Source organism: Dermacentor albipictus, chromosome 1 (genome assembly GCF_038994185.2).
Source record: "Dermacentor albipictus isolate Rhodes 1998 colony chromosome 1, USDA_Dalb.pri_finalv2, whole genome shotgun sequence".
Lineage (NCBI taxonomy): Eukaryota > Metazoa > Arthropoda > Arachnida > Ixodida > Ixodidae > Dermacentor > Dermacentor albipictus.
Window position 1 is genome coordinate 164,994,076 of NC_091821.1, and position 144,179 is coordinate 165,138,254.

The window sequence follows — 144,179 nt, forward strand, 5'->3', positions numbered from 1 at the left end:
TGGGTAACAACAGACAGCAGCAAGAACCGTCGATAACATTAGAGAAACTTCTGATAAATGCGGGCAGGTCACGCGCTGAGCGATAACATTTTTTAGAGGGTGAAAAAAGCGGTCACCCGAAAAAGATATACAAGTACATGTGTCAGCATTTACTAGAAAAGAAACGGGTCCAAAACTTGCGTGCGCGTTAGAATCTAGTACGACCCTAAATCTGCCTTACCATATCGCCATCGGCATATCAAAATGAAAGAATGAGGTGTGCAGTACTGTAAAGAACTTTTCATTTTTTTAAGTCACAGCAAACGGGTGCGCGTTACAATCGAGGGCACGTTAGAACAGAGTAAATACGGTACTCATTATACATAGGAGATTTCGAGGTGTGGAAGCTGTCCTCAAACTCATGGGCAATACTATCATAGGTCGCTTCTGGCAGAAATCGCTGCACAGCCACTCGGTTTTCTCGCTGTCTCCTGCACCATGCTGAGGATGAGATGGTTAGCCTGATCCTGTTGTGGTCACTGCCAATGCTGAATTCCCCCTCCTCGTCAATGTTGGCATGTTTCACTCCAACGCGCCAATCGAGGTGACAAGTACATAGTCGATACAGGTACGACTGTTTTTGGCACACCATGTAAACTCTCCATCACAATCTGAGCAGAGGTTTCCTTGCAGACTGCAAGGAAACCTGCATACTGCAGAGCCTCCTTGCATACTGCTGCATCAGTTCTCTGTTGAAGTCCAGATAACCATCTTGGATGTGGCCATTAGTCTCCCATGATAATCACTTCTCTGTCAACTGCCCATCGCTGAATGTCCTCCTTGATGCATTGCATAACTTGGATGTTCCCATAATGTTGTGCATTCGTCACCATAAGGAAGAAAACACACGCGATTGTGGGAATCCCCAAAATCGCTCCACAGATCCGCATATGTTCACTGCAATGGCACTGAGCTTCTCCCACTCTGCTCTGTTCCTCCACAGGAAGCCAATGCCCACGCTTCTGCGTGCTTCCCCTGTGCGATTGTTGCCTGCCCACTGCCACATTGGATTAACCAGTGGCTACTCCTGTCCACAAAGATGCGTCTCTGCTACTGCATACACACCCGCCGTGGTTGCTCAGTGGCTATGGTGTTGGGCTGCTGAGCACGAGGTAGCGGGATCGAATCCCGGCCACGGCGGCCGCATTTCGATGGGGGCGAAATGCGAAAACACCCGTGTGCTTAGATTTAGGTGCACGTTAAAGAACCCCAGGTGGTCAAAATTTCCGGAGTCCTCCACTACGGCGTGCCTCATAATCAGAAAGTGGTTTTGGCACGTAAAACCCCAAATATTATTATTATTACTGCATACAGCTCTATGGTTTCAGAGTCTTAACGTCCTGTAGAGCTCTTCCCATTTGCTTGTCTTTCTAGCTCCATGCATGTTTAGGAAGCCAATTCATGGATTTATCCCTCATGTGATGATGGCGCCTGCAGCGTGTGCACCTTCTTGCTGGTTGGAATCTTGGTTTTGGGCCTGGGCGGCTGCTTCTTCCATGGCATATTGAGCAAATTATGCCGCCTATGACGTGCCAAAAGCAGAAGTAGTGGCATCTACACTAACATCCAAAAGCAAATTTGGACTGCGTGCCAAGGTGACATTTAGAAGGCGGATCGCTGTGGGCATGCCCCACTCCGCCATAGCTTTTGTAGTGCAAGACATTGAACAGGAATGGGAGCATGCGAAGAGCATGTTTGATTGTGAATAACTCCGTTTCTGCTGAACGCATTGAAGTACTTTTTGTTGCAAAGTATTTCTGAAACGGTCTATTTTAACTTCAAGTGCATTTCTCCTCTTCGATAAAAAGTGGTTCAGGGCCCCTTTAAAAACTCTTGAGGGAGAGTTCCCATCCAGGGTGTGTCACAAGTTTTAGTGCAAAACCAAAATTTCCAACAGGGCCTGGTAAGGGAGGGCCCTCCTGCAAGTGAGATATGGAAATAACATTTTGCATATATAGACTCTAACTGAAGATGAGATTTGCGAAATTTCACTGGCTTAACTGTGGTCATAAATGATAAAAATTTTAGCACCCATAATGTCATGCTTTGGTGCAATGTTCACATAGGCAACCTAAGAGATACGAAGATTTGGGCATATGGTTTTTGGTCTTTGGTTAGCATAGCCAGAAATGCGAAAAATGGGCCAATTCAATTCCAAGCAAAGTACAGTTATTTACACTGTACCTTCCAATGTAGCAGTCATTCTCAGCATTTCTTTTGCAAAAATGGCTCTTTGTTATCATTATTGGCATTGTGTCATTCAACAAAAGCGAACTTAAACTGTATGGTACAGCAAATGAGATAAGGATGCCACACATAGCTAATTCAGTGTTTTACTTTCTTGGCGTGGCTTGTTATTGTATATTGTGTAGTTAGGCAAAAGTTGTGAACTGACACAAATCTGTCCTTTAGATTGGAGAACTGCAAAGAATGCAGACATCTGTACAACTTCCCAAAATACTCTTATTGCTGTCTCTGAAGGGTCCTAACATCTACAGCACATCGTTAGCCAAGGCTGCAAACTTGTTGCTCTGGAAGTGGTCCTCCTCTTCCTCCTCTTCATCTTCCTCACTACTTGCGTCTTCACTCTCCTCATGCTCACTCTCGGAGGAAGCACTCTTGGCTGGGGGCTCCCCACGAATTGTTGCAAGGTGAGCCAACAGAGCACTGTCTACTTCGGAGCCTGCAGTCACATGGAAACAAATACATCAGTGTAAAGCTCGCATTCCACAGAGAATGTCCCGTTGTATCTTTATCCAAATATAGTGACTTTTCTTTTTACCACCAAAAAAGCTGAAACCTAGTTTGGAAATGTTTAGTGCGTTCAAAATTCCACCTGTCTTCTAAAACACTGGCTGAACTATCCTCCTGCTATCTACAACCTGCTGTGTTTTTTTTTTGGGGGGGGGGGCAGTCCCTGCAGCTGCTTTTTAAGATGCTGTTTAACAATTGCACAAAGAGCATTGCAACTTTGAAAACTGGTCTTTTAATATGAAAATTATTTTCCTGCTGTGCTTACTACATGTCGAATGTGCACTGCATAGCACAACATAAATGATTCCATGCATTATTTGTCCTTAAGTCACACATGGCACCATTTTTAAAGTGAGACAGTATTTAGTAAGTTAAAACATGTCGACGGTCTAGTTGGTTTCAATCCATGATGGAGTGTGTAAGCGTGACTGAAATAGGACGTACAAAGAAACAGATACACAGAGAAAGCGCTGTCTTTGTGTATCGGTTTCTTTCTACGTCCTCGTTCAGTCGCACTTACACATTCCATCATGGATCTAGCAAATGTTGGCACACTTTTTGGTTAAATTGTGCCATGAGCATACCTGGGGTCCTCGAAATTCAGGAGCTTCGTCAAGCAGGCAACAAAAGAAAACAAAATTGTGCAGACCCCGCATGCTGTAAGAATCTGTCATACGAAGCATTCTGCAGGTACCTGGCTATCCAGCATTGTTTGGGGTATTGCGAAATTATAACAGGTGGACCAGCGTGTTTCTGCAAATTGAGTAGTTGTATGTGTGATGACAACCACGGTGTAGACGATTGTATGACTGCAATGGCACAATTTCTATGCCAGCTGTTCAACGCAAGCCTACGACACAGCGAATGTTGGGTTCTACATAAGTCGAGGAGCATAAGTGAGGTAAACACTGACTGCGACGTCATCAAAGACCACATGTCATACAATTGCATGTTCTTTCATGTGGTGTATGTTAAAACGACGATGACATTGTTACTTTGGCAAAGAAATGTTAAAAATTGATTAACTTGGACGATCATGAAGTCTGTACAACATCATGCAGTTTTTAAGACATAGTGCAAGTTGCTACGAGGAAAGTACTGGGCAAAATCGGCTGGTCTTGGAGATGGTGCAGTCTAACATGGCACCTCAAAGTGCAAGCTGTCAGAAGGAAAGAAGATGACAAAGGGACACAGGATGCATGCCCTGTGTTTTGAAGGAGCTGGCTGGCATTGAAACTAGAGAAGCATGCATGGCATCATGGCCTAATATGCTCGACCCGGCTTCTGTGCTCAACGGCAGAGGTTCGATTCCCACATCTGTCACACATTATTTTATTTTTCTTAACACTTTCCTGTCCATGGGAAAACAGGCAGGTTTTGGGTGGTCTAGTAAACTATTCTTTTTACTGCTACAGCAAACGCTTGATATTAAAATGTATGGTATCAATTTGTAGAAGAAGGAATGTGCTTTCTAATGGTATTATTTTCAAGCAAATATTTATTAGCAATTTCTTGAAAAAAATTAACAGAAAAATGTGCAATGAAAATGAGAAACTCCGTAAAAACATTGATTCTGCTTTGCACCAAGAGAACATAAAAAAATTTCGAAATATGTATTCTGAACAAAAAGGCTATACACACAATATTCCTGCAAATATGAGCCTTCTATTTGTAGAAGTTATTTATATACAAAGGAAAATGTAAGCTCTAGTGGCTATTCAGCGGTTCGTATGAGCCATGCAGCGGCTTTTACGAACCACCGCACGCCGATGCGGAGCACAATGCCGAGGTACACTCCCAGTCATCTTCTTGTCTAAAGCTCCACTTTTTGCACTGCTGCCGGCAAGTGGTCCTGCCCAAATGACGTTGTCATCCTGTAGGTAAGAACTGTGACTTTTAGAACACACCGGATATCTTTAGGTCTGAGCGCGGCAGTGACGAAATCGTTCGGAGTAGAAAACAAATTTTGCCGGAGGATACCTGTTCACGTTCAGGAGGCTATTCGACACACTTTCACCAAGTCTCTGCTGAAGCCTGATAAATGAAAATCGTCTTCAGAGTCTGTGCCGCTACCACCACCCAAAAAATTATGCTGCAGGCTCATCGAAATCTGTCGAAATTCGCTGTTTCTGAAGGGCAGCTGCACGCGACATTGACACCATGTCAGAAACTATGAGCGCTTGTGGTGCTAGACTAAAAGGCGCTTTAAAAATCCCTCCCACGGTGGAAAAAAAAAACACAAAAGCAAAACTAGAAAAACAGCTTCTATTTTAGGCACTGGATAGTGCTGGCTGTCCGCAAGCGCTCCTAGCGCGTCAAAATTTGAAGCTGAAATCATCGATAGCGGGTTATCGATGGGTATAGGCGCGACCAGGAAAGTGTTAAAGTGAGGCGAGACAGGAACCTACCTAACTACCACAGAGTGTCAGGAATGAGGCAAATAATGCTTCGCATTAAAAACATTTGCCCTTTCTTTTATGGGTCACAGCAAGGTCAGAAACAGCTCTGAATGGTTGCCAGTAATTATTAGATGTCTCAGTGCTCATAGTGTGACCAGAGCTGGTGCATGCATAGTTAACCATCCCTCGGGCTGGTGAAAAAGCATAGTCCATGGATAGCATAAGCTGCTGGGAATACCTTGGCCATGTTTTGGAGTGTTGCACATTGTGTAGAGCTCACAAGTCGAGCATGAAGTCACTTTTCTCTCAAATGCTCTTTATTCAACAAAAGCCTGCTGCTCTCTCTTTTCTGGACAGTTTATTTCATAATATAGCAGATTCCCATATGTGGCTGCTATTGACCAATAGCTGACATCAATCAAGAAGGGTGTTTGGATCAGTGTGCTACTTCCTACTCTTCCTGTGTATATTTATTGACAAGGTTTAATAAACAGGATGAAGTAAGTGAGAGTCTGCTTTCGCATTTTAATAATAATTATGTACTCCGTGCGTTTCATCGCCAAAAACTACAGCCGCCATTCCAGCGTTACACATAATAAATCTTCACTGTCCTTATCGTCTTTAGAATCACACAGAAAGATTGTTCTAATCAGCTTATTTAATAATATAAACTGTCAGCACCAAACCCCCTTCCCTCTCTCCAAACCGTTATGAATGTCTTGCTGTTTGCACAGCAACCGCTCCTTCAAACGTATCTTTGGGCATATAAACGGCTTCAATTCATCAGCTTTACCACTAGCAATTGAACTATGGAATAGTCTCCTTGATAATGTTGTCCACATTCATGGCCCTGTTAATTTTCGTCATGAAGTAACCGCTATCTTTTATGACCATTTATTTGTTTGCATTAATTTTCTCCTAATTATGTACACGCTTCTCGCTAACTTCTGTATTTGGCAATGTCAAGAGATGTACCCTTACATTACCTATGCAAAATTTGACGGTGTTAAATCATGCACTCTTACACTGTGTATGTTGCCATTCATTCCAATAGTGTATACCGCATTCTTCTATTATGTAACGTCACCTCATTTTATGCACCTTAGTATACATCTCATATACTAGTCATCTCTTCTTTGTAATGCTTCCACTTATGAAGATATACACTGTATAATCCCCCCCCCCCTCGCACAATACTCCTGCTAGAGCCTGTGAGGTTTTTTGAATAAATAAATTTAAGTAAACTTCCGGAAGAAGCCATCTATTGTCTGCTCACGCTCAACCTTGGCTGCCCGCATAGGAATTAAACTTTGGCTACCCTGCTTATCGGTGCTGTAGCTGTTGGGTCTTGTTAATTTCGACTAGTTTTGAACACTCAACTAGCCACGAACCACGCTCGGACCACATGCCAGACCACAGGTCAGATGTGTGGTCACACCACACGCACGCTTGCCAGCGCCCACTCACTCCTGGCCACTCCTGGTTAGACTTTGCTTCGTATTGATAGCACTTCAATATGTGCAAGTTAAATGTGGCTACTACCAGTCGCTCAAGCTGGTGCAGAACGAAGCCGGTCCGCACCATGTAGCATGGCCAGACTGGAGCATATGAGTGCGAGCATGCACTCAAGCCCTCTCATGCACAAAGCAAACGCTGTGCAAATGCACTACAGCTGCATGTAGCCGCAGTCTGCTATGTAGTGTAGATACCACGGTCGCTGCGGGGTGTTACGACGAGTCCGCTGGTTGAGCGCACTGTGGCTCACCGAGGACCGTGTCTGGCTAATGTTTGCCACACTTTAGGCGCCAAAATCAGAAGTAATGGCATCTATGTGAGCATCCTAAATAAAATTTGAACTGCACACCACAGTCACATTCAGTAGGTGGAGGGTTGTGGGCATGCCCAACTCCGCCATAGCCTTCACAGTGCAGCGCATTGAAGAAGGAGCGGAAGCACCGTGAAGGTGTTGTTTGATTGCCAATAACTCCGCTTCTGCTGAACATATTGAAGCACTTTTTGTGGTGAAGTATTTCTGAAATAGCCTACTTTCACTTCAAATTGATTTATCCACTTCTATAAAAAGTGGTCCAGGGCTCCTTTAAGGAACTCTTACTATGTCCCATGACACTGATGACCCTTTTCACTCGCATAACACAGCTGTATATGGTGGCTATGCTTTCAAGGGAGCCGATCATTATGCAACTCGTATTAGACTTTTACTCCTCAACGCGTTTCAATCTGAAGCGAACTGAATTAGGCCTACACTGCCTATGCACAAAGAGCTTGGATTTTAATCTCATTTTGGCTAGCTACCAAACACAAAATGGCAATTATGATACGACTGTGCTGCATGACACTGTTTTTGTTTTTTCGTGGTGGGGTTTGGGCATGTTTGTGGGAGATTTATGGCTATGTCCATATAATTGGGAGGATTGGTCAGAATTCTGGAGTCTTCTGGACAAATTGGGAGAGTTTGCAAGTATTTACAAAATAACCTAAACACTATGTATCCACCTTACATTCACACAAAAATATTTTATTTTGCAGATTGTAACCTTCGATGACAACAGTCAACGAGAAGGGAATTGTAAAAATACGCATGTTCGAACAACATTTAATGGCCCATTTGCTTTCACTGCTCTCATCACTGATGCATTCTATTTATGGAAAGTTACTGGGGCGTGTGAATAGAAATTGTAGAGACAGAATCAAATAGTGTCAGAAACGAATTTAATCAAGTATCAAATAAGGAATTAGCACGTTTTTGTCATTATGTTGGATATTATGAAGTTTTGTTTATTAAAAGCACAAATAGAGCATTACGATCAAATAATCAGTTTATTTATATACTCGGGACTTATTGCCGAGTGCAAATAATAGCAGTTTAGCTGGTAAAGTCTGGCTCCCTGAGCGACTTAGCGTGCACTGCTATGTAAATACTCAGATTTTAAGGATGACATTGAACACCTTTGTTCCAATTTTATGCTTTATTGCAAGTAATTGGCAATTTATTTAAGCACTGAATAGTGAGGTTTAATATCCCAACATGGCACGGTGGTAGTAAGGGACGCTGTAGTGGATGACTTCGCATTAATTTTGTTGCCCTGAGCGACTTTTCTTTGAAACAACAAAATGCAGTAATTCCTTGTTATAACGAAGTAAGCGGGACGATGAAAAAGTTCGTTATAAGTGGTAATTGTATATAAGCAACCACTCGAGAAAAGCTAAAGCAGTCGAGCTTTAATTACACCTGAACTGCAAGGAAGTCAAAATACAATGTATTCAGTGAAGCAAAACTTTATTTAGGTGCAAAAAAGGCAGTAAGCTTTGGCTGTTTCAAGTTCTTACTGGGCAAGAGCAACCCTTTAATTTGACCAAGCATTGCAGGAGGCTGTGGTCACCACCCATGCATTCAACCTTATATTGCAGCAGGTGTAAATACTCCCGAGTCTGCACCATAGTTGGCACTTCACGTGGCTCTTCGTCCTCGTCGGGGCCAGCAACAGTGTCGATTATCTCCGTATCCGTCGCTGGGGCGACCATGGGAGCAGCAGCATCAGCCAAAGCGAATATATACTAGGGGGGGTGCGGAGGTCGTGAAAGACTACGGCTGGAAAGCGCCGCAAATGCCGTGGCTCGAGTTTGAGGTTGTGTTTGTTGTGCTCAGAAAACAATTAGCCACTCACTGTGGGTACGAAGTGCAAACATGAAAACTAAACAGTTTTGCAGTAGGTCTTTGCACGATCACTGGGCAATTTTCTCCCGAGCTGTGCAGCCATGAAGTTTGGAAAACGTGAGTTTTTCGGCGCACCGTTGTCGATGACACTGTGCAAATTCTACAGTTCGAGTGTCGGTGAACGTGCACCGTTGCATCCGCGCCATTGACAAATGTCTAGGGACAAAATTCAACGACCCTACCATGCATTTAGAGCATTTGTCTAAAGTCAGATAGCGTGAATCGAGCATGACTAGCTCGAGAAAATTACCGGGAAAGCACCAGCTTGCGCTGACCCGCAATGTTGACAGCCTGACTCGCTGCTGGCGACGCTTGGATTTTTCATGTTTTCGGCAAATTATCGGTCGATTTGCACCATATAAAGGACAACGAAGCTGGGGGCGGTGTGTTATTGAGATGCAGGCCGATTATGGTGAGCGGCGAGCAAATTTCTAGACTGACTTCCACAAAGTTGTTTTCCTGATTTGTTAACGTAGCTCCTTGTGTCGAACATGGCACTTATAATCAGAGGGACACTTCTTTTGTGCTTTTTGGCACGTTTCAGCACCAGAAGTGCTCTTTAGAGTGGTAAAACTTTGCTCATTGAGCGCACCCCATGGAATGCTACGGTGAAAGTCTGCCCGTGGTCTTTTGGCCACTTTTCGGCACCCAGAGACCAAGCGTCAGGAAAACTTTATTTTCATGTGGATTCTATCACGGGGGACACCAGCAATGTGATTGCGACCGAGATTACCGTATATACTCGTGTAAGGGCCGCCCTCGTGTAAGGGCCGCACCCCAACTTTGAAAGCGGATATTTCGAAAAAAAAAAAACAAAAGTTCAAAATGTCCCGCCAGAAAAGTGTAGTTAGTTCATTTACAGCCAGATGGCGCTGCACGCTTTTCCGCTTTTATTCTACTTCCGCCGACGCGCCGACCACGCTGTTGACAGCGCGCCGCCATATTTGCCTTGTGCGGCCTCTTTGTTGGCATCGTTCCTAGCATCGTGTCGATACGTTGGCAGCGCGACTTCAGATCGGTGTCGTCGGTGTCACTTTGTTGGTTGTAGTGAACCCTGCAGAAGCCAGCGCACGTGACGGACGATGGGCCGGCATCTGAGATCATTCACTGCAGCATTTAAGCTGCAAGTGATTGACTATGCCGAGGAGCACGGGAAGCGGGAAGCTGGACGAAAGTACGACGTCGATGAGAAGCGCGTGCGTTACTGGATGAATCAGAAAGATGCCCTCGCCGCTACTAACAGGAGCCGAAAGGCGTTTCGCGGGAAAAAGTGCAAGTACCCGCAACTCGAAAGCGAGCTCGTCAACTACGTCGTCGACACACGAAGGGACGGCTACGCCGTATCGACTGACATGATACGCGTCAAAGCCCTCAGCATCGCTCGCCACATGGAAATACCCCCGGCACAATTCAAGGCAAGTCGGGGCTGGGCTACGCGGTTTATGAACCGTAACCAGCTTTCTATTCGGCGCCGAACGACGATTTGCCAAAAACTGCCGCGCGAGTACGAAGACCACGTCATTAAGTTTCATCGCTTCGTGAATGCTCTCAGGAGGGAGCATGAATACGACCTGTCCCAAATTGGGAATGCGGACCAGACACCTGTGTGGTTCGATGCACCGGAAAGCACCACAGTGGATTTAAAAGGTGCGAAAAGTGTGTCTGTGCGCACGACTGGTGCAGAACGCCAAAGGTGCACTGTGATGTTGTGCATCACGGCAGACGGCAGGAGGCTTCCGCCGTACGTCGTATTTAAAAGGAAGACTCTCCCAAAAGAGAAGTTCCCTCAGGGAATCGTCGTACGTGCGCAAGAGAAGGGCTGGATGTCCGAGGAACTGGTCGTTGACTGGATTAAGACCGTCTGGGCAAACAGACCTGGAGGGCTGTTACAACGGAAAGCCCTCCTTGTTTTGGACAGCTTTAGGGGCCACTTGACCGACCGCGTCAAGAACCGAGTTGCCGCAACTCGTACGGACTTGGCCGTCATTCCCGGTGGCCTGACGAGTGTGCTGCAGCCGCTCGACGTATGCGTCAACAGACCATTCAAAGTGGAATTTCGCCGATGTTACTCTGAATGGATGGCTGGAGGCGTCCACGAGAAGACCCCTACAGGACGGCTGAAGCGGGCGTCGCTCCAACAGGTGTGTGAATGGATTTTGAATGCGTGGCGTGCCATGTCAGTAGAAGTAGTTGCTAAAAGCTTCAAGGTAACGGGAATTTCGAACTCCATGAACGGCACCGAAGATGACCGTCTCTGGGAAGACGCGGACGCCGAGGCGAGCTCCTCCGAGAACGAGGACAGCGAAATGGAATCCGAATAAAAACATTTCTGGCATGTCATTTGTGACTCTTGCACTCTGCTACTGTTGCATAAACAGTACAGACCTTTGGCCTGTACTGCCTGTACTAAATCGGCCTGATTCGTGTAAGGGCCGCACCTAGCAAAATTTTCGAAGAAAAAGTGCGGCCCTTACACGAGTATATACGGTAATGGTTCGGATTAATTATAAAATTTCACAGCTTCCATTCGCTCTCTGCAGTAAAGAGCTGGGAGCACTCAGCACTCGCTTGGTACCCGTTACTAGGCGGTCATTGGTTGTGGGTTTGGTACTTTTGTGGCCTGTTTTGTGCCTGCATGGGACTAATTCATCGGCGGCATTAACTTGGCGGCAGTGATGCCTCCCCTAGGCACTTCACTCTAAGTGGGTCAAGCTCTTCATGCGCTTCGAGTAATGCGGCTTAAAATGCATGCGTTTGGGTCGGGACCGGAAGAAATTTTAAATAAAGCGATATTTCGAGTAAAGCTATTTCGTTATAAAGAGGGATTACTGTGCCTTGGAACGAGGATGGCACTTTCCAGGAACATATTACCGGAATAATTTTTCAAGAAGACCTAGTACGTGTAGATATTGCGAGCACAATATTTAGCTTTCTCATCGCCACCTCAATGTTCTTCGTTCTGAAGGAGTGGGGCGCAGCCGTGGTAGTGCAGTGCCTACAGCGTTAAGTCTCCTCGTTTCAATGTTGTTTCTTCTTTCAGCAGAAATTGACAGGTGCTGTTGGCAACACATACTTTCAATTGCTGTTACTACACTAACGTTGGTCTCATCACTTTAATACACTATAGTGTATTAGATAGCTGCGCATGGCTGTTTTTTCTCGTATTATGTGGTGGCATGAGTATCACATCTCCTTTTTCGCTTATCTCTACTGCAATCACACAATTTCCAAGGCTTGAACGAAACATTGTCTTTATGATCACTAGTGCGAGTATGTCGGCAGCATGCACACTAGCATGGCAATAGATGCTGCACTCTGTACTTGTGTGGAAAGGATTCTTAAGATAATAAGCTTCGACAATGTTAGCAATGAACTTTGAAGGTGCGCAAATCGGGAAGCAGACGGCCTGTTCCTGTCAGATATGGGCACTCAGGCTGGCTCACACAACAGCCACCTTACTCCATTCCATACATAGCAGGCGACACTATGGTGGGAAAGACTTCTCTCGCTGCTCACATCCGGGATAAAAAAATAATGTGCCACATTTAAAGGATAGTTATGTAGGTACATGTCATTTAATTTGATGTAAAATTAAGTTTCATACTTAAATGTCACAAAACATGATATATTTATTAATGAAGGTGCCACAGATCTGAACCTCCTTACACCAAACGAGTGTAATGACATGCTTCTGTGATCAGTAGCCACAGCACATTATCACCTGTGCTCACAACCAAAATTTAGTATGTTGCCGATACTGGAAGCACAAATGTGCACAAGTGATATGTGATTTGAAATAAACTTGCGTCCACAAGTAGTTGTGACATATGAAGTAGGTATTCTGTGTGACTGCACCGCTTGTGTAGCTTCTGCAGCGTTGACTGCTATGTATGAAATAGAGTATGGAGCATTGCCACGCACCTTCAGCCACATTACCCACAGAGACCAACCAATCAGAGCACGTGGTTGTCCGAGCGCCCTGACGGCGAGAGGGCCCATTGCAGCAGCCATGATATCTATGCTATGTAGCATACACAACTACGAGCAACTGTAGTGTGCAACGTTTGCTATGCGTGCGACAGAGCTGGAGCACGCACTCGTGCTTGTGTGCTCTCATCTGGCTACGCTATGTGGTGCAGACCAGCTTTGTCTGGCAGGGATAGTAGCCAAATCCAGATTGCAAATTTTGAAGTGCTTTCAGTACAAAGCGATGTCTGCCAAGGCATTGAGGCAGGAGTGGCTGGGGTAGCGCATATGTAGAGTTGGCTTGTGTTTCACGTGGTTAGAGGCTAGTTGAGTGTCCCAAGACTAACCAAACTAGCGAGACCAGACGGCTACGACAGCTATAAGCACTGTGGGCATAGTTTATTTCCTATATGAGCAAGTGTGAGCAGATGATAGTCGGCTTCTTTCAGAAATGCACAACTCTTATCGAAGTTTGAAATGCAGATTTTCACTTACTTTAGCCTGTTTAGTTATTTGCGTCAATTAACATACACGGTGAAAGTACGAAGAAGTCAACTGATCCAAACACCCTTTTGGTTGATGTTAGCGATTGGCCAAAAGCAGCCACCTATGAGAATCTTGCATATGATGAAATATGCAATTCGCTGGCAGCTTCGAAACGGATGAGAAGGCCTCTGTTTGAAAAGAGGGCATTTGAGAAAAAGGTAACTTCGTGCTGCACTTGTGAACTTCATGCGAAGTACATGACTGCAAAATTTGGCTGAGACGTTCACAGCAGCATATGCTACCTGCAGACTGTGCTTTTTCGTGAAGCCCGAAGGGTGGTTCAGGAACCCTTTAACATGTATCTAAATCTAAGTACACAAACGTTTGTGCATTTTGCTGCCATCAATACTGCCACCATGGCTTTATTTGGTAACTATATGTGAATTGTTTGTATTTATGAATAGCGACTATATTTGATTTGAAGGCCGAATCGAATAAGGCAGTAGACAATTTATTATTCAAAAGTGTTGAATAGTCGCACATCCCTCCGTGCAATGATCCTGCTTGGGACCCTTGAGGTATCATAAGTACCCTATATTCCACCATGACCTTAATTTATGCAAGAGGATGCACACTGTGTAGCACTAAAAAACTTCCATCTTTGCTGAAAGCACATGCCTTTTCATTAGGAAAGGAACACACCTTTGCTCTGTGAATAGCCTTGTGGCCGAAATGCAAGGCACAGTGTCCGTCCATCGAGGGCCATGCGCAGAAGGCTGTTTGCTGCACGGTAGGCATCAGGGCGCCCCGCTTTTGCTGTCAGATAACCTCGTTCCACAGCCCAAGCTGCAAACAGTTAAGATCAAGCAGAAAGATAAAGATACTAAAAATAAGTGAGAGCCAACCCCTATAAAGTCAATAAAGAGAAGGATATGAAATGGACGAGTCACTCAAGGCAACAAACTACCATTTCATGAGACATGGTTTTTGTTATTTTCACGAGAGCTTTAGAAACAGGCGACGGAAAATTAGGAGATGCCATCTGCCAGGCATACAAAAGAATGTAAAAGGCATAGAAAGTAGTATGCGTTTTTAAGTATGCAAAGCCGCTCAGAGATGCTATTTCCAAAAAGGCCCTGAAATCATTTTTGGAACTTTTCATATGCTAAAGAAAAGGGAGAGGGGGGAGAGATCAGGTGAATGGGAATACAACTTTGCTGTACTTTTGCAGTGAGTATTTTTGTATTGCACATATTTCTAGCTTTTCTATTTAAATATGGCTTGTAAGTAAATCCCAACAAAATAGACAGAGTAAGAGTAACACAGTAAATAACCACCAGTTTTATCACCGATTGCACTGACTGTACCTAGAGAATGACACCCAGAAAAATGACTGTACCTAAAGAAAGAAAGTAGCGCACATATAAATTACAGGAAGAAGCACACAATAGCAATATCGCACCCCAATGACTCGCCATTAATCAAGTAACCAAGCTCATAGTTGGATATTGAAGTCAAATGGAAGCTCCATACAGGCAACCTTTACCCACTAAATTCATTTCACATTGCTGTTTCCTGCATAGCCTAACAGTCATGCCTTACAAAAATCATGCCTATGGAAGATAAAAATCCACATCTACTCCACCCTGTGAAAGTGGATATACAGCAAAGCTAGCGCAGACATGCATTAGACTAACAGCTGTTAAAGTGGTGTGAAGATCACTGTTGCATATCCAACACAATCTGCGCACCTATCGGCAACTAATCGGCTTGAGCTTCACACATGCTCGCTTTTCGAAATACACACTGCTTATGTTGCCGTTCCATCTGTCCACGTTGACAGGTCCGATTATTTCAATCTGTCCTGTCGACCCGGACGAACCTTCTACAGACAGAGGCAAATCCGGCCGGCACAGCATCGTATTGCGGCGTTCAGCCGCTATGTGGGCGATTGCCACCTTGGGCCGACGTCGGGAAGCACTCGCAGTGACAGTCCGCTATCGCATCAACCAGGGAGGTGCGCCCAGTGCTTTTTGTCAGCCGAAAACAAAGTGAAACAATCACTTGGGCGGTATTAGCACAACCCTAGTAAATATACTTGGATATATCTTCTCATCTGCATTTTGGTAAAAGCCTCTTAAAATGACATCATTTTTTTTTAAAGCTTTGCCTTGAACAAACACCTTTTGTGGCATAAACATGCACTTTATCAACGATGATTCAGCTTGAGACACATTATAGAAGCGGCAGCAAGTTTGGCAGAGTCTGACAAGCAGCATATTGTTTTTAGATCATAGTGACTTTGCTGCCGCTGATTTCTGTTTTAGGAATTACCCTGAAAAAAACCTGCTCAAACCAAGTGGCTTTTGGTATTGGCATCTCACGCTGCCACAAGGTGGTGCAAGTACGGTCACAATTTCTTTCTTGCATGCATTTTTTTTTTTCAAATTTGGCACCGCTACATTTTTCAAAACCTATTGAACTTTTTCACTAAGCGAATTTGTTTTCTATAAAACATGGCATAACATTTGTAAAATTGAAGAATGAGCCCACATTTGTAAACTTTACAAAAAATTCAAGAGCCTTAGCAGGTATGTATACAGTGAAGTAGAGGTGTTGCAGGTCTATTCATTATTGTGCAAGCTTCCTGGTCATCAAACGAACTGGCATGGTCGAAAGTGCAGGCAAAAACAAACACGAGCTGCAGCCATGTCGCGAAATCATGCTGACTACACAAAGTGCACTGGAAAGGGATGCTAGGACTGCCAGGAAGCAAGGGAAGGGAGAAGCATGCAGCTTACATGACCTACTGATTATGCATGCGGGCAATGAAGGTAGAGAGAGACCTTGGGGGAGACCTCTTTTATCGCAAGTGCACACATGGAGCAGTCGGTTGAAGTTTCAAGGCATGAGGAGCACGCCACACTTACACATGTACATGTGATACAGTGCCATCATATGGAACTTGCAACCCTATTTTACTTTTTTCTTCCCACTGGCTCATACTTTCATAATGTTCCAATTGGCAATGTGAAATGAAAGCACTGTAGCAAGCGATTTACTTACTATATAACACATTATGAAGTTGACGGTGCCACAGTTCTTCATTGTTACATCCACTATATTGCTCAAATCAATAGTGTTCTAAGTGGACTTGACTACTACTATACAATATCCACGCAGAAAGCATGGACGTTTGCCAAACCATTGCACAAATGACTCCCTTAGAGGCTGCAGCAACAATATGCAGTGATGAGTGCCAACTTAGAAATACTCGAAAGTGCCCGAAATTGAGACTCACCTTCACAAAGATCAAAAGCTGACCACGGTTTGTGGGTGTCACCAGCACCATCAGGTGGTTTCAGCTTCAGAATACCTGGCAAGTCCAATCGTTCTGCTATGTACTGAATGGCTGAATAGGGCTCTCTCAGCTGAGCTATTGGGAAGCAGCCAGTGAGCACCTGTATTAGATGACATTGATGAGTGTAAGTCATTTTACGAACCAACCTGGCATACTCAACATCTCAATATTAAATTATGTAGAGTAAGTCCTCAGCATAACAAAATCACTTTATCCATAGATTTTTGGGGCCCAAATTGTAGTGCATGTAGTTTAGGCCAGACTATTGAAAGTGCAGTAATGCCATTCTCCATTTAGTAAAAAGTGTGAAACGGTAAATCCTCATGGGACTGCACGGTGCAGCATCTGCGATGGCCCTTTCTATTTATTTTTATCAACCTCGAGATGCAAACCAATTCTGGTGCCTAATTGTATCATGTAATGATACTCCGACAGCCGAGACAACTGCTGCAGTGAATTTTTCCATTCACATGCCCTCACTATTGAGCGCAGATGTGTATCAGTATAGTTTTTACGAGCTCCTGGGCTGTTAGACCGTGTGTCCCGCTATATTAGCACCTATCCACTTTTAACAGTATTCCACTTATGATGAAGTGCAGTTCCTGTCCTGATGAATTTGTTGTAATGACCATTTACTGATGGGGTTCCCAACTGCACAAGTTTCACCAAGCTATGGCTGCGACAAAATGAGCAATGGGAACCTAAATGGCAATCTTGCTTTCAACCAGAACCAATAAATCTGTTCTGAATAATGTCAAGGAATAGAGAAATTCTGAATAGCGCAATCCATTTCCCCCTACCTGCTGCCATCACCGATGGATGAGAACACAATGCAATGCTGTCTACAAGTGCTGCCAAACCAATAGATGCTTCGTGTTAAAATGCATAAATGTACAGCAAAACATGCACGTCCTGTGAATATACAGAACCTTGTTCATACATTTTGAAAAAGAAAAAAGAGCAGGAAGAAATGTACTAACCACGATAACTTACGATCCGAAGTCGCTAAAACATTTGGCAGATTCAATTTAGTTGACATTTATGTAATAGGAAGCGTTGTGTGAAATGTTGCAGCATGAGACGCACATCTAGCTAGCGGGGCTCGAGCCGTACCAAGACACACTTGTCATTTTTGCAGCTTCAGCAAGCTTACGTTTACACTGCTCGAATTTGGCCTAGGTTAGCAGCTTCAGCAAGCTTATGTTTGCACTGCTCGAATTTGGCCTAGGTTAGCAGCTTCTTTGGGCGGGTTATTTTGGCGAGAAGTCTTGACATTTCCACTCGGCAAGAATCATTTCGGCATGAGACGCTGCCATGCGTTGAGCTTGTGGAGCCAGAGTGGCTTGAGGTGAATTTTTTCATTTTCCTATTGCATAGTATTAGAATATGGCGGCGGGAAACTGAAACGAAATCTGGCTGGTGGGCGACGTCGGAAGATGATGCCGCCAGAGCAAAACCCGATTCTCACTTCGTGCAGCCTGCAGTAGGGACGGCGGCAAGTTCTGGTTATCGCCTATTAAAAGTGCGCAGTATGCTTCGAATGGCACTGACTGCACTACGCTGCATGCGCTGTCAGACAGACAAATGAATATGCTTATCGCGATAGGGTTGGCAGCGAAGCTGTGAATGCGGGATGCAATCGACCCGTGGAAAGATTTGCTAGTATAAGAATAGGAAACTAAATGCGCGCCAGCGTGTTCACTTGATGCCGGTGGGCGAGTACAGTGGGTAAGGTGCTGCAGCAAGTGGCTACTGTTCTCAATTGCATGTGCTTCGCAGTTTTTCTTGTTTATATGGGATCAAGTGGGTGGGAAACTTATCATACGATAGTGGTTTGACGATGTAATGAACATTGGTGCCGGAAGAAAGCATTTTCTGGGAACGTATTAACAGGTAAAAAAGAAGTGTAACTGTATTGATTCATTTCTGCTTTCTCGATCGTGAACGTTAGCGCAAGGAAATCGTACAAAACAGGATCGTGTCAACGAGGTACTACTGTACATTACTAAAGGGAAAATGGGACATCCACCCGTTCATAGCAAATGCTACAAAGGAAACCTATACAGGTTCCTCAAAAGCCTCGCGTTTGAAGAAAAATTCGTCCTGCTCCGGGACTCGAACTCAGGACCACCGCTTTTCTGGTGCAGCTGCTCGACCATCTGAGCTAACCAGGCGGCTAGCAGATGGCAGGGCGAGAAACCCGAGAAACCCATATGAGTTTCCTTTGTAGCATTTGCTACGAACGGGTGGTTGTCTGATTTTCCTTTTAGTAATTACTTCTCTCCATCTTGCAGGTTTCTGCAGAACCATAATGTCAAACTCTTGCCTTTGCTTCGTGTTATTGACAAACTCGACTTCGGCCTGCCATCTGCTAGCCACCTGGTTAGCTCAGATGGTTGAGCGGCTGCCCTGGAAAGGCGGTGGTCCCAGGTTCGAGTACCGGACCAGGACAAATTTTTCTTCAACTGCAAGGCTTTTCTTTCGAGGAAGCCGTACGGGTTTCCTTTGTAGCATTTCTGTCCTTTTTTCCTTTGTAACAATTCTGTCTATCTCGTTAGTTCAACCATCACAAGAATCATCACGTATCATCGCTAATTACATAACCATCATAAGAAAGAATGCTAATCCCGAATTAGTATCTGCACAGGATGCATATGCTAACATAGAGAAAAATTTATTTCTGGCCATGGAGAGTACATTTGTAAAATATAAAACAAAAATAAAAGTGAAATGCTATGTGAGTAAAAGCATAATTAGTATAGTAATTTATTAATTAGTAATTGGTTTGTTGAACTATTCACAGTGGTAACTTAACACAAGCACATAAAAATGTTCAAAAGAAAGCCAAAATTATTCCAATATTTAAAAAGGGTTACCACTCCTACATTTCTAATTATCGTCCTATTGCTATTCTTCCTTTCTGTAGAAAGGTTATCAAAAAATATATTGAAAAGCGCTTAACTAAATACTTCTCAAAATTTAACATTCTTTCGCCAAATCAATTTGGCTTCAGGGTAGGATCCTCGACTGACTGTGCTATACGTTCTTTCACGGATAAAATAAAAAGCGCTATAGATGCCGGTTTCTATGCAGGATCAGTTTTCATCTATCTATCCAAAGCATTTGATTCTATAAACGACGTCATCTTACTTGCTAAACTACGGGCAGTAGGCGTCGATGGCCCAGGATTAGCACTTATAAAAAGTTACCTAACAGATAGGCAACAAGCTGTGTATTTTAGTTCCTCACTTTCTAATTTCAGAATAACCAATAAAGAGGTCCTGCAAGGGCCTATACTTGGCCCACTACTATTCCTGCTTTATATAGATTTACCTGGTTGTTTATCAGAAATAGAGGCCTTCCTTTAAGCTGAAGACACCACATTACTTGCAACCGATCGTTCACTAACTTCTCTGACTACTAAGCTAAACACTGACATGAAAAATATTTTAACGTGATGCCACCTTAACTCACTAAACATAAATCCTACCAAAACGTCTTTTGTGCTTTTTTTATTCGAATTATAGGACACCAGAATTCATTCCCAGTGTCAACTTAAACTCTCTTGTCATCAGTGCAGTTAATAAATGCTAATTTCTTGGTATAATTCTAGACCCAAACTTTAAATTTACAAGGCATATGGCCTACTTGAAGCGCAAACTTGCTGCCAGTATTAGAATTTTACTTAAAGCTAGGTATTATTTTAGCAAACCAACATTGCTAACCTTGTATTATTCTTTTATTCACAGCCATTTCAAATACTGTATTACAGCGTGGGGTAACACATATCCAACACATATAGCACCACTACCGCATTTGCAGAATCAAGCCATCTGGATATTGTTGTTCAGCTCATTCTACAGCAGTTCTTCTCATATGCTTCACCCCCCAACCGCAGAACACTTTCTGTAAATAATCTTGTTAAATATAAATTAGCCATAATGTTATTTGAAATAACATGTAATTCTGTCCCAGTAAATAAATTTTCTGAGGCTACTTTGGTTAACTTAAATGGCACAAGATTTGCAGCTAACAATTTCTTATTGCCACTAATACATACTAATTAGGGAAAACAATCTGGATATTTTGCAGCATTACCTACTTGGAACAGCCTCCAACTAGATGTCAAGCCCTCCTTGTCTATAGTTGTGTACGCTATATTATAGCTGTCCAGTTCCTCACCGTTATTCCGCCATCACCAGACCCGTTCACCACCAGCTTGTCGGCCGTCGTCCCTATCGCCTCAGGCTCGTTGCCTGCCATCCCCAATGAACCTCCGATGCTCTTCCCAGAAACCTAACTGCTGCAGCTCCTGGAGATGATGGTGCACTGATGATTCGGCCTAAAAACTCTCTTCTCACTTTACCGACCAGGCAAAACTTGATTGACGTTACAGTCAACGGCGTAAACATTCCGGCATTGATCAAGACTGGTGAACAACTACCTGTGGTGAGTGCCCAATTGCGCCGCTGTCTGAACAAAGTCCTCAAACCTGCCACATCATGAACCCTCTGCGTCGCCGATGGAGGAACGCCCACCGTGCTCGGAATGTGCACTACTCGCGCCAGCATCGCAAGGTACCTTACTTACCACTGTTTTGTGTGCAGTTTTGGAACAGTGCCCTCACAACATTATTCTAGGATTAGACTTCTCATAATCTCCTTCTGCCCTCTTTGACTGTGTGTCGGGTCTGATTCAACTGCAACTGGCCCAGAGTTGCGACATTCCACAAGAGACACAACCACGCTTATGTTCCCTTGATGACATTCGCCTGACACCGCAAGCTACCAAGTACGTTACTGTGACCTCATTTCCGCATGTTCCTGATGGTGTCTATGTGATGTGTCCAAGTGCCCACATAATGCTTGAAAGGAACGTCGGCATTCCGCACACCCTACTGATTGTTGTAGACAACCGGACAACACTCCCTCTCCTCAACTTTAATTACTTTGCGCAGGTTATCCCGAGAGGCGTGTCGCTGGCTGATCTCTCACCTATCGATGATTTCCAGATATCCGTATTAGACGTGGAAGTTCCACCAACATTCACAGGCAAATTCGATCACCTATCGATGATTGCCAGATATCCGTATTAGACGTGGAAGTTCTACCACCATTCACAGGCAAATCTGATCAGCCTAATTCTGTACCAGACGAAAGCAAGATGGTCACACCTGACCTTCCTCCTATGCAGGCTGCTGATATACATTAGACTATCGCGACATTTTTTATTTTGATAGCAGTCCCTTATGCCAGATGTCGATGGTCACTAACGGTATCTATACTGCAGATGCCAACCCCATACACCGGCATCTGTACTGCATTCTGAATGCTGAACACCAAATTATACAGCAATAGGTGGGCAAAACGCTGACTAAAGGCATCATCAAACATTTGTGTAGTCCGTGGGCATCCCCAGTTGTCCTTGTTAAGAAGGATGGCAGCTGGTGCTTCTGCATTGATTACCGACATCTGAATAAGATCACGCAGAAGGACGTCTACCCGCTGCAATATATTGCTGTCGCCTTGGACTGCCTTCTGGAGCCAAGTAAAGACGAATCTCGATAACTTGAACTTGAAGGGGCCCGAAAATTTGTTCAAATTATAAGTTTGAATTAAAAGAAGGACTTGTTCTTGAAGTATTCGTGCACCATTGCATGATGCACGAACAGTGTGAGTCGTGAAATATCACAGCACGCAATCACACAGTGAGCGAGGACCGCGAAACTGCCCAAGCCGGCCAATGCTCACTTCCCGATAACAGCAGAAAATGAAACTTCAAGGAGCGGGCTAAGCTGGCGGCGCAGAGGCACATGCACGTGGGGACCGTCGAAGGTGAGGGTGTTGCGAGGGAGCTGAGAGGGAGGGCAAAGGGAGCGCAGTTGCGAGGAAGGGTGGGAGGTAATTGGATTTGCTTTCCCGCCAGCTTGATGGATGGCGATAATTACCTCTACCACCTAAGACTGCCACCAAAGCAGCGGAGTTGCTGAGGCCGAACTGGGCCTCCGTCGCTGCTTCCCTCTGCATGCTCACATGCTTTTTCCTTCGTCTGCTGACAGATCAGTGCTGTGTTTACGTCCTTCGTCCTGTGTTCTTACGCCAGTAATGTCTTATCAACATGTTATGTGTATTGGAATACACATAACTTTGACAGGAACATAGCATCAGTTTGACTAAACCGTTCATAATGCAAAAACAGGGCAAGGCATGAAGACACGGACACAAGAAAAGTGGACAACACGGACTTGTGTTCGTGTCTGCATACCTTACCCCTTTTTTGCATTATGAATCCTTACCAATTAGCTCAGCTTTCTGTCGTCCTAAAAATGACTTAACCAGAAGTTCGAATTAAGCGTGTTCAAATTAACGAGGTTAGACTGTATTTCTCGTCCATAGACCTTCACTCTTGATATTGGCAGATCTCTGTAGATGACATATAACGCGAAAAGAATGCTTTCGTTAACACTGGACAAGCTTTATCAATTCAAGGTTATGCTCTTTGGCCTTTGTAATGCCCTGGCAACCTTCAAGCGAACAATGGACTCACTACTTCGCAGCTATAAATGGTCCACTTGTCTATGTTATTTACACAATGTGATAGTTCTTTTGCTCAAACTTGCGAGTCATCTTATGCGTCTGTCGGCCATTCTTGCTGTTTTCTGATATGCTGGCCTGCAACTCAACTTGTCCAAGTGCCATTTTGGACGTTGCGAGATTACTGTTCTTGGCCACCTTTTCAGTGCCGCAGGAGTTCAACCCAGCCCTGACAAGATTCATGCCGTTCAAACTTTCCTGTACGGTCATCCACAGCAGATGTCAGAATTTTTGTTGGACTATGTTCCTATTTCTGTTGCTTCATCAAGAACTTTGCCGACACTGCCCACCTGCTCACTGACCTACTCAAAAAATATGTTTCCTTCTCATGGGGCTCTGGGCAAGCCGAAGCCTTTGCTGCCCTCATCCGCTTGCTAACGGCTCCCCCTTTGTCACTACTACCCATCTGCTGCTACTGAAATTCACACAGATGCCAGTGACCACGGCATATGAGCTGTTCTTGTTCAACCGCAGAACAACACACAGTGCATAATTGCAAATGCTAGCTGCTTTCTCTCACCCACAGAACGGAAGTTTTCCATTGCAGAACACGAGTGCCTGGCGTTGGTTTGGGCTGTAGCCAAGTACTGGCCTTACTTGTTTGGCTGCCCATTTTTGTTATCACAGATCACCCTGCCTTGTGCTGGCTCTCATCGCTGAAAGATCCAGCTGGACGACTGGATTGGTGGGCACTGTGGCCACAAGAATACACTTTACACATCTGGCCATCTACACAAGGACGCCTAGTGTCTCTTCCGTCACTTGGTTGACAGTCCATACCATGATGCCCACGACACCGATGCTTGCGTCCTAGCCATTTCAGACTTGCAGGACATTCACAATGAACAATGCCGTGATGATTCTTTACATCTGTTTATTGATTATGTAGCTTCTGTGCATCCTGAACCCGCTGTTAGTGTATTCGTACTCTGTGACAGCATTGTGTACCAGCGCAATTTTCATCCTGATGGCCCGGAACTTTTGCTTGTCCTACCTCGACATATTCAGGTAGTAGTTCTTAAGTATAGCTATATGACGCACCCACTGCCGGCCACCTCAGTTTCTTCCGTACCTACGACCGTGTACGACGACACTATATGTGGGCTCGACTGCAGCGCCAATTACAGGAAACAAAACACCAATTTTAATATGGCTGCTGGAAAACCCAATAAATAAGTTAGATAGCAGGCACATTTCTCTACGGGGTTTGCCCGCACCAGAGAGGAGAGCGACAAAGGCAATGAGAACATGCAGAACAAATGAACGAGGAGAAGAAAGAAAAAAAACAGCCTGCATGCCATGGTGATAACGCACTATATAAGTCACATTCTATAAGGTGCTTTGGGGACGTACGGGCAATGCCCAGGTAACGGAGACGCTTTTGGCCTAACAGCTCATCACTGACGTGTACTCTGTGCCGAACTCCACACTGAACGCATGTGCGTTGTCGCTCTTTGGTTTTTCAGTTCGTGCATGAGAAATAAGTACTTGACTGCATCACACTTTTTTTTGTGTTATTGTGTCTGCTTTAAGTGAAGACTAGCTGAAAGGCCGGTCTTTGAGCATTAACTTTCAACATTCACGAAACTGAAAGGATGCAAACATCCCAGTCCTAGGCTTTGATTGTTGGATATGTGTGGCTGCTTGTTCTACATGCTTTGCATGTATGCAGGCTTTGAAAATTGTTTTGTTTATGCTAGTGTGCAACCACTTAAAGTGCAGATATTCAAAACTTCAGTGACTTACTTTGTAAGCTGCGTACAACGTAAACAATCTAAAGAAAAGCACTTTGTGCAGCAAAGCCCAGTTTATACAAAGCCATACCTATGCATTTTTCTGACTCTATGTCTCATTTTTATGGCTGCAAAATGCTTGTGAGAGCCAAAAAAAACTTGGACTACTCCTGAAGCTTTGCTAGTATGAGGTCCAACTGTGTAATAGCAAGCTCATCCCTCATTTGCAACATGGGTCTTTAAAGGTACCACAAGCTATGCATGCTATGCATAATGTCAGGTTCAGTGTACCATCTTTGAACCTGACCCCCTTTTTTTAATCCTTCCTTTCAGTGAGGAAAGGAAGGATTAAACAAAAGGAAGGACGAAGGACAACACAAAAATATCTTGCAAATCTGACAATTAAAAAAGTTATTCCAAGTTCTGTCCTATGCAAGTCTGCACAAAACCTGCTTCTACTACTTTTGGGCTTTCCACAATTATGAAGTTGCTCCCAAAAGGGGCATTTACTGCAGTAATGTAACAAAACTGCAAAACTCCTTTGTGCCTGTGCTTCAAGCCATGATATAAACTTAACAGGAACAGAATGGGGCTAACCTGTAGTGCCTTGGGCTGCAGGCTTGGGAATACTAGACCTGGACAGTCGCACAGGCGCACATTGTCTGTCAGAAAAATGGTCTGGAAGTGCTTAGTGTGGCCAGGGGTGCGCGACACGCTCACTACTTTGCGTCCAACTAAGGCATTCAGCAGGGATGACTTTCCCACATTTGGTTGCCCTGTGAAGAAAGCAAACCCCAAAGGAAATTTCAGATGAAGGAGGTAAAAAGGCTTGATAATTCTACTCCAAAAGCTGAACTCAATCACATGGTATCACAGCTCCTAATGTCAAGCATATGTGCAGCTGCCCATGTCCTAGAACAAATGTGCTTACAAACATTAATATACATAATAAAAAAAGAAAAAAAAAACAAATGTACATAACTACACTTATCTCCCTTTTCAACTAAATTCTTTTCCAGAACTGTACAAGAATTATAATTTACTTTAGTTGCCTAACAAAATATAGTAGAACCTTGTTGATATGTTTTGGAATAAAGAATGCGAGAAAAAATGTACTAACTGGGAAAACGTATGATCCGAACTAACTAAAAAAATTTGACAGACTCAACTACTGCCGACACCTACGCAATGCAAAGCGTCGTGCGGATCATAGCATCACGAGATGCCGACGTGCGTCGAGCTGGTGGTGCTCTGGCAGCCCGAGACGTGTTTTATAGTTTTCCTATTGCGTGTTATTTTGCAAGGGCGCGGGAAACCGAAATGAAATCGAGCTGGTGGGTGATGCCGGTTGCCACCTAAGCAAAACGCGAAGCCCACATTGCACTGCCGGCAGCAGGGAACAGCAGTGCGTTTGGATTATCGCCTACTTGAAGCGTGCAGTACGCTTCCCATGGAACTACGCACCACGTGCAGAAATACAGATAGGTAAGGATGCTTATCGCAATAGGTTTAGCGGCGATGGCTGTGAATGCGACATGCGACGACCCGGGCGGAGATTTGTTGGTACCAGAATAAGAAACTGTGCGCGCCGTCGTTTTTACGCGAGACGGGAGGATATATACTATTTTCGATCGTGTGCACCTCACACCATTTATTGTTCACATGGGATCTAGCGGCCGGAAGACGTATACGATCGCAGTCTGCAGCAGGGAACGGCGGTGCATTTTGGATATCGCCTATTAAAAGCGTGCGCTATGCTTCCGACGGCACCACGCATTGTGAAGCAGATAGGCAAATATGCTTATTGCAATAGGATTGGTGGTGATAGCCCAAGAAGATTTGCTGGTGCCGAAATGAGAAACTGAGTGCATGCCAGCATTTTCACGAGAGACGGGCGGGTGAGTACTGCGGTGAAGCTGCTGCAGCGGGCAGCTTTATACTGCTCTCGATCATGCGCGCCTCGCACATTTTCTTGTTTACATAGGATCTAGTGACTGGAAAACGTATCACACGATCACATTTTGCTGATGTACTAAACGTTGGTGCCCAAAAATCGTTTTCTCTGGGAACGTATGAACTGGAAAAAATGAGTGCAAATCGATTGGATTATTTTTTGTGTTCTCGACTGCAAACGTTGGCGCCGGGAAAACGTACATAACGGAAACGTATCAACGAAATTCTACTGTATATACAATCAAAGAAAGCAAAAAGTAAATAGGAACAATGCTCACTGCAAAACATCATGCTGAAAAAGATTTGCTGTATCTATTTACCCGATTCTAACGCACACTTTCTCTACACAAAGAAAGAAAGAAAAAAAAAATGCTAGAATTGACATGCACATTGTAATCGAATCCAGAACTGAGGCTTCACTAGCCACACTATATTCTCATAGGCATTAAACTTGCCCCATGTGGAGCTTTTCCTGTCCTTCCTTAAAAAAATGAAAAATTCCTGTACCACACATACTCTGATACCACTGTTCTTTGCTTACTGCTAAATGGATGTTCATAAAAACAAGGTGTTCAATTGCTAAAGGTTTGATTTTTATACAAAAATGTCATATGTGGTTAAAGGGCCACTCACCAGGTCTGACCCTTTTGAGCTGACACGTGCAGAGCATACAATACGCACTCATGAGCGTGTTTGCAAAGTATTACATTGCTATGCACCCCAAAAAGTTCTGAAATTTAAATCCAAACGCTGTTTCCCTTTCCCTCGCGGCGACTGCGCTCGGAGCCAGACGGTGACGTACTCGGGTCCCCGTGTGTACGTACTCGTGTACGCAGTGTGACGTCGCTCGTGGTGACACGTGACTGAGAATTATTCAAGGTAACATCTGTTATTTGTGTGATCTGTTGCTCGAGTTGACGAATTGAAGTTTAGAGAAATAATAAAACACACTAACGGAATGTCTGCGTGTTTTTTGTTTTACTAGTAAGACCTTGGTAATTTGGAAAATTGGATAATTCGAACTCATCCTCTGGTCCCAGCAGGCATATGCATTATTTAATGGCATAAAACAATTATTTAATTGGGATGTATTTGGCTTCACACCAGTTAATTTGGACAACCCTTGGAGCGCGCCGAGCGCAGAGCACCGCAAATGTGCAATGTAAAAGAGCGAAAGCGTCGTTAGCATCCAACGGAAACAATGCAGCGGAGCCTGCATTGCCAGCCATCAGGGGAAAACAACCGCAACAATGGAACACTTCGTATTTATTTGTTTCCATAACCTTCATTCTTATATTTGCCACAGCCCATGACACTGCGTGGGTGCATGTCATGGGCACCTTTAGAACTGTGTAGTCCCCGTCAGTGATCGCATCGATAGTGCCCACGGTTTTGTCCACAGTGGCTGCGCCTAACAGTAGTTTGGTTTTGACTCGGTGCACGTTGGCCGCGCACTTTCAGAAATGGGTAGTCATCATTCCTGATCGTGGCATTGATGGTGACCATGGTTTCGTCCGCAGCGGATGTAGCAAATAGTAGTTTCGTTTTGAGTCAGTGCACGTTGGCTGTGTGCTTCCAGAATAGCATGTTCTCCATCCATCCATGATGATTGCATCGACAGTGACCACGGTTTCGTCTGCAGCGGTTGTGGCAAACAGTAGCTTTGCTTTGACTCAGTGCAATGCGTAAGTAATACCCCAGCCTTGGTGGCAGCAAATTCGTGGCTACATTGCGACAGACGGCCAATCTGTTGTCAACCAGCTCACTAGTGAAAAGCATGTCTCAGATGAAGACACAGGCGTTGCACCGTGGCCGCAGTGCAAAAGAAACCGCAAGGCTTTTGCTACTGTGACCGTTAATCAGTCACAAGATGATGAGAACTGCAGCTTCTGCACTGCTTTTGTGCAAAATAGAAACAGGATTTGCTGATTCATTCGGTAAATAAAATTGTGTTGATGTACTAAGCATTTGTTTATTGTTCTGCTGGTACACTCGATAATCCGACATTCAGTTAATTCGGAGATATTTTTGGTCCTGTGAAATCCGAATTAGAGAGTTTTTACTGTAGTAAAGACATATGCGACTGGTTATGTAATTTACAGTACGCCTGCCATGCAGATTACTGTCCAAAGAGGTATGATTTGTAACATTCACCAGTTACAGCATGCCTGCTTTGCAGATTATTGTCCAAATAGCAACTTTATGCTAACAGTTCTTTTCAAGAATCCAAGGAGCAACACAAGGAAAATAAAAGAGGGGTGCAAAATTCAAGAGGCCATAATAAAATGAAGCCTGACCAACAAAGCCCAGTGTGAGACGACCGCCTTTGAATCTCTCCTCTTCGTAGAAGCTGGTGTCTGGTGCTACGAGCTCTGTGGGGGCCGAAGCTAGTGCGTCATGATCTTCCTCGTTGTCATCATCCCCTGCCTCCTCAGCAAGTTCCTCCTCTATCTTGTTTCTCCAGGAGGTTAAGTCCACTGTAAAGGGTGTAAATGAGAGATGGGACAGCTCACCTGGCCAGGTCACAGCACTACAATATAGTTTAAAGGGTCTGACAACTAATTTTCACGGTACCCCCCTTACTATAATAAAGTGCAAGCGTCTAAATATATATGAACTGCAATTTTAAGCAATAAGTATGCTGTACTGAATAACAGCTGACTTACGTACAGCAATCTCATATACTACATCCGGAGCACCAAGATTTCACCACCAGACTTACTGGTTTTGGGGATTTTCTTTGCGAATTTAAAATTTTAATTCCTACTTAAATCACAAACAGCGCGCTGGATTCTGCCACTTAAATCATGGTCATTTAATTTCTATCGAAGCCTCATAACACATTGTGGCCAGTTGTCAGTCCCTTTAACTATCTTGTGAATTGCACTCAATCTTTTGAGCTGCTGTACACTTACTGGGTGATTTCTGATAAGATCAAATAAATAACAGCTGGTTGACATTTTTAATTTGCTTGGTATTGTTATGTCGCTGCCTGATATCTAGAATGAACAGATGCACACTTATATTGGTACAAAAAAAATTTTTTAATACATTGTAGACCATGAGAAAGTAAAGTGTTTGACAACACATGACTTGAAATTTGCTTTGACAAGGTGTTTGGAACTTCATCAGAAAGTCTATGTATACATTCTAATTTAACAGGTATAAGATTGTCAGATATTCAAGAGACGAACAACAAATTTTTATGGCACTAGTCTTTTTTTTTAGTGCAAATAGTGCAAATGGAAGGCTTGCTAGTTGAAGTGTCAAATCCTTCAGTGGTAACACAGAAAAAATTGTGGAACATTATTAATCAGAATTTTTCTATCTGAAGTCGTGATTGTGTTTATGCAGTCACAATACGATTGCATTACAGTTGCTTAAGTATGGAATGACTTGTACAGAATAGTATAGTATAGAATGACTTGTATGGACTTGCTTAAGTATAGAATAGTGACTTGTGGGTCGCACATAGGTCACCTCAGACGACACTGCCACATTTGTGCCAACCCTCTCTCACTTCTTGTAGTGCCAAGCCGTGTGGAGAGGCACTTCCATGAGGCTTGCCCGGTGAGTGACAGTAAGAAGAGGGCACAATGCTCCTCCACTCCACAGTGCACAAAGGACACTATGGCCGGGTTGGTTGACTCTCTGACAAGGCACAGAGCTGTTCCAGAATTAGAACGCCAACAAACATGGGTTAATTATTAACCCAAGGCAGACCACAGTATAGCAGCTAGGGTGTATGAGCAAAGGCTATTGCAAGATGGGTCAAGTTGTGGGGACCCCTTTTGGGACCCCTGTCTCCCGTTCACGCGCGACTTGGGCCATTCGGCCGCGCGATCGCTGGGGACACGCAGTTCCAAGCCTTATTTTGGATAGCGTTCATTCCCCGCGGCCGCGGGCGCCGGCGCGACGCGGAGCCTGCTGCTTGCGCGCGCGGCTCACGTTACGCCGTGCGCCGCGCGTAAGAACAGTGCCTGAGGAGCGGGCCCCTCTCGCCCTCTCTTCGGTTTCTCTCTCCTTCAGCATCGGAGGTGCGCGGGCGCTTTCGCCCGGACAGATTGACTTTCGGTGCTCTTGGCTGTCGGACGTGCGGACCCTCTTGGTCCCGCGCCCCTCTGAGCAAGGCGGCCCCCTTTTGTGTGGCGAACCTGCTCGGAAGAGCCAGCGTGGCGGAGCAGACTTCCCGGGGGCTTTCACCCGTAGTCTGTGGCTGTCACCCCAGTGCCGTATTCCTGTATTGTACTCGCATATTGTACATAGCAGGGAATAAACCCCCATTCGTTGGTGCCACGGCTGGAGTCGTCTCTACGCCTTGCCGGTGAGTCAGCGAACCCGCCGCGGCGCCCCTTTGCGTGCGCTGCGGAGTGGGGACGAGCTACGTGTCTCCTTAGACCTTAGCTAGCCGGGTCCGGGCACGTTAGCCCGAAGCCCCACATATCTGGCGCCCAACTAGGTTTCGGCATGGCGTCGGAGCAGGCCCCTTTGCGGCCCCCGTCGCAGCCTGACTCCTTGGTTGCGGACCTTCTGTCGTTTGAGGTAGCGGACAATGCTGTAAGCTTCAGGGATGCTCTTCGTGGCAACCCCATGCTCTCAGATACCAAGTGCGACCCCCTAGGGACGCCCATTGGTCAGTCCGTTCGCCCAGCGGCACCGTACGGTCCAAGCAGCGTGAGCCCTTTAACTGCTCAGCTGCTTCGGCGTTCCGCCGAGCAGGAGCCATCCCGCTCCGCCGGCTACTGCGATCCGCTATCCGGCCTCAGTTGGCCTGGAGGGCAACCTTTTCGCAGCACCGTCGGCCGGCCTCCCATAGGCCCGCACGACATTTCTCCGCCGTTCGCCGGTCCCTTAGGGCCACGAGCTGGCACATCCCGGCAGGCACCCTGTGAGCCTCGCCCGGACCAATTGCCGCTGCACAACGCAGCCGCGCAGTTGCTATCATCGCTGATGGAAATGGCGCAATCTCAGGCTAGCGTCAGGCCTCCCGTGGTGGACCCTAGTCCCCCTAGGCCTGCCCTGCCGAGCAACTTCAAGGTACATATTCCGACGTACAGCGGTTACTCAGACCGCATGAGCGCTACGGAATACCTGGAGTCTCTATGCCAATACCAGAAAGCGATGAGGCTGGAAGACAGCGTGATTATAGGCACCATACTGCCTGTCTCGCTGACCGCCCAAGCTGCGCGGTGGTACCGCCTAGTCGGACAGCGCGCTCGTAGCATGGAGGAGTTTAGGACGCTGTTCAGCCATGAGTTCCTCCCTCCTGACTATGAGCGACGCATGCGGCGCGAGTTGGAGCTTCGAACCCAACACAGGGACGAATCTCTGCTCGAGTACGTGAGAGCCATGCAGGAGCTTTATCTCCTAGCAGAGCACTCGGCGTCGAACTCTGAGAAGGTGGAGCGGGTGATTCGGCAAGCCCATCCAACCTTCGCCGCTTACCTTCGAAACGGCCGGTTCCACGACCTGGACGATTTGGCCGCTGAAGCGAAGCGTATTCAGGGTGACATTCTGGCCGCGCGGGCCTACCGCCCGCCGCCGCCAGCGTCGTTGTCCCTTGAACCCCGGTGCGCTTGGAACGGTGGCAACGTGCTTACGCCCGCCCCTTTCCGGCTAACCGATGCAACGGCAGCCCTCGGAGAAACGGAGCGAGGCGCGTGGGAGCTTTCTGACCGCGCTCTTGACCCGTACTCGTATGCCAGGCGGGCGCACACAGTCGCCCAGCCCGGCCGAGCACGAAACTGGGACCGCCGAAGCGGCCCGGCGGTGGAAACTGATACCAATGCCCACGCGGCGCAACAGAAACCACCGCCGGCGCGCAGCACGCCGCGAGCAGCTCCGCCTGCACGCAGCGTCGTCTGCTACAAGTGCAATGAGACGGGCCACATTGCCCGGGAGTGCACAAATCGCCGCGCTACCGAAGGGCACAATCGCCCGACGGGAAACGGCGTCCGCCGCCGGTGACTCTGCCTTCGCCGGCGGTGCCTGAAACAAGGGGTTCCTTAGCCCCGATGGCGTGTAGGGTCGGAATTGATGACCCGCCGCCAGCCCCCTTCCTTGCGCTCACGATCGCTGGTCGAACGTTTGCAGCGCTACTGGACAGCGGCGCCACAGCCTCGCTGTTCGGGGAGGAAGTTTTGGCTCACTTACGCCGGCACTCAGTCCGGCTGCGAGCCTGCAACACCGCCTTCCATCTCGCGAGTGGTGCGGCTACCTCGTGTGGCTCGGCGAGATTGGTTGTGCGCTGGGAGGAGCGTGTACGCCGTCACAGGTTCGTGTACCTCCCTGGTCTGTCCGTACCCGTGATAGTAGGCCGAGACTTTCTGGCCCGCACTGGGATCGTGATAGACATTGCGAACAAAGGATACAGGGAGGGCCCTGGTGCGCCCCTGAAACCTTTTGCGCATTTCCCTGTCGCTTCGGTGGCACCTAGAGCCCCAGGCGCGACACCACGGCAGGAGGAGGGGCGAGTCCCGTTGACCCCCCAGACTCCGGCTGTCACAAAACCCGCTGTACGCGGCCCCTCGTCGGCCAGCGAAGCGGGCAGAGCTCGTTGCGAGACTCATTCTCCCGAGCCGAGCGCAGCGCTAGCGGATCGGATTTCATGTAATCCTACGATCGCAAGCGCGCGCGGCGAAACGAACCGCTCGCTGCCGCCTTTGCCTGGCAGTTTGTCGGAACGTGAGAAGGCGCGCCTGTCATCGCTGCTGAACCAATTTCACGCGATGTTTACAGATCGGCCGGGACGCACCACTCTTGTGCGACACCGGATCGACACAGGCGACGCGCTACCGTGGAAATGTAATCCTAGGCCCGTGAGTGTGGCCAAAAGGAAAGCTATCGACCTCGCAATGGACGAAATGATCGAGACTGGCGTAATCCGCCGATCTAATAGTCCGTGGGGTTCTCCGGTAGTGCTGGTCCCGAAAAAAGACGGCTCCCCTCGTCTTTGCGTGGACTACCGCCGACTCAATGAAGTCACTCGGAAGGATGCTTACCCTATGCCGAGCATTGACTCAATCGTGGCGAGCCTAGGTGGTGCACATTATTTTACCACTCTAGATGCTAGCCGCGGTTACCTGCAAGTGCAGATGGAGCCAAGGGACGCGGAGAAAACCGCTTTCACCTCGCATAGAGGCTTGTACGAGTTCACTCGCATGCCCTTTGGCTGCTCGGGCGCTGCAGCGACTTTCCAGAGATTGATGGACAGAGTTCTGGGAAGGGCAAAATGGCAATACGCCCTAGCCTACCTAGACGATATTGTCCTCTTCTCTCGCACCTTTGAGGAACACCTCCGCCACTTGGAGGACATCCTCGGAAGGCTGCACGCTGCCGGGATCACTCTGAACCCGAGGAAGGCTCAGATCGCAGAGACCCGTGTCTCACTGCTGGGCTTTACAATAGAGCGAGGCCGTGTTTTGCCGAGCGAGGACAAGGTCCGAGCTATCCTCGAGTACCCAACGCCGGCGAACATACAGGCCCTCAGACGCTTTTTGGGCATGGTGAATTACTACCGCCAATTTGTGCCCAACTGCGCCGCTCTACAGGCTCCCTTGACCTCATTGTTGAGGAAGTCTACAAGCTGGAGCTGGGGTCCGGAGCAAGATGATGCCTTCAGGGCTCTCTCTAAAGCTCTTGTGGACACAGCCGAGCTGAAGCTGCCCGACCTGAACAGGGAGTTCGTAGTCCAAGCTGACGCGAGCGACCTGGGTATAGGTGCGGTGCTGCTCCAAGAACATGAGGACGTTCTTCGGCCAGTGGCCTTTGCCAGCCGGTCGTTGACGCCCGCAGAGCGTAACTATTCCGTGACCGAACGTGAGTGTCTAGCGATAGTGTTCGCTCTGCGTAAGTTCGATCACTACGTCGACGGAGTGCCTTTTGTTGTTGAAACGGATCACATGGCACTCACCTGGCTGAAGCGCTTGCGCGAGCCCTCAGGCCGCCTCGCGCGCTGGGCATTGACGTTACAGCGCTACAACTTTGTTGTTCGCTATCGGAAGGGGAGCACAAACGTGGTGGCCGACGCCTTGTCGCGCGCCCCCGTTTCAGACCCGGACACCTTTGACCGGCACCCCTCCGCGACAACGCTTCTGAACGAAGCCGGAGCCCTTGTCTCCAATGGCACGGAAGGAGCGAGTTCAGGCGGCTGTGCGGCCTATAAGCCGCCGTCGCCGGGCGAAAGTGCGTACCTGCTGGACCCTGTAACGTCCATGGGTATCACGTACAGCAGACGGGAGCTGCTGGAAGCTCAGCGGAAAGACCCATTTTGTCAGCAAATCGCTGACGAGCTCGAAAAAGAGCACAGCTCCGAGAGGGAGCGAGGCGGCAACGCCGATGGGCGCAAATTGACAGCTGGTATTGCTGTTGGCGCCGGGTGCGACGCAGCTGGTATTGCTGCAGGCACGTGGGATTCGTATCTGCTGGATGCTGATGGAGTGCTCCTGCGCTATCTCCCATCTGAAGAGGCTCCTAATGGGTCCTTTAAGGTGGTGATCCCCCGCAGTCTACGGAAAGCCACGTTGAGCTATTTCCATGACTCGCGGTTGGCCGGACACGCGAGTGGCCGTAAGACTTATTTTAAGTTGTGCCGCTCCGCAACCTGGCCAGGCATGAAGCGTGATGTACTTCATTATTCTCGCTCGTGCCGCGTGTGTCAGAGTGTGAAGCCCCGTGGGGGCAAACCCCCCGGCCTCATGCAGCCGATCGACAGCCAGCTACCCTGGCAAATCGCGGCCTGTGACGTTATGGGACCTTTCCCAAGAAGCCGGCAAGGTCACACATTCCTGCTGGCCGTCACAGATCATTTCACGAAGTGGGTGGAACTTTTTCCCCTTCGGAAGCTAACGGCACGCGTCATATGGGACAAGTTGCTCGAGGTATTCACCCGCTTTGGCTTTCCGGCGGAGTTGATCACTGACAACGCGTCCTATTTCACGGCCAAGGTGTTCGTCGATGTCTGTGCAGCCTTTGGCATAAAGCACCGCAAAACAACGACTTATCACCCTCAGGCCAATCCCACTGAGCGGATGAACCGAAATGTGAAGCCCTTGCTCGCGGCCTTTGCCCAGCAACACAGGGACTGGGACGCCTGTCTCCGCGAGATAGGTTTCTCTTTGCGCACATCGGTGAACCGTTCGACTGGGTACACGCCCGCTTTCCTCAATTTCGGGAGAGAGCTGCCAAACCCTATGGATCGCGTTCTGCGAACCGGCAGCGGGGCGAGCGCCGTTGCGTCGGGTCTCTCCGACTACGCGGTGCAAGTGCGCGCTAGGATGAGCGAGGCCCTTTCTCAGGCCCGCACCAACCTGGCGAAAGCACGCGCTGGACAAAAAGCCCAATACGACCGGTCGCATAGAGAGGTACATTATCAAGTAGGTGACCTTGTCCTCAGGCGCAATCATGTGCTGAGTGACGCAACAAAGGGCATCTCAGCCTCTCTGTCGGCCAAGTGGTCGGGCCCATACCGAGTGGAGACCAAAATGTCCCCTCTTGTGTATAAGCTGGTGGACTCAAACGGTAGACCATCCGGCGGTCCAGTGAACGTTTCTGACCTCAAACCTTTCGTTGCCAGAAGCAGCAACTGGGAAGAGGAAGAGACACAGCAAGCGCAACCGAGCAAGACGGCGGATCTCAATCCGCGCACTCGCCGGTATAACTTGCGAAAACGCTCGTAGTCGCCGCTTCTCGCTGGCAGGCGGAGGGACCTTATTCCCCACCGAGCTGGCAAGCGGAGAGGTGTGACTATAGCGTGAATGCACGCGTTAAAGCGGAAAAAAGGCACTCATTAGCCGAATAAGACGCTTTTTCGTAGTGCGCAGCTTCTGCTGAGGGCCGTGGTGAACCAAAGTGATCCGTGAGCCCGCCGGCGTGAGCTGTGAAAGCCTACCTAGCCGTTGCCTTACTGCTCGCGCCCGGGGGACTTTATCCTCCAGTGGCGCTCGAGTGCCATGAAAGGCACGGTTAGCGTTTCAGCGCTGGCCGGAGGGATGCATGAGGCTACCATAAGCCCAATATGCCCCTTTCCGTGGGCCTCCTCCTTCCCTCTGGCAGCCGCCTGCAAAGGCGAATGCGCCAAAGCGATGCGTGATTGGCAAGCTGACGGATGCAGTGTGAGCTTCGCGATCTGTGTGTGAACATTGTCAGCGAGGGTGAGATTTGCTTGTAGTGTTATTATGATCGGAGTGCGGATTAGTTGTGTGAAGTGTTGATTGTCAGTGTGGTGCCAGACGGACGCCAACAATGAAGCCGTCACAACACGCCTCGAAGACGACGACCGACTCGCCCAGGTCTCACGGGAGCCGTCGCCGCCGCCGCGGGCGCCTCCAGTCGCAAGCCGTTCAAGAGGCCACTGCGGTCGCACTCGCTCCAGAGACCACAGCACGACCCGTGGTGCAAGCTGGCGCTGTTACCACCTCTGCATCCTTCCAGGGGCGGTCACTGCCGGTGTCTCCACAGCCAGCTGCCCGTTTGCCTCTACGCCGCCATGTCGCTACCTGGGCCTTCCAATCCGGTTCCGAAGCACCACTTTGCTTCGTGTCGACGAAACGGTGGAAGGAGCAAAGAAAGGTGGAGAACAACATGAGCGGGCGAGAGATACCACGCATTTTCCGCGGCCGCACGCTATCAGCCATGGCCGAGGCCTCGGGTGGAGCCGTCATGGCCTCGGACCCTTCGGCAGTGTACTGCGGCGTGTGCGGTGTGCTGCGGCTGTGTGCTGCCCATGACTCCAGCGCGGTGCACAAGCTTCACGTGAAGGGGACGGAGCCAGCTGCCGAGGAGCCCGGGACGGATCCAGCCCCACAGGTGCTGCAGAACACGGACCCGGACGTCAACCCGGCCCTGCTGCGTTCCGTTGTCGGCGCTCTCGCTTCGGACCCCGTGTTCGCGGCGACCATCGCGGCAGCTGTGCAGCAGGCGACGGCGCGGGTGCCCCTCCACAACTCCGTCCTTTCTCCGGAAGCCGGAAGCACCGACCCTGCGAGCGAGACTCTCGACTTCGATATTTTCGCTTGAGAAAATTAAACAGGTCAGACGTCAGCTTTGCCATTGATTCCGGTCGGCTCCCTCATGGGCCGGCCCGAGTCTTCAGGAGGGGGGGGATGTGGGGACCCCTATTGGGACCCCTGTCTCCCGTTCACGCGCGACTTGGGCCATTCGGCCGCGCGATCGCTGGGGACACGCAGTTCCAAGCCTTATTTTGGATAGCGTTCATTCCCCGCGGCCGCGGGCGCCGGCGCGACGCGGAGCCTGCTGCTTGCGCGCGCGGCTCACGTTACGCCGTGCGCCGCGCGTAAGAACAGTGCCTGAGGAGCGGGCCCCTCTCGCCCTCTCTTCGGTTTCTCTCTCCTTCAGCATCGGAGGTGCGCGGGCGCTTTCGCCCGGACAGATTGACTTTCGGTGCTCTTGGCTGTCGGACGTGCGGACCCTCTTGGTCCCGCGCCCCTCTGAGCAAGGCGGCCCCCTTTTGTGTGGCGAACCTGCTCGGAAGAGCCAGCGTGGCGGAGCAGACTTCCCGGGGGCTTTCACCCGTAGTCTGTGGCTGTCACCCCAGTGCCGTATTCCTGTATTGTACTCGCATATTGTACATAGCAGGGAATAAACCCCCATTCGTTGGTGCCACGGCTGGAGTCGTCTCTACGCCTTGCCGGTGAGTCAGCGAACCCGCCGCGGCGCCCCTTTGCGTGCGCTGCGGAGTGGGGACGAGCTACGTGTCTCCTTAGACCTTAGCTAGCCGGGTCCGGGCACGTTAGCCCGAAGCCCCACAAAGTATACGTGCCCACTGCACTAAGCAGACCCGGTAGCAGTCACCCGAGCTAAAGAAGTCACGAGAGTAAAGGTCCCACGTCAAACTCATAGAAATCTTCTGGAACATCTGCCGCAGTGAAGAAGCATTCAGTCGTGAGAAGGTGCCCGGAGGGTGATCACAGAGACAAATCATGGTAAATCCCGGTGACATGTGCTCACGCATGCGACCTGAACCCAGGTCCCGCGCGCTCATATATAGCTTTAACTACACCATATAACTGTTTTTTGCGATCAGCTGGAGTCTCGTCTTGGAATTGCAGTCACTTCGCTTCAGTTTCATTGCACTATTGTGCTTCACGTTTAGCTGGTGTCTCAGTTGCCTGATAGTTGCACTGTTCCTCTACATAGCAAATGCTTTCTCTCAGCAGCTGCAGCCACGACATTAGCCGCCATCGTGCTTTCTTCTCGTGCGGCACTTTGGGGATAACCAAGCTACCACAGAACTAGGGTGGAGAAAGACTGTAACACCCTCTCTAGATTGGAAAGGAGCAGCTCTGGCAAAGATCTGGGCACACGATACCTGTGTTTCTGATGACAGACTCCTTTAGCGATACGCCCATAAAACATCCATTATAAAGGCTCTCGTCATTGATACTGTATCCAGCATAGGACACCGACTTGTGTGGTCTATAGAAATGTTTAGTGCAAAAAGGCAACATGTAAAGTAGATAGCAGCACAATTCATAACAACTGATCTGCTTTAGTGATGCACACAAAAGCAATTGTGTTGCAACTAGGTAGTAGAATGCTCACTAGCGGTCAAATAGAGCCAAAAACTGTAAGCCTGCCATTAACTTCGGATGTTTATTAACCAGAAGTATCAAACCACAACACCACAACACAATGTATATCATTGTGACTGCATGTCATCTCATCTGCATCCATTTGAATTTCTTGCTTGTCTTTGACAGGCAAGTAATGAAGTGCGGGCAGCAATCCATGTCAATAAATATCACTGCTTGCTTCTTTGCTCAAACAGGATTTCCTCTAATTATGCACTAATTGCTGAATAGATTCTGTCAATCTCAAATGAGTTATTGACATAATTTACATATAGAAATTTACCTATACCGAACTAATTTGGAATATATCTATTGTCTGCTGTAATAAAGTCCCAGCTTCTACTGCCTCAGCTGCAATGACAGATACACTTTTCTTTATTTGCTTAAAACTACCTACTTGGAGCTTTTTTTCTTTGTTAAATTGCAGGATTAGAAAACATTACAGTGCTCATTTCTATAGCCTCCAAATTAAATGTTACAGATGACATTCATGCAGGTTTTCATGCGTGCTTTCAGCACCACTGTTGTACTTCATTACCACAACACTGATTACACTGCTACTTGATGCTAAAACCAATATCAGTACTCAGTGTGTGTGAACCACATGCTGTGTCACAAGGCATAGACCATCTTAATCTTGTAAGGACCACTGTACCAGCATTTGCACTCACGGTTTTTACTCTTCCTCATTCTTGAATTGCAAAAAACTGTTGCAATGACAATGATCATTGTTTACTTGGCTGCTGAACTATAACATATTAAATGAATAGATAACACATCAATGTGAACACATGTACAGGAGCAAATTTTTCCAGCTTCAGTCAAAGTATGTGCTAATAAAGCAATTACTGCTTTAGATAATTTCCTTTCTCAAACTGATTATTCAGACCTCACGGTCCCTGCCAGCTTCTATGAAAAATTGGAATGGACACATACCTTGATCTCCTACCATGTCTTTGCAGGCATCGAGGAGCCCTCGACAGGCTTCAGAGGCCATGCGTAGCTTGCCTTGGCGCTTTCCTGTACAATGTGCAAGGCTATTATCAAAAAACAGGCCTCATCGCAGTGCTCTCTTAGCATATTCTGATTATTGTTAATGTGCATGGTGAAGCCACTCATCTGTATAATTCATAAGTGCAGAATGGAAACTGACCTCGTTTTCCCTTTGCTGTCATGCCTGCATAAGATGCAAAAGGCAGCACTATTAATCCTGGGTAACGCTCACGAAAAAAGGTTATCCAGGCAGCTGTAAGGGTATCTGGGACCAGATCTACTTTGTTAAGAATCAGCACAAGTCGTTTTCCGAGTTCTTGAGTTACATGGATGTAGAGAGCTGGTGGGAAGTGCACCACCTGCAAACAGCAAAATGAGAGGCCTTAGAAAAGTTCTTAATTCAGAAATTTTATAGCAGAGCAAAGCATTAAAGGGCCCTCACTAGGTCTGGCCATTTTGAGCTGACAAGCATAGAGCATACAATGTGCGCTAACGATCGTGTTTGCAAAGAATTACATTGCTACGTGCCACGGAAAGGCCTGAAATTTCAATCCGAACGCCGTTTCCCTCTTCACTCGCGGTGAATCCACCTGGAGAGGGACGGTAACGTAGTTGAGCTCCTGCGCCTACGTAATTGTGTCCACAGTGTGACGTACCTCATGGTGACACGTGACTTTGAGAATTATTCAAGGCAACATCTGTTATTAGTGTGATCTGTTGCTTGAATTGATGAATTGAGGTTTAGAGAAATAATAAAACACACAAACGGAATGTCTGCGTGTTTTCTTGTTTTACTTCGCACCAAAGCAAGAGCGATGTACTTCCGTTTCGTCTGCTTTCTCCCACGATCGTGATCATGATCAGTGCGTGATCATGCTCTTCGATCCGCTTGTTCTGCCTCAGTATTCGTGTAGCACTGAATTATACTGCTAGTCATGTGTCCTTGTGCATAGCGTGCAAAATCGTGCACTGCATGGGCGAACACAGGGAAGGAATTTCGCTTGCGAAGGATAGATGGGGTGGGCGGGTGGAGAGGGAGTCTCGCTATGCAGTGGAGCTCACCTGCTGAAATCATGAGTTCGCGGCACTGAAATATTTCTATCTGGGCTATTAATGAGCTGATTTGAAATATTTTTTGGCAGAACGCTCCCTAGAGGACACAACTGTATTGTATTGTATTGGGTTTTATGGCGCATAAGCAACTCAGGCTATCATGCGCCAAACACATGGTATAATTTATTTTAAAAATTGGGTATCCTCAGCGAAAGTCCTCGTCTGGACAAGGACTCTGAGGAGCCCAACAAATCAAATGGGGACCTCAGCCTTCTTCTCAGGACTGAGAAAATGGGTGAGGTGCATTATAAGATGTGTGAAAAACTGGGTAAGAATTTTTAAAATTAGTAGTTCTGTGATATATTATATTTCGTTGAGGATCGCTGCGCCTTTCAAAAAACTAGAAACAGATGAAGTTCCTACAAGTGGGCTATCTCCTAAAAGTAGACTGGGATGGAAGGGAATGCGTTCATTGTAAAATACAGTAAAATATTTTTTCCTTAGCCATTCGAGTTGTGTGCACGAGAATAAAATGTGATTTACAGTGAATTCATCTCCACATTTCTCACATAAAGGTTTGTCTTGTTTTGTCAGTAGAAAGTTATGTGTTAGGTGTGTGTGTCCGATGCGCAGGCAGCATAAGATTACTTCTATAAAACGTTCCTGATGCCTGCATGATCTCCATTCTCCCGGAATAGGTTTTACTAAATCTAGTTTATTTTCTTCCAGTGTATAACCAAAATTTGCTATGGGGCCTGGTGAGGGACCCTTTAATGTATCGATTGCAAAGTGCAGTTAATTACAGTTAAGAACAGTTATTGCAGAGAATTTAAATTTGATATAACTGATTTTTACTACAATTAAGTTACACCAGAAGAAACATGGATGAAAACGTTAGTTTAAAAAAGAAATACCTCTGCTATCATCAATGTAATATTCAGTCAGGGGCGTAGCCAGGGGGGGGGCTTATGGGGCTTCAGCCCCCCCCCCGAAATTTTTTCGTGCTGTCCATGCACCGCCGACCAAAGTGACCTCCGGCGCCGGAAATCACTCTGGATTTTGTCTAGAATGTCTTTTTGACGCTCGAAAAGACATTTAACCGCGAAGATTGCAAACTCGGGCTGGATTTCGTGGCAACGCCCATACACCGGGAGTCACATAACGCCAAGCAGTCCCATCCTAGCACAAAGTTTCAAGGGCGCTTTGATGGTGAGCGGGCTCGCCGCGCCATCTCACTGAGGCCACGGAATCTATGGAGCGCATGGATATCAATTGCGAAACTTTATGGGTATAAATCTCATAAGCTCTGGATGTGAAAGGTGCATTGACATTTCCAAAGTTGTGCTTTAGATTTTCAATTGCGGAAACATTTGACGCCAAATGTCTATTGACTTTTCTAAAGTCTTACATCGGAACATACAACGAGACAAGCCAAATCAACACACTAGCAGACGAGTTGACAAACAGGCAGTGAGGTCCAATGAGACGAAGCGTTGGGGTGGTTCATTTGTGCCGTCATGTCACATAAAAAAATATAAACATTTTTTTTAACCTACGCCAGAACATTCATGTCAAGACACTCAAGCCAGCCAAAGTAAATACGTTCTTATTTATTTTTTCTACTTTGACTTTTATTCGCGAGGACACATTGAGCCTCTTCGATTTTTTTTTTTTTTCTCGCTACCCTAACCGCAGGCTGCCAGAGCCAACTAGAGCGCAAACGTTTTTCTCGTATGGCCCCGACCACCGTGCGGTACACTTCGGTGCGCGTTCGGTTTGCTCTGGCCGAGTGGATTTTCACAGGACAGAGTTTTGGACGTTTTCTGGCTAGAAGACGAGGAAAAAAAAAAAAAAACAATGGTTGCTCGCCGCCATCACTGTGGGGACTCGAAGGATTGCACCGCATTCCTTGAGCGGAACCTTTCCGGAAAGTCTTCTTTCGCCGCTGTAGAATACTGAGCAGTATGCGTATGGTTCTCAGTGGACCAAGCGTCTCATGTTTTCTTCGGTATTCCTTCCGTAGCCTCATTAGGTGCCCGAAGTAGGCATTAGATTCTGGCCAAGATACTTTCCTATGCGTTTCTTTTTCCTTTCGGTGCCTCCGCCTCACAGAAAAAAATACATTGTTGCGGCGCAGCGAATTGTCGCATGGTGAAAGTTCGATTTTGATACTTCTTTTGCGGAAAGTAATGGGCGAGGGGACGCTTCAGTTGCCGGATACGTTTATTATGTTATTGCGAAAGCAATTATATGGACACTCCAGGCGCATTCCTGCCATCGCCCTCATGTTTCGTATAAAGTCCAAGGGTGATAACATCGTGACCAGGCGCTGCATACTGTATGTGCGAGTGAAAGCGTAGGAGGGGAGGTGGAATGGGTGAGCCGACGATGGTGGCTCAGTCTTGTGTGCGCAAAGGAGAAAAGCGGGGAGCAAGCGCGCCGCCTTCCGTCGCGCGCAATACATCGGGGGGAGTGGATGGAATGGGGGCGGAATCTAGGATTCTGTGAATCTATGATTGTGCAACATGTTTATTTGCCTTGTTTGACGCATTATATACAGTTACTTCTTTATTACAGTATCATATACGCATTATACAGTTATTACAGTTATACAGTTATTAGACGCATTATATACAGTTAACTTATACAGTTACATACATAGACTCATTGGAGACTTATACGTATACTTAAATATCTTGTTGCAAGGTTTTGTGTATACATGCAGTGAACTTTGTTTCCGGTGACACTTTTTTGTCCTTTATCAAGCAGTATTTTCGCATTTGCATATCCCATTGTATCTTTGCATTTCTAATGTACGAGGGCGAGTCAAATGAAAGTGAGCCTACCCTAACCGCGCAATAATGGTTCGGTTCATTATCTGCGAGGCATGCGCGTAGGAGAACGGCATTTCTCATTTACAAAAGTGACACGCAGGTGGGAAGATAAATGTTCCTTAATGCTCTCATACACTGGGTTGAATATGGTTGCGTCACATAATGGACACATCAAAAGTTGAACAACTCGGTGTCGCGAAGTTTTTGACAGCTGAAGGTGTTTCCAAAACAGAAATTAATCACCATATGACTGCCGTGTACGTTGAACACTGCATTTCATTGACCACTGTGAATCGTTGGAGCAAACGGTTCAAAGGACGTTGCAAAGACATTCCAAGACCGGGCCAAAACCATCGTGCGATCACCCCCCACACAATTTCAAAGGTTCATGAGCTGCTGAAACAAGAATGGAGGATAAGCATCGATGAACTGGCAGACCGTCTGAACATCAGTCACGGTTCGGTTCACGCCATAATTCATGAGCTTCTCGGCTATCGGCTCTTTGGTGCGCAATGGATCCCCAAGATTTTTATCCATCGCGAGAAGACGAAAAAGTTTCGCGCTGCCTTGACTCATCTGATCGGGTATCACAATGAGAATGGCGACTTCTTCTTTGCAACTGTGATCGGGGACGAACCTTGGTGCCACTACTACGAGCCTGAAACACGACGGCAAAGCTTACAGCGGAAACATTCGAATTTACCACGCCCAAAGAACGTAAAGGCCATCATTTCCGCTGGAAAGGTGTTGTTGACTTTTTTTTTTCGATCGACAGGGTCCATTACTGATAGAATTTGCTAAATCTTGAGAGGCTATCAATTGTTTCCGATATTGTGAAACGCCAGAACGGCAGCGTGTCGCAATCAAGAACGAACAACGTGGAAAATTGACGAATGGGGTCATCTTGCTCCACGACAATGCCTGTCCCCACGTCGCTTATGTGGTTAATACGAAACTGGCAAAGTTCAAGTGGGAAGCGCTACAACATCCGCCATACAGCTCAGACCTGTCACCTTGCGACTTCTACATTTTGGGGCAACCGAAAAAACAGCTCAAGGGAACCAGATACAGACTTTTTGAAGCAGCAACCCAAGGAGTTTTATAAGACGGGAATCACGCAACTCGTTGGTCAATAGGACAAATGTCTAAATTCTCATGAAGACTACTTTTAAACAAAGTACCCCGTTGTTGGCTCATTCATTCGACTTGCCCTCATATATCTTGCAGAACTCCTGCTTTTTATACGTGCTCTCTGTCGCGACTATAACTTCGGTGCAATTACTCACGATACAGGACAAGGGACAGCTACTCCTGCGTAATACAATGAAACAAACGACAGCGTCATTGAGATTTTTCACTGGCCATTGCATATATACAAGAATGTAAGCACGGTTCTTGAATGACAAAGTTTCATTAAGATATTTCTCCTCAACTTGTTCAGTTCATTGCCTTTTAATTTTTCATATCAGCGGCATGCACTGCTTTCCTGGTTTCGAACTGATATAGTTCTAAAGTTCGTGTGATATTTTCTTTACTTAATAAATAGACAAAAAACATGGAAGCATTGACGTCAGTTATGTTGGGCACAATTTTTGGCACATACGAGTATAATATTTTATGAAAAAAATACATATTTTATTTGTATTTACAGAGCGTAGCTTTCAAGAATTCGTTTGCAGCATCTTTGGCAATGACAATGCAGTTATTATTCATGTATTTGATCCCTCGATAAATTGTTTAAGAGGAAGCTTCAGCTCGGGACCAATCCGACGCGGCCTATTCAAATACTTGTAAAACGCAGAAACGCTTTTCTGAGATAATCCTGCTAATCGCTTTTATTGAAATTGGTTGCATTTGAGAGAGAAAGTTAAGTCCTAGTGTCTGTTGGAAACAGAACTTCGATTTAGGGCCTGAATTTTGTTTAAAATATTTTGGAAAATTCGAAAGTTTGAAAGAATAGAAGCACGGCGTTTACAAATAGCTATGCATGAAGAACAGATATTGTGGTTCTGTAAACGGCATTTATTATAACAGTCAAAGCAGACAAGTTTGCTGTGTCAATTTGTATCTTACGTTAATTGGTTACGTTGCGTACAAGGGTTCTGCAAAAGCCGTATTTCCACAATACTAAATTTTTTTGAGATTCATGTGTAACATATTTATGTTGTCCGCTGTAGATGTACTATTAGATGCAATTCACAGAATTGTGATATTATTTTTCATTGTTGAGTCACGGAGTTTTAAACTTGATAGTTTCGTTTGCCGAAAATTTTAAATTTTGGCCAATTATAATAAATAATTGATCTCCTAAATGAAAAATTCGAAGCCAGTAGTCACTAGAATTGAACTTTTTCTTTTAAATGCCACAAACCTCCTCAAATTTGCTGAAGTGGTTGCAGGGAAAAACGTGCAGCTACATTATATATATATATATATATTGGGCCAGTGATGTAGCCCCCCCCGAAGAAAATTTCTGGCTACGCCACTGTATTCAGTGTATGCAGGATCAACACATACAATGTCTTATTTCATAAAAATTAGCCAGAGGTTGTTTTCTTTTTTTTACTCGGTGCATTTCGTCACCGCTAGGGGCATATAATCCCTCTATATATTGTGCATTCTACCACTTTCCAATGATGCATTATTTTCATTCACCTCAGATCCACTCAAGAAACTGATTACTATGTTACTGAATGTAAAATTAAGCATTACATTTAGGGGGAAAAAAGCAGTTGTATTATTTTGTCAATGCATCAATGTCTAAATATTCATCGCTGTGATCTTCGAGCTTTTAGTCACCAAGAGCCCTTTTAGCACTTCACAGCCCATTCTGAAACTGAACCTTAAGGGCTGCTAACCTGGCACTATCAGAAGTTTTGATGACAAGGTTTTTTTAGCTGACTTCTGGTGGATTTGACGTATCTGGGTATCTTGTAACCATGTCTAGACAAATATGGTCGTATAGGTCACTTGCAGGTGTCATATAAGCATGAAAATAGTACTAAATGATACCTCGTCATGCAGAGAATATGGAGCAATAGTCAAAAACTAAAGATATAATAAAATATGAGTGTAATTACAGAGCGTCTACTAAGTTGGCATTTTCAATTTCCCTGAGTGCCTTTGCAAAATTTCCCTGAGTGACCCAAAATTTTGTTTTATGTCAAGATGGGCTGACACCATGTCACTTGATGCTGTCACTCTCTAGCAAGCATGTTAAAAAATTAAATAAATCGACTTAATCTATTTTGAATAGTAAGGAGTAGCATTTATTTTACTCCAAAAGAAAACAGAAGGAACGGGTTAGTGAAATGCACAGCAAATAAAATATCTTCAAAAAAGAAATGGTAAAACTCATTGCAAATTGAGTCGAACATTCTCAAATACGAAAAAGGAAACGCATACATAAGCAAATATTTTCAAATATGAGCTATTTATATCAACTGATAGCAAGCTCATTGGTATGAGGCCCGAACTTTGTCACAAGTGAGATCCTCTCGCGACAGCTGGTAAGTCAACCTCAGTTGACATGCTCTCAGCCTGCGCACAACGCCTCAGTGTTGGCTTCCACTGCTTTAAAGAGTTTATTTTGGTTCAGATGAGGGACATTTGCATCTCGGCGTCAGTCAACACTTTGTTTTTCTGAACTCAAGCTCATTCAAAGTGGTGGCAGCACGCTTCTTTTCCCTTTCATTCTTCAATGAATAGGTCGTTTCTGCTCTCGTCCTCCTTCCAGTGTGCGTTTGCCCCACGGACGATTTGAAGCATCCCCTTGGTCAGCAGTACAGCCAACGTCCGATTTGACTCCCTACGGGCGGCGAAAACATCCGAAAAAACGGGCCGTTCGAAAAAATAAATGCATGTCTTTTACCGCCCTTAAGGGCTCAAATGGCCACAGGCACATCCGCAAAAGCTCTGAAGGCATGCCAGTACACTTATTAGGCATATCGGTGCTCGTACTGTGACAAGAGATGGCGTGTGCACGCGTGTATGATTAAGGAATACATACTGTGTCCCGTGACAATTGACCCTTCCCACGCTTGTTTTGCTTCCCCGCAATACTTCCGTGTATGCTTCACAGTGTAACATTTTTGTATTGAAGCGAAGCTGATTTTCGGGAACCGGCATTATGCAACGCACCATGCTTTCCGAGCTGCGAAGCCAATCGCGAGGACCACAAAGGTGGAGTTGGTGCCATTGCTGACAGCGGCGAATCCTTTCAATTAAAAACACGGTACCCAACGGCAAGAAGCAGCTAGGCCTAGCGTTGCCGCAGTGGCGGCTACGGCTGCCAGCGGATCTGCGTGTGAGAGCGCCGGTCTGAGGTGGCCAGGTAATCAAAACGGCAGCGGTGGTGGCGTTGGTTAATGCCGTTTCGGACCTGGGGTCACGGCGAAAAGTATGGAAAATCGGACAGCGAAGGGTTCTTGCGTCCAAAATTTCAGAGACGTTCTATGGAATACGTGGTGGTGCCTAGAAGTCATCGGAATAGCACGATTCGCGGCATCCGGTAAGTCAGCTGTTGATTGTACACTGGCCACTCCTCCAGTTGAAGACAAGGCGTCAAAGACAATTCGTTGCGATTCCTCTCTGTTACTCGAGCCATCATTACCGCGACTTTCGTTCCCTTTCAATAAAACTACGGCAAATTTTCCCTGATAGAAGCACATGTTTCCCGAGTTTTCCCTGACTATTTCCGGACTACTCAAGATCCTTGAGAATTCACACTTTTCCCGGTTGGTAGCCACCCTGTAACGTCAAGAAACGCTATTCTCGACACGCGTGGCGGCTGCACGGCCGTCATTATCCGCCATGTTTACTCTCTGATTGGCTGTCGAGAGGTCACGTGCTTTGAAATTTGTGCCGGGGAGCAGAAGTTTTGCGTTTTCATCAAGATGACAAAACATTGACGTCGAGCTGCAAATGTTATGGACTAATACATTTTTTTGGTCCTTGGCAGCAACCTTAGTGCTTCAAAAAGATTGTGTAGTGAACACAAAAATGTCGCGGATAAGGCGCGGTGCTGCCAGCGCGAACAGAACGGTGACGCTGTACAACAGGAAATGGGAGTGGGAAGTGGCTCGCGGACGCTCCTGTGCACGAGGCTTCAGCGACTTCGTTCGTAGCTAAGTACTCTTTTATCTTTATTAGCTAGTGTTTTGAAGTGTTTTCTTTTGCATGGAGTAGGGGCGCAAATTTTGAATTCTTGGTAGGAGTAGTAAACGCGTGAGTAAACGTACCGGCTTTGTCTAGGTCTGGCGGCTCCCCCGTTAGGCCTAGGTGGTAGGAGGGACCTATTTGATAGGCTTATTGAATTTTTTCAGCTAGCTCTTCGGATGCTTACATGGAGTAGGGAGTGATAATTCTTTAGTTTTGTTTGGGATAGTGGTCGAGGTCGGCTTTGCGTGAGTGATTTGGCGGACGTGCTCGTTGAGCCTAAGGACGTAGGCCTAGCGATGAAACCGAAGAAAGGGAAGGCCGCGGGGGACGCGGAGCAAGTGCAGTGCGACGAGTGCCTGCGCTGGTGCTCCCTCGACGAGACCAGTTTCCAGAGCTTAGCAGACGCGGAGAAGTCTAGCTTTACGTGCAGGCTATGCGAAGGGGTCAGGGAAGCAGTCCAAAAACTGGAAGGAAATTGGACAGCCAAGTTCGAAGAGCTGAAAGCAGACCTGAGGGAGGAGCGGGAGAAGCGGGTAGCTTTGCAGGCGAAAGTCGCCGAGTTGGTCAAGGTGGAAGCGGTGCAGGCCGCGCAGTTAGTAAGGACCGTGGCCGAGCTTGACGAAAAGAAAGAAAGGAGCGCCGAACTGAAAAAGCGGCTCGACGCACTTGAGACGCGTGCAGCGGAGAATGTCGGGTCAGGACACCAAAGCGGTGGCAAAGACTCAGAAAGTAGGGTAGACCCTACAGGCGAAGTGGGAGGCAGGGAGCCAAAGCAAGCGGTCGCCAGCTCGCCGCCGGTGAATCGGCGTAGCTATCGTGAAGCAGCACAACACACCCCGAGTGAGGCGACGCTGCAGCCACAGGAAGCTAGAAAGAGCGGCACCTACCTTGAGGCCACGCGGAAAAAGCGGGAGCCCAGGGGCAATGCCCTTTGTCGAGTCAGAATCACGCGGAAAAGGACACAGGGAAGCAGAGAGAGGTAGGAGAGAGTGAAAGGGTGATTATCGCTGGCGACTCAAACATGGCTGGGTGCTCAAAAGCAATTGTGGAGAGGGTGAAAGGCGACAAAAGAGTGGCGGTGGGCACATTTCCAGGGCGGACACTGAGTGCTGTCATGGAGCGAGCAAAAGAAAAGCTCACGGAAAATGCCCACGTACGCAACCTTGTCGTAGTAGCAGGTGGGCTAAATGACGTCCTAAACAGGAAAGGGCCAGGACTAGCCCAGCGCTTGGCGAAGGGGGTGGACGACTTGCGCGAGCTATCCCCTCAAGTGCAGATTGTGGTGTGCACGGTGCCGGAGGTGCCTGTGCGTGACAGTCACGTACAAAGAGCCGTAATGGCTGCAAACGAGGAAATATGGAAAATGAGCCGAGAGAAGGGCTTCGAGGTTGTCGAAGTAAACAGGGAAGTGAGAAGGTGTGGTGGTTTTAAACGAGATGGGATCCACTTCAATTACAGGCTAGCACGAGAAGTGGGCTGGCGACTTGGGGGTCGTGCTGTTGCTTTTTTAGGGGGCCCGCGGGCGCTCAGGAGGTCAGAGTAGGTAGTAATGAAGAAAGTCCCTTAGGGGAACATCAGCAGAGCATCGCCATCGATAACAGAAAAAGGAGGAAAGCAAGAACAAGAGCTTGCCATGCAATAGGCTACATAAACATGCAGGGCGGCAGAAGAAAGGAAAAGTGGGCAGAGATTGAGGAGCAGTTACATAGAGAACAAATAGGGGTGTACGCGGTTACAGAAACGCACCTTAGAGACTCAGAAGAGCCGCCAGTTATTGAGAATTGTGTATGGGAAGGGTGCAACAGAACTAAGTCGGAAAGAAAGGGAGGGGGAGTCGGAATGCTCATCCATCAGGAAGCCAAATGGAAAAGAGTAAATTCACAATGTCAAGAGCATCTTTGGTTATCAGGTACAATGAGTGGGAAAGAAACTTGGCTGGGAGTTACGTATTTGTGAACCGGAAAAAATTGCACAGAGAAGAATAAAGAGTTCGTGGAATGCATAAGCGCTGACATTAAGGGTTTCGGGAATGGTGCTGAGATTGTCCTATATTAGGTGACATGAATGCCCACATACAGGATTTAGATGGCTATACCGACAATAACGGGAAGTCAATACTAGACCTTTGCGAGCAACATAACCTCGTGATCATGAATACAGGGCCTAAGTGTGAAGGACAGATCACGTGGGAAGTGGGAAACCGGCAATCGACCATTGATTACTGTCTGATGACAGAAGGAATTCATGATAAGTTGAGAGAAATGGTCATCGATGAGGAAGGGTTTAGCAGCATAGGGAGTGAGCATAAACACATCATTTTGAAAATGGGATATGTAGTTGGGATAGAGAGCAAGGAAAGCACAATGGCCAGTCCAAATTTGAACGCTGTACAAATAGCAAATATAGTCACTAGAGTTGAAGAAGAACTTGGCAAGTGGCCAAGTAAGGAGTGGGAATATGGCGAGCTTCTAAGTGTAATAACGACAGAAATACGTAAAGAGAAACAACGTGTTCGTTGGAAAGGAAAAAAGAAACCGAAAAGCTGGTGGAACAAGGAGATACGAGAAGCGATCGTCGAACGACAGAAAGCATCTCGAGAGCACAGGCAGGCAAAGAAGGCGCAGTTGCCACAGGATGAAGTAACCAGTAAATGGGAAATATACCGGGAGAAAAAGTCTATGGTTCAAATACTGGTGCAAGCAAAATTAAAAGGTGAAAGTGAACGTTGGTTGTCAGAAATACGTGAGAAAAAGAAGGCCGCACCTAGAATATTTTGGAATCACATAAAATTATTAGGCAGGAAGTCAGCAACAATACAACAACATATCCTAGACGAAGATGAAAACAGACTGGAAGGAGAAGCGGCAATAAATTACATCCGAAACGCAACAGCCGAATCCTTCCAAAGCAATGACGAGGTTGTACTTGAGGAAAAAAATAGCATGAAAGAGACCCAAGTGGAAAAGGAGCTGGTGCTGACAAATTTAAACTGGAAGAAAGCGGAAGAGAAAATTCCTAAGCGCACAGCCACAGGGCTAGACGAGGTTCCCGTTAGGCTGATAAATGAACTGGGACCAAAAAGTAAGGAAGCTCTGGTGAAAGCAGTGGAAAAAATTTTAAGAGATAGATGAATACCAGACAGTTGGCGACAAAGTAGAATGAATTTAATTAATAAAGGTAAGGGGGAGAAAGACAGAATTCACTCGTATAGACCGTTGACCATTACATCGGTAATACACAGGCTAGCAATGCAGGCAATCAAATTAAAGCTTCAAGCATGGGCAGAGAATAATGGCATTTTGGGAGAGCTTCAGAATGGCTTTAGAATAGGTAGGCGTTTGGATGATAACTTGTTTGTTCTTACTCAGTGTATCGAAATATCAAAAGCAGAAAGCAGACCGTTGTATGTGGCCTTTTTGGACATTACAGGAGCATACGACAACGTAGACCGCAATATTTTGTGGGATATTCTGGAAGGGGAAGGCTTAGGTAACGATTGTCTACAGCTTTTGAGAGAGATTTACTTGGAAAATACCGTTTGCGTTGAATGGGAAGGGATGAGAAGCGCGGAGAAAGTTCAAATCAACAAGGGACTGAGGCAGGGGTACCCTTTATCCCCGCTGCTGTTTATGATGTACATGGTGAGGATGGAGAGGGAGCTAGAAGGAAGTAATATCGGGGTTAATCTCTCATACCAACAGGCAGGTACAGTAATAAAGCAGCAACTCCCAGGTTTATTTTATGCGGACGACATTGTGTTGCTCGCTAACAAGCAAAGTGATTTGCAACGTCTGGCTAATATCTGTGGACAGGAAGGCAACAATTTAGGTTTTAAATTTAGTGTTAGAAAATCAGGTGTTATGGTATTCAATGAAAACAGTGAACAGACAGTGGAGATACAGGGCCAAGAAATACCTCGGGTAACAGAATATAAATACCTTGGTATATGGATAAACGAAGGCAATGGATAATGGAAGCACAGGAAAAAATCATAACAGTCAAGGGGAAGAGAAATGCAGCCATAATGAAGCACAGAGCGCTATGAGGATACAATAGGTACGAGGTCCTACGAGGTATGTGGAAAGGGGTAATGGTACCAGGACTTACTTTTGGAAATGCGGTTGTTTGCTTTAAATCGGGGGTACAATCAGGGCTCGACGGGAACCAAAGGACAGTGGGTCGCCTTGCATTGGGCGCTCACGGGAAGACTACAAATGAAGCTGTGCAGGGGATATGGGCTGGACTAGTTTTGAAGTGAGGGAAGCTCGCAGGAAAATTGAGTATGAAGAACGGCTGAGGAATATGGACGAAAGCAAATGGGCTGGGAGAGTGTTCAGGTATCTGTACAGGCAAAACATTGATTCGCAGTGGAGGAAAAGAACTAGGAAGCTTACCAGCAAGTATGCGGCCTGTGGGGTGGTCAACACAGCAACAAAGAAGGTCAAGCGGAAAGTTAGAGAGGCTGAATTAATCTCACGGGTGGCGGCAATGGAAAAGAAACCTGCCATGAGTAACTACTTAAGAGGAAAAAACGAAATCAGGAAAGAAACCATTTATGATAACTCAAAGGGAAGCTAAATACTTTTCGAAGCGAGATCGGGATGCCTTAGAACACGCACCTATAAAGCGAGATATAAGAAGGAAGAAGAAGCATGTGCTTGCTGCGGGAAAGCTAGGGAAACGACGGAGCATATTTTATTAGAATGTGAAGACGTCTACCCAGCGGTCGATTTAGGTACCACTGGCCTCCTTGAAGCCCTTGGGTTCAGCGGGAGCAGTGGTAAAGCAAACAGGTCCGCAATAGACATTAGTAAGAGGCGATTGGAGGATTGGTGGAAGAAAAGTAGGGAAACGACAAAAGACAGAGACGTACAAAAACACAGTTCGCAATAGGGGATCAGAAAATTTGGACGTGTTAGTTCATAGTGGTTTTTTTTTCTTTTCTTTTTTCATTGGTTAACCTAGGTAGGATATCAGGCAGCATAGTAGCAAGAGCTTGGTGGCGCAACCCACCGCCCCGTTCCAAAGGGGACGCTCATAACATCCATCCATCCATCCAGAGCCGACCGCAGTCGACCGTAGCCAGCCGGCCGCCAATAGAGGGCCAGCGCACAAAGAATAAAGATCAGTTGGCATCGAGACTCCAAGCCCCACGCCTCGTCTCTGCTTTCCTCGCGCCTGCCAATAATTGGTGACCCGGACGTGATCGCCATGAATCAGCCAAGCGACGCCGACAGCCCCACAGTAGCCGAACTTGATGTCAAGCTACCTCTGTTTTGGACTGGCGACCCGGAACTTCGGTTCGTGCAAGCTGAGTCGCATTTCGCTGCACGCCGCATCACTGCTGACAGCACCAAATACCACCACCTGGTGGGCAACCTCCCGCCTGCGACGGCCAGCGAGGTGCGGAACCTACTGCTAACGCCACCCGCAGAGAACGCCTACCAGACGCTAAAAGAGACATTGATTCGCCGTGTCAGACCGACAGACCCCGAGCGTCTCCAACAGCTATTGCGAGAGGCCGAACTTGGCGACCGCCGACCCAGCCAGTTGCTACGCCACATGCAACAACTGGCCGGCGACGCGACAGCAAGCGACGGTCGTTTGGTGCGGGAACTGTTCCTGCAAAGGCTTCCCACAAGTGTACGGATAGGCCTCACGGCGTCGGGCGAGACAGACCTTGCCAAGATGGCCGAGCTCGCCGACAAACTCATGGCTGTCGCCGTGCCCACAGTCGCGTCGGTGCATGCAGACGCACCGTCCACCAATTCCTTGCAAGAGATGCGAGAGAAAATTTCTCGCCTCGCAGACACCGTCGCAGCACTGCACTCGAGCGGAAACCAGCGACCACGACAGCGTACCGCATCACAACCACAACAATGTAGGGTGTGCTGGTACCACCGCAAATTCAGCAACGCTGCACAGAACTGTGTGTCGCCCTGTGAAAATTCGGGAAATGCCCCGCCAGACAGTCGCCCATCGGTTTTCTTCCTGACCGATCGGGAAAGAGGTGCTCGTTTCCTAGTCGACACAGGGGCAGAAGTTAGTGTCGTGCCGGCGTCGCCAGCCGACCGCAAACGACCGTGCGCAGCACCGTTGCAAGCTGTCAACAATACGACGATACCGACGTACGGGCAACGCTCCCTCTCGCTGGACCTGGGCCTCAAGAGGACGTTTCGGTGGATTTTCGTCGTGGCTGACGTAAAATTTGCCATCCTGGGAGCGGACTTTTTGCGCAACTTCGGACTGCTTGTCAATGTCCGCAACCGGCGTTTACAGGACCCCATGTCACAAGCAGAAGTGCGCGGGAAGCCATCCAGGCATCCACCCCTCAGCCCCACGTTCGTAGCACCGCCTGGCACTACACGATTCACCGGCATCCTTGGCGATTTCCCCGAACTGACGCGGCCACCACAGGCCAGCGCGGCCGTCAAGCACAATGTATGCCACCACATTGTCACCACAGACCCACCAGTTTACGTGCGCCCACGTCGCCTGTCCCCGCAAAAGCTGCAAGCAGCTCGACAGGAATTCGACCACATGCTCGAGCTCGGCATAATCCGCCCGTCCGCTAGTCCGTGGGCGTCTCCACTGCACATGGTGCCGAAGTCTACACCAGGAGACTGGCGACCCTGCGGTGACTATCGAGCCCTCAATCAAGCAACCGTGCCCGACCGCTATCCGGTACCTCACATTCATGATGCCTACAGCCTACATGGTGCGGCGATTTTCTCCAAGGTCGACCTCGTGCGGGCGTACCATCAGATCTCCGTGGCTCCAGAGGATGTATTGAAGGTGGCGATAACCACGCCCTTCGGCCTGTTCGAGTTCCTACGCATGCCGTTCGGCCTGCGAAACTCCGGGCAGACATTCCAGCGTTTTATCAACGGCGTTTTGCATGGCCTCGACTTCTGCCATGCATACCTCGACGACCTACTCATCACAAGCACTTCACCGGACGAGCATGAGGTGCATCTGCGATCCGTGTTTCAGCGCCTGGCGGAGCATGGCATCCTAGTGAACACGGACAAGTGCGAGCTGGGTGCCGAGAAGCTGACTTTTCTTGGCCATGTTGTTTCAAGCTCTGGCATTCAACCTCATCCAGACAAGGTTAAAGCTGTCGAGAAGTTTACACGGCCCACCACTAAACGCCAGCTCCGCGAGTTCCTTGGCCTTGTAAATTACTACCGACGTTTCGTACCTCGGTGCGCGGCCGTTCTACACCCTCTCCACCTCCTGCTGTTGACACACGAAGGTGCTGCTAGGGAGCTGCTCTGGACGGACAACGCCGAAGCGGCTTTTCCAAGAGATCAAGAGACAACTCGCCGACGCCACACTTCTCGCCTACCTGCAACCGGGAGTCCCACAGTGCGTCACGGTCGACGCCTCGGACGCAGCTGTGGGTGCTGTCCTTCAACAACTCAACAAAGGAGTATGGCAACCGATCGCTTTCTTTTCTCGGAAATTGACACCCATCAAGCACCGTTACAGCACTTTCGGACGCGAGCTGTTGGCCGTCTACGCAGCAATCCGGCACTTTCGTCATTACTTAGAAGGGACGGAATTCTTTGTAATGACTGATCACAAGCCTCTCACCTACGCCTTACGCTCCCTCAAATCTGATGGCGGCACGCACACAGCCCGCGAGCTGCGGCAGATGTCCTACATATCGGAATTCACCACGGACATTCGCCACATAAAAGGAGTAGACAACGCTGTCGCCGATGCTCTGTCGCGCAACCCAGTAAATGCCATCACTCACACGGGAATAGACCTCGCAAAAGTTGCGGCCGCTTAACGCGACGATGACGAACTGCGCCGTTTTAGGTGTCAACGGTCCAAGGTTCAGCGTCACACGGTGACACCGTTTGAGACTTTTCCAGGGCCAGATACTCGATTCGACCACATCCATATGGACACAGTCGAACCATTGACAATTGACACCTTGCCAGGGCCAAACGTACTTGCTCCCTTTGGTCGACCGTTTCACGCGGTGGGCAGAAGCTATCCCGATTCCCGACATGACAGCCGAAACAGTTGCTCACGCTTTTGTCAACCACTGGCTATGTCGTTTTGGTGCACCTTCCTCCATTACAACGGACAGAGGAAGCCAATTTGAGTCTGCGTTGTTCGCCAGTCTGACGAAACTCATCGGCGCCTCACGCATCAGGACTACGGCCTACCACCCGATGAGCAATGGAATGGTCGAGAGGTTTCACCGGCAGCTGAAAGCAGCACTTCTGGCAAGTGAACATGACTCTTGGGTGGAAGCATTGCCTATCGTGCTCTTGGGCATACGCACAGCGTGCAAGGCAGATATCGGCTGCAGCGCTGCGGAACTTGTCTACGGCACGACGCTACGTCTGCCCGGTGATTTCTTCGCATCTGGCCAACAGCAAGCTCGCATTTCCGCCAGCGACTACGCATCTCGCCTCCGTGACATCATGAACAAGCTTCGAGCTACACCTCCGCGACAGCCCACAGAGAGGACACACGTGAGCAACAAGCTTGAGTCATGTAGTCACGTCTTTCTGCGGAACGACGCTGTACGACGACCACTACAAGCACCGTACGATGGGCCATTCAAGGTTCTCCGTCGTGGACGGAAGACGTTCACTATCGAAATGCGGGGGCGGCGGGAGGTTGTCTCGTTGGACAGACTTAAACCTGCGTACATGGAAACGCAGTCCATGACACCCACCTCCACCCGTCGCCTGGAACCCATACAAAAGTGCCTCGTCCCAGGGCAGCGGTTTCCTCCAGGGCGGAAAACGCAGCCACGCCTGATACTCGCAACTACCACACGCGCAGTGGCAGACGTCTAAATGCGCCAAATCGCCTCAACCTCTAATCACATGAGTGTTTTGTCGTGTTGGTTTCGTTCGTGTTCTCACTGGGGGGGGGAGTGCTGTAGTGAACACAAAAATGCCGTGGATAAGCCGCGGTGCTGCCAGCGCGGAACAGAGCTGACCGCAGTCGCCCGTAGCCAGCCGGCCGCCGATAGGGGGCCGGCGCACAAAGAATAAAGATCAGTTGGCACCGAGACTCCAAGCCCCACGCCTCGTCTCTGCTTTCCTCGCGCGTGCCAATAAATGTGAGCGGTAGCGTACAGAAGCGAGTGCAATGCATCCGCGAATATGTGGTGGCGATCCAATATATGCGCCATGCCAGCTTGCATATGCCTGAAGGAATATCCCGTGAGGAGCGTCACAGGAAGGGCTGTTTCGTAAAAGTCATTTTGACGATGCGTAACGTTGCGCTGGGCAGCGATTGCCGAGATTTTCCGCCCTAATTTTTGGTGCGACGAGCCGCGCCAACTATGCTAATGAGCAGCCATATGCAATGGCAGCCGAGAGGAATGCGCACGACTTACTGTCAATGGCACGACCACTGATAGTAGGCATGACCTACTGTCAATGTACGTGTCAATGAACGTGGTATTTCTTCGGCCGCGCGCTGCCGTAGGCGACCACGGGATGCGCAGGTTGCTCTTTATACGGTAGGTCGTGGGAATGCTTATCGCCACATTTCCCCCATCGTTTGGCGCCATGAAAATCTTTTGTTCATAACGCTTACTCATAGTACTTGCATCGCCCTCGGGTGGTGGCATTTGTGTTTGGGGCCCTCATTTTTTAAAAGAACGCGCTAATAAGAAATAATATCGGTTGAACATCGCAAACTTGTAACTAGCGAAGTAAACAAGAGATGGCAGCGCCGGCGCTTGTGTCACGCTAGTGGATATCTCTGGCGCCCGCAACGCTATCGGTGATATTCGGCCGTTCCTCAGCCAGCCGAGTCGGGCTAAGTCACTTGCGTTTCACGAGATAGCGACAACGTGGCCAAGAACGTGCGTGCATCACCTCTGGTAGGTCGCGTATGTTGTCTCAAGGAAGAAAACAAGCGCGATGGCTCCAACATACGATGACTCATTCCATTTCCCGGGGACACGCATCGTAGCTATTGAAGCAGACGACGGAAGCGAGAAGCGTTTTCGACGGAATAATAGTGCGCTTTGAGCTAGCTGCTTTATTTTTACTGCAGAGGAAAACTGTTTTGCTTTACCGATAACCTTACGTTCAGCGCCTTCATTTCAGTTTCTTAGGCAAAATGTCAAGTTACGAAAGCAAAATGGGGCCATCAGCGCCATATTATTCGCGTCGTGTCTACGTCACGCATCGAAGAAAATGGCGGAATGTTTAGAATAGCGCCCAAGGTTTCTACTTAATGGTACGGCTTTGCCACTGACTGGCTTTCATCCTAAAATAGAAATACGTGTGCTAAAGTAAATAGTTAAGTCAGTAAAATCGGCAATTTGCTTCATTATATCGAAATTTCGTTGCATTCAAATTCGACCTTATATGCAAATAAGTACAGTCGCCAACCAACTTTCCTTACATGGAAAGGGGCCGCAGAATTTTCTGAATTATGGTGCAATCGAAAAAAGCAAATTTTAATGAGAAAACAATTCCTTTCGATAAATTTGAGATCCGGCAACGAATGATACAGTTTCATGCCACCTACGTCAACGATATCTTTCCCATCGGCGGTACTAATTAAGGGAAGCCAGCCGTGCTTTCACGTGCACTCTGCCCCCGCGACTGATAGCGTTGCCCGTACTGGGATGATGCAACCTCCAATACTAAACACGCGGGAAGACAGCTTACGTGGTGCTACGCTGCCTTGGCACGCCACTCTTTGCACACTCGGCAGATTACCTCTAAAGCAGGGTGCGCCGATGCGTATGCACTCAACCGCGCTTACAGCCATGCGCAGCTACGGCTGTGACGCGTGCCAGAAATCGAGACGCGTGCGAACTTACCTCCCACTCCGCCTTCTCCTCGCGCGCGATTGATCGCGTTAACGCAGGCTCGCTCCCCTCCCCCTATTTCCCTTTGGTCGCATGGGAAGGCAGCACTCGTAAAGCCACTATCCATGGATGCCACTATCTTTTTGCCTCACCCTCGCATTCTTTCACTCCCACCTAAAGTACACAGTGCGTGGGGCGCGATAGGATCTTATCGCACTTGGACTTTATGCGGAACATGATGCGGATCCGTTGCGGCTCTCGTCGCGCAGCGCGCGATTTGAGAGGTGCGTTTGCAAGCAGCCGCATGTGATTCAATCATTGGGCCATCTGCGTCCGCCGAAGTTTCTATTTATCCTCTCAGCATTTTTTATGCAGCGGCAGTGAAATTTCTTTATACTGAAATCACATACAAATTCACTTCGCTATATTGAGGTTCTAAATATATGGTGTTTTATAGACAAGAGGTTAAGAAAAGTTAAATACTTCGTCATATTGAGAATTTCGTTATACCGAAGTTCGTTATATCGAGGTTTAATTGTATTCAGAAAATTAGTGACTGCCACTTTTTAATAACAGTGACCCACAAAAATTATAATTTTGTCTCAAATCACTTGTTTTTATTACAAGAGAACACCTTGTATAGTATGATGTTTATGCTGAAGTGCAAGAAAGTCCCTCATATAGATTGAATTTGCTATGTTCACATGTTGCATGTGTTCTGTCACGAGATAGCGACAACGTGGCCAAGAACTATGTACAAAATTAGGAACCCTTCCCCTATCAGAAAATGGGGGTACGCAAATGTGCACCTGACCTTTGTCACGGTTAAGTAACCCACAGGTAACTGTGCCAGATTGCTTTGGCCTTCCGCTCCCTCCACTCACAATCTCCTCATTGCTGTCGTATTGCCTGGGCTTGCGCGGCCCTAACGACTGGATCACTGCACCTACGGCGAGCCCTTTCATGGGCGAGTTCTCACCGCCGCTTGTCGAAGGCTGCCTGTTCCTCAGGACACAACACGTGCCCATCCTATCCTTTTTCCGAGACTGCACTGAGTGGAAACGAAGCCAGTGCAGTGCCAGCGAAATGGCTGGATTGGCGCGCCAACGGCGAGCCCATTCACGGACGAGTTCTCGCCACCGCTCGTTGAAGGCTGCCTGTTCCTCGGGGGAACGCACCACGCATGGCCACTTCATTCATTTTCCGAGACTGAACTCAATGGAAATGAAGCCGGCACAGTGTGCGCAAAACCTTATCTTGCCTTTCCCCTCCCCGGCGGAAGTAAAAGAGCTTTGATTGGTTGTGCGCGTGGTGTGAGTGCACACCTATGCAGCTAGAATCCTTGCTAATGGTTCGCGCTCCAGCACCAGCCCAGCTGTCAACTCATCAAACTGCCCTTTCCCGCAGCTGCTCTGCTCTGGGAGCGACTGGTTTTTTTTTTTCATGACCACGACGCCACCAAAACTTGTGAGCCAATATGAGCTTTGCTTGAATAAAATTTCAGTTTGGTTAAATTGATTGTAAATTAGCAGTATATACTACCGAAGCAATCATGGGAAAACTGCAGGACTGGTAAACAAGACATTAGCCTTTAAAGCCTTCTGTGCCTTAGACAAGCTGGGTTCGTCAAAGCGTTTCTTGTAAAACTGGTCAAGGATGACCTTGGCTCATCAACAGTACTTTGCATTTTCTAGTAATGCCATGTAAGAGCCTAGTTTCGCCTCAGTGCTTAGTAGTGCTTTTGGTAGATGGCACCACACAATCTTAGGACAGCGCGAGCAGAAGTGAATTGATTCTTTCTGATAAAGCACAACATGTTGGAAACTTAACTTTGAAATTAATTTGGCCATTTTTGGTCAGAATTTGAGATAATAGCATGGCACAGAAAGGGTTAAGTAACACCTTAGCAAATGATGCAGGCACCTGGTAGTAGTGCAAGAGTGTGTACTGGTCAGCTGCTTGTTCCTAAAAACACGTTCCACATGACAAACATGTTCCTCTATTGTGATGAACTTTCCACAGCTGCTGCCACGGCTGCAAGCGGCCCCGGTTAGCACCGCGAAGGCTAGTTTATATAAACAAGCACACAGTAAGTGCCAAAGAAAGTGGAAGGGGGACAGCCGATCTTGTAGCTCAACTGGTAGAGCACCAACTACATGCATCTGCTGAAGCTGTAGATTCAACTCCAACTGGCAGACAAACTGTGCTCTCTTTCATTTTCTTACTCTTTTTATCATCAGTATGGAGATGATGTGTAAATTTAGTCTCTTTAACAGGTCCCTTAAAAATAAATACTCATTGCCCCCTACGCTTTTCCAGGATTCATATGCAGTAGTTACCTGGTTAACATTATACCTCTTGGGTCTCCAAACACTCTTGCCCACAAGTCATACATATCAATGGGCCATGCCAACTTTTAACACAAAAACTGATAGCAGTGCTAGCACGGGAAGCATTTTTCTGATGCCCCACTTTACGGTGGGCCTATATAAATTAAACATCAAACTAACATTTAAAAAATAATGCACCTTGACCTATGAAATCCACAACCATGCCAGATTACACGGCATCATCGTAACATCACCATATATATTGAGCTCAACGAACAGGCAATTCTTAAGTAGGCACACATGTAAAAAAACAATATTTCGAGCATCTCTTACAGGGTGTCGGATATCAGCGACTAGCAGCACAATTTCAGACATCTCCAGGACTCGCCAAAGCTGGCGCCAGGTCTCCAAGTTGAGCTCGAAATAGCTCAGCTCTCTATCAGCAAACGAGTTCTCAATTTTGTCCAAGTACTCCTGCACAAAGTTATGAACAGAAGGCATTTCAGGCCCTTGTTCATGACAACAGACTGGAAGAGACAAAAATCAACATTATACTCACTCGAAAATACTGGGCCTCTCTGGCCTCTAAGGCTTCTTTACTCATAGAACGATTCCATGGTGGTCGCTTAGGCATGTCCAATGCAGAACCAGGTAGGAAGAACTGCTCTGGGCTCACTTCCAAGGCTGACTACACACACACACACACACACAACCACACAGAAAGAGATCAGCACAGCTGCTTAGACACAAATAATACTAAAGATGGGTGAAAAGAAAACACACAACCACCAGAGAGAAATAACAGAAAAAAAAATTAACGGGGCAAAAAAATAAATAAAGCCCCAGGAAGCTTCATTACCTTGTGCCTACTTATGATTGATAATACATTACCTATGATTGACAATACCTCTCTGCAGTTTTGCATTCCTGCATTTTAGATTAATCTTTTACCTTTGTTTGGCTATGCACATTTTCATTAACACAACCATTGTCTGTTTTTGGGTTGCAACACCTACTGTCTGAACAATGCACACTAGGAACAAGGAGAAGTTAGGTTAAAACACCAAGAACAAGAAATTGACACAACAAATGGCTGCAATCTGAATCTTTGCTGGAGAAACTGCTCTCCCACAGACCACCACAAACATAACACTGCAGTGCCACAGCAATACCTTTAGGAGGGGTATTGCATTACAGGATATATGCGAGCTTTGTGCTGATGGCCAGTGATGGCAGTTTTAGCAGATCTTCTGTTAGATCAACAAGGTTTTGGCCTTGTTCAGAAACAAGGTTTCTCTTATAGTGGATACCAAATTTTCTTACAAATTTTGAATGTTGGTTGTTAGCAGATAATTCTATCTTCCAAAAGGTTAACCCGAAGCACAGTACACAGCATCACAACTGCTTGCACTGGACATAAAAGGTCCAAACAAGCCTCTTTCTATGTTGTAATTTCATATATTAGTCAAGTCTATAGTGCTGACATCTATGCAGTGCCAAATAAGTAATCAATTTCAATGTACTCCCAGTGGTAAGGTAGTACGTGTGCAGTTCTCAGTAGAAAAACCAACTTGCAAGATTGGGGAGAGCAAGGAATGAAACAATGCTTTTTTTATGCTGTAACATCGTGCACTTGCACTTTGTTCTGTTTAGTGAAACCTCAAAGCTTGGTAGGAAATGAGAATCCTGCAGTGGACTATGCTGGGACTCTCCAATACACGGACTTTTGGAAACCGTAGTTGCTGTTGAAGTGTGCATTAATAAGCCATTTGCAAAAATGATGCTGTGCACAAGCAAGAAATCTTTTCCAACCCAAAAACTCAACTGCTGTCAACCACAGACAAGTAAAACAAAGAACTGTTCCCAACTTCCCTAACTTGCATTTATACAACAAATGTTTTACCGCTTCAAGAGGCATGGCACTGACTTGCAATATACATTCTAATCTGAAAGTTCCTAGGCGCTGTGGTTTATGGTCCCTTATGGCCCCTTTCCCTAAAGCCAGTGATGGAAGTGCTATTTTAACCCTGCAAGCAGCCATACCAATAACAAGAAACACATTCTTTTAGCCTGATAACAGTCAGTGTAATGTTAGGTTTCATTATTCAAAAGCACCCTATTTAAAGGGCCCGTCACCAGGCTTAGACATTGCAAACAGACTAGTGCGGTGCATAGATCTCACACCGACAATTGTGTCTGCAAAGTATCAAACTACTTCACAGTGCGAAGAAATCAAACTTTAATGAAAGCCTGTGTGCCCTTCCTCTCGAGGAAGCCTTGCTTCCTGCCAGAGAATCAAGGGCACACACATAGACACTTCTATATGACATGTACTACCTACAACGTCACCGATTATGCCACATGACTTCAGTAAATCCAATGCAGAATGCACAAAACTGTCACTGGAAAGTGTTATGCAAACCCATGCACTGAGGAAATCAATGTTATGTGAAGAATTTCGCAGGTAGCTCGCTATCCAGCATCGTTTGGGGTTCTACAAAGTGTTACCAGGTGGACCAATGTATTTGTGTACTCCAGACCTCTTCCTTTTAAGTATTTGTGTAAGGTGGGCAGCTAGATGTGTGATGCGAGCATGTGATGACAGAAGCAAGATGATGATCATATGATGGTGACAGCATGGTTGCTACTCTAGCCATTCAACGTGAGTTTACAACCTGCCAATTTCGGGGTTCTACCGAGTTGTAGGTACTGGATGGGCATAAGCAAGAAAAACATGGCTTGCGATGTCATTTGCAACTAAGTGTTATACAATCATATGTACCTATGTCTATCATGTGGTCTACATTAAAACGCAATAAAGCCTGTTTGGCTTGGGCTGATCACGAAGGCGGTACAATGTCACCTTCATGATCCTGAAGATCCCGATCCTGAAGGTGGTAGAGTCTAACAATGGCGACTCGAAGCACTAGCTGCCATGAAGGAATAATGCGAGAAATTGGCATATGATGCCTGCACTACACGTCTCAAAGGGCTAGTTGGCTTTGGCACGAGAGAAGAATGCATGCAATTGTGGCTTAATGGTTAAAGCATCAAGCTGCTGTGATGGGAGACAGAGGTTCGATTCCACCATCAGACACTTGAATTTCTTTTTTATTGATGAGGCCTCAAACGAGGTGAGACAGGAACCTACCAACCTACTCAGTGCGATGTGCCTGGGATAAGCCAAAGAATGCTTCGCATTAAAGAAAAGGAGGCAGGGCTCTTGACATGAGCATGACATACCATATTTACTCGATTCTAACGAGCCCTCGATTGTAACGTGCACCTGTTTGCCGTGATCTAAAAAAAAAAGTATGGTCCTTTACAATACCGTGCACCTCATTATTTCATACAGAAATCCGACTTTCTCTCATTTGGAAAAACAAAGATTTACTACCAATGCACTAAAGTTGCGATAAATAAATAAAGTCGCAGTTTTGCCTGAAAGGCGAAGCAATCGATTGCGATAGCAAATTAGTAGACAGCTATACGAAAAGTAAGGATAGTAGTTTTATCGGCCGTATAAACTTTTAAACATTCGCTTAATAACTAAATTAACAAGCCTGGTGTCACGCGCACAAGCAAACATGAACACGTCTAACTCAATGACTGCAGATACCTTTTATCAGAATGATGGAATGAGAAAGTGCAGTAGCAGGAGCAAGCGAATTGGCCTTTGTGCGGCCTCTCACTTTAAAGTGAACTAAGCAATGAGAACCTAGTGCGGTGCGCCTAGATGCATAAACTTTCGCCATCGCAGATCGTTTTCGGGATAGGGGCCGCGCGGCCATGCCTATGCAGCAGCCGCCAGAGTAAAACGCCTCTCCTGTTTGCGCCAGTCCCGCACGTAAGTTTTGGGAACTCTGAACGCACGCGATGCGGCCCGGTTTCCGCCAGTCTCCGCACACGTGATCACTTTCCTTTCAAATGCGGCATAGTGATGAACACTCGGTGTGCCTTCACAGTCGGCACTTCCATGCTGATAGAGCAAACGCAGAAAACAGGAAGATGGACGGTGGAACCTAAGCACACATATTACAGCTCATGGAGGAAGCTACAGCAGCTAGGCTCGAAGTGTGCACGAGGCAGCCATCTTGAAATGCCGATGCCGATATGGTAACACAGATTTGGGGCCGTACTCGATTCTAAAGCGCACGCAATTTTGGACCCATTTTATTCGGAAAAAAGTGCGCATTAGATTCGAGTAACTACAGTAGTCCCTTGGCTCTGGCATGGGAGACGGCAGGGAAAGAATGTCAGTTGCAGATGCTAGTCAAGGCAAAGGGATGTCTATGCTGGCAGCAAATGTGCTGGAAGTGACGCTCACCTCCTGGCAGAATATTTGGAGTATTCCTGCTAGACTCCGTTTCACACATAGCAGGCAATGCTACGAAGGCTAGAGAGCCCTCTCACTGCTCAAATGCGTGACCAAAAACTAGTACACCACATATGAAAGATAGTTATGTAGATATACACTATGCAATTTGACGTAAAATTCAGTCTCATACTTTTATGTCTCAAAATAAAGCATATTTATTAGATGAAACGTGTCCGTTATCCATATTTATTTATGGCCAAATGAACGGAGTGACATTTTTAGTGACCAGTGGCCAAAGTGTATCACCTACACTCTCAACCAAATATAGTACATTGCTTATGCTGGAAGCACAAATTTGACATAAACTTGCACTCATATGTTATAGCTCTAATAAATTAAATAGATCTTTTGTAGAAAAGACTGGAGATCAAAAACAAATGCCCTGCAAAAGGCATGGAGTGAGACCTCTATGACTACACTACTCACATAGCTGCCGCAACATTGCATTGCCATGTATAAAATGGAGTACAGTAGAATCTCGTTCATACATTTTAGAAAAAAATGTGAGAAAAGATATACTAACAAGGAAAATGTATGATTTGAAGTCAATAAAAAATTGGCAGCTTCAACTTAGTTTACATCTATGTAACGCAAAGCGTTGCATGAATTGTTGCAGCACGAGATGCCGACACGCACCGAGCTGGTGGGGCCCGAGTGGCCCAAGACGCAAGTTGTCGTTTTTGCGGTTTCGAAAAGCTTATGTTTACGTTCCTCAAATAGGGCCTGGGTCAGCAGCTCTTTCAGGTGGGGCATTTTGGCAGTAAGTTTTGACGTGCATACTCGATGCGAATAGTTGTGGGAGGAGAAGCCAACGTGCGTCGAGCTGGTGAGGCCCAAGTGGCCGTAGACATGCATTGTTGTTCTACTGCGTAGCATTTCCAAAACGAAATTGAGCTGGTGGGCTTTGCAATACAATGCTGCCAGCAGCAGGGAATGGCGGCGCATTTGGGTTATTGCATATTAAAAGCGTGCAGCATGCTTCCAGTGGCACTACACCATGCACGATGTGACACAGCTGCGAATGCAGCATGCGCAACCCGCGAGGGGTTGCTGGTACCAGAATAGAAAACTCTGTGTGTGCCAGTGTTTTCATGGTTTTTTTCATGGTGCCAGTGTTTTCATGGGCGAGTACTGCGACGGACAGCTAGTGTTCTCAATCGGCGCGCCTTTCTGTTTTCTGTTTACATGAGGTCTAGTGGCTGGAAAACATCATACGTTCACAGTTTGGCGATGTATTGATCGTTAGTATTGAAAGATCATGTTTCCCGGGAACGTATCAACCGTTAAAAACGAAGTGTAGCTGTATTGGGTCATTTTTTCCCCCCTCAATTGCGAATGTACAAATTCATACAAATCACACGAAACAGGATTGTATCAACGAGGTTCAACTGTATACATCCGGTAATAACGAATTAATTTGAAAAATTCTAGCAATAAGATGCTTCATAGAAGGCACCATGCAAGTTCAATTGTACAACCGAAATTTCCAATGAGGCTGGGTGAGGAGCCCTTTTAAGAGGAGCATATTAAAAAAAAGAAAAAACAATATGCCACAAGCATTTCTTTGTAAAATCATAAAACATGTGAAAAAGGTTGGTTAATTCGGAATTAATGGCACAAAGGAAACTAAGGCCATGCTGCGCCAGTCACAAGACAACAGAAAACGCAATGCTAAAGCAGCTAAACCTGCGTTACATTATATTTAGTGTAAGTAACCAGTTTTATCTAAAAAGTTGAACAAGTTAGTAAATGGCTCTAGCGGGTCATCTGCCAATATTAGAACAGGATGTAAAGGTATATGTAAGTTATGTAGATTGCGTAAAAACTTCCACCTCTGTCTTTCGATGTGTGGACATGTCATTAGCATGTGTATCACTGTAACAAGTTCATGGTACTTCTTGCAAGTTGGCGGGCCTCCTTTTGGAAGGAGAAGATTGTGTGCAAGATGTGTATGTCCAATCCGAAGTTGACATTATCTTTTACGCATTTGAAAAGCCGACATTCGCTTTCTTCTCACGCAATTCTCCCAGGCTGCACCGATATCGTGCCGAGGCCAATCGCGTGACGCGAAATGGAATGTCGGCTTTTGGAACATGTACAAGATAGCAGCTAAGATCACCTCATAGAACCGTTGCTGGTGACTGCATGACTTCCACCTGCCAATTAAGTGTTTAGTAAGACATAGCTTGTTGCCTGTACAATGGTCCCATTCATGTTTTGCCATTTTGACCTCAAAACCTTCTGAACTGAACAGATGCTATCTTTATATGGAAGTGTTGTGTGTATGTTTTTGTACGCTGCCATTGATGCACATATGTCAGCTGCTCCATTACCCAGTATTCCCAACATGTCTTGGTGCCCAGCAGAACCGAACTGATCTGCCATACTTGTTTGATGTTAGCATGTTTAAAATATCGCCCAGTAGTGGTTCACATTAAGATTTTATGTGTGGAGCCTTCAGAGTACTTAAGGAATCCATGTACATGACTGCGTTTTTGTGTTTGTCAGCAATGATCTTTTGAACTACAGTCCACATTGCATAGACTTCGGCCGTGTAAACAGAGGCATGCTGTGGTAATCAAATGTTTGTTTCCCAATTTTTGCCATGGCCCCCACACCCACGTGTTTTGTTTTAGAGCCATCAGTGCAAAATTCCATTTAATTTGATATTTGCCCTGAAGAGAGCACGGAATTCTTGTATGATGTGTTCTTGTGGGGTGTCATTTTTCTTTAGAGGTGTCAATGCCCAATCACATAACTGTATGAACTTGCAACATGGAGTAATCGTTGTGCCCTTTTAACAACCTGAAGGACGTCATGAGGAATGTGATAATCAAGACAGTATTCCTCATATCGCAGAAGTCTAATCATGTTCGGTTTATTTGTGTAGTGAAAGCGTGAGCTGCACAGTGTGACGATGTTGTAGCATATATGTTGCGGTGATGACTGGATTCTGAGTATGTAGGAAAAAGCTTGTAGCGCTCTGCACTGCTGAAGAGAAGGCTCATTACAGCCAACGTATAAACTCTGGACAGGTGATGTTCTGTAAGCACCACTTGCCAGTTGTAGTCCAAGGTTATGAACAGGATCAAGTGGTTGGATGCAAGACTATGTGGCTGAACCATATACGCTGCTGCCATAGTCTAATATACTACAGTGCAGTCCACTTATAACAATATCAAGAAGAACGAAAAATCTGATCGTTATCGTTATAACCGATCACCACTATATCTGGACTGCCATAAACTTTTTTTTAGAACAGCTGCCGAACATACCTTCGTAGCTCTGAAACCGAATTTTCCATCTCCGATAAAAAAAACTGACGTTGTAGAAAGAAGGCTGTGAAAAATGAAACGTTTATTTATACCTCTAAACAGTGTGTCAAGCATTAGGCACACTGAAATAATCAGAAATCTGCATTTGCTTTCACAGAAGTTTCAAGTTCACAACCGCGGTGTGCATCGTGTCCAGTGGCTGCGCTAACACTCCCAGCTGCAATTTAGTGCACATGAAATCAATGAATGACTCTATCGACAACTGTACACTTTCTGTGTACATTGGGGTCGGTGTTAAAGACTGGCCACTGACAATCTCGTCACCTCCGTCGTACAACGCCGCCGTCTGTCGCGACAACGATCACGCCGTCGGATATCTCTTCGCAGAACGAGGCAGCGCTATCTGCACTCAGAAACCCCTCCATCAAAGCACGCCAGTAGCGACGTGCACCCAGAGTTAGGTAATGTCAGCGGCTGCTACCGTGCCGGTTTCACACATGAGGGTTTTGGCCGGGCGCACAAATCCCGCTGTTCCATTCATCGGCATGGTCACTGGTTCTAGTGTTCATGAACGTAGCGCTCGTGGGTTCCAGAACCATCAATATCATCGACTGCATTAGCTGGTACTTTGAGTCTTGCAAAATTTGCAGCTTCATCTCAAGCAACACAGCTTTGCGCTTTGTCGGGGCACCTACCACTGCTTCCGTGGCGCATTTCCGCGCTTGCTGAAGGAGAGAGAAAGATTGTAGAAAGAGAGCGCGGGCGCGATTCGCTTCTAGTTTTTTTTTCTCTGGACGCTCGCCGGCGACGCAGATGCGAAGCAGCTGACACCATCTTGCGGCATGCTGCGCCAACTTGCGACGCTCTCTGTGGCTTTCGCAATCGGCGCGCTGGCAGGACGCACTGCACAGTAATGGTGGCAGATATGAACTCGCATAGGCAAACTTTTCGCCCCGTCTCGGTTAAGAGGAACTTAGCAAAGCAAATTTCTCTATTATTCAGCGTGGAAAACGCCGCCCAAAAGACAGAACTTCAATCGTTATATCCGATATGTGGTGAATAAAATATTGTTATACATGGTCTTTTTTCTCATAGCCCTAATGCATAAGTTGATACTCTGGAGTCAACTAATCGTTATAACCGATATATCATTATATGTGGTATCAATATAAGTGGGCTGCACTGTACGTGCCAAAGAGCCATAGATGTGCAGCAGGCATTTACAATTGGAGCCCCAGTGCTACTGGGACAGGACTTTCAGGATGTTAAGTGCATTGCTCGCTTTAATTTTAAGACTATTTATGCGTGCAAGGAAGCTCATTTACAGTGGAATTGTACTATAGCTACCCTGCAGCAATGGTCGATGTCTGTCTGTTTACACGTCACATCGACACGATAAAATTTTCGTCTCCCGTTTCTCACAAATGCTCTGTAGCTCTCAATCCAATGTAGATATCTTGGAAAAAATCATACTGAAATTAGCCGCAAAGACGACTCTATAATTACGCCGAGTTTCATTTACTTGTCGAAATTAGTTCACAGTAAAGTTGTAAATGTTACAGAATTCCTGTCTGCTGTGAATGCATGACAGTCTACGGAAGGAGTATGGTTACAGAAAACGACTGTAACTCTTGTTTTATCGAAACAATCCCGAAACAAATTATATGACAATTAACCGCTAAGATGACTAACATTACACCAAGCTTCATCTACTTTAACTAGTCCTTGTTACACCCTTGTGGTACACCATTTTCTTGAATGAATACACATGACAGCACCGTCCCTAAATGCACTTGAAATGTTCTGTCAGACATTAAATCGGCCAGACATTAGAGCATTCTACCGCGGATCCCTAAATCTGCTAAGTCCCTCAAAATACCAAACCGCCACGTTGTGTCGTACGCCTTTTCTTGGTCAAAGAAAACTCTAAGACAGCAATGTTTGTGTAGAAAGGCAGCACATATCTAGTGTTCTAGCCGGACTAGATGATCTGCTGTAGAGCAACCTTTCTTGTACGCACACTGGTGGTTGTCCAGCAGGTTCTCAGTTTCAAGGATGTATGCCAAACTTATGTTTATAATGGTTTCATATGATTTTGCAAGACAGCTTGTGAGTGCTATAGGTCTGTAGGTGGTTGCTGTGGTAGGATGCTTTCCAGCTTTCAAGAAAGGGATTGTAATGGCTTTCTTCAACTCATTAGGCATTTTTCCTGTTTCCCAGATTACATTGAAGAAACGAAGCAAGGTCTCCACTGCTTTAGGGGATAGGTGAGCAAGCATTGTGTAATGCACTCTGTCTGGACTGGGTACTGTTTTTTTTTTTTCCAGTAGTGAGTACTCTGTTGATTTTTAGGAATGTTAAGGGGGCTTTATACGATCTCTTGGAACTTCCTGTTGTCGGAAGCTTTTGCTTTTTTGTTGATTGCTTATATTTTTTAAATGTAGCAGAATGTCATGAGAAGAGCTTGACATGTCATGGAAATTCTGCCCTAATATGTCTGCTTGTTATTCTAAGTTTGTTTGTCTGCCTGGGGGGTGAGAGTATGGGGATCATGTAAGGAGACTAGAAATTAAAAATTTTAATTATGGGGTTTTACGTGCGAAAACCACCATCTGATTATGAGGCACATCGTAATGGGGGACTCCAGCAATTTGGACCACCTGGAGTTCTTTAACGTGCACTTAAATCTAAGTGCATGGGTGTTTGCGCATTTCACCCCTATCAAAATGCAGCCGCCGTGGCTGGGATTCGATCCTGCAACCTCGTGCTTAGCAGCCAAACACCATAGCCACTAAGCAACCAAGGCGGGTGCAAGGAGCATAGTCGCCTCTAAACTTACGAAGCTGATTCCGCATTTTTTGGGATGTTATCGAGCTATTTATGAACAATACATATATTTTCCAAGACTGTCTTTTGGTTTGCCCACGTGTGTACCTGGCTTTTGCTTTTTCTTTTTTTGAAAAAGAGGAGGTTATCTCGTGTTGGGTGTTGCCAAAACATACCCCCTTGCTTTGTCTTGTAGTTCTTTAGTTTCTGTACATTCATTTGTCCACCAGGGTGTCAATTTCTTTTCTAAGAAGCCAGAGGATTGTGGGATTGTTTGTTCTGCTGCAGCAAATATACAAGCAGTAATCTCTTCATTCATTTCATCTATAGTTAAGTCAACTGATACGTCATCTACACTGGCCTTTTTGGTGAAGAGAGGCTAGTCTGCTAGACGGAGTTTCCAAATGGGTGATCTCGATGTTATGGTAGGGAAAGGAGATGTTTATTTAATGACAGCAGACCATACCATATTACCATAGGGATTATCGATAACACTCCACTGAAAATTGCCAAAGAGAGATGGAGAGCACAGTGCCAGATCTAGACAGCTCATAGCTTCTATGCTTGGGGACCAGTAGGTTGCAGCACCAGTGTTTAAAAGGCATATGTCATTTGCTAGGATAAAATCTTCAAGTGTTTGTCCTCTGGTATTGGTTGTTTTGCTACCTCACAACGCGTTGTGTGTGTTAAAATCACCTGCTATTAAAACAGGTTTAGGTAGCTGGTTCAAGATTAACTCTAGATCTCTCACAGTAAAATGTGAATACGGTGGAATGTTTAGTGAACAAATGGTGATGGTTTTGTGTGCTGAAATGGTGACAGCAATGGCTTCTATATGATTGCTAATGGCAACTTCTCTAGCTGCCATACTGCCTAGCAAAACAATGGCTACACCACCTGAAAGCCGGTTCACCTGAGTACGGTCGCACCTTACCACAGTAGAGCCTTTAAAAAAATTTGCTTTTTGCCTAGGTTTGTTTTCCGTAAGCACAAGGCCACAGGAGAGAAGTTGCTTAGCATGCCTCGGATGTCACCTAAGTTGTGTAAGAGTTCTTTGCAGTTCCAGTGGATAATAAAAGCCTTTTTGAAACTGAAAGGTGAAAAAATGGAATTACGAGTGAATGAGAGATAAGAAAGATGTTAGGTGACATAGACCTAAAGAAGACTAATACAAAGGAGCAATAACCTTTAGGTTATTGCTTTCTTATTTAATGTGGTTATTGGGACTTTGTCCCTCTTTGCGCGCTCGAGATAGTGCTTGTCCTTTGGCAGTGGGTATAATATGGGTATATGGGTATATAATACGGTGGGCATAAAGGTGAGTATAATACGTTTTGTGGGAATTTCTGGGTCATTACTGCAGATGACAATTTTTTGTACCAAATTTAGTCAGGTTTTTTTCCTGGAAACCCTCCAGCTCAAGTTAAGAAAGTCCTCCTCAGATATAACACCCCTGCTTGTATTTAGTGTTCTGTGGGCTGAAATTGTCACTGTCGCATCGCCAATACTGGTAAGTTCCGAGAGCTTTTTGTACTCGGATCTTTGTCATTTAGTTCTAGGAGGAAGTACCCGCTAGACATTTTTGAGGCTATGAGTTCTGTCTTTCAGGCACTTGGCCACCAGAAACAGTGAAAGCTTCCTCCTGGGTATGTTGTCTTCACTATGGACTACATAGCACTTGGGGAATGCTGGGGCATTGCCCCGAAGGGAGAACTGGAACTATGCTTCGGTGCAGCCTCTTTACAGAGGCTGACCATAGACAAAAGAAGTTTGTGTTACCATAAGGAAATGTGTATGTTCAGCAACAGCGGCGATCGCCCACCATGAAGCCCAACGAGGGGACGTAGCAGAGCTTGTATACAAGTCTGCACAATGTCAGTTGTATGCCGCTGCTACAACCAAATATGGTGTACCCACGGTAAGATAGCCACACAGGGTCAACCCTTGCTGCCAGGGAGAATGGAAGTAAATGGAAGAGAGAAGAAGACAGGAAAGGCCAAAAAGTGTGTGTGTGTGAGAGAGAGAGAGACGAAGATTTGAGGAGAGAGAGACAGGAAAAGGCGACTGCCGATTTGCTCCAAGTGGGTCAGCCTGGATGTACTGCCTGTGTAAAGCAGAGGCCGAAGAGGTGTGGTGGCTTAGCCAGGGGGCCTTAACGATCCAAACACCTGGCGTCGGCTCAACCCTCTGGACCCTTTTTTCCCCAGACACGGCTAAGCTGCACATGGCTACATGCAGGCGGGGACAACCCTCATGCGCTGAAGTACGTGGTGTCGCAATACACCAAACGCCTGCTGAAGCAGATGCCCCTGCGGGGACTTGTGAAAAAGTTCGCACTCAAGCTCCTAACTTTTGCAAATGCCACAAATAAGCAGGTGGGATGCAACAAAAGCAGCTTTGACGGCATGTAATTATGTGAAGACCTTTAGAAATTATATACCCTCAAGCTTGCTTTCATACACCAACTTCTATGCAAAGCTATTTATCTGTAATGTGATGGCATTGGTAAAATTACCGTACTAACACCAAAGTATGAATGCGCAGGAAAATGCATTGTGTGAAGTCTTAATTCAAGAAACATTTAGATGGTCCATAATTCATCCTATTAGTCTCTTCTAATCGGTATTCTGATTATATAAACAAATTCAATTCCAGCTGTTCTGGCATGTGGTTTTTCAAGACGTCAATAACAGTTTTGCCCCAGACATCACAGGAAGTGTGATTTCACTGAGTAAAAAACCCGATTAACATTCTGCCTAGTGTAGGTTATTCAAAAATAAACAGGGTCTTTAAACTTATTACTCTTGCATGCTGATACAATGTGCTTGTTATGTAGTGTTGAAAATATTTAGACAGAAAACTTGTAGATATTGACGAAGTGTATGCATGTTTTCTTGTTAAAGGGGCCCTGAACCACATTTTATTGAAGTGGAGAAATGCATTTGAGGTTAAAATACGCTGTTTCAGAAATACTTCGAGTCAGAATTGTGCTTTCATGCGTTCAGCAGAAGCACAGTTTGGGCAATAAAATACCCACTTTGCAGCACTTCCACTCCATCTTCAATGCCTTGCACTGCAAAGGTTACGGCAGAGCGGGGCATGCCCAGCACGCTCCACCTACTGAAAGTCACTGTGGCGCGCAGTTCAAATTTGATTTTAGATGTTCACGTAGACACGACTACTTCCGATTCTGGTGCCTATGACACACCAAACATAAGCCAAATGCGGTTGTCCTTAGCGAGCCACAGTGCGCTCAGCCAGCGGACTCATCGCGGTTCGCGGCACACCGCAATGGCCGTGGTCTCTAAGCAATGTAGCAGACTGCAGCTGCATGCAACTGCAGTGCATATGCGCTGCCTTTGCTTTGTGCACGACAGGGCTTGAGTGTGTGCTTGCGCTCATATGCTCCAGTCAGGCTGTACTATGTAGGGCGGACCAGCATTGTACTGCACCAGCTTGATTAAAAGATAGGAGCCATATCCAACTTGCACATATTGAAGCGATATCAATAGCTCAATACGAAACGAAGTCTGCCAGGACATCTAACCAGGAGTGGCCAGAAGTGAGCACGTGCTGGCAAGCGTGCGTGTGGTTTCACGTAGTTCGAGGCTGGTTGAGCGTTCACCGATTAGCAGGATGGCCAAAAGTTGAATTCCTACGTGGGCGGCTGAGCGCGAGCAGACGATAGTTGGCTTCTTCAGGAAGTATGTAATTATTATAGAAATTTGAAGGCAGTTTTCACTTACTTCAGCCTGTTTATTAAAATGCGTCAATAAATATACAAAGCAACAGTACGAAGAAGCGCAATGATCCAACCTACTTGATTTATGTCAGCTACTGGCCAATAGCAGCCACATACCTATTATGTCACAATCATCAAGACATAAACATGTACACGCTTTAACAGAATATTCATGCCATAATGACATATTCATGTACTCTTATTTCACCCTCGTGATAAGGGAATGGAATCGCCTCGATCCTTCAGACATTTCTGCAGACTCATTATCTCAGTTCACATCACGGTTAGAATCCATATCAAGCAATCAGTAACGCAGTCTTATTCACATAATATGCTTTGCAACTCTTGTGAGCCATGCTGATTATCGTGAAGGTGTTTACCGTTATTTTCGTTCCCGTTTGCTGTCCTTTTCATGATGTATTCTCTGTATGCTGCGCATGTCTCCCAGAAATGTGATATCTATATTTGTTGTTTTTTTTATGTATTCTTACCTTGTTCCTTTACGTTCCTTGATTGGCTTACTGACATGCAATTTGTATGTGCACGTTTATTACCATGTATTTTATTTTTGTATGTCCACCTGCTATGGTCCCTGATGGGACTGGCAGTATTGAAAATAAATAAATAAATATGGGAATCTGCTATATTACGAAACAAAGCATCCTGAAAAGAGTGACGAGCAGGCTTCTGTTGAAAAGTGAGCGTTTAAGAGAAAGGTGACTTCACTTTCCACTTGCAAGCTCCACGCGCTGCGCAAGACTGCAAAATTTGGCTGAGATATTCACAGCAGCGTATGCTACCAAGCCCGAGGGGTAGTTCAGGACCCCTTTAAAGGAGCCCCACAACACTTTAGGAACTTGGTAAATAGGTTTCTTTTGTCAGTAAACAGTACTGTCAAGAACGTCTGTGCCTAATTATTATTCCTGTACATGCAGCTGGTAGACCAGAATTTATCTTGAAAGTTACTTTTCAGCTCTGCCACTTTATTTTCTTACTCTTATGCAGGAGTGAACAGGGTGGCTCTTATATGGTTTCCTATGAACATCACAACTAGGCAACACCCTCCAGAAGCACTAAAGGAAATTATCACGGATAAGGCAGTGACACCATCTGGTGATGGAGAATGCCCTTGCATATGCAGCACAAGTGATGAAATGTCTTAAAAGACATCAGCACAAGCTGGGACGCTGGCTACTCGGGGGCAACTGCACAACAGCCAATGCAGCTGTAATTGGGAGAAACTGGCTGGTCTCCATTCCAAACAAGAGAGGCAAGATCAAAAACGCAGTACACTGGAAGGCTGAAATTCATGCCCAGCACAAGCTACAATGGATAAAAACGGTTAGAGAGCTTGGAAAAGAAGTATGGCGAGAACTATGAGCACAAAAAGCAATAAAGGAGGCGAAATGGCGCAAAGTAACAACAGAAGACATCACCAAATGCAGCATGGAGACCTGGATTAAAGCAGTCAAAAGAAAGCAAAGCTTATCACTGTACCACCAGCGCAAAGAAGAACCTGCACAGGAGCTATACTACAGAGGGGATAGAGCAAGCACTCCCCACTTTCAGACCCGGATAGGTTCCCTTCTGACAAAGCAGCGGCGACACGAATTGTGCAACTCAAAGCTAACGTGTCTTTTGTACAGCACCCTGGAGGAGACATTAACACACATTCTCCAGGAATGCCAGGGACTACCTACAGATCTCCGGTCACACACCATGCCCGAAATCCTTGCACTCAGCGACTGCACCAAAGACCGAGACAAACTGGCAAAGGCAACAAGGCGACACCTGTAGAAGTGGGAACAGCTCTGCAAACACACTTCAGAGACAAACTCAGTCAGTGACAAGGGCACATCAATCAACACTGCGTGCAGGCTTGAACAACCAGACAAGAAAAACACCACCAAAGAAAAGCATGTTGCAACTTGGCAGGACACACCAAACTGACCCAAGTAGCCTGGAAGCAGACGAACAGCTGATGAGCCGCTCGGGCATGAATATTTCCTTGGCTTGAACCGATGCTGCCTTCACACAGACCGCCACAAGAGGACATTAGTGAACAACGCAGACCACATGAAGAAACCACAAGAAGCAATGTGTTCATTATTTAGTGAACATCAAAAGTAAACAACTTTTCCTGTGGCGCTTCAAGTGACTACCATCAAAAGGGATAAGGGACATTACTTACTTTACCAATGTGCCTACACTACCGCCTATGAGGTTGGATAATATAACAAGAGGGTTGTTACTTGTATCGTATGATGGGAAATTTGCTTGAGGTCAGATGATACAAATTCTTAGCACAATAAGTATGGCAGGCAGCCCAGTTTGGAGTGCAATTTCAATAATGAAAAGAAGGGGGAAAGCTGTGAGGGCATGGCAGCAGCATCGATTGCTGACAACTCTGTTTTTATAATGAACATTCAAAAACCCTTTGTTAAATAAGGTTCATTAGGACATGACCATTAATACTCGACATATTCTGCACCTTTCATTAAAGATGTTGCATGGCCCCTTTAACAACGTAACTGAAAGGGCTTAAAGGTCCACAAAGCTACTTTTATGCTTCTTGGCAACCTCTGATTGATGACAAAAATAATGAAAATAGTCTGAGTAATCTGCTTAGTCTTATTCTCTCGTTAAATGCTACAGATAAGTTCTCCCTCATATACGCATTAATTTCATAGTGCTGTGTGCCACATTTTAACGCAAGCATGCGCTTACAGACACAGATTGCATATTGCCTGACGATGTCATAACGCTGCAACTACTCCTTAAGTATAGCCTCGTGGCAACTGAGGACTCCTGTTTTTCAAGCTTTATGTGTATGCTTGGGCCAAGACTTACAAGTTGGAAATAGTACCAGGTAACCAGAAAGAATATTGCATTAAAATGAAAGCAGCTTAACATACGCTTTTGAATTTAACATTTGTTGAGCAACAGTCAGGAGTGATGGAATTTGCATCACCTGTTCCTACCTCATCTAGAGGAGTGTATGGCTCCCGTGCCCTCCTCTTACGCTTTTCGAGTTCCTGTGGAGTCTCTCTATGAAATTGCAGGCAGTAGCGAAACACACTGGAAAAGAAAAATGACAATTTAGGTGCTGCTACTGCTGAAGCATTCAAAGCCAAGCACAATGGTACATGCATTTTAAAGGGACACTAAAGATAAAAATGATTTCACCTGTATCTGTAAATTACCCTCCTACAATACCAAAAACACCATTCATACCGTGAGAAGATGCTCAGTAAGCCAGAAAAGGCACAAAAACGAAAGACGGGTGGCAACACCACCTTGGAGTTCCCGCACCAGCCTACCGTGACGTCAGGAATTTTGATGGCATCTACTGACATGCGAGTCTTGGGGGGCTTTTACTGAGCCAAGGCTGTCCAAATAGTAAAAGCACTGAAATCCATGACATCACACTGACGTACTGGCTTAGCGGTTTCGGCACAAAATTTAGAAAACTAAACTTTGACCTTCATTTTCTTTTCTCATAATCAACTTGTTATTGTGAAAGTAATAACAACAGAGTTCTCAAACAATGCTTTATCAATGTAAATTTATTTATTGTTTTGCTTAAGTGTCCCTTTAACAAAATAAAAGCAATAAAGAAATTATATGCCTACATACTAGTAAATCTTTTTAAACCACAGCAAACATGAAAAAATGAAATGATGCCCCAGTAGCTTGCAAACTAGAATTTAGAAGTCTAGTTTATGCCTGTATGCAAAAATAGTGCATTACTATATGACATATCTGCTTACAGAGAGTGCAGCACAAAGCCAAAGTAAAGCAAAAGGCAAAAAGGTGTTGGTACCAGGTTCAATCCCCAGACCAGGAATAAGTTTTTTTTTCTTCACCTGTGTTCTTTCCAAGAAACCTGCATGGGCTTTCTTTGTAGCTTTGTGCTACAGTTGGGTGGATTACAATTTTCCTTTTTAAGAACCTTCCTCTACCTTGCGAGCTTCCATAAAACTAATTTGCCATACTCAGTGCCTATGTGCTTCGACTTGCCGATTATTTCACCCTCACGCTGTGATCTGCCAGCCTCCCGATTTGCTCAGGTGGAAGACAGCCCTAGAAAGGCGTTGGTCCTAAGTTCGATCGCCGACCAAGACGAATTTTTCTTCAACTGCAAAGCTTTCTTTCTAAAAAACCCGTATGTGTCTCCTTTATAGTGTCATGCTACAGTCAGGTGGATGACGACAATTTTTCCTTTCCTGAACGTTCCTCCACCTTGCGGGTTCTCGCAGGACTGATTTGCGATATTCAGAGTCCCTGTGCTTCAAATTTTTTTCTCTTCCCTGAACTTTCCTCCACCTTGCGGGTTTTCACACAGCTGATTTGCCATATTCAGAGTCCCTGTGCTTCAAGTTTTTTATTAATTAGCCCTTGCGCTGCAGTTCTGATAGCTTTTTTTTTTGGTTATCTAAAAGGCCCTGGAAAGGTGGTCCTGCGTTCGATCCCTGGACCAGGATGAATTTTTATTCAACAGCAAAAATTTCCGAGAAATCTGTATGGGTTTGTTTTGTAGCTTTGTGCTACAGTCAGGTGGATGAAAATTTTTCTTTTCACAAGTTACAGTATGTTCCTGGCATCATCTGCTACTGACACTTCACGGGTATTCAAATGTACAGGTGTATCAAGCAACATGCATATCCAACAGCATCAGAGCTTGATAATGATACTTCTAATGTTGAATGAATCCCTTTTAACACTGCATTATTTGCCGTTCTAAGAAGTAGTAGGCGCCAATTTTCTCGTCATAGACAGGTGCAGACCGTGCAAAATTTAATGACACGACTGTGTTGAAAGTTATGACTATGTTACTACTACACTGCTTTAAGCGCACATCAATAATGTTTAACTTAACGTCTTACCCTTAAATTTACACATGCACAGCGTGCACACTAGCAGGGTGTACGGGCATATTTACGAACGCCACAAAAAAGGTTATGACATGCAAGTCTGTTCACTTTGCCGGCCACAGGTCAGCCTGTCTCTTGCATGTCATTTTAGAGCCCCAGAAAACAACTCCCAGAGCTCACTTGGCTGCAAAAATCCATATGGTGCAATCAGGAATGACAGACAAACACAAAAGTATGCACGTACCGGCTGGATCGCTGCCCAAGATCTCCTTCGGCATTAATGCGTATCACTTCACCCAAAGAACGCTTTTCTTCTTGAACTGCAGCAACTTGTGCCGCAGGCTGCGGCTTTGGAGCTCCGCCACTTTCATGCTCTGAAACAGACAACGTACGCGCTCAACAAAAACCCCACATACCTGCAATTCGCACGGCTTGAATTACCTAGCTTCTTGCGTTCACGTTTTTGTTGCAATTGGATCTTTTTTTGCTTCGCGCTGAAAGGCACCTTTCTTGATCCCTGGGGCATGCTTGAGCACGGGCGACTCCTGCGTGCTTCAATGCTATCCGCGCTTCAACGGCCTCACTGTCAGCGCCGAACAGATGGGTATATGTAAAGAGCGACGTGTACTTGACAAAATTATGACCGCAGTAAGTTGCAGGGCCTTTAAAAAGAAAATTAACGGCGCAATAAGCCCTTCCTAGCACAAACCTTACAACTGTTTTGCTTAGTGGAAGAAACCAGCAGGGAGAATGCGAGCCACGGAAAAGAATAAAAGAGAAACAACAACCTGACCATCTTCTTTAAGAGGAAAAATACATTTAGAATAATAATAATAATACTACTAAATATGACAACGATTTAAAATTAAAACCAAGTTTCGCTTGACTGGGGAGTCGAAAGTCAAAACAATGCATTGGTCAAAACGTAGAGTTTCATATTAATATTTATTTAGAAACTCTATGGGTCAAAAGGAGCGAAAATATTGCGTTGCCGCCATATTGCTCACGGTACTGAAACAGGTAGGAAAGCGATGCGGAAGTATTATATTTTGAGTACGCGTTGTAACGCACTTATCTATCAACACTCAATTCATGTTCAGGGAAGAAAGCAGGCGACAAAGCAGGCTTCATGGCCAGCCATCTTGATGAGGACTGGAGTCGTAACGCCTTGTAGCTGCTTTTTTTCTTTTTGCCCTCTTCCTTTTTTTTTTACATTGCATCGATCCCTGCGTGTTATTGCTTTTTTTATGACTGTTGTGCACATGAAACTGATTTAAATTTTCGTTTATGTTCTTCTGCTACAGGCGTTGACGTGGTGGGCAGCGTCTAGACGAAAATGAAGATGCTACAATCGATAGAAATGATTTGCAGTTTTGCAGTGTACAGAACGTTTACTTTGCCTTAGATAAGTGTGATTTGCTGGCGCACATTTACTTGTTGTTTTGATTAGATTTGTCGAAATCAAAACGCTGGCCCAATGGCTGGCTTTATGAAGCGGGAGCGATTGGAGCGGACGTCGGACGAGCTGCTGCACCGTCGAGAGCAGCTGGCTAACGTGACACAACATTAAACTTTTAGTAGAGTAGCTCGTAAGCTACCAGAGGACTTTCACAATCAGGTAAATCAAGGGCACCGACCGCCAAAGAACTGCAGGTGTAAAACATGGAGGGGCTCATGTGCGATCTCGGAGGCCATGCTTTGCATGTGCTGCGATTGTCACCACTTGCCGTCAGCAAAGCAGTGCGTCTCGTCCACAGACTTAAATGCACCGTAAAACACAATTTGTCCGTCGATATAAAAGGCTTGGTGTCGACGTTGTGGCTAGGTGCGAACGAAAATCAATGTACGGTGGCATACTCAAGGCAACCATGGTAACGATAGCGTTCAAACTTTAGCCAATGTCGGGCCGCTTAGAGTCTTCTCTGTGTGGCCAACAAAAACCAAAACTCAAGCAGTACACAGCACGCAATCGTCGTTCATTGCTTCCGTGAGGCTGATCCTACACCTGCATGGCTTTGCGCTCCCTTACCGTTTCCTATGTCTCGCACTTGCCGTTTATACCGGTATGGAATTTCCTTTTAGCGTAGATTTTTTAGAATTCGAGTTTAATGTTATCGAGAAGGACCTAAAGGTTAGGGATGCGTCCAAGATAGGACCGCTACAGGATCTGCCCCATGATGAGCAACATCGCTGTGTTCGCTCGTCTTCGAGGTAAGCTGGCGTAATTTCTTTAGAGCAGCATTACTTGTGAATGATATGCTGCAGAGTAAGCGGTGTAAAATCCAGCAGCATTGTATAACGACGCTCGACCGTCATATTTCAGTTGCATTGTAAGACAAGACTTGCTGAAGGCTGGTAATAAGCCCTTAGCGCAGCTTGAATTGGCGTTTCCGATAACATGATAGTTAACACGTGCAATGCGCGAAGTTAACAACAACGAAAGAAAAAAAACGGTTATTCACTGCCTCGGTGCTGCTGTCCGTTATTTGGACATGCGGCAGAGTAGGCGTTCAAGCTGTCAGCGAGTACACTAATTGAAAACATTGTGGGCGGCCGGGCTGCAGTAACGCTCTACTTCTCCTCGTCAGAGTGCAGGAACGTCTGGGTCTCGTCATCGATGCTTTGGGCGAGGCATCGTGCGCGGTGAGTGGCCCGTGCGTTGTGTTGCTTGCCCCATGACGCCTGGACGGGGCTGGCCGCAGGCGCAGGGCCTGCCAGCGCCGGTGACCACAAGCGACCGATTGCAAAACTCGGGCCACCGCGTCTACATTCTTGTCGAGCCAAACGATCGTGGGTAAGGTTTTAACATTAGAATGTTTACTCAGTATTTGTCTTCTTTTTTTTTCTGCTTTCGCTATGTCTAGCAAGTGCTTTGTTCTCAATCGCTAAAGCCTGGCCATGCTGTTCACAGAACATCTTGAACCTGTTACCTTGCTTGAGTAGTGAGTGTGGGTTATTGTGGTTAATTCCAGAGGCGCTGTGCTGGGCCTGCTGAAGGTGGGCTTCAAGCAGCTGTTTCTACGTGATGGGCACAGTCGACTTTGTCAGGTGCGGCCGCTTTGCCTCTTGGACTTCTATGTGCAGCAGAGTAGGCAGCGGCAAGGCTACGGGAGGCGCCTCTTTGATCGAATGGCCCAGGTAAGTGTCCAATTTTCGTCAGACAGGCTTTGACACCAGCGTGGTCCTTCAGACGGAGCAAATAGCGGCAAATCAGCTAGCCATTGATCAGCCCTCGGAGAAGATGTTGGCTTTCATGGAGCGCCACTTTAGCCTCTCCCAACCTCTGCCTCAAAGCAACCACTTCGCTGTGTTTCCTGGCTTCTTTCAAGTATCTGTCGAGCAGCCACGCCCCCCTGAACAGGTATGTTGCTGCTGGTTTGCTCATTGCACCAAATGTTGACTCTACGAACATTTGTCCAAGTACGAACACTTGTTGCTCCAGCTGCTGAGGTAATTTTTTTTTATTACTGTAATTTACCTGGCAATTATCAAGTCCTGCCATAGTTGAATACTCTAATGAGCACTGTAAGTTGACTAGTTGAGCTTGCATTTTCTGTAAATTAAAGATAATTTGAATTTAGGCAAATATTTATTTCAGCAGAAGAGGGATTGAATATGGTTCACTTTTATTTTCGTACATGTGATATTCGGCATGCGAGGCATAGTCGCGTGTAGTTAGCCAAATAATAGTGCGCATTGATTGTTATGCTGTTTTGTGTGAATTATTAATTGTGTGCAAGAGACAGTAGGTCACAAATATTCAGTGTTGCACAGAGCATAGGAGCTATATAAATATAAATGATATATGGGGTGTTTCACAGAATTTGAACCAAACTTTAAAGAAATGTAATGAATTGTAGGCAAATGTGACTAACAACATATTTTTTTCGGTTGTTTCAAGTTGCTAAGAATATTTTTGCAGGTGCTTAGTTGGCTAAATAAGTAAAAGGACTGTGTACTGCTCGGAACATATCTTTGGATTGCAGTGCGAATTAGAAGCTTGTGTGTCACATTAACAGAAATGAACATGCTTTCTTTGCTTAAGCAAAAAATTATGTTTTTAATTTGGCTCTGAAAGTGGCGCAAAATGACATGTCTCTTGACAATGAAACTAAATGAAACTGTGAACCATCACATGACCTAAAACCGATACAGGGAGTTATTTTACTCAGATTGATGCCTTGCAAATCTTGCAAATTGTATTTGATGTGCTTCTGCTAACTTTTCTTTGCGTCAGAGAGTACCTAATTTCTTATTTCCAGTTAGCGCATGTTGAAAAGGGATGCAGGCGGAGCGTTGCATCAGTGGGTCTGTTCCCTTGATGTGGTGACACACACCAGTGCAAGCTGCATTGTGGTAGTGGTGCTGTGGTCGCTGTCGTATTCACAATATTGAAAATACGTTGTGCTTTTAGAGCATGCTGGCATCGTCGCAATGCTGGCATCATTGCACTATAATGTGCTTGCTAGACTGTTGCACAAAAGAATAGATTTTGGTAGCAGTGCCAACAGACAGACACCGACTGCACCTGTAGGAAACATGTGAGATTATAGGAGACTAAGAAAAAAAGCAACAAATAATAATGACTTCTGCAAATGATTACGTGCCGAAGACAGCTATGAGGGTCATAATATCCATATTTAGTATCATGTAACCGTTCCTGTGGAAACCCTATGTGCTTCCAGTTTCTCACTTTTACCAGGAGGGCATTACCATTGTGTCTAGCATCTAGTAATCAGTGTTGCAGGCATCCGTGCAAAGTTTGAGCTGTCAAGGGCCCTGGCTTTTGCCCGTGACACTCACTGCCTGCTGCTTGCTTCTAGATGGCTTGTTGTGAGCATTCCACAAACTATGCCGAGGCTCTTCAGCACACTCTGAATTTCATTAGGGCCAGTGTTGAACTCTGCAGAGACTACGTAGATGGAAAAAGTATCTAAAAAAAAATTTCTGCTCACTTTCCAAAGAAACCATTGCACATTTAGACACTTCATGTGTTAGGCTGCAAAAATAGGATGTTGCATGTTGTGCTGCAAAAATAGGAGGTCCTTGAAAAACGGTAGACAATCCCTTTAAGATCATTTATTCAAATTTTCAAATACAGTTAAACCTCGATATAACGAAGTCAGTAAAATCAGCAATTTGCTTTGTTATATTGAAATTTGACCTTTTACGCAAATAAGTACAGTTGCAGATGGATCTTTCTTACATGGGAGTCGCTGATGGACTTTTCTTACACAAAAAGGAATTTCACAGCTGAATAACTTCAGACTTCATACACCTATCGCTGCCATTCTGGTTGGATTTATTTTGCTAGCCGTCAATCTATGCAAAATGCAACAGATAAACGATGGCTTGAAAAGTATTAGAGGACACCTTTAAGGGCGGACAGACTGGCAAAAGTTAACTGTTGTACCTCTAACTTGATTTTGTTAAGCATTGTAGGATGTGTTCAGGACAATATTCTAAGGCCAGGTGCCAAATCTTATTATTCTAGAAGTATTTTTGAAATAAATAATTTTCAAATTTTGAAGTGACTGGTTAATCGCAAAAACTATTGTTCGAAAATGACAAGAGATTTTTGAAATCTTGCGCCTAATATATTATTAGAAAGGCATATTCTATGCCACTGTGCAGCTGTTTTGTTCAATTTCCACAGTTTTAATGGAAAAAAGAAATTGCATAATTGGCTTCACAAGGAATTGAACTTCCACCTTGCTGCCAAAATTTCAATTTTCATATTAAAAAGAAATTGTGCAATATGAAAATTTGAGTCCACATTTGCGTTCTGCATAAAATTCTACCCCAGCAAGCACCCTACCGATAAGTCTTCCTTATACAAGAACGATAGTTTTTGCAATCACGAACATTTGTGAATAAGCACAAACTGAGAAAACTGGTTCTAAACGTTCTGAAGTGTGTCATCTTACTCATGCTGCATCTGTCGTAACTACAATTCTCCTGCAGCATACATTGGGCCTTCTTCTTCAATTCGGCTTTGTTCTGTTGCAATAGCTGCAAGCTTTCTTTTTTTTTCGGAGCCACTTTTGAGCTGTCAAGGGCCCTGGCTTTTGCCCGTGACACGCACTGCCTGCTGCTAGCTTTCAGATGGCTTCTTGTGAAAATTCCACAAACTATGCCAAGCTTCTCCAGCACACTTCCGTTAGGGCCTGTGTTGAACTCTGTAACAGCCAGGGCTGCAGAATTTTCAGCAGTCTCCGGAAGCGGAGCTTCGGCTTGAGCAAAATGAGCGCTAAGAGAAATGGGCCCTGGGCAAAGAAAAAAAAAGGACCATAGCTATATATATAAAAAAAAAAAAATCGCTTCCTTCTTTGCACATTGTGCGTGATTCTTATCACTATGCGTATCAGTCAGTGTGCAGTATTCCTCCTCGCCACTGCAGCTGCGTACAAGTGAACCGCGGTGAGTCCGCAAGCGCAGCCAAGCTGCAGGAAATCGGGATGTTCTCGTTTGCGTGGCTTGTGCAAAACACTCTTTTCAGCATTTCTACTGTGCTGATGAGGATAAAATTCTTTTGGCCCATTCTCAGATGGTAAAGGAACCTGAAACTGCTATAATCTGGAAATGCTTTTTTTTTTAATCGCACTTATTTGCCCCGTGTCCCCCCTTAAGCCAGGCAGTCACCACAGTCCCACATGATAAAGCAGTAGGCCCGAATTAGAAAGTGATCAGTCTAGTTTTCTTGCAGTTAACAGGCAAGGGTCATTTGTTAGAAATGCACTTTAGAGCACTGCATTCTAGGTATACAAAAAAGTGGCGACATCATTTTTCCATATTTCACATGCTTTCTTCGGAGGCCGGAAAAAATTACCATGTAAAGGATAGTATCAAAAAAACTTCATTGAGTGTTTCTGAACATGCTCTACAACTTTATGCCCTAAAATAAATATTTAAAATTTTGCATAAGCGCACTACAAAAACTACTCATTACTCAATAACTGGGAACAATGTTCCATTGGTCACCTTCGTCTTTGATGCATCACTTTTTAAAAAAGTTTGGTTCAAGTTAGGTGAAACGCACTGTATTAAAGCTATGATAATGATTTAACTTCAGAAAAACACATTTGCGCAGCACTACTTTACTGTATGGGCATAAAGATTACCCGCCGTGGTTGCTCAGTGGCTATGGCATTGGGCTGCTGAGCACAAGGTCGCGGGATCAAATCCCGGCCACGGCGACCGCACTTAGATGGGGGCAAAATGCAAAAACACCCATGTACTTATATTTAAGCGTACATTAAAGAACCCCAGGTGGTCGAAATTTCTGGAGCCCTCCACTACGGCATGCCTCATAACCAGAAAGTGGTTTTGGCACATAAAATCCCATAATTTAATTTTATGGGCATAAAGATTGCTGGAAAACAAATATGCATTTGCATGCCAAATAGCTTATAGTATCCATTTGTGAAAGAAGCATACTCGATGACATGGGGTTATCTTGCTTTTCATTCGGTCCTAAGCTTGAGGGCACGGGATCAAATCCTGGCTGCTGCGACTGCATTTAGATGGGGGCGAAACGCAGATATGCCTTTCTACCATGCATTAGGTGCACATTAAAGAACCCCAGCTGGTTAAAATTCAACTAGAGTCCCTCACTACAGCATGCTTCATAATCATATCTCGATTTTGGCCCATGAAACCCCAGAATTTAGTTTAATTTAGCATTTTGTTATGTTTTTAGTCACACTGAAGCAAAAGTATACATTTGTGAAGTTTCTTCCATGAGTAAATCCAATAAACAATGAAGCAAACAACTCTGAAGGGACTGTTAAAAATTAAATTATGGGGTTTAACGTGCCAAAACCACTTTCTGATTATGAGGCACGCCGTAGTGGAGGACTCCGGAAATTTTGACCACCTGGGGTTCCTTAACATGCACCTAAATCTAAGTACACGGGTGTTTTCGCATTTCGCCCCCATCGAAATGCAGCCGCCGTGGCCGAGATGCGATCCCACGACCTCGTGCTCAGCAGCCCAACACTATAGCCACTGAGCAACCACGGTGGGTGAAGGGACTGTTTTCCATGCTTTTGTGTTTTGAGTGTTTTCTTCTACAGAATTTTGAAGATGTGCTTTCTTGGTTTTCCTAGACATCCTTAAGCATGTGCTTGAAAATAGACCTACTAACAGTATCTCCGCATTCTTTCAGAATGTTTCATCTGAAAAAATTGTAAGTATACTTTGATTTCTTAAGTTGTTTGGAGTGTACGCGAGTTTGTGACATTCGGACTCTTATGCAACGCGTACATATCCATATGTTCCCTTTCACATACGTATAAAGCATGATATACTCGGTGGGAGCCTAAAAATTCAGAACGAGGTTCTCTTACAAAACAGCACTCTGTCGACTCTCTGTGCCTCTGCACTCCAAAACATTTAGCGTCTGCACTCCAATATTGCCACTCCAACACTTGCCACTGAGCATTTAAAATGTCCTCATGCTCCGCAGAAGCAACATGACTGCTACTCATGAAATGAACTGTCACAAGCATTAAACTGTCAAATGAACAAGAATAACCAAGCATTGACGCACAGCACGTTTAGTGCACTTCAACATGAACATTTGCTATCTGTCGCACTGAATGCCAGCGCCAAACACATCCAACCAAAGTACCATTACCAATGTTCAGTCCATTCAGCATGTGCTGCTCGCACTAAGATAGTGTAGGCGGTGTGTACTGAGATACAAGAGAGGGAAATGGTTGGGGGATAGAACACTCGACAGGAACTATAACTGAACCAACAAAATTGGGCACCAACCACATTAATTTCTCGTTATGCCATTGGTGTTATAGAGTTTCATTGGTTGACCTTGGTCAAAATAGTGAAGGCGGAAGCTTGCACAGTACACATGCGTTCTCAATGCTTTGTGTTCCCTGGCAAGGGTTTCCGTCCAACACTCATTCAGTGTACTGCCGAGGCACAAAGAGCAGATGAGTACGGGAAATAGAGGAGAACCAGTAGAAAGTTGGGAGTGGGGAAGTTGCGTGGCACAGTGTAGTGCCATGAATTGTAGGCTGAGCAGCAGATATCGGTGCCGGCAGCAGAATGATCCTGTACATCATTTCACACAGATGCTAGGGCATTTTATTACGTAGTGCAAGCATGTGTCTATGTACACAAAGGGGAAGTGGCCTTGACAATGCAGCAGGAATGTGGCGACATCCTTGCAGTTAATGGGCGCAGCCACATCATTCTCCTTTGCTCAGTGCATTCTTTTAGCTATATTTAAATACTGGTGCGGTGCATGGAGAGCACATGCAGGCTTGGACAAACACAGTTTGCATCGTTGTCGTCATAATATTGGGGGTCCTTTAGTATTAGTATTTTTGGATTAGGCATCAGAAAAATGCTGTCGCACGGTGGTAAGAGTGACCAAACTTTTTTAGTGTGATGTGCCATTTATGAAAAGACTGTAGTGGTATAGGGAAGTTTTTAGGATTTTCAAGTCACGTAAATTAAGAGTCCCTTTTTTCTGCCTGATGTGTGCAATGGCCTCCAGGCCTCTTTAACTTGACAGCAGCATAGACAGCTCATTTTCCTCTCACTTTAGGTATTTGCTACTGGACTCCTGTTCAGCAAATTTTGACTTGTGTATGATCTGTGATGTCGGTGACAGCATGAATTGACATTATTTTACCTAAATAGCATATCAAAACTTTAGGCCACTTGCAAAGGAGGAAGCAAGCATTTGATATCTCTCAATTAGCTGCTTCTAGTAATATCAGCAGTTGTGGGTATTGAGCTTCTTGAATGAGGGAACAAATTAGTGCCACAGACCACATTGATCTCTTCATATGCAGCTGCATGTGGTATATTCTTTTGCCGGTTAATGGGCAATGAAAAAAATTAATGAAAAACTGTGCCTCTTTAATGTTTTGCACAGCTCTACCAGCATTGTGCTCTTCTTAGTTCTGACTCGAAGCGAAAGTCAATCTCCCGCACCATTTACTCCTGTAGTTATCAGTGTTACATTTACAAGAACACACACACTGCTGCTTTCGTTTTTTAAGATTGTCTTCCACCTAGTGCACCTTTCTTATGCTGTGTGTGTTTCATAAATTTTGTAGTTATTGCAGCAAGCTTTGCTTTCTTTAGCGTTGGCATTGAAGCCACCTGACGCAAAAGTTGAACTGTGCAGTTCTACAAAATGGTGATTTCTCAGCGGCCCTCAAATCACATTTTGGCTGCAAAGCTTAGCTAGTATGGCAAGAGTGTTCTAAAATGAGGGAGTGGGTCCAGCGGGCACCTTGGAAAGTGCCGAGGGTAATGAAAAAAAAAATGCTGAAATTGCAACAGTGCTGCCATCGCCCTATCCTGAAGCTCCAGCTGTTTCAGCAGCGCCTATTGGCTGAGGGGAGCTCGCATGCTCAGTATTTGTCATCTGCTCGAGGCACCATCGTTGTTGCATCGTTTACATTGCTCTTTCTCCATATTATTGACTGCAGTTTGGTGGGGAATAAAATCTTGTTTCTGCCACTGAGTATCCAAACTAGATGCAGCAGAGTGAAACTCCTGTCAAAGCTCCATGCAGCTGCGAGTGGCGTCTCCGACGCGACAAGTGTCCGGTTGGTATGTGGGACCGCTCATTCAGGTGAAAGTGATGGTGGCATCACCAACTTTTCAGTAAAAAAAACCTCAGCAGGGAAGCCTGTGCTGGACCTACTCCCCCTATCTAGTACACTCTAGTATGGGCGAGTCAGAATTGCAAGCATCTCTGTCATGGCAGCTGCAGTTTGTGGTACGTACCCAATGTATATCCACATTCTTGCATACTAGGAATACTGTGAGTCATAGTAATGTTAGTGGGGTGTGCAAACGGAAGAAATACAGTTACAGTAAAAGCTCGTTAATACGAACCTCAAGGGGTAGCCGCTTCAGTTCGAATTAATGAAAGTTCGAACTAACGAAAGTGAAGGAGAGCAACAGTACACTGCGATTTGGAAGCAGTAGGGCATGTCAGAAATTTGGCGTGTCAGAAAGTGATGGCGTGTGCCGCGGGCACACGCCATCTTGAAGTCGAAGCTCTGGGTCCGACTGTGCCACACTACCGATGTCCACCGAAAGGAACGTTAGCCGAGGCTTAACACCATCACAATGAATCGCCATGGCCGATACCTCCTAAGCTGAAAACGGAATTGCACAACCGATGCCGAGACAAAGACGCTGAACATGTGAAGGTGGCGAAGGCCCTGATTCGTTGGTTCTTGATTGCAAGCGCAGCTGCGACGTACTTGATTCGCTGTGTTACGATGGCGCTTGCTGTGCCATCTCCGCACAACATTAGCAGCTGTACAAGATTTGCAAAGCCTCCGAGATTCGCAACGGGCATGAAGTCTTGGAGGTTACGTAGAACGGAGAGGCGGCAGCCGCCGCTGCCTTCTGGCTGGCCCCGCGTCAGTTAGATTTTTTTCCAATTTTGCCTTCTCTCACCGTTGTCTCCGTTTCGGAGGCAATACAGCCTTGTGTTTAGGCAGTATAGGCGCGTTTCTCTGGCCGTGTGCCAGGTGAGTGTGGTTCGAATTATCCGTGAGGGAACCTTCTCGCGTTCGAATTAACGGACTTTTTTATACATACACTTCTGTGGAGCTTGGCCGGACCAAATCATACAGTTCGAATTATCCATAAATTCGAATTATTGAAGTTCGAATTAACGAGCTTTCACTGTATTTGGTAAATTGTGAATTTCCTGACTACCTGTGTCACTCTGCATGCTTGAGCCATTTAGTTCCAAACCAATAACCACTACTTCTTACAGTGATGGCAGTTTTTGGCTCACTCCCCTAGTTGATGTCGATCAGTGACCATCGCAGGAATCCCAAAGTGCGCTGTGAAAAGTTCGAACTACCCACATCAGAAGATTTTGCCTTTACTACTCTGCCAAGGCTACAGCAGAGCAAAATGCTGTTCCTGGAGAGCACAGTCTTGCCACCGGGTCCTATGATTAGCTGACTTGCCTGAGGTCGTGCTCTGAAAGTGTATCCATAAAGTGAAAAGCTTTATGGATAAACAGAACCAATATGGATATATTATTGAACCGATATCATGTGCAACAGTGCAAGGCCTAATGTGCATAGTATTGGGGCAGCTATAGCATTACTGCTTCGCATTATGTGCAAAACTGAAAGAAGTTATGTTTGAGTTTTGATGCATTCTAACAATATTGGTTTGGGCTCAGTTCCAATCGAAATTTCGGTTTGTGTACGATTTTCAGTTTGGTTTTGGTTCTGGTTTGGTTTCGGTTTGACACCCTGTTTGCAAGTGGATTAGTCAGTTGATCATTGTCTGAGCTGATGACACCTCTGTGTAGGTTCGTGCCCGAGTAAGACGTCCACACTCACTGGACTCTTCTCTCGTTGGCAGGTAAGTGAGAATCAACTTTAACTGAAAGCACCTGTGGCCATAAAAGAAATTTTAGAGGCAAACTGAAGGTAAACATTAAAGGGACCCTGAAACGATTTTGGCGATTTTCTACAAACGTACTGAGTCGTTAGAGTAGGTTCTTCTGATCATTAATTGGTGCACCTAAGTGCTCTGCGTAAAGCGTGTAATTTATTATAAGGTTTTAAAAATACACATCGCTGCCGATCGCAGCGCACTGCTCGGCAGAATTTTAAGCCGCCCCTACCCATATGATGCAAATAACCCATATTACGTCACATGGGCGAGCTATCTGATTGGCTGACCAGGGCGCGTGGTCGATAATTTTTCCAACTTTATGGAGAACAAATGATGCTCGGAATAGTTGGAATGTTAGTTACTTTGTTTTTGTAAAAAGAAAATAACTTAAAGAGAATACACAAGAATAGTTTTTTATTACACTTCAGCACTTCCGGCACACAGCAAGTGTTGTCTGCTTGTGTTACAACGTACTCCATTTTGACGAGAGCTCCGCGGTCAGAGTCGGTCTCAGTCTTTTCGCGAGCACTATGATTCGACTTTGTTGCCTTGTGGACTGCAAACCTATCGACCTGCAAACCGCGAGTCCAGTATTAGGGCAAACGCAAGCGCAAGGGGACAGGGTCTGGCCGCTTGACTGTGCCGGGATGAGCCACGAGATGAGCAGAAGGGCAAATGTGAACGGTCTGCACGGTGCAGCCACCTGGTGGCACAGAGCTCAACCATACACAGTAGCAGCAACGAAGTGTATTCTTTGCTGCTGGTGTGTATTTTTCGCAGGAGTGTAATCATCAACACGTTGATTTATAAATGTTTAAAATGCTTTATACTTGGTTAGAGCAATATTAGCGCTTTGTTTGACTGGTTAAGCGCTGCGCCAGCAAGTGTCTGGACCGTGCAGACCGATCAGGCTGCTCACGTACGTCTACGCTAAAGTTCCTTCATCAGCTTGAGTTTATGCCCCCAGTCATTTGCCGAAATGACCAGCTTGCCTGTTTTTAGCGGAGTACCGGACACGTTCGGTGCTACGACAGAATGCTCGCAACGCGCGCTGCTTCGATAGCTCTTGGTCGATGGCCAAGCGGCTAGCGGAGAGGTCTCGCGCGGGAGGGGGCGTGCTCCTAAACAACCGGAAGTGAGCGATGTGACGTCGCATCGTGACGCTGAACCAGTGAAGGCGGAGCTTAGCGCCGCTCGCTCGGCGAGCGAGTTGAGGAGGAAAAGCATAGCTTGGGAGGAGGGTAACTTCTAATCGCTTGCAGCTCCATTAATACGTAATGCTTCACTTAAATTGTGGTGCGAATGTTCTACTTAAGCTGTACCCTACGCGCCTACAAAATTTGTCCGAACTGTTTCAGGGGCCCTTTAAGCCAGACTAATAAGATAGGTTAGTGTAACAAGAAGTCCTAAATGACACTTTTATGTAGAGGAGAGCCTTTGCAAGTGAGAAGATGGCATTCATCGGATAGGATTGGTGCCATTGCTACGAAACCGTGGTATTGTGATGTTTTCAGGTGTGTCATTTATAAACTAGTCAACCACATATTATAAAAGCTAAATGTTACATTTTAACACGAAAAAAAAAAGTTTTTAAGTTACATTTCCATACTGGATTAACTAATGCTAACTTTTCAGGTTGCTCTGTTTGCAGAAATGTGCAGTCCTCTATGTTATACTCTCAACTCAAATCAGACAGTCATGCCAATCAGAACATCACCTTTAAGCTCACTAATGCAGAGTAGGGTTCCTACAAAAGTTGCCCCAAGATGTCACAGGAGATTTCAAATGTGGAATAATTACGCAGCCCCTTCAGTTGAGATTTTTTCTGCTACCAAATTATCTTCTGGTGTAAAAGAAACGTTTCAAGGATTTTAGCAAGGATCAGTTTCTAGGAAAAGTATGATTACTGCATGCCCTGTACTGCTATTTAAATCCACTCATTCGTAATAACGAATTGAGTGTAGTGGAACTTGTAACACGGTTGCTTATTTTTTCCTTAGATATATTTCAATGACAAAATTTAAACCTTGGTGTGTATATTTACACCATTTGCTGTGTTTCACACTGTACTTTGAACTTTTGTGTACTGTAACTTGCTCGTTCTTTTATTATTTTTTTTTCACACAGGGGTGAGCTTAGGGACCTTATGGCTGGAGCAGAGATGTGTAGAAATTTTTATCTGATGCATTAGTATAGGAAGTTGCATGAAACATGGGAAGATTTCGCAACCAGATAAATACTCTATTTGCATCTGTGACAGTAAAGGGCCCCTCACCAGGTTTGGCCATTTTCAAGAGACAAGCACAGCGCATACTTCACATACAGTTGACCATGAAAACACCTGAAACACCTTCATTACAGTGCCATGAAAACACCTGAAATTTCAAACGTAATGCCACGTGTCCTCCTTCTCAAGGAAGCACCGCTCTTAGCTAGAGTTGAGGTAACACGCGCAAGCATGACGTAAATCGCAGTCCTGGCAACCTCGCTCACCCCGATACATTACTTCGGTAAGTTGTCCAATGTGGAACGTGCTACGCTGCCACAGGAAATGCACTGCTCAGCAAAAGAAGAGAGAAAAAAAAGGTGGGGCTCATCACGTGAACCCGATGTTGTCCCTTAGCTTTGGTATGGGAGAATGCGGGGAAAAAATGTCGTTTGCGGATGCTACTCCAGGCAGAGAGAGAGCATGTCTTTATAGGCAGTTGGCGCTCGCCTCCTGATAACATGGCATTAAATTTATCTGCTTCTATAACAAACCGATTTGAAAAATGATTTCAGTACAACGATCCTTGGATGGCGTTTTAGAACTTCCAGCATATAACTAAAATTTGCAATGGGAGTGGCGACGGGCCTTCTAAGGGTGATTTCTGATGACTGAGAATATAAAAAGGCAATATGCTTAATGAACAAAATGCTTAATGGAGCTGTAACTTGATTTGTTAGAACATTTTACTATAATGTGATGTGCAATCTGCTAGTGACATGCGCATGCATGCTTATTGTAGTAAAGTAGCCTGTTCAGAAATGCTGGCGTTTCTGAACATGCTACTTCAGTTACACCTCTGCCTCCAAGAGGTATCACCAAACATTTATTCCCTATTTATCTCACAATCCCTCACGTACACAAGGAGTCTGATATGCCTGTTTTTTCATTACATGTTGACACGTGTACTTGTCTTTATCGGGCGACATGTTTCACCGCCTAACAAATGTTATCGCACAGTGCAGGATGCGCTTGCATGTGTCAGAAGTTTCTGGAATGTTATCAATGGTTCCATCCGCTGTCTGTTGTCGCCAAACCTTGTGTAATCTGATTGCATGTATGCGCGACGCGAATGGCGTAGAACTTTGTGGAAGGCATGCAGGTCCCAGCGATTACTCTGGAACATTCGACGACTGATCTATAAAAGCCGACGCGCTTTCATCAGATTTCGACGACCACCGGTCGTGTTCGCCGCTACCGTTCTTTGAGTATAGCCTGTTTTTGAGGGCACAAGTTTGTCCACTAAAACGCTTGTTTTGTTAATCAGTTTTTTTGCCTTCTTAAGCATCACTACCATGTGACAATATTCCAATTGGCTGAGTCATACATCTTCGAAAGATTTCAAGATTATCTCCAAATATTCACAGATGCGTCTGTACACAGCAATGGTCAAGTCGCTTCTGCAGCTTCTTTTCTGCCCTTTGATTCAAGTTCAACGCATATTTCATATTGGGGGCGAGGACTTAGTGTCGCCATCTATTGGAAGCGCCTTCCTTGCATAGTATGAGGGATCGTGTGGCGTGCTCCTCAAAGGTTTGGCTTACGACACAATAAAAACACCACGTGGCAGCCCTCCTGGACATTTCTGTAAGTACTCTCAAAATGAGGGAAGTTTTTTACTGTCGAAATAATAATCTTGGGCAAACTGGAAGCACAGAATTGTTTAGACACTATCTCTTTACCGAATATGTACAGTGAACGCCGCTGCATGCAGTTGCCGCAATGGAGTCTCGAACAGGCTTTTTTTGTGAAAAGTAGGCAAACGCTGAGAGCAAACTATCAGTCAGTTTCAGTTTATTTCTTTAATAAGCGGATACATTCTTACATAAGTACACAGAAGGAGGTCCCAGAGCATGTGGCTGAAAGGAGACCTCCAGTCAGAAAATGTATACATTTGTCCAAGTGTGCAGCATAAAACAGCAATACAGTAGTCATTAAGCGGAAAATTATACAAAGTAAATGCAGTACAAACTGCAAAATAATATAAAGTTAATAGCTAGTCGTAGAATTAAAACAGTAGTTTAAGGCATTCATAACATAACTATGTGGCATATGTTCTTATGGTGGGCTGTCTGTATAACCACATGGAGCATAACATAAAGAAGCCTCAATGCTGCGATCGCACAGGTTCGCAGCGACTGACTATGCGTCTGCATGCATGTCCATGCACAATGTTTCGCTTTTACTGTGAGCGCATTTTCGCACTGTGCTGCAAGCTTCAGGCTACAGAATATGAGCATTTCCATGCAAAGGATTTGCAGCAAAGGATAATAGTGCAACAAGTGTTGATGCAAAAGACATGATGGTTCTGGTTTGTGACAGCTTGATTTAACTGGTTACAGCTGCTTGGACTGGCCTAGTTACGAAGGACCTCAACCCGCAAGCCGATCTAGGCAGGTCTATCGGGGCCGTCAGCCACGTAAGCAGTTTGTTTAAGTACATGTGTGTGTTGGTAGATTAGTAAACACAAAAATGTTTCGTACTGCTTTCACATGGGCAGTCATTATGCCGATGGAAGGCAGTGGTCACCAAATTTTCAATGGTCTATCCATGTGCCATTCAGTGGTTCTTGAAAATTTTGCACACTTTGACATTTGATGCCAGGTACAGTACTAAGTGTGGAAAATACACTGGCTAGAAACACTTGGAAAAAAAAAGCGGCAATATTTACCAGGCATTCTTACGAGAGTTGCTGAAAGTTGCTGTATGTAATGAATTGTAACTGTGAAGTTGGTTTCTTCGTGATCAGATTCGTGGGACCAGCAGGCATTGCATAAATGCTGAGACATACTAATTTATGTCTTAGCTAATGAAAAGGGCTAAATAAATTCTTTACCACTTCCAGGTGGCCATCTACAGTGGGCATGTTGTAGCTTCCTTAAATTTCGATGTCATTTAGACAAAAAGGATGTGTCTAGAGGCCTGCAGCATAAGTGAAACTTTCTTGCACAGAAAACTGAAACTGAAAGCTTGTAGAATGCATGAAACTACATGGAAATGAAATGTCATTAGTGACGTGTACTGGTGTTTTTCTGTCTGTGGTATGCAAGCATAAATGTCTGTTGTATTTAGCCGTGTTTAATCTAGCATTCCTTGTCCACGCAAGTTCTGGCCTGCATTCTAACTGCGGCTCAGTAAGGCCAAGTCAAAATGCGTTGAGCATTTCAGCGAGCTCATTTGCCCGCGAAGAGTTCACAACTCGAAGGACTGCTCAGCAGTATTCAATTAGACATTCATGCTTTCGCATACACAATTCAGAAGTGGGTTTAGGTGTCCTTGGATTTTTATTTAAGAACTGCAATGTTAAGCTTGCACAATGTTCTCTACTGGTAGGATACCAACTCGCATTGGCTAAACCAACATTGTAATCAAGTGAAATGGACAGCTAACATGTGGTGTGGTATTTATTAGGTTTGCATTCTTGGTCACTACTTTATTGGCTGAACATTAACTGAAAACAAATACACTGAGGATGTCTTGAAGGGTGAGGTGTCAGAGTTTGTGTTGGAGCTGCCTTTGGGCACTTCAATGTGGATGTGGTTCGAGCATGATGAAGCACTGCCACAGTTTTGGCTCACGTTCAGCAGTTCCTCAATTTAATCTTCCCAGACCTGTGAATGGGATGAAGTGAAGTTGTTGCTTGGCCACCAATGTAGCTGAACTTGACACCCCTAGATATTTTCTTCTGGCCTTTGTGAAAGACGCTTTTGCATTCGAACCTGCTATCTTCAGTGAGGTGAAGCAGCGTGTAAAGACCTCCCCCTGGAGCGTTCCACAAGACATGCTTGTATGCTGTGTTGATACAATGAAGAACAGCTTCCTTCTTTGCATTGCGATGGAGGGAAAGCACTTTGAGCAGCTCTTGTGACCATGATGTGTTAGTGCCACAAATCTCATTGATTTTGTCCTGTTCTAGTGTTAAACTACTAAATGAATGTTTTTTCAGCTGGAATTACGTGGCAATCAGATGCTGCGGCCTGAAGGTGCCACACACATTAGTAGTTCTTCTAAGATGAATGGGAGGAATGTTTTCTCGTGCAGCAATTCGGCTTTAAAGTTAATAAAAGGGACTTATTTTCTAGCAAAAATAGAATCTTTCTTACTCAAAAGCTTATTTTCAAAGCTGGTTGATTGAAAGAAATACACTGCAGGTGTGACCAAGCAAATTCTGACTGTTGAACACCCTAAAAAGGCATGATCATTGTTTCCTATGGTATGGCTGGCACACAGAGGAAAAACAAAGGCTTTTTTCTTGTATTAACAAGCACTTCACAACACATGACACCAAGCAAATCTCTTGGCATGGTTGTGACACATCGGCGAGCCAGGCTCACCATGTCAATGCAAGGGAGATCATTCAGCTTTTATAGGGCCACCAGCTGACATTTCCTGCACATGTGGTTCCTTGCGCCTCTCAGGTGCTTAGTTCTAGTTTTATAAGAAAGTGACAGATTTCCTGTGCTGCAAGGCCAAGATCTCTCTGTGCATTTTGAAACTGATATCAGACCGATTCATCAGCAGCTACAAACCTGCCATTGTCAGCCGCCTAACTGTGCCAGCTTAGTAATTGCTTAATTAGCAAAAGAAATTGGCATCTGTTTCCTGATGCCCACTGTTTTTAATATTCTGGTGTGTGTGTGTGTGTGTGTGTGTGTGTGCGTGTGTGTGTGTGTGTGTATTGCACCTTTATTGTTACTGCTTTATATTTAGGAATTTCTGGCAGGTTTTGGAAAATACCCTGTCTACTTTGCGGCATCCATGGCAAATTTGTAGTCAATGCTCTGAGCATAACCTGCACAGAAACTTCACTACGATTTTTCACTCTACAGATCCACTATACCACTAAATAGGGCATAACCATTGTACAATGGGTGTGGCCTATTTGTATACATGGGCCAGTGTTCCCAAAACCAAAGTAGCTTTAATCTGATTTGACTGGTGTTATAAATAAGCCTGTTCGGTGCCTACTGAAAAAAATTTCGAGGTCTAGGGCATTGACTTAATGCTAAAATGAAAAATCATAAATGTCACTCCTTTAATATTACATTTCCAAGAAAATCCAGTAACTTCAATTAATGTCATTGTCAGACATTCAGGAGGTGTAGGATGCATGCTGGAAAGATGATCAAGAAACTCACCTTTATTTTATGATTAACTTAATTTCTGTGTAGGTTTCTGCGTTTTGTGTCTCTGTGTGCAACTGTTGCAGTTGTGACTGACCGAGCTTCAAATAACACCAGTTGTCACTTGAGGTGAGCCGCAATTTTGGCCAAAGGTGGGTGCTTAAGAGGATCTCAGTGTGACATGGTTCTGGGCAGCGTGAAAAGGTTATTTGACAAATAAGTTTACTAGATATGACTGGTGTCACTGGATCATTTAATGACACTTTCTTCAATAATTCTAGCCTTGTTGTAGTAATTCCCACTAAAAGATCGTCTGAGTAGTATTAGTGCAGATTTGTTTAAATTTTGTTTTGCCCAAGAAGTAAAATATTTTGGTTCCACCACTGGATGCAATCTGTTTTCATTTCTAGTTAGTGGTAATTCATAATGTTTCAGTGACAGCAACATTTGTGTGACCTTTCGTTTCTAGCATGACCAAAATCATTGTTTGTTTTTGCACCAGACTTGTGGCACAAGTGGTACTTTCAAAAGAACATGTGACAAAGAAAAACTGGCTAGAGTTAAGAATGTTAGCCTCATTAATCTTAACGCTTCGCAGTTGAGATATTAAAATTGATGCATGTGCAGTAAGGTGCATCCTTTTATATTTGAAAGCATTTTCACAATAAATGAAAACGAATCAAAACTTTCTGTTGCAGTAGCCCTAAAAAAGGCTAGCAGCACAAAGATATGTAAGTGTTTTGCTTTACTTTTTCAAAGGTTCTATCATTCTTCAGAGGCTGGAGTCTTTTATGAGCATTGTTATTATAACTGTCTACGTAACTGAAGTAAATTCTTCATTGCTTTTATTGAGTGAAAATTATATTGGGCAAATATAGACTAGTTGCAAAACATCATGGTGTGGCATTGTTGCCTTCAGTTGTGGTGTAGGCAAAAAGATTACAAGTCTATTCTGTCTATGCTTTGATTGTTGGCATAATTAGTGTCATGGCTACGATTGAATTGGTGTGATATTCGCTATAAGGCAGGATGTGTGTATTACAGCAGATCTTAGTTTTCTTGAGCATTATTGTTTTGGAGATACCAAAGAAGTGAGAAGTCGTGGCCATTGCCTCGCATATCTGCATTGCAGTACATTTTATGGCTATTGAACTTGTATGTTTCAGTTGAAAGTGGCTTTTTATTGCTTCGTGTGCATCACCCAAAATTTTTTCTGCAATGGGCAGTATCCCCAAGCTTTTAGAAAATAGGCTCTTGACTCATTGTATCACTTAGTAACTTTTTTACATTATTCAACGTCAAATGAATATGAAAACCCAAAGAAGAAATAGTACCATTGTTTTCCATACTCGGAATAAGTTTTCACATTGTCTGCTTCTATTAAGTGATTCTAAGCTATAATGTAAACACCTGGTAAAAAAAAAAAAAAACGCTGCAACTGGATATTCCCTTGGAAGTCTTTACAACATCTTTACATTGTACAGAATTGTATTCATCCACCCGTACTATAGTCGGGTACAACTTTAGAAAAAATGTACTCCTCGAAGGTGGATGCACGTGTGCCTCCACCAATGGGTGCGCATGCACTTTAGATTGACGTCAAAAGTTGGGTGGCCGGTGACCCTGTGGATGGAGAGCCGGCTGCACTTCGAACTGGGCCAAATCGCATCAGTCGTGTGCGTCTGCCCCTCATCAGAGGGAATTCCCAAACTGTTTGTGGTGGTCTACCGTGATGGCGGAATAGCCTAGAGGAATTTGAAATCCCACAAGTAACGCCAGAAGAAGTAAAGAAAGCCTTGGGAGCTATGCAAAAGGGGAAGGCAGCTGGGGAGGATCAGGTAACAGATTTGTTGAAGGATGGTGGGCAGATTGTGCTAGAAAAACTGGCCACCCTGTATACGCAATGCCTCATGACTTCGAGCGTACTGGAATCTTGGAATAGCGCTAACATAATCCTAATCCATAAGAAAGGGGATGCCAAAAACTTGAAAAATTATAGACCGATCAGCTTACTGTCCGTTGTCTACAAAGTATTTGCTAAGGTAATCGCAAATAGAATCAGGAACACCTTAGACATCTGTAACCAAAGGACCAGGCAGGATTCCGTAAAGGCTACTCAACAATAGACCATATTCACACTATCAATCAGGTGATAGAGAAATGTATGGAATACAACCAACCCTTATATATAGCTTTCATTGATTACGAGAAAGCGTTTGATTCAGTCAAAACCTCGGCAGTCATGGAGGCATTACGGAATCGGGGTGTAGACGAGCCATATGTAAATATACTGAAAGATATCTATAGCAGCTCCACAGCCACCGTAGTCCTCCATAAAGAAAGCAACAAAATTCCTATAAAGAAAGGCGTCGGGCAGGGAGATACGATCTCTCCAATGCTATTCACAGTGTGTTTACAGGAGGTATTCAGAGACCTGGATTGGGAAGAATTGGGGATAAACGTTAATGGAGAATACCTTAGTAACTTGCGATTCACTGATGATATTGCCTTGCTTAGTAACTCGGGGAACTAATTGCAATGCATGCTCACTGACCTGGAGAGGCAAAGCAGAAGGGTAGGTCTAAAAATTAATCTGCAGAAAACTAAAGTAATGTTTAACAGTCTCGGAAGAGAACAGTGACCGCGGATCCGGATCATGAGACTGAAATAATCAGAAGAATAAGAATGTTCTGGGGTGCGTTTGGCAGGCATTCTCAGATCATGAACAGCAGGTTACCATTATCCCTCAAGAGGAAAGTGTATAACAGCTGTGTCTTACCAGTACTCACGTACGGGGCAGAAACATGGAGGCTTACGAAAAGGGCTCTACTTAAATTGAGGACGACGCAACGCGCTATGGAAAGAAGAATGATGGGTGTAATGTTAAGGGATAAGAAAAGAGCAGATTGGGTGAGGAAACAAATGCGAGTAAATGACATCATAGTTAAAATTTAAAAAAAGAAATGGGCATGGGCAGGACATTCAATGAGGAGGGAAGATAACCGATGGTCACTAAGGGTTACAGGCTGGATTCCAAGAGAAGGGAAGCGTAGCAGGGGACGGCATAAAGTTAGGTGGGTGGATGAGATTAAGAAGTTTGCAGGGACAACATGGCCACAATTAGTACATGACTGGGGTAATTGTAGAAGTATGGGAGAGGCCTTTGCCCTGCAGTGGGCATAACCAGGCTGATGATGATGATGGTCATGATGGAAATATTATTGCAAGCTTGCGATGCACCATTTGTACCACGTACGTTTATTCTGAGCTGTGATCCGGCGATGAAAGATTGCAGCGAGCATCGTTGACACTACGCTACACGAACTGGCAAGACTGCAGGCTTTCAAAAAAAAAAAGTAATAAGGAAAAAAAAAACCTATCCCATTCTTGAAAATAAGCTTGTGAAAACACAAAACCCCCAAAATATAAGTCTTATGCTGTTTAAAACCAAGAGTATTTATTTAAAATGACGAATGAAGCATTTTTGTATCTTTCGTGCCTTGATAGTCTTCTCGCCCCAGGTTTGTAACTGTTTCGATGAATGCATTGTTTTTTTAAATACTTCTTAATAGCAAATGATTCATATAAGCTTGGAAAACGAGTAGTAAATGTGCCTTGTACATGTAAGCCAGCACAAAAGCCATGCAGAACTGCTCTTTCTTCTTTTGCCCCCTGCAATGAAGCTAAAAAGCACAGCATTGTAGAAGGCACAGGGTTATTTTTCTCTTGTGATCCGGCATGTGCTGTAGCATTCCAATCACGAGAGCTCTACCAAAGCAGTCATCAAAATGCAAGTCTTTATTTATACTGAGAATTACATGTTTTCAAAGCATGGCTTTCTGAGCGGGACTATTTTAGTCGCGGAGACAATCAGCTGTCGCACTTTGGTCATCAGGGCGGGGCGTGCCCTTTTTTTTCTAAATTTGTACCACTCTGTACTTGCACCACTGTGCTTAGATAAATAAAATTTGACGCTTTATCTATGGCATCATTCTTGAGAAAAAAAAACTTTCCCACAATACTAATTTTTTGAAGTCCCCAGGGAAATTAGCACATCAAGGGAAATCCAGAAATGTACTTAAATGAATATTTTTATTTGAAGAATTCACCCAAAAATTTTCTTTATACAAGGACAGAGGTAGGTTTCTTCACTGCACTGCTTGCCATTAGTATATTTGACACGTTTTTGAGGGAAAGGAGCTACAAAAATGTAACAAATAAAAATACATATTCTTGCTTTGATGCAAAATTGTAGTAGACTTTCATCTGGTATGTGGTATATCTCAAAACCCTAGGTCGGCATACTCACTCGCTAGTACACTGACTCATACTTTCTCCACACTCATTTCACAGGCTTGAGATAGAGCGTTAGTGAATGATGAGAGGTGTGAATGAATGTATGAACAGGACTGAGTGCTGGGCGTGAATGAAAGTCAGTGATGGTGAGTTTGAGCGGACATATGAACGTGACTGACTGTCGGTGAGTGGGAGTTGACACGAGTGTGAGTTAAGTGGGTGCCAGTAAGCGCGACAGGAAGTGACTATAAGTGCAGGTGAGTGTTAGTGAGCATGGGTACAGAACGTGAGTGAGTACCGACTAGTGCGAGAGCACATGAGTATAAGTGAGTTGAGTGCATAGCCAACAAAAATATTGAGGACTGAGTATGAGTGAATATCAATTTAATTTGCCGAACTATGCTCAGAACTGGATATAGCATAGAGGGCTATTTCACAATCTTGGCACGCTGTTCAGGTTTCCTTTCACTAGTCATTTTATAATCTTTCTTCGCATACAAAGCAGCTTTTGTGGGCTTTTTCTTTAGAATTCATCTTGGGAACTCAGGAAGTGACAGGAAGCACTGGTTGGTTGTGTGAATTGCTGCTAATTCCAACTATATGAAATGTCACCTACTGAGGATGTTTTCTTTTTTGCTAGCACTAAAAGCAATTCAAGCCAAATTTCTATTTTTCATTGCGCCATCCATGAACAAAATGAACAACTAGGCATATGGACATGCTGACTTAGTGACTATCTCAGTATACTAAATTACATGCGTAGCTAGGACGAGCTGAGCTCGTTTTTGGTAGCAGAAATTAGAACCGAGTGTATAGGCCCAGTTCTTCTATAAGAGGTAACTGGTTGACTGACTTTGATGCAGCAATTGTTTGACAATACTAATGCGATTTGAAAATGTTTGCTATTGAAACCTGCTAGCAAAATTTGTGTGTTGTGTTCTTCATCTTAGATTTGTTTCACTGCTGCTCATTATTTGTAGCTCCATTGTATTCATCTGCAATTTTTGCTTCCGTGTACAAATTTCTAGATCCTGTGCAAAAGTATGTATTCACAGTGAAGCAGTAATGTAGAGGAATGCTTGATAAGTTCACATTTCCACACATTAAAATTGTGTCGTGAAAGTCAGTGTAAGTGTTGACCAAGAAAACAGGTATTGCTGGAAACATGGGGTACCACTATGGTTGTGTACTTATTCACCTGTATTCTAGATTGAAGTTTCTGTCTAGTTTGCATCAGTCACTAATAATGTGGTGTAACGATACAATTCTGAAATAAGTTGTAATCTGACACACACGTTATAAACGACTGAAGCTATGTGGCATTGTAATTTCTTTTCAGCACTGATTAGGGTAGAAGTTTGAGTTTATAGTAACAGTTTACATTTACCCTGTCTTTCCATTGTTAACTCTTCTTACTCTATAATTCCAGTAATGAAATCTGCTGATGCAAGAATGGGGTTGTTGATTTTATTTCTCTACTGCTGTCTTTATTTTTGGGTGTGTCCTATTGATAAGAAGCAAGGCATAGTCACTTATGATGTGCCTCAATCATTTCTACTCGTCTAGTACACGGCGTTTTGTTCGTGTGTTTTTGCAACACTTGGTTTTGGCATGCTTTGAATGTATATTGCAGTGTGAACTGGTTTGCTTTATAGGCTGCCTTCACCGTGGTAAGTTGTGGCCGCGAGTACGACGGTGCATGTGTGGTACGGAGCTGTGTCAGAGAGAGCTCCGGTGTGAAGTCGTGGCGTTCTTGCAGAGGGCCGCGCCTCCGAAGCTCGAGGTTCGTGGCCGACTCCCCGAGAGCAGCTACAGCCGCGCTGCTCGACCAAGTGCTCCAGCTCGTGGGGGATCTTCGGCCTGTCACCGCCCGACCACTGCCGAGCCAGTTGGCACTGAGTCTTCTGCTAGTTATTTATTCGCGACCTTATGTAATAAATGCCCCATGGCGAGGGCCACACCGGTGTGCATAGCATTGGCCTAATGAGACAGCTGTAGCAGTCGCAGCAGGGGTGGCAGCAGTATGACCCATTGGCCGGCGGGGGCGCTGCCGGCCGACTCCTGCTGGGGCACCGTGTGTAGTTGCAGCGCGGCAGTCCTAGCGACGGCCGTCGTGGAGCGGACGCAGGGCGGGCACAGGCTGGCATTGGGGGCCACGCAGCTGAGCGCCACGGCCTGAAGCGGTGCTCGGCACACGCAGGTGCCCTGCGAGCCGCAGTAGGCGCCGCGAGGCAGGCACTGCTCGTCGAAGCTGCACGGCCAGCCGAGCATGGCGGCGTGGCGACACGTGGTGTGACGGGACGCAAGGCGCACTGGCTGGGCGCCTTCGCAGCGGCAGCGGCCTTGGCGGCACACTGCGCCGCGCGTCACGCACGGCTCCGGACCGCGGCAGGAGTCGCTGAAGAGCGAACCCACGAAGACAGAGTCCGAGCTTAGCTTTCCGTCGGCCACGGCTAGGCAGCGGAGCTCGTAGCGGCCGGACGCAGAAGGCAGCCGGTCGAGGCGGTGCAGCACGAGTCCATGTGCGCGCAGCCACAGGTTCTTGCTTAGCCGGCCCGTGAAAATGCTTTCGAGAGCCGCGTCGTCAGGCGGTCTGCCGTTGATGGTCCAGGCGGTGTGTGCCGCCTGAGTGTACGTGATGCTGCAACTTAAGTTGACGGCGCCGTCGCGCAGGTACGGCGCCTCGGAAGTGATATGCGCCACGCCGAGGGCCTCCTGGCCGCTGACGCCCAGTGCAGGCCACACGAGCAGCACCAGATTCAGGACCCGCATGGGCAGCCGGGCATAGCTTTCGCGAATGTTTTGTTTGCCTCTAGTGGATGGCGCGTACCCACTATGGGGTGTTGGCCAAGATTTTCTTTGGTTTGGTGCGTAATAGTATCGCTCAACCCACTGCGGGTGATCGACCAAGAATCGGGTAGTACTAAGTAAAGGGAATTGTGTAAATTAAGGAGAAGATATTAAATGAATAATCGTTACTATCAATTTTATGGCTGTATTGTAATATCGGTGCTATCCATTTTTTTATACATGCATTGGCGAGGGAAAAGAAGCAGGTAAAGTTGACGTGATGGTCTCTTTGTTTCGCTTACGGAATTAAATATGGCATCACATACGTTCCTATTGCAGTGTCCTATACCCGGCGCCTTCAGAGATAGTAGTAGATAGTTTTAGATTAGGGGACGCAAGCGGCTTGCATACGCAAGAACGAGGGGCAATGGTACTGCGCATGCGCACACCCAGACGTAGGGGCCTGCGCAGTACCGTTACAGTGGCTGGAATAGTTCAGCCACTGTAGTACCGTGGCCCCTAGTTCCGTACGCAAGCCGCTTGCGTCCCCTATTCTAAAGTTCTCTCACAACAGGAAGGGTACGTATTGCCCAGTCCAAGTTTGCGAACGGGACCTTATAGAAGTCGTTTTCTTTGGATATTGGACCTGCAACCTTCTATAAAGTGTTTCATGTCACCGTCATAGGTGGACAGTTCTAATTTTTTTCGGAAGGGGGAGGAGATTGCTGGGGCCCGACCTGTTTTCCGGACCCCACCCATTTATATATATATATATATATATATATATATATATATATATATATATATATATATATATATATATATATATATATATATATATATAAACGAGAAGAAAGGGGGTTAACCGAAGGACCCGATATTTATTAGTCGTATAATGAGAAGGCACCAAACACTGACACCAAGTACAACATAGGGGAAATTGCATGTGCTTAATAAATGAAATAAAGTAATGATAAATTAATGGAAATTAAAGTGGATGAAAAAACAACTTGCCGCAGGTGGGAACCGAACCCACAACCTTCGCATGTCGCGTGCGATGCTCTACCAATTGAGCTACCGCGGCGGCGTTTCCCCATCCACTTTCTTTGGTATTTATGTGTACTAGTAGAACCCTGGGAGTGTTAACCAGCGCCCCCACTCACAGACCTTGGCGGCGGACGTGGAACGTCTTTTTTGCCGCAGGCGTCACGAGATCGTGATCTTTTCGGGTGAAGTCAACTGGTCAATAAACCCACATATGCTACCTGAAAGGCATCAATGTTGCCAGATTCGAGACCCTCGTTATGAAATAAACGCGGCACGCGACATGCGAAGGTTGTGGGTTCGGTTCCCACCTGCGGCAAGTTGTTTTTTCATCCACTTTAATTTCCATTAATTTATCATTACTTTATTTCATTTATTAAGCACATGCAATTTCCCCTATGTTGTACTTGGTGTCAGTGTTTGGTGCCTTCTCATTATATGACTAATATATATATATATATATATATATATATATATATATATATATATATATATATATATATATATATATATATATATATATATATATAAATTTCGCACACACGAGGAAAAGTTCTGTAGGTCCGGTGCATAGGTAGTTGAAGAAACGAAGGACGAAACGAAATTAAAAGCGCAATTTTCGTGTGCTCCTTCGTTTCTTCAATGTATGTTTGTGTGTGTGTGGGTGGGTGTGTGTGTGTGTGTGCGCGCGCGCGCGAACGAAGAGAAGGAAACGGCCAGACTTGTATAAGAAGCCAACAAACGACATCAAAGACTGCACAGGTGAAATTGCATGTACAGACGCCGACAAAAGTCGCACGCACATTGCTACTGCAGCGGCGTCGCTGGGCATTTTGGCGAGCTGAAGCACGAAACATTGACATGAGTCAAGCAACATGCTTGCAGATAATAAAGGGCACCCATTGACTGTCTCGATCCCAGATGCTGCCTGTAGATGGCGTTGCGATGCTGTCCTTGGTGGCTTCTGTTTCTAATATACGTATTGTGTATTATATATATATATATATATATATATATATATATATATATATATATATATATATATATATATATATATATATATATATATATATATATATATATATATATATATATATATATGGGTGTGTGTGTGTGTTGCGTACTCCAGGGTAGCGCATCGTACTGCTGCCGTAGAACGAGAGAACGTCAAATACACGATATGCGCAGATGACTTAACGCTCTGGGTCCCCGGAGGTAGCCTGGGATCAATTGAAAGGGCTCTGCAGCAAGCGATCGACGCGACCGAGGAATACCTCGCTCCCACCGGCCTGCGATGTTAATTTCGCCTGCGAAGTCGGAGCTCCTCTTCTACAAACCAACGAGGAGCGGTCCCAAACCAGAGAACGAAATGAGAGGCACACACGCCATTACTCTCGGAACAAAAGACGGAGGAACCATTCCACACGTCAGCGAAATCAGAGTCCTTTGGATGTTCATTGAGAGCAACGGCTCTAACGCCGCGACAGTGGAGAAGATCGTGACAAAGTCGAATAATGCCTTGAATCTCGTACAACGCGTAGCAAACAGACAACACGGCCTTAAGGAAGAAAATCTCAAGCTAACACACGCCTTTGCGCTATGCCACTTCACCTACGAGGCGGCCATGCACAGATGGAAGGTAGCGGAGAAGGACAAACTCAATGTACAACTGCGGAAGCTAGTCAAACTAGCGCTGGGAATCCCCAAGAACACAGAGACAGAGCTCCTGCTGCAACTGGGTGTGCACAACACAATTGAAGAAATCGCCGAAGCTCAAGAACGGGCTCAATGGACAAGCCTCTCTGGAACCAAACCGGGTAGAGAAATCCTAGCCAAACTAGGTCATGACACCACAGTAATCGAGAATCTATATCAAAGCGTTCCGACGGACACACGCAACTCCTACACGCTTCGCCCACTCCCGCAGAATACGAACCCCACGCACCATCAACCCAGAAGGCTGGCACGCGAATCGTTCATCCTGCGCGAAATACGTGACAAGAAGATCCTAGACTGTTTCGTTGACGGGGCACAGTACCCGACCAGGAAGGTCTTCGTTGCCACCACGATCAATAAGCAAGGTCAAGTCAAAAACGCTCTCACAGTCAAGACCCACAAGTCCGAGATAGCAGAACAGGTCGCTATCGCACTCGCGCTCACAGACCCGACCACCACCCACGTCTACAGCGATTCACGCTCGGCCGTCAAAGCCTTTCAGAAAGGAGCAGTTGCAAGCCAAGCACTACAAATAATCAATAGATCCGCACCGCTGCAGCATCACACCATCTGCTGGTTCCCGGCACACCTCGGAGAGATCGAGGACGCCCCTCGCAATCTCAATGAGATGGCTCACAGGAGCGCGCGAGACCTAACCCTCCGCGACGCCACCTATTCTGGTCGTGACCCTCCCAGCGAGAATCGGGACCCTCCGTCCACATACAACGAGATCATAAAGCACTTTTATCTAGACCGCAGAATATACAGCACACCTCACAATAAGCTCACCAGGCCTCAAGCCCTCACGTACAGAATGCTTCAAACAAACACGTACCCCACGCAGAACAGACTACACCACTACATGCCTGACCTGTACAAAACATATTGCGAAAATTGCCATAGCACACTAGACGTACATCATTTGCTCTGGCCGTGTGGTCGGACCCACGCAAACAAGGATCAAGACTCCGCCAGGCTACAAGACGCATTACGCAGCACGGACCTGGCGGAGCAGCTCTGGGCCGTCCAGCGAGCCCACGATGCGGTCAGGGAGTTACAACTCCCGGTCCCAACGTGGGAGTAGCCCGCTCTATGGGACCTTGCGCCCCGTAGCTCGCAGGATCTTTCATTATATTCCATCAATCCATCCAAATAGGCTCTCTAGAATCGTGGGAGGGATCTTGCTTCCGTCGACGTCACGTGACCGGCACTGAAAGCCTGCTGAAAGGAGGCCGTCCCGCCTCCTGGAATTGTAGCCGCTTGTCCGTCTCCCTTGCACGTTGCTGGTTCGTGGAAGTTCCTTTGGCCGTTTGAGGAACGGGTCCTTCTAAAGCCGGACGCACACACACACGCACACACACACACACACAAGAGAGAGGCTTCCGGCAGACATGCTTCATTTCGACGAGGCCTGGTGGAAGAAAGTCGGGTGATAGAAAGTTCTTTCTGCACGAGGTGCGGGACACCAACCATAGCAGACGAAGTCGCACCTCATTTCGTCCAGGCAGAGTGAGATGGTCAGTTGAAATTCCTTACTGCACGTGCGCCAGACGCCAACCCTAACTGTGTGTGCGTGTGTGTGTGTGTTAATGATGGCAAAAGTAAGATCATCCCACGAAGTTAGATTACACCACCGAGAGACGCCAGTCGCTTGGTGGTGGCGTGAGGGGCGGGCTTGGGCTGTGAAATTGAACTTACTCCTATATGAGGTCTTACGTGCAAAAACCACTTTCTGATTATGAGGCACGCCGTAGTGGAGGACTCCGGTAATTTCGACCACCTGGGGCTCTCTAACGTGCACCTAAATCTAAGTACACGGGTGTTTTCGCCCCCATCGAAATGCGGCCGCCTTGGCCGGGATTCGATCCTGCGACCTTGCGCTCAGCACCCTAATACCATAGCCACTGAGCAACCACGGCGGGTAATGCTAATGTGAGACCGTCACTGCAGTGAACAATCCTTCGAGGTCACACGAATTTTTTTCAAGTGCAACTGTTGCTAATACTGCTTCGCCTTTCGGGCGAGAACGCAGCCTCTTTTTTTTTTCTTTACAGCGAAGCTATTAGCCGCTCGTTGGTCGGCATGTTATTGCGATAACACCGTCGCCGCGCGCCCTACGCTGTATATGCGAGTGAAAGCGTGCGAGGGGAGACGACGATCGCGGCTCAATCTCGCGCCCGTGCGAAAGGGAAGAATAACGAGGGGGGGGGGGGGAGGGGGGAGCGCGCTGTCTTCCGTGGCGCGCCAGGGCCGTCTTCCGTATAAAATTGAGGGGCTTTAATCCCAAGGGTGAATATCCGCATTGCTGCCATTGGCTGTTTTAAAGCAGACGCTCTTTCGACGCTAGCGCCAAGGCCCCTTCAGTTACGGCCCTAACAGGAGGGCGATGCTTTAGCAAAATGGCGGCGCACACGATTGTTTACGTTGTCATGGCAACAGGAACAGCAGCCGCGCGGCGCCTCATTTTTCTTCTTTTTTTTCATTATGCCGACCAGCTGCGCTCCCTCTCCATCCTTCCCCATGCCTCGCGGGCATTTCCTTTTGCCTTCTTTTTGCCTGTCCGCGGTGCGTATTTCCTTTTTTTTTTTATCGCGCGTATGCGTTATCCCAGGCATTGTTTGTGAACTGGCGGGTGGTGCGCCGGATGTTCTTTATGCGTCAGCGCGCACGCAGTCTTGTGATTACTTTGAGTATGCCAGCATATTTATTCAGTTACTTCACAGGCTCCCGAAGCCGTATTGCGTGATGGGAGGATACAGCGAATTAGCAACAAAAAAAAAAAAACGAGTACTAAGAAATTATACATTGTTAGCGAGTAAACACGAAAGAACAAATATCTGACAATATAAATAACGCGATAAACGAAACAAAACGACTCTGTGAAGTAGCAAAAAAGGAGTACCAAGAAATTATACAAATGGCAGCTGGTGAAGATGAAAGAACAAGTCTCTAACAATGTTGACGCAATAGAAAACAAACACCCAAAAAAGTACAACTTTGCTAAAGGTGTTTACTTAGGTGCGCAGTATGGTTTAGTTGTGATGAATTATGGAAATAATATGCATAAGCGTGCTTTGAATAATACAGGGTCAAGAATGTCAACTATGTCGTTTGGTAGGTTATTCCAATGCTGAATGGCACGTGGTAACGCGGAAGAATTGAAAGCATTGGTTCGGCCAAAGATACGCTCGAAACATGATTATGCAGACGCCGAGATGTACGAGATAGAAGAGCGAGCGGCAGGGTGGACGGGCGCGTGCTATGGATTATTTTGTGAACCGGACAATCGTGATTCAAAAGATGAAAGGGTTAAAGATGACTTAATGCTAGTCACGCTAGAGTCGCGGTGATAATCTCTGACAACGAAGCGGGCGGCGCGGTTTTGGACTGACTCGAGAATCGCGATTAGGTAAGCTTGATGAGGTGACCAGATGGGGGCTGCGAATTCCAGTTCTGGCCTTATGAATGTCTGATAGGCGATTTGTCTGGGGAGGGCAGGAGCATTGCGCCGGTTACGTTTAAGATAACCGAGCGTACGTGAAGCTTTAGTAGTTATTTTTTCGATGTGCGCAGACTATGACAGGTTAGGTGTAAAGAGAATGCCGAGGTACTTCTATGAGTTGGTGCGTGTGACAGGGTTCTTATCCAGTGAATAATCGAAATCGGAAAATGTCTTTTTGCGGGTGAATGTTATTAGTTTGCATTTATCAGTGTTTAGGGTCATTTGCCAAGAGGACCACCAGTTAGTAATATGGTAATCTCGTTGGATGGCGACGTGATCGGAAGGTGAGCATATTCGACGATAGATCACACAATCGTCTGCGAACAAGCGAATGGATGACGCTATTTCGGATGGCAGGTCGTTAGTCATGGTAGTCCTTTTCTAAAACCATGCTGATGTTTAAAGAAGAACTTGTTAGTTTCCAAGTGATTTGCTACGGTTGAAAAGATTATGTGTTCTAGTACGCCAAAACGTATATAAATTCCACATCCAACACAACAGATCTTTGGCCTCGTTTTATTGACTTCCGTTTCGGAAAACAAATATTTTTGCATAAGTTGGTATAATGCGCGCACAGAAAATAAACAAAAGTGAAAAAGGCATGACATGTACATGACTACTAAACAAAGTTCACAGACAGTGAATTAACAAAAAGTAAAATGAAACGAGACAACGCGAAGGTCTTTTCATGTACACATATAAAATATTTTTATATAATGACCTAAATACCAAAGTGTATAAGCGCTTCTGATATGCGCACTGAGAGCTTTTGATATACTCACTGAGATATTGCATAAACTTGGATGACGTGTATGACAATCATGACAACTAAAGAAAGGGAAAATTCACTGGTAATGGCAAAAACAATGACACGCAAAATACCAAAAAAACGGAATAAAATGCCAAGATTGTTTTATTGACAGCCATACCAAAAAAGAAAGAAGAAAAATACAAGAGCTTACTTCTAAACCTGCACGAAAGTATACGACATACACGACATGTTTATTACTACCGAAGAAAATGAAAAAGACATGGCAGAACAAAAATAAAATTGTACTAAAAACGGAAATACACATCATCACATTATTTTGCATTATTTTGCAACACACTTTTCTTTTCCCACGAATGCATTGCTTAGCAGTAAAATTACGTCACTTAAGGCACTAAGTCGTACCTACTTGGCACTCTTTTGTGTAATAAACAAGAACTGAAAAAAAAATCTGCATTTAGGACATTTGCAATGCTCATGCTTTCCAGAAAAAAAAAAAGCGTGTCACGCCTACACATGAAGGTTGTTCGCGCGGTTTTCACATCGGCGATTACTGAGATAATACACAAACACGAACAGTAATTATTCAGCTGTTAGTAAGTTTGTAGATGGTGACACACAGAAAAAGCAGTGAGGGCGGAATGGAAAGCTGGGCAAGTTACTGAAGTTGCAGAATGAGACTTGGTACAGAAAAACACGCCATAGACCGGGCTACAATGGGGAGGAACATCTATTTGTCAGCTTTCTCTACCGGTAAAAGGTAAGTGTAGCACAATCAAGGCGCAACGACGTCCGGAGACTCCTGGAGCACACACATGGACAGGGCCGTGTTCGTGTACATGCGCCTTCTGAGGTCCTTGGGTCTGCGCGCTCACCTGTTGTCTTTAGGCACCCGGAACACCCTTGCAGGGCTTGTTTTTGAGGTATTCGTGCACCACTGCACGAGCGGTGCGAGTCGTGATCAAGATCACTTCTCTCGCTGTTGCTGTCGCATTTCCTCATGCCAGCGTTTTGACAGCGAGTGTCCTCGGTCATCATCATCATTTATCATCATTTATTATCCCTTAAGGGCCCTATTGGGCATTACATAAGGGGGGGGGGGTTAACAAGAGAAGTATTCACGTGGTCATATAATTATAAAGCGAAATAAAAAGACAGACAGGAAAAGTAACGTTATACATTGTTATGGAACCGTGGTTGAAGGCAAAGACGCAAAGAACACGCAAGCAGTTGAGCTCCGCATATGTTTGCAATTGAATAAAAAGGTTGCAATACAATTCAATATAAAATTCAATTCAATACAATATTCAATTCAATACAAATATGCAATTCAATACACATATATACACACACAAGTCAAAGCAGAAAATGTGACATATATGTTATGTCCCATCTTAAGGAAGAGCCACAAAGGGAAATACGCGTTGGATATGAGAAAAGCAGGAAATGTTTACCGATTATGAGATTATTTGGCAAAGTGAGCCGATATTAGCTGCCTGAATTTTGAGTTGTCACGTTCATTGACTAATGGTTCTGGAATCGAGTTCCATTCTTCAATCGCCAATGGTAAGAAAGACTTATTAAATGTGTTTGTCGAACCAGTTATGCGTTGTACACTCATAGAATTGAAAAGACGTCGTGATGTCCGTATGGGTGGCACTAAAAGGGTGGTTCTCAGGTCAGGGCGATTATAGTATAGATTTTGAAACAGGCATAGCCGTGAAATCTTCCTTCGATGAGCTAACGATTCAAGATTAATGGATGATTTAATGGCACTAATGCTAACCCGTCTATTATATTCGGAAACGATGAAACGAGCAGCCCGATTCTGAATGCTTTCGAGTGATTCGATTAGATATTGCTGGTGAGGACTCCATATTGAGCTGGCATATTCAAGTTTCGGCCTAACGTACGCCTCATAGGCGAGTTTTCTGATATAACTGGGGGATAAAGAAAGGGCACGCTTAATGAAACCAAGTGTTTTGGATGTCTCTGCCACTAATTTCGTGATGTGTTCAGACCAGTTGAGTTTGTCAGTGATAACAGCACTTAAGTATCGGTACGATTCAACACGTGATATGGCAGTGGAGTTTAACGAGTATGAAAAGTTAAAGGTGGAAAGCTTTCGAGATACTTGCATGCTCTTGCATTTGGATATGTTTAGATTCATCAGCCAGGTGGTGCCCCAAGTTTCTATTATATCAAGGTCTTTCTGGAGGAGTCTCTGGTCAGAGGTGGTAGTTATGCGACAATAAAGAACGCAATCGTCAGCGAAAAGGCGAATTGTGGAGGAGATATTTGTAGGAAGGTCGTTGATAAAGACTAAAAATAAGAGTGGTCCAAGGACAGAGCCTTGCGGTACGCCTGAAATGACTTTGGCGGTTTTGGAGCGGTGGTTGCCGATAACAGTAAACTGGGTGCGGTCTGAGAGGAAGCAAGAAATCCATGACAATATTAAGGGATCCAGAGAGAGAGAGGAGAGTTTAGCAATAAGACGTTGATGTGGAACCCGGTCAAAGGCCTTAGAGAAATCCAGGTAGATGATATCAGTTTGAAAAGATGAATCTAAGTTCAGGTGAAGGTCGGTAGTGAACTCGAAAAGCTGGGTATCGCACGAAAATCCAGAGCGCAATCCATGTTGTTTGGTAAAAAGGAAGGAGTTCCTGTCCAGGTGAGAGGAGACTTGTGAGTATACGATGTGTTCGAGCATTTTACTAGCAATACATGTTAATGAAATTGGTCGATAGTTTGACGGATCAGAGCGGTCACCAGCCTTGAAAACCGGGACAACCTTACTTAATGTCCAGTCATTTGGAATTGCTGAACTTGAAAGTGATTGACTGAAAATTATTTGTAATATCTGGCATGAAATATCTCTTGTACCTTTTAGTATCTTGGTAGTTATGTCATCCGGCCCGGGAGCGCTTGATAGCTTCAAGTTATCAATGAGTTTAGCTATGCCTTCGACTGAAATGGAAATTGGAGGCATCTGGCTGAAATTATGACTGGGATAGCTGGGTACGTTTAGCACTGGTTCCCGAGTAAAAACTGAAGAAAAGTAAGTGTTCATGACATCTGCGCAGTCTTCTGCGGCGACGTGCGAGCCATCTTGGTCGTGCAAGATTATATTTTGAGGCGAGTTTCGGTTTGGTCCTCGGTCATCAAATATGATGTTCATATTTGCAGTGCACGCTGACACCATGCTTGTTAATTTAGTTAGTAAGCGAATGTTTACAAGTGTATAGGTCGTTAACACTACTATCTTTACTTCACATAACTGTCTGATAGTTTGCTATCGCAATCGATGCTTCGCCTTTCGGACGAAACAACGACTTTATTTTTTACATGCGCCTTGAACATGCGCTGGTAGTGACGTCGTTGCTCTCTGTCGCACCCGAGTGCGCGCGCAGCAGTTTCTCTCCGGCTCCGAAATGGGCAGGCCACGCGTCATACGTACTCCTGAGCAGCAGGCAGCTTTCGATCAGCAACGCCGCGAGCAGAACCAGGATCGAGATCGTCTACGTCGTGCCGATGCTGCAGGCCGGACTCAAGAACAGACTCGTGCAGCTGATCGCAAGCAGCAACTGCGTACCGAGGTTCGGGCAGCCTACCAAACCTTCGTTTAATGAACCGTCGGGATTAACTCATTGATAAACACCGGGGCCGCATGTTTCAGCTTCGCTGGTTAACCATCTGTACGGAGTGCTTGGGCGGTGATTTGTTATTTTCTTTTTACTGTGAGTCCGCGTATAAGCGCTGCTGAGAATGATCTTCGTTTCATTTCGATTAGTCAATGAATTACACATATATATGACCTCTGCATGCAAGTGGCAATGTTTCCGTTCCTAATAAATGTTGTAAATTATTAGAAGGTGTATTTTTTTTTCATGAGTCGTTAACATTGCTTACTGGAAGGAGAAGCAATACTGAGACATATCATTCACGTGCATTTCACACGCCGTTGATGACTGCCGGAGGGGTGACTGAAGTCTGCAGGTTCAGGATCAACAAAGCATGCAAATCAATTTGTAGTGAGTTGTACAGCAACATATTCTCTAGGCATAGGATATCCATACAATTAGGAATAATTACTAGCTAGCTCCTTCTCCTTAAAAAATACGATGAACTTCGTCCTGTGTATACAGGGTGTCCAAACTACCATGCAGCAAGGTTTAAACGTATGCAAATGCCAGGTATAACTAAGGTAATGTTGTTTGCCGTCGCTTGGAGATACTCGGATTATATTTTGTATTCCGCCTAATTATATATTTAGTCTTCGTTAATTATTCCTCGGTTGGTTGGCTTGCAACCGCTCTAGATTGCCGATGCACGGAATCACTAAGGTTTCTGCATTGCGTTATTAACTCTTGCCGGATATCTTCAGATAATTACCTAACTCCTGCTAAACCATCTAATACTAGAAGTCACCATCACCTAAACATGGCGCGTTATTTTCATCGTGCGGACATTTTAAGTACGGTTTCTTTCCCTATGTATTTGAATATTGGAATTATTTGCCTGGTCTAACTCGTTCTCTTCCTTTAAACTTATTTTTAGCGACTGTTGAATAGGTAGCATTTTCATTTGGTTTGTATTGTTCATGTTGCCCCTGTTATGTGTCATTGTTCAGCTTTCCACACCCACTGCTGCAATAGCTCACTAGGGCTGCAGTATCTACAAAAAATACGAATTGCCGCGCGACTGGCCGCTCGAGGCATTTTGCGTGTAAATTTGCGAGCTTCTTTCACGCTAGGAAAATCACTTTTATGTCGCACGTATTGAGGAAGAGACAGCTGTAGCGGGAGTTTTCATGTTGCTGTACAATTTTCTCGTTGACACTTTAGTCTAATTATAATATTTACGACTAATTACGTAATTAGGTGGAATGAAAAAAATAATCTGAGTATCTTAAAGCGACTGCAAACAACTTTACCTTGTTTCTGTCCAGCTGCATGGCTTTTTCATATTTTTTAAATCTTGGCGCATGATAGTTGGAACAACCTGTATATGTACGTGTATTGTGTCTGTGCATGGTGCAAATTTCCACTGTGGAACCACAGTGGAAATAAAAAAAACGATGTTGGAGTGAAAAAATAAGGATTAGGTAGCCGCAGCAGGTGCTTTAATGCGCTTGGTCTCCTATTGCCAGAATTTGCAGAAATAAAGCGAAAACATGAATTAACAGCCGTGCATGTCCGTGCCAATAATGATGCAGTAAGCTTGTAGCCGCAATAAAATTTTACGTGAAAAGGTAGAGGCAACTCAAAAGGAGCCTCAAATGATGCAGGTAACAGAACAATTTGGTAATGAGACATTAAGGGGGTGCGTAAGGCTGAGGCATTGCCGGGTGGACACAGCCTCCCCCCCCCCCCCGGAAATCTTCGGAGGGGACTCTGGCCCCGGAGCCCCCCGTAGTCGGCGCCTATGGTCTCCGTAATATATTCTAGACACTAGTTTTCGGTTTATTATGGTACAATAAGGGGCAGGAGCCGAACCAGACTGGTAGGAATAAAAATTAAGCATCGGTACTCATCAACGCATTATCGTAAACGAAACGTCAAATTTTCTAGTGAAACACCCTCTGTGGCAAAGAAATCTTAGATGCTGTTGCGACTCGGGGTCTGAAGATGTGGAATTTACTTTGCCTCGTGGATGAGTGAGTGAACGTGAGGATGGGTCCGATATTCAGGACGTTTGACAACCACGTTTATATTTACATATGTACAAGAAAATTCAAAGTAATACAGAAAAGTTGATGATGAAGTTGTAGTCGCCGATCACTCCCGCCGTCCGTTGCTCCTTTTATGCCTTGCGTGATCATTGTCCCGTCACTTCCCCCAATACGGCGTCAGGAGACCGATGACATCGGGAGGTCCGTTGCCCTTTCCCTAAAAAGGGAACTCGATCCGAAACGCACGCACATCACTGGGCACAAACAGGAAAAGGAGGGGAACGTACGCTGACTCCGATCGTACTGTGACAGGCGATGGCCGTATCATCGCACTGACCGCGTCTCCGGCTTGGACATGCCAATTTGTGCGGCTGACAAGTGATGGCCGTATCATGCTAATTGCTCAGACCTCTCCTGAACGAGGTACTCCCGCGCTGATCATAAATAATCCGTTTTGAGAACCATTTTGACGAGGCCGTCGGTCCGTTCCCCATAATCGCTCGAGCCGTGACCGGAGGTTGTCGCGGGGCGAACGGCCGATCACAACAGATGCTGAAAAATCAGTGTAGTTTAATACAGATTATTTGGCATATTGCTCATGAACAGAGTTTATTAAAATTTTGCACCAGTGATACTTGCCGAAGGTTGTAGAATCCGATCAGTACCGGGCCTTCAAGTAATGCCGCCGCTAGTGCGCCTGCTGACTCGTTTAAAGTTTGTCCCTTTGTGCTCTAGTACGCATACCAAACGGACGAGGCGAAAATGTCAAGAGCCGAGAGTAATTATAAGAAGAGTGTTTCGCTCCCCATCGTCGTCTTCACCGACAGTCGGAGTCGGTTATTGGAGCCGCTCGTCGGCCACCTCTGTCAGTGCGCCGCACAACCGTAACGCGTTTGTCATTCCCGGGATAGGGCCAGAGCCGTGTTATTTTTGTTTTCTAGGCGAATGCATTATGCCCGTGGGACTGGTCGAAAAAAAAGGAAGCTAAATTCCAACGCACATTTGAAATCTATGTAAAGCGAATGACTGAAGTGATTAAATTCTAACAACTAACTGAAACTCGCATGTAGGCGTTTGCGTCAGCTCTTCTAATTATGCAAAAGGCAACTATTTCCGTACAAAAAGCTTCAACCGAGCCATTTCGTGCAATAAACATTTTCCCTCTCTCCCCTGCCTTCGCGTCTCGCGAGGGGAGACGTGCGAGTGGCGCCCAGGTGAGCCTGCCAGGTATTGGCGTACACGCCTGGGAGGTTGCAGGAGGCGAATACAGGTCGCGTGTCCACTTCGAAAACGCCTCCGCACAGGCCGGTGAACAAAAGCGGGAAGCCTGCAAATTTCTGGAATGCCGCTTTATCCACAGTGACTTGCGGCAACAATCATACAACAGGCGCTCAGGTTCCCCATTAAGCGCTCAGTATCATCGGCAAGCTCACATCTAGGTCATGTGATCCTTCTCTTTGCATTTTACTCCTACTTGTACTTCGTTCCTGCTCCAGGACGGCACTTAATATCGGCGCAGCATGCCACACTCTAGTGGATCTGAGATGCTGCTTGTCATTCTCCGGCATCTTCGCACAGCTGTTCTGTCCAGGCTGCACGATCTACCAACTTTTGGTCACCTCGGGGAATCCGTACGTACTGCCCTGTCCGGTGACGATGGCCTGGTCTGTACCGATCTGCCCGCCGCTACGTCGCTTCTTGTGACTACTCTGTCCGACGACGATTCTTTTGGCCTGGTCTGCACTGATCTGTCTTCTGAGTTATGTCAGCGCCGGAAGAAGCCACCTGTGCTTACTGCTGGTTGACTCCAACCTCTTGCCATTCCTACCGAACTCTTCTGTCGCGTTGATGTAGACTTCCTGGCACCTTTTCCCATATCTGACTGGGGCAGCAAGTGGATTGTCGTCGCAACTGATTATACAACTCGGTTCGCGGTCACCAAAGCCCTTCCAGCAGACGTAGCCTACTTCCTGCTGCACAACATCATTGTTCACCATGGCGCTCCTCGCTAACTTCTTATCGACGGGGGTCGCTCCTTCCGCTCTACAGTTCTGGACGACTTGCTCCGCTCCTGTTATACCAAACATAAACTGAGTACTGCATACTATCCGCAGACGAACGGTCTTAGTCGAACAATAACGGACAAGCTCTCCATGTATGTTTCTGATGACCATCGTGATTAGGTTACTGCTCTCTCTTTTGTCGCATTCGAGTACAATTCATCATGCTACGACAGTGCAGGTTACTCGCCATTTTATTATACAGCCGAGATCCAGTATTGGCTTTTAATAAAATACTGCCTACCTCTCAGGAGCTTGTGTCTCAGTATACTGGCGATGTCATTTTTCGAGTCCAAAAAACACGCTAAGTTGCTCACCGTCACCTTTGTGCGTCTCAGAAAAAGCAGAAAAGTATTTGGGACAGTCTTTACCGGGAAACCGATTATGTTCCTGGGGATGTTGTCATTCTGTGATCTTCCATCCGTCGCTTCGGCCTCTTGAAAACATTAATGTCCTGCTACTCCGGTCCTTACCGGGTCCTCTGTCAGGTGACCGACGTAACCTACGAGATTTCTCCGTCGCACCTACTACTCGCTCCATCCAGACTTCCCATGACGTCGTTCATGTCAGCCGCTTAAAGCGGCACTCCTTTTCTGCTTAAAAAGCGGCATGACGGCGCTTTCACGCCGGGCGAAATATGTTGCACAGCTCTGCACAATGCTGAGGAAGATGAGCATGAGCTTGGGACTGAAGACGAAAAACACATCAGTGACTAGCCTGCTGTAGACTTGCATTTGTCAATTACTGTAAATTACTGTACAGTCTGTACATAAAAAGAAAATGAATTATTGGGTTTTACGTGCCAAAACCACGATCTGATTATGAGGCACGCCGTAGTGGGGGACTCCAGAAAATTTCGACCACCTGGGGTTTTTTTTTTAACGTACATCTAAATCTAAGTACACGGGTGTTTTCGCATTTCACTCCCATCTAAATGGGGCCGCCATACTGTAAATATATTACTCGTCTTGCTTCGTCCCTCACCAACCATATTATTCTAAATCGAACCTAACGGAAAGGTTTAGCTTCCTGTTAGGATAAATGCGATTTCAGAATGGGAAATAGTTAGAATGCGATTTCAGAAAGCGAAGTAGTTAAAATGAGATTTCAGAAAGCGAATTTTTATTTAGCTTCCCCTTTTTTAACATAAATTCTGAAAAAAATGCAATGTTTCTAGAAACAATACTTGAAGTATGCAGCTCTGTACCTCAGCAGCTAAAAACGATGTCGCAATTCTGTAAGCTGCACCTAATAATGCGGACGAAAATGATATATCATATGCCACCCTGAAATACAACACTAATTCCTGAATATTGCATTCGCAAAACCTTTACAAGCATTGTACCAACATCAATTAAGTCGTAAATTTATACATCAGATTTTGTCCGTTTGAGATGCTCCAAGGCATGCAGTTTATAGAGATGCGATATCAGTTTTTGATGCTAACGGATTTGTAAACTTCGTACTTCTTTCTTCAGATTTACCGATTTACGACAATTTTTGTAAATAATGCCATGGCATAAATAAAAATTATTATTACAGGAATCACTGTTCTCTCTTTATTAAACACGTTCTCTTTTAAATGCTACCATTCTCGTTAAAATCGGTTGAGTGGTTTTCTCATAAAAGCATTTATGCGTTTTACATGCATTTGAGCAGCCGGCAATGAAGATAGGCGCGAACTAAAGCTTCCTCAATGTTTCACACCGGTTGTATAGGAATCCACGAAGCATAACCATATGACATAACGCTGACTATATACGGAAGCCCGTGGTCGCAGTATAGTGCGCAAATAATATTAATAATAAAAACAACGAATAAAGAAAACGTAACGGAAGCCGTTGTCTCGACCAGACATCTTATCCGGAATGCCGACGAGCTGTCTGGCAAAATCGTAGATTCATTGCCATTCGAGCAAGTATCAGGTCGCCTTCAAGATAAGGCTGATGCATAAACGCGCTCGTTTCCAAGTGCCGAGGTTAAATCAAATTATGGGGTTTTACGTGCCAAAACCACTTTATGAGGCACGCCGTAGTGAAGGACTCCGGAAATTTCGACCACCTGGGGTTCTTTAACGTGCACCTAAATCTAAGTACACGGATGTTTTCGCATTCCGCCCCCATCGGAATGCGGCCGCTGTGGCCGGGATTCGATCCAGCGACCTCGTGCTCAGCAGCCCAACACCATAGCCAATGAGCAACCACGGCGTGGTGAGTGCCGAGGTAAAGGAACACTCTAGGGGTGGGCTTCTTTTTATTTTTTTTTTAGTTGTGCGTCATGGGATACCTGATGGCCGTAATTTCAAATCTTTAAGGTCGATACACCACATGACGAAAAAGGAAACTGAACGTGTGTCCAGGATTCCTGTGTATTACAAGCTGCTCAATTGAATTGACGTGCAGTTCAGAACGGCATTACATGCAAATTTGAAATATAAGGTAAGCATGACCTGTTCTTCTGGGAAATCAGTCTCGAAAATAATGCCATTTTGTTTAAACCTCTAGAAAAAATAGCCGAAGAACACAGCTACCTTCTTTTTTAAATGATATTCTGGGGTTTTACGATGCAAAACAACGATATATGATTATGAGGCACCCGCGGCGTTGGATTTTTCACTACGTATGGGGTCCTTTAACATGCACATTAATAAAAGTTCACGAGTGTTGTTCCATTTCGTCCCCATCGATCGAATTACGCTGCCTGGATCGAACCTGTGAGCTCCAATTTAAAAGTCCAATGCCATAGCCACTAGCTTCCGCTCCGGCTTTTTTTTAAAAGCATAAACTGGCACAAAAATTTAACGCAGCTTACGGGTCAAACATTAGTATATAGAATAGCGACATAAAGCTGTTTTAGGCTCCCGAGATCCGACCCAATAAAAGACCCTGTAACCAATTTCTCCGCATGCTGTTACGCGAGGAAGACGCAAACATAACGGAATGCTGCACTGCATTTTTTTCTCTCGGTAAGCTTCACGTAAACCTGAGAACTGCGCAACAGGGAGCTGGATGAGGCAGATATGTTTTATTATTGCGGTAGCAAATACATGGACACCCCGGGCGCATTCTTGCCGTCGCCGTCGCCGTGACATTCCGTATAAATGGCAAGGGCGATAACACGCCCGTCGCCGCGCGCCGTATGCTGTGTGTGCAAGTGAAAGCACGCTAGGGGGGGCCGACGTTCACGGCTTAATCAGGCGCGCGTGAGGGAGGAAGGCGGAGAGCAAAAGCGTCGTCCTTCGTCGCGCGAAAGGCCGTTAGGGAATGGAAAGGAGGGAGGTGGAGGACGGCGTTGTGCTCCGGCAGCAACTGCGTATTTCGCGACTGGGCGCAAGGGGAACAAACGATTGCGGCTCAATCTCGTACGCGAAAGGGATAAAAGTGGGGAGGCAGCGCGGGAGAGAGAGAGAGAGAGAGAGAGAGAGAGGGAGGGGGGGCTCCTATTCCGCCAACAACTGCGTACTTTGCGCGGCAGTGCGCGGTCGCGCGCGCCGTATGTTGAAAGCGACCTGCAGACGGCGCATTGCTTTGTGCCTGTTTTCGACGCTGCTTGCGTTGAAGCGATAGACAGCACGAGGGTCATTCGCTCGCTGCTGCTGCCGCGCTTGCTCGCACCAGCGTTTTGACAGCGTGTCCGCGCTCATTGAGTGTGCTATGTTCATGTTTGCTTGTGCGCGCTGACACCATGATTAATAATTCAGTTAGTAAGCGAATGTTTCCAATATTATACGGCCGATTATACTATCTTTACTTCGTATAACTGTCTACTAATTTGCTATCGCAGTCGATGCTTCGCCTTCTGGGCGAAACTGTGACTTTTTATTATTGTTAAAGCGGCAAGCAGCAAGCTTAGTGTTTTTTCGTATGTGTTTCGCAAAAACTACTGATGGAAAACTATATGCGCAAGAATATACACGAGATATATGCTGCTTGAAGAACAAGCAAAATAATTGTTCTCCAAGGCCTTTTCTACTTTGTTTACAAGCTGGGTCGACCACTCCTCAATGTCTCATCAAGAGGGTGTCACACAGAACAGCAGGCATGAAGGAAGAAAGCCTCACCCGGCTAGTGGAATCCTTTGCTGTAAGCCAAATTGCAAATGTTGCTGCGTTCCACAACTAGAGGCGGTGCGAGCGAAATAAGATCAATGCGCTCATACGCAAAGCGTGCAAGGCAGCACTCGGGCTTCTCGACTGCACAAGCACCGACAAGTTCTTGGCGCTGGGAGTGCCTAACGCCCTGGAAGAAATCGCCGAGGCGCAGAGGACCGCCCAGCTCGCGAGGCTATCGGAAACAAGAACGGGCAGACAAGTGCTACGTGGCCTAGGCCTGGGGCCAAAGGAAAGGGGACCCGAAAATACAGAAGTGCCTGTACCGCTTGCAATTAGTAGACGGTTACGGGTATGTCCGGTGCCAAGGAACATGAACCCTGAGTTCCACAAACAGCGGCGGGCGGCGAGGGCTAAGGCGCTCATCGATCTCCATGCCAAAGACAGGGGTGCCGGGTTTGTGGGTGCGGCAGAGTATCCAGATGACAGAAAGGCATTCGCCGCAGCAGTCGTCGGGGCATCGACCGGTGCAACGAGAACTGCGGCGAGTGTGCGGCCTCGAGGGGCGCATCGAGCCGAGGAGGTGGCCATTGCCCCGGCCATCGCCGACTCCGAGTGCACGACTGTGCTCTGTGATTCTAGGACGGCAGTGAGAAATTACGCCAGAACAAGGGTGTGTGGTGATGCCACGCGTGTTGCGTGCAGTCGATCTCGCGAGTGAAATCGGTAGGTCGTGATCAAATGGCTTCCGGTGCACATGGGCGGTGATGTGTGGGATCGCGGCAACGAAAATCACAGCGAGACGGCGAACGTGGCGACGCGAGGGCTAAGCAACCGTGCTGCTACTCGGTCGACCCGTGGTTGTGGTGGGAAACCAAGGACAGAATGACCTCCTACAACGAAATTGTGAAGTGGTACAGATGAGAGAGAAGGACTATGCCGCCACCTCATCCGGGCTTGACCCGTAAGGAAGCGGTGTTATATCGACAACTTCAGACGGGGTCGTTATTCACCCCGGTGCTGATGAGGCACGTGTATTCGAGTGTTTATGAGAGTGACCTGCGTTGTGTGTGCCTAACGGTAAGAGCCACTGCAGCTCACATTCTTTGGCACTGTGCCAAGAATCCGCACGAAGCTACAACGATGACAACTATCCCGCCGCGGCTCGAGGCCGCAACGAGGTGCTACGATCACGAGGTCCAAGCCCCGGCAGTCCAGCAGATGTCGGCGGCCCTCGAAAGGCAACGACCGAGCGAACCGGAGGGAGGCTGCCACCCCAAAAGAGGGGCAGGCGCGGTCGGCCAAAGAGAGTGGTGCGGCCACGGCCGGAGTAGAGGTGTCACACGCCGGGAAGACGTAGGAAGACGTCATGGCCACGTCACGGTGACGCCTCCCTTACAGGGGAAGGCTAATCGTTCTGCAGGCATTCCTGATAAAGTTGATTCGCCTCGCTCCCTCTCCAAGGCAACTACAATAACCTCCCTCTCCAAGGCAACTACAAAAACATAGCAGAATGAAGCCGACACTGTGGCCGCAATGCACGCGCAATCACCGCATGGTATAAAAACACAGAAATGAATTTATTCTTAATGCATAAATACACGCCATATCTAATCAGGAACACAATTTGAGCGGTTTCATCGCAAACAGGAGCGCGCGAAGCAGTGCGAATGACCCTTCCGAAAAGTATCACCGGAAGTTTACGAAGGCGCGATCGTGGTGTGGCCCAATCCACTTCAATCACAGAGTCACCACAGTATTTTTCATCGTCGGGCACCACACTTCAGAGCACGGTGCTCTAGAGCGTGCGCTGAACATATTGGAAATCGCCTGCTTCTTGGCCAACCCTCCCTTGTTGGGTATGCGCCAGAGTTTGAGAGACAAGACAAGCGTACGCTGCTCCGTCCAACGCTCCGGCCGCTCGCCCAACTCAACTGTATTCTAGTGCTGTATTCTAGTGTACGCTAGGTTAAAGGGACTGGCAACCAATTTTTATGGTACTCCTTTTTTTTAGCCGTGCAACGAAAAACTTACCTTTTAGAGTGTAGAATCATCAGTGGTAAAGCGGAAAACGCTGTGGTACATTTCTTATAAGTTTTCGACCTGCAGTGATACTGCAGTTGTTTGATGAAATAATGTTGGAAACAGTACTTGGTGAGCGCGATAGCGATTATACTGCGGCATTGGTGGGATGCATACGGGGCACGTGCGGTCGTAGCTGTGAGAAAGTATTATTTTGTTTATCAAGCCGATCTTCCTGCTATTCATGTTTTTCGAAGTCATAATTTATTTCTAAAACAATAGCTACTGTTTTTCGTGGTTTGCTGTTCACGGAATCGGTGCGAACACGTTCTATATATCATGGTGTTTGGCCGTGAGGATCACATACTGTACAGGGATATTCAAGGATTGGTCGCACATTTGTGATATGCCAAGGTTTTTTAAGGCTTTTGGGGGCAGATTTGAAATTACGTTTAATGAAATTTAACTCACCATTGGTTTTACCAGTTATATAACATCTATATGTTTATTCCAAGATAAGTCGGAAGAGAAATAGACACCATGCAAGGTAATTCGTTTGTTCAACGTGGCCGAGCGGAGTACCAGACAGGCTATATGATAAGAATGAAAGTGTTTTCGTTTCATTGTAAATCTAATAAAACAACACTTACTTACATTCAAACACATTTTCTATTCCGTTGCGCTGCTGAGGTCACGGGTTCGATCCCGGCCGCGGTGGCCACATTTCGATGGGGGTCGAAATGTAAAAACGCTCGTGTACTTGGATTTAGGCGCACGTTGAAGAACCCCAGGTGGTCAAAATTAATCCCAGTGCCCCACAACGGCCGCACGCCAAGCTCTCCAAGCCTCAGTCTTCCAGCCTTCGCATGCTGCAGACCGGGTCCTATCCCAGCCTAGCCAGGGTCAGCAGGTACGCGGACTTGTTCGAGCCCGATTGCGCGGATTGTGGAGATCTTCCTTCTTCACTTTAGAACACATGCTCTGGCGGTGTCCATCGTTACGGGACCACGATCATCTCACCACGGAAGAAGAGTGGGAGGAGGCGCTCAAGAGCTCCGACCTCGCCGCTCAGCTATACTGGCCGTCCAGAGGGCGCGGCGCGGCGTTTAGGCACGGCCTGCCCGTCTCGACGTGCCCGCGACGGATCCTCCCTCGTAAGGGGGCTTCGGAGTCGCTCCTCAGTACCTGAATAAAGTTCACTGCCTGCCTGCCTGCCCCACTACGACGTGCTTCGCAATCATATCGCGGTTTTCGCATGCAAAACCACTGAATTTAATTAATTTTAGCCTTTGCGCGTTTCGGCAGCAAGCTAATACGCGTAAAGTACTAAACCTTTTAGTAATTAATTTACTATGGTCTATATTGCGCACTTAAAGTAAAAATATTTTACTTCGCCTTTTAAATTTCAGGGCCAATCGCAGGCTTTATACACATCCACGCCCAAATAGATGATGTCCCAGGTATAACGTGTTCCCTCTGTCCGCACTTCCATGGAGGGTGCCTGCTTCTATCGATGTCCCCGATTGTTTCTTGCAGGCTATGCTGCTTAAGAGACATCATAACTCGAATACATGCGAATTTCAACCGCTCGCCTTCATACGGGCAAGCCGCCGGGTGGCGTAGTGACTACGATGTTGCGCTGCTATAAGCACGAGGGCGCGGGATCTAATCCCGGCCACGGCGGCCGCATTTCGATGGGGGCGAGATCATCTCCTCGTAAATCATGTAATCCTATTAAATCATGCAAAAATGCCTGTGTACCATGCATTGGATGCACGTTAAAGAACCACGGGTGGTCAACATTAAACCATAGTCCTCCGCTGCGGGGTACCACCTAATCATATTGTGGTTTTGACACGTAAAACCCCAGAACTTAGTTTTAATTTTTATTACGGGCAGGTGTGTTCGTTCCATTGGCGCGCTCCCATTTGTTTGAGACTCTCCTACATGTTTTGCGACTGCCTTCACTACGTGTCACAGTAGAAGACGCTGGCTTCAACACTGGCAAGCATTGTAAGGCAAACTTCACTTGTGCCGAGTAGCAGCTCAAAGCATACTGGCCCAGGTCGACCTCTTTTCCTTTCCTATAACACAGTCTTATCCTACTGCAGGGATGTAGAAACAATAATTGATTAGGTCCTCCTGTGCCTCTGCAGGCTAGTAATTAGGTGAGCACACTGCCCAGGAGTTTAAAAGAACCAGCCTCACACATGACGATTTGCCGCTCGACTGGCCGCGGCACTGTTCCTGTATCCGCGGGCTTCTTTCACGCTTGGTAAAACACTTTTATGTAGCCCGCATTGAGGAACAGAAGACTGTACCGGGAGTTTTTCGTGTTGCCCTACAATTTTTCTCAATGACACTTTTCATCTAATAATATCTGAGAAGGGTTAATTAATTAAGACTAATTATGCATTTCGGCGGAAGGCAAAAAATAATCTGAGTATCTTCTAGTGACGCCAAACAACATTACCTTGGTTCTGTGCAGCTACGTGGCATTCGCATATTTTTAAATTTTGGTGCACGATTGTTACACCCGGCACAAGCGGCACAAGCCGCACAATCAAAAGATTAACACTGATAAATGTAAACGCTCGCAGTGTCCTAAATAAAACAGAAGCCTTGGAAAGCCTTCTAGTCGATTACGAGCCCGATATTGTGGCCATCACGGAAACATGGCTATCACCCGCTATATTCGACCACGAGATTGCCCCGCCAAACTACACAATCATCCGGAAAGACCGACCTTCACGAGGTGGAGGAGTGGCCTTACTGATAAAAAACTGTCTTCGCTTTGTCCTTCTTCCCGAGGTGGACAACGCTGAAGCCGTTTTCTGCAAACTTTTGTGCGACGGGACGTCAATCGTAACCGGTTGCGTTTATCGGAGCCCTTCCTCTGACAGTGCATGCCTTTCAGCAATTCAAAAATATATGCAGCGTCATGTCCATCAATCCAGGATTATTCTTGCGGGCGACTTTAACCTAGCTGACATAGACTGGTCCACAATGCATCATACGTCAGAGACCTCTGAAGTGCTAATAGACTTAATGCTAAATTTTAACCTACATCAACTTGTCACTCGTCCTACCCGCGTTCAAGGCTCAACGAGAAATATCCTCGACCTCATATTTCTTAGCAACCATTTTACTACAAGTCAAGCACAAATAGACATTATTGAAGGAATATCTGATCATAGTATACCTATGTGTACATTCCAGCTTCATCATTGTATTACTACCCAGTCAACAGTAAAAAGCTTTTTTAACTTTCATAAAGCAGATGACGCAAGCATACTAACTTATCTGTCGCATGAATTCGACTTCTTTTCGGAAAAAGCATCTCAGGAATCTACTGATGTAGATGCATTGTGGCTACATTTTAAAACCATCGTCCTGCACTGTATAACTAATTATATTCCAATGCAAAAGAAAAAACAGCACCTTAAGAATCCATGGATCACGCGCGAAATAATCCATGCTAAACGGCGTGCAAATCGGCTTCGTAAGGCTAACAAGAATAACCCCAAACCATCTACAACCTTGAAGTTAAAATCTGCAGTTATGCATTTCAAGCAGAAACTAAAAGATTCGAAACAATATTACTACAGTGTCACTCTTGCTAACTTCCTAAAAGATAACCCACAAAGATTCTGGAAACATCTGCGCAGTACCGAGCAGACAACAACCAAACTAACTGAAGAAGAAAAAAGTGCAACGGCAAACAAATATAACAATTTCTTCAAATCAGTCTTCACGGAAGGCAATGGTACACTCCCCCCTCTTCCACCATCCTGTACGTCAGTGCTTGATCGGTTAATAATAACGGATGCCGGCATCCACAATCTTCTCCTCAACATTGACCCTAAGAAATCAACCGGGCCTGACGAAATTCCAAACGAATTCCTAAAAAAATATGCTGAGTGGTGCAGTAGATATCTGGGACACATTTTTCGTAAATCACTAGCAACTTCTAATCTACCACATGACTGGAAAAAGGCTAAAATAATACCGATCCACAAGAAAGGAGACAAAAATAATGTTGCCAATTTCAGACCCATATCTCTCACCAGCACTTCATGCAAAATACTAGAACACATCATTCTAAAACACATGACAGTATTTCTAGAACGTGAAAACATCCTATCGCCTCACCAGCATGGTTTTCGATCTGGCTTATCAACCATCACTCAACTAACAGAGGTAGTTCATGACCTCGCTCTTAGTATTAATAATCGTTCCCAAATTGACATGATTTTACTTGACTTATCTAAAGCTTTTGATTGCGTGAGTCACACTAAACTAATTGCAAAAGTGGAGCATGCCATCGGGAAAGGAGAAGTTTCTGCTTGGATAACAGCTTTTCTAACACACCGCTCACAATTTGCTATGTTTGACCACATGCCATCTGATGTCGTTCCTGTCACATCTGGAGTACCACAAGGCTCGGTACTCGGGCCGCTATTATTTCTAATCTTTATTAACAGTATAACCGATAATATAGGGTGCAAAATCAAACTCTTCGCGGATGACTGCGTGATATATAAGGAAATTAACAGCCATAACGACCATCTCGATCTTTCTGATTCCCTTAACACGCTAGCCGAGTGGTGTTCCCAGTGGCAAATGTCTATTAACGTCAATAAATCAGTGGCAATGACAATAACAAGAAAAAAGCAACCCTCTCATTTCACCTATGTCGTTAATGGCACGCCTCTTTCCATGGTTGAGCAACAGAAATATTTAGGAATAACGCTGACAACAAACCTCAATTGGGAAACACACAACTAATATTACAACTACTGCACTACGAAAGCTATTTTATCTAAAAAGACGCCTAAAGATCGCTCCAACGAACATTAAGCTTCTGGCCTACAAAACATTTGTGAGACCTATTTTAGAATACGCTAACACAGTTTGGTTTCCTTACACAGCAACTAACATAGCTAAACTTGAAGCTGTACAAAGAAAAGCTGCAAGGTTCATTCATAGTAAATATCGTTCTACTGACTCACCTTCACGTCTCTTAGCTTCCTCAGGCCTCAACACATTATCGACGAGAGCGAAACAAGGTCGATTAAAATTTCTGTTTCAAATGCTGCACCATCAGTATAAAATTGATATCACCCGGTACATTTCATATTCGCAATCTAGAATAACACGGCATCAACACGAACATACGCTAACTGAATATTCCTTTTCTAATGACGCATTCAGGTACTCATTCTTTCCTCGAGTAATCAGAGAATGGAATGAACTTAACTCATCATTAACAGCGACAAATTCTTCATCCCTGTTCGTTTCACAACTGGAGCTCATCACAAGAGATTATTAATGATTTCTCATGTTTGTTCCCTGTTCTCTTTATGCTAAACTAACAGTGCTTAGAAAAAAAAAATGTATACACTTCTTTGTTTCCAATACTTCACGTTTTTTGCTTTGACTATGATATGCCCCGGTTGTTGTTCATTTTTGTTCTGCTTTGTTTAGTGTTCTGTTGTATAGCTTATCTACCTTATCCTTTGTATTTTGTTGAATATTGTTGCTTTTTCATTCTTTGTGTAACTCGCAATGTATTTATGTCGGGAAAAGAAAGTGTTCATGCCCGTCTGCTAGGCTCTCGGCTGAGAGCGGCAGTATTGTAAAATAAATAAATAAATAAATAAATAAATAAATAAATAAATAAATAAATATATCAGGTGTTCTCTTTAGACCATACAAGCAGTTCTCAAAGGCGCCTGTCGCAGATAGCATAATTATATCATCGTGCTGGATTACTCGGAGGCGTATACATTATTTGCACGATAAATAGAAATGCATGATCGATTAACTAAGTAGAAATACTAATTAACTTGTTTTATTTTTCTTGCATTTATTTCTGTGTTGCTGTCACCTCCCTTCAGAAGAGTAGGCAGGCGTTGTGCCCCTTCCGGTGGCAGTTGCTAGCTTGCCCCTCGCTTTCCCTTTCCTAATACCTGTGTATATGTGTATATGTGTTCAAAACAAATAATAATAATAATAATAATTGCGGCCCATCTTCCAATTTACGAATTGTAGCCGGTGAGTTCGCTAGGCGTATCCACTTCTAACGCATTTTCAGGTACGCCAGTTTCGATTTATTCATTCCCGAAGTGTATGGCGAAATACACCGGCATTTTAGTTCGTTTTGTGCTTCAGTGCATAAAACGACAGTTTGCTAAAAAAGTAAGTGGTACAATAGTTTATCTTTAGCGAAAGTTTATTACAATTTTTTGTTTATACGTGCCAGAACCCCGATATGATAATGGGGCGCACCGTACGGGGAGACTCCGGATTAATTTGGACCAGATGGGGTTCTTTAACGAGCAGCCAATGCACCGTACACGGACGTTTTTTGTATTTCGCTCCAATTGAAATGCGGCCGCCGCGGCCGGGATTCGATCCCGCGACATCTGGCTTGGCAGCGCAACGTTAAAGTCACCACGGCGGGTCTACACATTTTACGCGGCATATCTCGAAGCCCTTGCGGTTCTTTGAAGTCTTTCCAAGTGTATGTGCCTTGCAAACTCACCGGGTATATAATTCGTGAATTGCAATATGTGTCGTGATGTAAGCCATTAAAATACTAATTAGTGACGTTTTGGTAATGAGTCAATTATGCATTTTGATCTCTAATGCGATTGATGCCCGCCACTTCGAGTAATCCAGCTCAAGGACTACAATTATGCTATCTGCAATACATGATTTATAAAAATTCTGTATTATCTAAAAAAAAGTCAAAAACAAACAGCAACAAGAAAAGAACAAGGAAAAACCACTCCGTCTTATGTGCACTTGTCACGGACACTGCTCATACACGACATCGAAGAGCTGGTGGTTACCTCATTGGATTATATCGTCATTATTCCTCATCTTTTTCTGCTTTTCTCTGTCTACCGCGCCACAATTGCCGCGTGACTGGTCGCTCGAGGCACTGTGCCTGTATTCGCGGGCTTCTTTCACGCTCGGAAAAACACTTTTATGTTGCACGTATTGAGCAACTGAAAGCTGTATCGGTAGTTTTTTTTATTTTGCTCTGCAATTTTCTCATTGACACTTTTCATCTAATTATAATGTTTGATAAGTTGACGAATTAATTAAAACTAATTGTATAATTAGGCAGAATGAAAAAAAATATCTGAATATCTTCAAGCGATGGGAAAAGACATCACCTTGGTTCTGTTCAGCTATGTGGCATTTGCATATTTCAAAATTTTGGTGCATGATAGTTGGGACACCCTGTATATTCAGACTTCAAGCGAAGCCGCATAGGGTGATATGGGCTGGACAAGTTTTGAAGTGAGGAAGTGAGGGAAGTAAAATTGATTTCGAAGAACGACTGAGGATTATGAAAGAAAGTAAATGGGTTGCGAGAATGTTCAAGTATTTGGACAGGAAAAATATGACCCAGTGGAGGAAAAGAACTAGGGAGCTTACCAGCAAGTATGCGGCCCGTATTGTGAACAACACAGCAACAAAGAACGTCAAGAGGAAAGTCAGAGAGGCTGAGATAATCTGATGGGTGGCGGCAATGGAAAAGAAACATGTCATGAGTAACTACTTAATAGGAAAAAAACGAAATCAGGAAAGAAACAATTTATGATAACTCAAAGGGAAGCTCCTTCCTTTTCGAAGTGAGATCAGAATGCCTTAGAATGCGTAGTTATAAAGCGAGGTACACCAAGCAAGAAGAAGCATGTGCTTGCTTGCGTTAAAGCTAGGGAAACGATGGAACATGTTTTATCACAATGCGAAGATATCTACCCAGCTGCCGGTTTAGGATCCGCTGGCCTCCTTGAAGCTCTTGGTTGCAGGGATAGCAGGGAAAAAGTAAACATGTACACAACAGGAATTAGTAAAAGGCGGTTGGAGGTTTTGGTGGCAGGAAAGTAGGAAGACCACAAACAACGGAGATGTACAAAAACAAAGTTCCCAATAATGGTTCAGAAAGTTTGATGCTGGAAATTTTTGTCTGCTAAAAAAGAAAAAAAATATATAGGTAAGACATTAGGCAAAATAAGAAAAAGAGTTTGGTGGTGCAACCCACCGCCCCGTTTCAAAGAAGACGCACACATAGTATCCGTCCGTCCGTCCGTCCGTCCGTCCATCCATCCATCCATCCATCCATCCGTCCGTCCGTCCGTCCGTCCGTCCGTCCGTCCGTCCGTCCGTCCGTCCGTCCGTCCGTCCGTCCGTCCATCCATCCATCCATCCATCCATCCATCCATCCATCCATCCATCCATCCATCCATCCATCCATCCAGTTCTTATACCAATTAATCAAATGTCATTTTAAGATTAATATTGACAGACTAATATCCTTACACTACAAGACAACGTCATAATCTCACAATCACCCCTTTTCATCAGCGTAAAAACTGCTTTAAATATTCATTTTTTCCAAAAACAGTAACGGAATGGAATCGGCTTACTAACGATCAAGTACTACAGCAATCTCTGACGTCATTCACCAGAAGACTCAGTGTCCATTAACATCTGTTGTCTGTTGTATTCATTCCCTGTTGCCCATATAGTTACTAATTTCTTATTGTTATAAACTTTATGCCCCTTACATTTTGTATTACTGTATTACTCAATATTTTATATGTTCCTAAATAATTAAGATATGCCATAAACCTTACTGTGCTGCCATGTCTACTCCTATGTTGCACTGCCATCATTGAACTTTGTTCTCTCAAATGCTGATCCCTTTTGTTTATTTACTAATCATTTGCAACCTTTGTTCTTTCTGGCTTCTTTTGTAAATATTTGATCAGTGCTTGTATCTGTACGCCCACCCTGCGAAAATCCCTTCCTGGCATTGCAGTATCACTAAATAAAAAAAATCGCATTAACGTCGTCGACATCCATCCTGATGGGTTGTGCCGGAATTTTTAAAAATGTGATTAGCATTCTTAGGGTGCTTGATGCACTTTCCCGGGCCGGACTGCCTGCCTGCCTGCCTGCCTGCCTGCCTGCCTGCCTGCCTGCCTGCCTCGCCTCGCCTCGCCTTTCCTTGCCTTGCTTTGCCTTGCCTCGCCTTGCCTCGCCTTTCCTTGCCTTTCCTTGCCTTTCCTTGCCTCGCCTTGCCTCGCCTTGCCTCGCCTTGCCTTGCCTTGCTTTGCCTTGCCTCGCCTTGCCTTTCCTTGCCTTTCCTTGCCTTTCCTTGCCTCGCCTTTCCTTGCCTTGCTTTGCCTTGCTTTGCCTTGCCTCGCCTTGCCTCGCCTTGCCTCGCCTTTCCTTGCCTTTCCTTCCCTTTCCTTGCCTCGCCTTGCCTTGCCTCGCCTCACCTCGCCTCGCCTCGCTTCTCTATAACCATTTTCCCGCCAATATGGGTCACTGGATAGTCCATGGTCTAATGTGTAGCGCATCGGGCTGCTGGCAACCCTCGCACATCGTGGCAACCCAGGCGAATGACAAACAAACAAACAAACAAACAAACAAACAAACAAACAAACAAACAAACAAACAAACAAACAAACAAACAAACAAACAAACAAACAAACAAACAAACAAACAAACAAACAAACAAACAAACAAACAAACAAACAAACAAACAAACAAACACGCAAGCAAGCAAGCAAGCAAACAAACAAACAAACAAAAAGAAACAACATAGGGAAGGGAGCTCCAGACCAGATCTGTGCATATGAAATGCAGTGATGGGAGACAGCCTCGTGAGCGTCACCTCAATCTGTCAAGCTTTGCAGATTTTTTTGCTCCAAGGAAATAAGGGTTTACATCAAGCTGGGTGCCTGTCTAAATTCAGCTAGCCAGCCGAATGTCGTCGTCCTCCTGCCTGCCGTGTTGACTGTCCCACTTCTTGATGGGGCGTAAACGCAAAAGGCCACATAGGGCTGTCACATATCTCTCCGCAAAAGCGAAGCCCGCCGGACAAGTCAAGCACCCTCTCGAGAGCTACAGGGCTTTAAAAGGGCGACATACGTAACTTCAGTCTTTGCAGAGCGTCGGCCATTCGAAGTGAGGCGGGCTTTCCTGTATAGTTCAGTTCGCTTACGCGGTCAGTCATAACATACGGTCCAGCATGGTGGGCCAGCAGTTCTTCATGTAACCCAACTTTTCTTAGCGGTGTCCGCAACCACACTAGGACATCAGAGTCATTAGGGTGTTGACGGCGGGGGTCGATAGAGTGCCTTTGAACAATCTTGTGCGTGCCTTCGAACAATCAAGCAAACGTACAAGTAATCAAGCCTCCTTTATCTGTAAGACAGAATGATCTCGGATATGCAAAGATTATCGTGGATGTAATTAATGTGGGAAGGTTGTGTCTAGTGTGTAAGAAGGCGGGTGAGCATGAAAAAGAAAGAAAAAAGAAGGGGTGGGGGGGGGGCACTCTAACACATCGTCTTGTGTTGAGCTGTACTAAATGTGTAAATGCGTTCATAATTAAATGTACAATGCTGCCCCAGATCTTACGCGATCTATACATGGAAAGCGTGTTCGTAAGAGTTTTTTGTTGATGCTTTCTATAAAACCATTTATTTGTCGGTGATATCGGAGAGGGTCGAAAACATGAAGCCTGTAGAGGATGCATAGTACGAGGGGCGTTCAATAAAGATTTCCCCTGACCCAGTTCCTATGGACGGAGAGCAACGAAACTTTGCAGATTTATTATTCCTTCTCTACATAGGTGCCACCCAGGGACACACACTTCTCCCATCTTTTTATGCAACTGTAAACACCTCGCTTGTATAAGTCGACAGGTTGCTCCAAAAACCACGTTGTGACTTCAGAAATCAGTCTCCTCATCTGAAAAATGCTTGCCCTTCAAATATAACTTTATTGTTGGAAAGAGGTGGAAGTCCGATGGTGCAAAGTCGGGGGAATAAGGGGGATGCGGTAGAATTTCAAAGCCGCAGCTGCAAGCTTCCATCTAGGCAACATGTGAGTTGTCAACTGGGGCATTGTGTTGCAGAAGGCGGACACCTTTGGTGAGCATGCCACCTCTCTTGCTTTTGATGGGCTCCCGCAATTTCGGCAGCAATGAAGCACAGTATGCCCCAGTAATCGTGGCACCTTTTGCTAGGAAATCCATCAAGACTACTCTGTGCTGGTCCCAAAAGACTGTGAGCATGACCTTGCCCGTCGAGGGCTGGGCCCGTGTCTTCTTTGGAGGCGGTGAGTCCAAGTGCTTCCATTGCATCAACTGGACTTTAGTCTCCAGATCATAGTGATGGACCCAGCTTTCATACTGTGTAATCAGTCTGTTGAAAAAGTCCTCCTGGTTTCCATGGCGCACGGTCAAAAGAGACTGGGAGCATTCGACTCGTTCCTGCTTTTGGAAAGGTGTGAGCAGCCGGGGAGCCCAGCGTACGGATACCTTACGCATGTGAAGATGGTCCTGAATGATTTTTGCCACGGACCCCACACTAATCTTGACATTTTGGGCTAGGTCTTGTCAGGATTGGGGGCTCAATCCCTTCGTCCGTGGTCCTTTGCCAAGATTGGAGTACGGCATGAATTCGAAGGTAGCTGGCCCATGCCGTCGTCCAACTTATTTACGCTGAGATCGTTGATGAAGTGAAGAACTGCTTCTCATCGAGAACGAGGAAAAAGGGGTTTATTTACAGAAAATTAACTCAGTCTAACATGACTGTTTGAGAAAAATAGTATTAGTCCAACAGGACTGCATGAGAGAAGTGAACCAGTCTAACATGACTGCTCAAGAGAAGTGCGTCCAACAATCGCACAACCACAGTTTTTATACACTCGATCCGCTGGTCCTACGACGCGGCGGCTGTTCGTTTACACACCACCAACTCGCAGCTGCTCTGAAGACCAGTTTTCAGACACAAAGGCACACACATTCCGAAGCCCAAGCGACGGCGTTGAAGGTGGTGCCGTTCCGGAAAATCGACGCCGCTCGAGGGACGCTCGTTGTTTTGCAACATGCTGAACCGTGAGAGCGCAAAAATAAGACGTTCCCGCGGTAGCTTCTTCAGGCGTGTCGGATCAGCGCCGCGTTGAGGAACTCTGGAATCATTGTCCACACACCAAACTCGTCTTGTCACAATGTCGAAGCGGGCTGGAGGAAGGCGGCGGATTCCAGCGCAAAGGTCGCTTCTTTGAACGCCTCGCAGCTGCAGCGGCGGAGAGCGGGAGGTGCGCGTCTTGCACCCCTTGTCGTAATCGGGTGGCAAGGTGACAATCTTGTTGTGCAACCCGCCGTTCTTTACAGCGCCTCCATGGCCCCAAAAGTCTCGACTGTCTAGCGCTGACAACCGCTAGGCAGGAAGAGAACGGCTGCTGGTCAGGGGGGGATTGATGTCTTGGCTCGCAGCGACCACTTGTGCATTGATGTCACCGCCCCAAAACATCCAACAAGGACAGGCAACTGCAAAATGAACCCCACAACACGGCTCTGCGCCGAGATGACGTGCATTGGCTCTCACTTTAGACTCGCTAGGCTTCAAAAAAAACAACAACAACATAAGTGCAGAAACAAAAAAAAATGCTGCATTTCACTATGCCAATTTCTGAAGCAAATTCCTGCTGACAAATTCAGCAATCATGGAGGGAATCCTGCTAAATGAGAGGGGATCTTCTTCGCTTAATAAATTTAACACTAGTAACCCTAAAATTTCGGCGGGACCCTCAAACGCAGAATTCAAATTAGCCTGCTCAAACCATCCGCATTGCTATGCAACTTTCCCTTCTTATATCTAACGGAGAAGTTGTACTCTTGGAGAGTGAGGCTCCATCGGAGCAAGCGGCCGTTTTTGTGTGACATTTGATTGAGCCACGTCAGAGGACAGTGGTCGGTCTCGAAGATGAACTTCGCTCCGTACAAATAACACGACAACTTCTGGGCGGCCCAAACCAAACAAGCGCATTCCTTCTCTGAAGCGCTGTAGGCTTCCTCTCTTACATTTAGTTTACGGCTGGCGTAGAGGATAGGATGCTCCTCGTTATCGTCGCCGACTTGACTAAGTACCACGCCCATACCTCTGTCGCTTGCGTCGCATTGAACTATGAATTCCTTTGTGTAGTCTGGCGCGCGAAGCACAGGGCGAGAAACCAATAGCGTTTTCAAACTTTGGAAAGCGTTCTCTTTGACCTTATCCCAGAGTACGATACTCGGTGCTCCCTTTCGGAAGGCGTCTGTTAATGGACTTGCCAATTGCGAGTAATTCGGAATGTACCGTTGATAATACCCCACAAGTCCCAAAAATGAACGAACGTCCGTTTTCGTGCGCCGCTGAGAAAAATCTCCAATCGTCGCTATTTTCAGCTCAGCCGGCCGTCTCATGTCCTGACCGACAACATGGCCCAGATAAGTAACCTGCGAACATCCAAACCTACACTTTTCCGCTTTCATCGTCAAGTCAACTTTAAACGTACGAAACCTCGCATTCTTGTCGTAATAGAATTTGGCGTTCTTTTGCGCTAGTGCCATGTTCTTTCCGACTAGTTCTTGGGTTGCGCTTAGCCGTTCCAGTAAATTTAGCACGTATTCAACCACGGTTGGACTCTCCCCTCTTTCCTCCCACATCTCTCTTAACATTCTCAGTGGAGAACGGAGTGTCCTCCCATACACTAGTTCTGCTGGAGAGAACCCTGTCGCTTCATGTGGAACCGTTCGCAAAGCAAACAAAGTTGCCGGCAGACAGTTCTCCCAGTCCTCCTTGTGCTCGTAACAGAGCGCACGCAAAACTCGCTTAAGCACCGAATGCCACCTCTCTACACTGTTTGACTGAGGGTGATAGACAGAACTGTGTATTAACTTTACCCCGCACTTTTGCAAGAATGTGGAAGTCAGTGCGCTCGTGAATACTGACCCTTGATCTGCCTGAATTTCGGCTGGAAACCCAACTCGTGCAAACACTGTCAAAAGCGCGTCTACTACTTCAGTGGAGCTGAGCTCTTTCAAAGGGATTGCTTCTGGAAACTTGGTAGCCGGACACAGCATGGTAAACAAGTACCTGTAGCCTGATTTTGTTTTTGGAAGAGGCCCTACCGTGTCTATTACAAGCCGTCTGAAAGGCTCTGTTATTAAGGGCACTACCTTCAGTGGTGCTTTCCAAGTCTCTCCTGGTTTACCAGAACGCTGGCAGGCGTCGCATGATCTTACAAAGTTTTCTACATCTTTGAAACAGCCAGGCCAGTAGTATTCCATAAGCAATCTTTCCTTTGATTTGTTTATGCCTAGGTGGCCGGACCACCCATTTCCATGACAAAGACTCAAAAGGTCCTCCCTATACTTAGTAGGTATGACTAACTGATCTAAAATCCTACCCTTGCGATCTCTGTAATGCCGATACAACAATCCTCCTTTCTCATGTATCGTTACGTTGCGCCTAGCAATGCCTTCTTTAGCTGTGTCACGTAATTTAGCTAAGCTCTCATCATTCTTTTGCTCAGCTGCCAGTGACTCTCTATCCACGCGTAAGAGTTGATCAAAGTTCTTTGAGGCCGGTGATAATAACGACCCTGTCTCGCTTGTGAGCGTGTCTGCATGCTCTTCCTGCAGGCTAGAACTCTGACACTCTAGTGCTACGCTCTCATTGAGCTGGTCAACTGGCAGGCTCTCCTCAACT

General features: G+C 45.7%; 2 protein-coding genes across 4 annotated transcripts; one reads left to right on the top strand and one right to left on the bottom strand.

The window, feature by feature from the left end:
- Window positions 1–2,482: 2,482 nt before the first annotated feature.
- On the bottom strand, window positions 2,483–82,969 carry Ns4 (Nucleostemin 4). Its single transcript, XM_065443735.2, has 12 exons — window positions 82,324–82,969; window positions 82,127–82,256; window positions 79,990–80,086; window positions 63,347–63,475; window positions 63,121–63,261; window positions 40,764–40,962; window positions 40,547–40,630; window positions 29,318–29,497; window positions 25,665–25,843; window positions 16,682–16,841; window positions 14,083–14,226; window positions 2,483–2,722 (listed from the first exon to the last, which is right to left on the bottom strand). The coding sequence occupies exons 1-12, from the start codon at window positions 82,406–82,408 to the stop codon at window positions 2,532–2,534; spliced, it is 1,719 nt and encodes a 572-aa protein (XP_065299807.1). The 5' UTR covers window positions 82,409–82,969; the 3' UTR covers window positions 2,483–2,531.
- An 819-nt stretch (window positions 82,970–83,788) lies between these two features.
- Window positions 83,789–108,800, top strand: LOC135911447 (alpha-tubulin N-acetyltransferase 1-like). 3 transcript variants are annotated; one of them, XM_065443751.1, is made up of 10 exons: window positions 83,789–84,093; window positions 84,471–84,525; window positions 84,585–84,676; window positions 84,855–85,020; window positions 85,073–85,243; window positions 90,050–90,070; window positions 94,211–94,263; window positions 98,908–98,984; window positions 102,387–102,419; window positions 107,640–108,800. In XM_065443751.1, the coding sequence occupies exons 1-10, from the start codon at window positions 83,948–83,950 to the stop codon at window positions 107,966–107,968; spliced, it is 1,143 nt and encodes a 380-aa protein (XP_065299823.1). In that variant the 5' UTR covers window positions 83,789–83,947; the 3' UTR covers window positions 107,969–108,800. The 3 variants fall into 3 exon arrangements, with proteins under 3 accessions (XP_065299823.1, XP_065299837.1, XP_065299831.1); XM_065443765.1 differs by having other exon boundaries at window positions 83,794–84,093; window positions 107,744–107,948; XM_065443759.1 differs by lacking the exon at window positions 102,387–102,419 and having other exon boundaries at window positions 83,796–84,093; window positions 107,744–107,948.
- Window positions 108,801–144,179: the final 35,379 nt, after the last annotated feature.

Excerpts from the sequence above, each read along its gene's own strand:
- Ns4 (XM_065443735.2), bottom strand. The coding sequence starts at position 82,408 with ATGCCCCAGGGATCAAGAAAGGTGCCTTTCAGCGCGAAGCAAAAAAAG. Across the intron at positions 16,842-25,664 it reads TGCAGCCCAAGGCACTACAG|GTGCTCACTGGCTGCTTCCC; the intron begins GTTAGCCCCATT and ends CATCTAATACAG. Across the intron at positions 14,227-16,681 it reads AGCTTTTGATCTTTGTGAAG|CTTGGGCTGTGGAACGAGGT; the intron begins GTGAGTCTCAAT and ends AACTGTTTGCAG.
- LOC135911447 (XM_065443751.1), top strand. The coding sequence starts at position 83,948 with ATGGAATTTCCTTTTAGCGTAGATTTTTTAGAATTCGAGTTTAATGTT. Across the intron at positions 98,985-102,386 it reads CTATCGGGGCCGTCAGCCAC|TAGCCCTAAAAAAGGCTAGC; the intron begins GTAAGCAGTTTG and ends TTTCTGTTGCAG. Across the intron at positions 102,420-107,639 it reads GGCTAGCAGCACAAAGATAT|GCTGCCTTCACCGTGGTAAG; the intron begins GTAAGTGTTTTG and ends TTTGCTTTATAG.